The sequence below is a fragment of the Phocoena sinus genome, chromosome 16 (genome assembly GCF_008692025.1).
Source record: "Phocoena sinus isolate mPhoSin1 chromosome 16, mPhoSin1.pri, whole genome shotgun sequence".
NCBI classification, from domain to species: domain Eukaryota; kingdom Metazoa; phylum Chordata; class Mammalia; order Artiodactyla; family Phocoenidae; genus Phocoena; species Phocoena sinus.
Genome location: NC_045778.1, coordinates 4,168,685 through 4,312,089, shown reverse-complemented (window position 1 = coordinate 4,312,089; position 143,405 = coordinate 4,168,685). Strand labels below are relative to the sequence as shown.

The window sequence follows — 143,405 nt, the reverse complement described above, 5'->3', positions numbered from 1 at the left end:
TCCGCCTGCCGCTGCAGGAGACGCGGGTTCGTGCCCCGGTCCGGGAGGATCCCACATGCCGCGGAGCGGCTGGGCCCGTGAGCCATGGCCACTGAGCCTGCGCGTCCGGAGCCTGTGCTCCGCAACGGGAGAGGCCACAACAGTGAGAGGCCCGCGTACCGCAAAAAAAAAAAAAAAAAAAAAGTTCCTTCCTAAGAGATGCAGAAGGGGTGATCTGTTCTCAGGTCTTCACAGCTCCTTGTAACAAACAGGGCTTTCCAGGCTCAGGGTGACTAAGGAGCCACTTAGCTTCTGTTGGTCTTTCACCTCATCTATAAAATGAGGAAGTTAAACTGAGTTTAAATATTCTGGCCTCACCTTTGACCCTCAGCTTCAGCATCTTCACCCCTGGAAGTATTGGGAAGGACTCTTCTCACACCCTCGGGAGGCAGCTGGTCGCCCAGGACGAGAGATCAGATTCACAGCTGGGACCCCAGCCCAGGGCTTCTGCTGCTTTACTTGCAGTGAAGAACATGGTACAGGGCTGCAGACTGCCAACGGAAGATGCCAAAGGAACGAGCTTCCTGTTTGCCCCACAGAGGAACCCAAGAGAGGTGGCTCCTTCCGGGGTGCCATAGACACGACCGTGTAGCTAGTACCTGCATCCGAGGTCAGACGCTTTTAGGATACGTTGAAAAAACAACGTAGACAAAACTTGCATCCCTGGAATATCCATCGGCTGGTCTGAGTAGGTAACAGGAGTAGGAAAAAGAACAGCATATTAGACACCCTTGCCGATTTAGATGCCCAGGTCAGATCTTGTCTTTCTCATGACTGGTGAGTCAGCCCCCGCGGCTGTCGTGTTCTTGGCGGGCCAGTAGTATAAGCCGCGGGGGAGGGCGACTGAGCTCTCGACCCCAAATTTAGGCAGCACCTGGGTACCTCGCCATGGCCACAGGGATCTGGAAATCGTTTTTTCTTTTCTTCTCAGTTTTGTGCGTGTACACGTGAGTGTATGTGTGTTTTCCTATCTTTTGTGGGGTATGTGTAGTAATAACACACTAGACGTAGGGGATTTCAAGATTATACAGAGTAGAAATTAGCACAGTGAAAGCTCTTTAAGATTTTGTAGAGTGTTTCTCTCTGTCTGGGTAGCTTGAAGCCAGCAAGATTGGATACTGAGTTTTAGGTTGTGCTGTTTGAGTACCATTGGTGGCAAGTGGCTGTAGGTTCTCTGGAAAGGGAGTCTGTGCTTCCCAGAGGCCTGTTCTCCTGTAAAAAGGTGCTCTGACAGAAGCAGAAATCGCGGTGGCAGCAGGCGCTCGTGTACTGAGTCATTCTCCAGGTGTGACCCCTTACCCGGGTCGGTTCCTGCCCTCTGCCACTTTTGAGATGGTGGCGCCAACTTGTAGGGTTCAGAGACGGTTCTAGGCCGTCCTGGTCTAGCTGTGTTAGAAACATCCAGAACCTCCTCCGAGCCCCCTCCTCTCCTTCCTCACCTGTGGAGTCTGTCCTGTCACCCCCTCAACAGACAGGTGTGCTGAGCCCTTCCTGGTGACCAGTGACCCGCCAGTGCTGGAATGGGGTATTTGAGCTTGCACTGCTGCCCTTGACATTCCTGAAGCTTTCTTTGGTTTATACTTAACGAGCGTTAATGAGGGTTGAACCCAGCATTCAGTCACTGACAGGGGTATAGCACTTTTCTGGGAGACTGTCACAGAAAGCTTTAGTGATATTTGTTACAAAAAAGGGTTCCACCCAGAATGCTGTTGTCATTCAAGACGACTGTAAGGAAACTACTACCTTCCTTAGAGAGAGAGTATGTTACGTGTTAGGCGGGTGTGCAAGGCTCAGGAGGCAGCAGTGATGAGAACTGTTGAACTCATTGCCCAGGGAAGCGCTGTTCTGAGCTCTACCTGCCTTACCGCGATTAATCCTCACAGCACTCCTGCGAGGTAGGCGCTGTCATTCTCTCCATTTTACAGATGAGAAAACTGAGGCTCAACAACTTAGGTTACCTGCCTAAGCCACATGGTCACCGAGCGGGTAGCTGGGGTTCTAACCTCTGTCTGACTCCACAGCCATCGTTACACCACATCTCCTGTCAGACAAGGATGATGGGCAGAAAATTACAGTTTTAGGAATTTTTAAGTTAGGAAAAGTAACTTCCTACTTTGTGAAGTATCCCTTTTTCCTTCATGTTTTGGACCCGTGAATGTCAGTGTGTATTTACTGTGGGAACTTTGAGGAAGGATGAATTGCTGCTCTTGTTCTTTTCAAGCAACTCAAGTGTTTTTGCTGTTTTACGATTGGTTTAGTTACGTGTTTGTATACACATGAATATTTCTTAGTTCTGTTGATCAGGATTTCTTCCAAAAACCAGGACATTCTATAATTGCAAATTGCTTGGGTACCACCAAAGCACCTTCTTTGAAACACAAGCGTCTTAAGCCATTCAGTTTCTCAAAGATTTGCACACAAGAGAAATTGGTTTTTAATGTTTCCATCTATGTCACATCAGCTATTGCTGCTGTCAGTCAGTCAGCTCAAGTTTTTTTTAGACAAAAGAGCATTTTATTTTAGTTCTTAACGTGAAATCATTCCCAGGAATATTGCAGTTATGAGAGAAGAAGGGACTTTCAGAATTTAGGTTTCGGGGTTTTGTTTTGGTAACTTTTCACCGGTCTCTGTGTAGATTCTGTCGGTGTTGAGAGCTATCTTGTAGTGCAGTCCAATGGCTCATTTGTTTTGTAGCCCGATTCCTCTTAGGTGCAACTTTTTCTTTCAGTCCCTGGGCTTTCGTAACTGGCGTCAAATACTGTTTGAAGCAGAGTGAGAGGAGAGTGGATCTTCAGGGGCAGTGACAGACGCAAGGGGGGCCTTTGTTTTGGTCCCTTGGAATGAATACATGGCCTTGAGCATCTGTGAACTCCTAGCTGTTTATTGGGTTCCCTTCAGTTTTCCTGAAAGAGTCTTTTTTGTATGTGAAAATCACCCGTGTATGTAAGACGTTGGTAAGAATATCCTACTTCATGAGTATCGAGGCAAAGCTGTGTTGCCAATGGAAAGAAGGATTGGGGGGGGATGGTGGGAAGCCTGGCGGCAGCAGCTGGACTGGTGGCACGTGGTTCCTGGGTCCTGCTGTGTGGTTTCTCCCCTTTCCAGCCCCCATCTCTCCAACGGAGGCCTGTCCTCTGGCTCTGGAGAGCACCGGCCTCCTCCACAGGTCCAGGCAGTATGTGTGTGCCCTTGGTCTTGGCTGCTGTCAGACTCTGGGTGTGAGTGTCAGAGCATCCTCTCCTGTTTGAGCTACACAGCACGGCCCTAAGGAAGAAGGCGCTCGACACGCCAGCATTTATAACTGGCTGAACGTTAAATCGCTTTTAAGTGGAGTGTGCCTCACTTATTTTTCTGTCTTAATATGTATAAAATCGGTAACCCTGATAAAAATGACTAGTAGAGTTTTTGTTGTTGTTGCTTTTCAACAGTTACAATGCACACACTACGGAGTTCTTGCTAAAAGAACTGTCATGATGCTGTGGTGCTGAATTCCTTACTACTAGGGACGTGTTTGATGTGAATATCGTGATTGGCACCTGACAGCATTGGGCCACCTTTCCATGGTGCATGAAATACCAGCAGAAGTTTTGTTGTTTTTTGGTCTTCTTTTTTTGAGAACGGGGACGGGGGGAGCTGGGGAAAAAGAAAGAACGGAGAGAAAATTTGCAATTGGGGAATATTTTATAGAATTTTATTTTTCATTCTGCTTAGACTAACTTTCAGACTTGGCTTGCAGAAAACTGTGATTGTGGTTCCGTAGTAAAACCGTTTTGCCAATGAAGAGCATTAAAATGCAGGCTTCTGCTCGTGTCATATTTCAGGCTAAAGACATTTTACAATCAAACCAGGAAAATGTGAAAATAGAGATTTATAATGGAAATGTTGATTCGATTTGAGCCGAAGCCAAACGTTCATGAAGGAAAATTAGATTAAACAGTAGATGTTTAGAGAGACTTTAAATTATGACAGCTTTAACGAAACATACGATGTGGATATTTCCCAGGCTCTGAGTGTACTCTCCCCGGCAGATTTGGAACCTAGCTTCTTGATGTTCCAGCCATTTATTAAATTCTCTTTTATCTATCTTTGGACTAGTGGACCCAAAACTTAACAGCTTGGAGTCTGACGATTGGAACTGTATCGTACACATTCCTGTAGAATCAAAACCTGGTGTTGTCAGTGGAAGTAATTCCGTCCTGTCATATTGTGTTAGATTTGTGAGTGTCAATTGCCATTTTAGATTGTGAGTATAAAGCTACCAGTTACAACTGATTTATTCCATTTGTCAAAGCTCAACAGATACTCTACGCAACTAATTTATTTTCATATACTGTTCAGATAGAGGGGGAAGGACTTGAAGTTGTGAGAAGCTAGAAGCTGGGTTGGGGAGCACATAATGGGAGGGTTCATTGAATGGCTGCATGTAAATGCTGGAACAGAGGGTCTTCTTTCTGAAAGATGCACACCCCTGGACTCTGCCCTGCCAGAAGAGCAGGACCCCTCTGTGGTGGTGACAGCAGAGCCTAACACCAGCATCTGGGCTCAGCGGGGATGCTGTGTGCTGTTGTCTGCCCCTCGTCAGACACATGATTTGCAAATACTTTCTCCTGGGTTGCCTTTTCGCCTCACTCTATTGATAGTGTCCTTTGAGACACAAAAGCTTTTGATTTTGGTGAAGTCCAACTTCATCATTTTGCTTTCATTGCCTCTGCTTTAGATGTCCTATCCAAGAAATGGCTAAATCCAGTGTCGTGAAGTTTTTGCCCCATGTTTTCTTAGAAAATTCTGTGAATTTTATAGTTATGGCTCTTACGTTTAGGTCTCTGAGCCAGTTTGAGTTAATTTGGGTACATGGTGTGAGGTAAGGATGTGACTTCATTTCTTTGCATGTGGATGTCCAGTTGTCCCAGCACCATTTGTTGAGAAGACTGTGCTTTCCCTCTTGAACAGTCTTCTTGTGGAAGATCATTTGACCACATACATGAGAGTTTATTTCCGGGCTCTGTATTCTGGTCTATGGATCCATGTGTCTGTCTTTATACCAGAACCACACTGTTTTGATTACTGTAGCTTTGTAATAAGTTTTGATATTGTATCAATACGAGAGGCCTCCAGCTTTCTTCTTTTTCAAGATTGTTTCAGCTATGCGTGGTCCCTTGCTATTCCATATGAATTTTGGGGTGGATTTTTCTGTTTTCACAAAGCACATCATTGGGATTTCAGTAGGGATTGGATTGTATCTGTAGATGACGTTGGGTAGAATTGACATTTTAGCAATATTAAGTCTTCCGATTCATGAGGCATGTTTTCCCATTTATTTGAGTCTAATACTTTTAAATATATATTCTTTATTGTCAATAGTACAGATTTGGGTGTAGCCAGGCGGACCTGATTAGATTCTTGCTCTGCCACTTAACGCATTGTTTGACTTCAGATGAATCTCTTTGGGGTCTCCGAGCTGTGATTTCCTTTCTTTAAGTGGAGGTTGTGTAAATATTACGTATCAAGGGTCTAGCAGAGTGTGTGTGATATCTTTTTCTTCCCTTTGTGCTTTTCTGCCTACCTTGGACATCTGTATTTGCACCAGCTTTGTCCTCTGTGTTTTACCCACCACTTTGCCTGTTCCCTCTCATATTTTAGACTGAACACTGACCTCAGGACACCTACTCTGGTTTAAAACCTGTTTCCGTTTTCTCCTTTGCTTTTCTCATCTCAGAGTCTGACTCCGGCTTTCTGTAGAGATCATATGCCCTTCCATGCTCTTTGGTCTGTAAGCCTGGGCCAGCTGGGATCGATCCAGCCGTTGGAGAAGTATGGGCTTAGGTGAATGTCGTCACCATAGGGAAGGGAATGTGGGGATGACTTTAAAGGGCAGCTAAGCTGCTAGCGCTGCTTTTGCATTAATGGCTTAATTACACCATATGCTTGTGTCATGTTTTAGATTTTGCAAAGTACTTTCCTACCCCATGCATCTCAAAGATGAATCAACACGAGAAACACCTGAGGAACTTGTTAAAAACAGTCTGGGGGCCCACGCCCAATCTCCTGAGCCAGAATTCTGGAAGAGTGGCTAAGGAATTTGTGTTTTTAACAGACTCTCCTCAGCCACTTTTCTGGCAACTGGCCTGGCACTGGTCCATGGACAGGCCTTTGGGAACCCCTGACCCATTCACCCAGCCAGTTCCAGAATCTCAAATTCAAAAACTGACAGGCCAGACCTGGATGCAGCTAATGGCAGAGAGAGCCCTGCACCCAAAGGCAGGGTTGGCCCTGACCGGGCTCATCTCCTGTATTCTACTCTTGGGACCTTACTCCCGAAGTCCTCCCTAGCATTCCCCCTGCGATGGAAACAGGAGGCCCCTGGCCTTGCTCTACCTCAGAGGTTTTTTTTCTTTTTCTTTTTTTTTTTTTTTTTGCTGTACACGGGCCTCTCACTGTTGTGGCCTCTCCCGTTGCGGAGCACGGGCTCCGGACGTGCAGGCTCAGCGGCCATGGCTCACGGGCCCAGCCACTCCGCGGCACGTGGGATCTTCCCGGACCGGGGCATGAACCCGTGTCCCCTGCATTGGCAGGCGGACTCTCAACCGCTGCGCCACCAGGGAAGCCCTACCTCAGAGTTTTTAACACGGACATGAAGCCTGGGTATTTGTTCAGATTGGATCATGTAGCAGCTAAGCCTCAGAATCTTTTCTTCAAAATATACATCCCAGTTCCCTAGACATTGCAGTTCATTTTAACAAGTATTATGGGATTGAAACTTTGGATAAATCAAAAATGTTCATTCTTTAAGAAAAAAAAAAAGCACCCTCAAAGAGTGCGGGGACGATTTTGGAAGCTAAATTTTCTTTTCATTCCCCTATCCCCAGGAAAACTGCACAAAAAATGCAAGGCAGGTCAGTATTTATCATGTGCCCAGATGAACGGAACATATAACTGGTTCACAGAAAGGAGGGATCAGCCTGGGCTGGGAGTTCAAGGTTCGGCCTGGAATGCTGCTGACAACCACCTGTGTATCAGGTTCTTCGTGTTTCAGGCCTGTACTAATAAGCATCTTGCACACGTGATCGCGTTTGACCCTGAAACCCCTGCTCCTCCTATAATCTTCCCCATCTTAATAAGGGCCAAGTTCAGCCTTCCTGTCAGTCAGGCCCCAAATGGCAGACTCATCCTTGCTCAGCGCATTCGTCAGCTGTGCTAACAGTTCTACCTTCTCATCCAGATCCAGATTCTCCCTTCCGGAATCTGTCATTCTCACCAGCCACTTCCAGCCCCCGTCACCCTCTCCTGCCTGGATGATCACACTGGCCTGACCATATCCCTTTGCCCACCTTTGCCCACTAGAGCCTACTCTCACTGCAGCAACAAGGTTATCTTCACTCCTCTGCTCAGAACCTTCTGGAATAAAAGCCCTCTGTGATCCAACCCCTTTCCTGGGATCCTTGGTCTTCTTGAATCTGCCAGGCTTGCTCCCAACTCCAGTCGTCGTTTCCCTGATAGGAGTCCCTCTCCCCAGCGTCCTCCTGTCCACCTGTGTGACCCAGGCCCTCATCCTTCCCTCCTTCCCCTTCGTCTTCCCTGTAGCCACCTGACCCTTCTGTTAACATCACACCCACGCCTAAACATCCTGACCTTTTTTGATCCTGTCTCTTTATGACACTCACCCGTGACAGCTTATGTGTTTATCTGTCCTCATTATTATGTGACTTCTTCTGCCAGACTAGACGTTCTGTGAAAGCAGGGCCTTTTCCGGTCCATTCATTACCGGATCCTCAATCCTAGAATGGTGTCTGGAACGGAGCAGGAACTCAAGTCTCTGTGGAATACATACAGTATTCTTTTATAGATGCTTCTAGGGGTTCAGGGAGTTTGCCCAGGGGAAACACCAAAAGTAAGTGACCAAGCCAGGTTGAACTTAGGTCTAATGTCAGCGTCTGAGTTCTTAATGTCACAGAGAAGTCAGCATGATGGAACAGAAAGGACGTTCTGGAGAGGGAACTCCAAGAAGAAAGTACAGAGGTGGGAACGGGCTGCTGTTTGAGTAGACAGCGAGGAGATACTAAGGGCTGTCTTGGTCGAATGGAACTCAGTTTGGGAAGGGCCTTAAATGCCATACTGGGGGGCTTGAGAAGTTTTGCTTTATTTATTTATTTATTTTTAAAGTTTATTTATTTTATTTTTAGTTTTGTCTTCCTCGCTGCATGCAGGCTTCAGTAGTTGTGGCTCGCGGGCTCTAGCGCGCAGGCTCCGTAGTTGTGGCGCACGGGCTTAGTTGCTCCGCGGCATGTGGGATCTTCCCGGGCCTGGGCTCGAACCTGTGTCCTTTGCATTGGCAGGCGGATTCTTAACCACTGTGCCACCAGGGAAGCCCTGCAAGTTTTACTTTAAACTGGGGAGAGTAGTGATCCTACCACATAAGGCTATTGGAGTTAATACTGGACAAGTATGTGGAAAGTGCTTTGTACTTAGAAAGTGCTCAAAAAATATTGCAATTGGAGTATATCTTTTTTTTTAATGTTACATGATATCTTTATTATTTTTTTATTGAAGTATAGTTAATTTACAATGTTGTGTTAGCCTCAAGTGTACAGCAAAGCAATTCAGGTTTATACACACACACACACACACACACACACACACACACACACACTTTTTCAGGTTCTTTTCCATTATAGGTTATCACAAGATATTGAGTGCAGTTCCCTGTGCTATTCAGTAGGTCCTTGTTGTTTACCTATTTTATACATAGCAGTGTATAAAACACTCCTGTTTTATCTTTCCCCCCCATCCCCCCACCCCAAGTATATCTTGTCAGCAGAGCAAACCTGGACTCTGGTCACCAGAGTAGAAACTTCTAGTCCTTTGGACTCATGTAAATGGTTTCTAGAGCTTTCTCAACTTCAGATTTCATTTATCTTCCTTAAAGTTAACTAAAAAACATTGTGAGTAAATAAAATTGCCAGGGATTCAGCTGTTAATCTGAGTAAGATATTTTAGTACTTGAGAAACAGGAAAATAGGAAGATTTGAGAAGCACGCATTCAGCTTTATTTTTCATCTTTTATTGTGTTTAAACCAGTAGCTTCCGATCCCGGTTGTTCATGAGAATCACCTTTTCAAGGTACAGATTCCAGGGCTCCCCCCAGGCCCTGTGAACCTGAGTCTCAGGGCTAGGGAATCCAGGTTTCAATATCTCTTAGGTACTTTGGAAAATTGGGAACCACTGCTCAAAACTACCCCCACCGTGTTCTTAGAGAGAAGGTATATTTCCCTTTTTGCTTAGAAATTGGTTCTGAAGTTTGAAGATACCTTTCTAGTTACACTGCATCTTTATGGAGAGACTCGGGCCTTTGTTTAAAGAAAAAAAAAAAAGTCTGTGGCTAAAATAAGAAGGGAACTGTAAATGCAAGTAGAATAAATGGTGATACATGATGAGAGTTCTGGTTAAACAGGACAGAGCGCAGGAAAAACAGGTTGGTGCCCCTTCAGTGACAAAGGGGTCAGAGGAGTTCTGCTTTCATCACCTTGACGAGATGACTCATCCCAGAGTCTGGGAACCAGCGCCTCTCCCCCAGATCACCCAGTCTGGTAGTGCAGGGCGGCCCTCAACATGTGAAACGGGCCTCTTGGGGCTCACTCTTGCCTTCTTTTGGCCAGAGATGGCAACACCTATTTTTTTTCCCATGAGGAAGAAGGGTGAAATTTGCAAATCTTTACTCCTTGTCTCTAAGCAAAGAGAGAAGCGGGATGCTTTACCCACCATTCTGTGGCCACACCCCCTGCTGCTCTCCAGTTTTAGGGATGGGTGAGTTTTTAATCTGGAGTAAGGAAGGGAAGGTGCCCAGCGCTGAACATGATTTTAAATCACCTGAACGAGGAACAGAAGCAGGAAATCCTCAGCGGGGCATTCTCTTGGCTGCGCGCCTGAGCCCTGGCTCATCAGTTGCCTTACCTGGAAGCTTTCATTTGTCTCCTCTGAGCCAAGAACCGAATCATCCATCCTTCCCTGCCCAGCTTGGCACTTAGTAGGTAGATAGATAGGTGTTTGTCACATGGATGAACCTGATGGAGACTGGGATACAATAAAGGAACAGAGAGTCCTGTCAAGGTAAAGTTTCAGGGTAAATAAGAGTGAGTTGCAGGGGGAGAGAGTCGTGATAGCTTTGAATGCACTAGATTTTGTTCACTTCTGATGGAAGGAGAAAGACTTTGCAAGCAGGGGGAATTTTTTTTTTTTTTTTTTTTCTGTACGCGGGCCTCTCACCGTTGTGGCCTCTCCTGTTGCGGAGCACAGGCTCCGGACGCGCAGGCTCAGCGGCCATGGCTCACGGGCCCAGCCGCTCCGCAGCATGTGGGATCTTCCCGGACCGGGGCACGAACCCGTGTCCCCCGCATCAGCAGGCGGACTCTCAACCACTGCGCCACCAGGGAAGCCCAGCAAGGGGAATCTGATAAGCAAAAGCATAGAGGCGGGAGGGTCCGGGGATATTGTGCAGATCTTCTCAGCCGTAGTGAGATGCGTGAATCGAAATTTATGATTTCCATTAATATCACAGTCATATAAAAAAGGAAAACAAACAGTTGCTAGCAATGAGTGTTCGGGCACCCCAGCTGGAAATCCATTTTGCGCGTAAGTAGTCCTGTAACCTTAAGCAAATCAGTTGGCTTCAGGGTTTATGAAGCACTGGTGTCAGAATAGTTTTTCCGTTGTGATTGTTGAGTCTGAGTGGGTAATTAATAGTGAAAACACTAGACAGTGGTCTTTAGTATTAAGGAAGAGAGGATGTTTCTTTGAAGCAAAACGAAAAGGACCGGTAAAAATGCTGCTGTTAGTGGTGTCGTGGAAGTCTTGGCGGTGTTCTTCTGTGGGTAGGGATGATGTCGAATCTGCCCTGCCCAACAAACACTGAACTGGCAGGAACCAACTGGGACCACTGGCTTATGAGCTGGGCCCATGCACAGGTCTCTGTGGTACAGCTGGGCTGGGGAAGCTGCCGTCTCCCTCAGGGCCCATCCCCTGTGTCCCCCCCGCCCCAATACTGTACCTTTCCTTAGGCCTCAGAGCAGTGGAGATAGGCACTTTTATTTTATTTGAAGTTGGCGGATTTGCCTTAGGTTGGCTTCTTTTGGCCAGAGTAGTCATTTCGTTGTGTTTTTAGTCCTCAGTTTTAAAGGCCATGTGTAACTTTGAGATGCTACCAGCAATGGTGGAAAGCATGAAGTCACCTGGATTCCCATTCTGATCCTCCTGATTGATTCCTCTGCTGCATTTGATCGTAGCAAATTACTGACTTAGCTGCCCTAAGAGTTCCTTCCTGACCTGTGAAATGGGAGAGCAGTCTCTCTTTTGTCTCTTCAGAGGTCTTCCTAGGATCAAGTGAACAGAAGAGGGTTTTGGAAATGGTAAATCCCCAAATAAATGTCATGCATTAATATTGACATTTTATGATCAAGATTAGTCACACAAGCTCTCTCGGTGTACCCATGATGCTTAGGGAGTCTCTGGTGACACAGATGATTTCCTTACTTGCCGACATGAGGTCAGTCTTCCTTGGCTAGCGCTCCGTTTACGTCTCGGGACAAGTAGTCGTCAGAATCGCAGCGTGTGCATCTCTCTCTCACTCATTACCCTAGAAATTCAGAGAAAGCAGTGATTTCCATGACCATCGTTTTTATAAGGAGATAGGGTTCTTAGTGTTCTTTTTATTTTAATAAACGGTTATGTATCATATTATTAGGTGGTCCTTTTTTAAGATATTTTATTTATTTATTTAAATTAATTTTTCTTGGACTATAGTTGATTTACAGTGCTGTGTTAGTTTCTCCTGTACCGCAAAGTGAATCAGTTATACATATACCTATGTCCACTCTTCTTTTTTGATTCTGTAGACCGTTACAGAATATTGAGTAGAGTTCCCTGTGCTGTACCGTAGGCTCTTATTATTTATGTATTTTGTATGTAGTAGTGTGTATGTGTTAGGTGGTCATTCTTTTATTTTTCCTCTTCAGGTAAAGATCTTTGGTGTTAGGAACTTTATTAAAGAAATACTCAGCCCAAATTAATTAGTATGCATCCATAATCGAAAGTGGTTTATATAACTGGCATTCAGTTCATACTTTAAAAATTCCAAATAAAGTGTGTTGAGGAAGTGTTTCCCCCTGAGTGCACTGGAATTCATTCTCTGTGACTAGTGAAATGGAGTGTGTTGCCCTGGAAGCCAGTGCCTTATTGAAGAGGTACATTATGGGGAAAACTTCCTGAAGGAGTCGTTCTGACATCACCCCTGACTTTGAGTTTGCAGGAAACTTTATTTTCTAGAGTATTCTAGTGCGCTTCCTGAACGCAAGACAACGACACTAGGACACTTCGGGGTAAAATCAGATGGTGAGGGGCGTGAACGAAGCCCCCACTGTGTCCCTCCCCTTCTCTGTTTTGCTGACATCAGTGTCTGTGCCGCAGGGTTCCAGTTTTCTCTTAGGACAGGTTTATTGCCAGATAGGGATGGAGAATTCGGACTGGACACCATGGTAGCTTTTATATTGAGTACGTGCAGTGTTTTTCCTCACCCTCTAGGTCCTGGGTTTATCGTGGCCCGGCCTTCTGAAAGCCGGATTGTTTTCTGTCGGGGACGGTCCCCAGTAGGTGGGCCGCCTTCCTGAAGCTGGCCCTCCCTCTGCCTTTGTCAGCCCCGAGAGGCTGCCCCGCAGTAGAATCCAGCAAGTGGGTTGGGCTATCCTCCTGGTTCCTTCCCGCAAGGCAGTAACATTCATGTTGTGCATTTGTCTGGTTCAGCATCTTGTGTCAGCTCTCAGCTTGGTCCCCCGGCACCTGTCTGAGGTGTGCCAGCACACTGGATCCCCATCGTACACGCGACACTGAGTCATAGTGGATGCCTAGATGGCTGAAGAGCCCACAGTTAATCGTGTCCTCAGAGGTAGACACCGATCTCTTAATCTTGAGCCCTTTATGCTGTCTTCCACACTGCTGCCTTGTGGTGTACCCAGGGTCACAGGAAAATAGATGCAAATGTAAGACATTATTATTCTAACCAGCGTCATTTCCAGTGCATGGGAGTGGAGGGCACCATCTTTGTGAATACTTGCCATAAAAAACCGTATACTCTTTAAGGTAAGCGGCAATAGGTGTGGCTCATCTAACACTAGTCTCTGTTTCCATGTTTAAATATCTTACCGTGGGACTTGAAGGAGAGGAAGTTGACGGTCGTCTCATTTTATGTAATGAGGGTAATATGCTCTCTAAGGGAAACACGCATTGCTTTTACGGAGGATTATTTAAAAAATTTTTCTATTTATTGAATTTAAACTATTTATATATGTATGTGCGGATTTACATGTTCACATATAGTTAGTAATTTGGAACTTTAGAGAAAAATACAAGGAAGAAAGCAAAAACCAAGTATTAGCCTTCCTGTAATAGATACTTAGTATCATAGTATGGGGGTGTTTCTTTGCAGTATTTCTGTGTCTATAGATTTTTTTTTTTTTTTTTTTTTGCCGTACGCGGGCTTCTCACTGTTGTGGCCTCTCCCGTTGCGGAGCACAGGCTCCGGACGCGCAGGCTCAGCGGCCATGGCTCACGGGCCCAGGCGCTCCGCGGCATGTGGGATCTTCCCGGACCGGGGCACGAACCCGTGTCCCCTGCATCGGCAGGCAGACTCGCAACCACTGCGCCACCAGGGAAGCCCACCAAAGGGTTTTTGTATCACATAATAAACCTCATAATGCTGTTCAGCAAAACTCAGTATCCTGTAATTCAAATAAACATGAGAACAACGCAGAGATGGCTTGGAGAGTGTGCGATTAGTGAATGCGGTTTGTTGTGTGTTTGCTGCTGAAATTACTATTTTAAAAAAATCAAATACTAGACTGTTGTGTAGATTGGCGGGGTTTTCTTTTCGTGCCCTTCACGCTCAGTGGAAAGGAGGCATCTTCAGATTGACGGCTCTCTGGTCCACTCGTTGGGTTTTAACGCAGAACGCGTTGAAGGTAGCTGCTTTGTCCGTTTAGTTCAGTTTTCGATAGTATTGATTGATTTTAGTTTTGTAGAGCGAGGTGAGACAGATCCTTCACTCTGCAAGAGTCTTTGCTGTGGATTCACTGGAAGATACCAGGGGTGAGAAGAAAGTGAGAGGATTGCTTCTCTTTGAGGTAAACAACAGGAAGGACCCCTAAAAGTATTTGTTAAGGCTCCAGCCTCCCAGGTTTTTATTGTAAAATGCTCAGGTTCCCTTCTTGGTCACCTAGTGTCACTCAACCTTCATTGAAAGAATAAAACAGATTATCTTCTATGATATTTAAACGCAAATAACAGAGGTACAGTCTAAATCACTTGGCACCAAATAGAATTTCTTTTATTCTTTTGCTGTGTTTTCCTAAGACACAAGTGCCTCCACTTAAATTATTAATTGGAACGTCTGATTTCCTACTGTGTCATCTGTAAGTCAGTGGCCGCATGGCTGAAAAAATGCCATAACTAATAACCTCCTGAGGGAAGGAGGTGCAGGATTATCTCTTTTTATCTTTTTCTGATTTAAAAGATTTAACGGGAAACTGTCAATACCCACAACTGTTCTTCTGTCTCCCTGGAAAAATTCCATGATCAAAATATTCCATTTCAGAAAATGGCTCTTTGTTTATTCTCTTTGACATACACATACGTGGAAGGAGGGGTGGCTGAAAGCAGCTTACTACCAGAAATGGGTTCCCGTTTCTTATGGACACACTGAAATTTCAAACTCCCGAATCATCTCGTTAAAATACAGGGCAGTCCCTAAAATAACTTTAATTAGAAGTTGTAGTTGGGAAGCTGGTAGCACCTGACTGGAGATTGGGGACTTGCCCTCACCTTCTGAAAGCTTCTGTTTGCCTCTTGGCAAATCAGCTTAGCTACTGCAGTTCAGTTACAAAGTTCAATCAGCTATGTGTTCCTGTTAGTCTTTGTACAGAAATCCATTAGCAGTTACCATATTAGGTTTTGTAAACATGACTGTGCTCCTTGGGTCTAGTATGTGTCTTACTCGTTTTAGTTGCCCAGTTGGAAGTCAGTTTATCCATCAATATTCGTTCATATATAAATCAATTTATCCAGCTAATTTTTTTTGAACTTTGGCTATAGGAAACATGGAGATAAGCACTTGGCATCTGGATCTTGTCGAATCTTTAGAATAATCCTTTGACATCGATAGGATTATTCCCATTTTACAGGTAGGTCAGAGAGGATGAGTCGCTTTGCTGTGGTCTCAGCCAGCATGGTCAGAGCTCGGAGGCTTGCTGAGTGCTGCGAGCAAAGCCGTGACTCTGCCTGCCCGGAACTAGAGGAGTGTAGAGGAGGTTAGCGCCATGTAAACAGGCTGGGATAAAATAGTGTGGTGTTTAACATATGGTGAGAAAAAAGAGGCAGGATGGTAGGGGAGCCTGCATTAAGATAACGTAGAACCAGAGGTAAGATTTGAGAAGGCTTCCGGACAGCCCAATCTGTGAGCTGAGGTTGCACTAATAACACCTGTTAGCAAAGTGGAGGGAAGAAGTCTTGAAGAGTATTGGGGCAGGGGAGCAGCCTGTGCAGACCCCCTTGAGCAAAGGAGAATGAAGGGCAGCACGTGCGGGCATGGGGTGGGGTCTGGGCCACAGGACAAGGGGCTGGACAGCTACTCATGGACCAAACCCTGAGTGACCTGTGTCACGTAAAGCACTCAGGCTCTATTCTGGGGACACAGGGAAGTAGTGAAGGGTTTTGGGGTAATCTAGGCGAAATAAAGAGTGTTAATGGCAGTCGAGACAGCAAGGTCTGCATGGATCTGAGAACATTCAGGTCAAGTGGACTGGTCTCAAATTGCACGTGGACTGTCTGTCAGGGGAGGGCAGGATGGGCCCCGGGTGCTGGGCTTGGGCGGCAGGGAGATGGGAATGCCGCTCCTGAGCTGGGCAGTGGGAGAGCAGGTGCCCAGGGCCTGGGCTGGAGGGCGTGCGCTGTCATAGCGCAGCGTGGCTGTGTGGCATGGGAGACGTCTTTGGGCTCTGGGTGGATCTCAGAGTCGTCGGCGTGGAGATTCACGTGACCCTGCTAGAACTGCACGAGGAGATAGGTGGAATTAAAAGCGAAGGCAGCCTAGAATAAGCCCCAAGGAGCACCAACACTTAAAGAGCAGAGGAGGAGCCAGCAAAGAAACCAAAAAGAGAGCATCAGGAATCGTCATGTTCTGTGTGTGTCGCGGTAGTATGTTGAGTCAGTGCTTTGGGGTAGTTTGGTTTGCAACTATTTCAGTTTAGACGGATGGATGTAAGCTAACACTGAGTGCCAACGAAGTGCCCCGCCCGACTCTAGGGGTCGGGGGGACACCAGTGAATAGGGGGGACCAGGATCCTGCCCTGGCGAAGCATATAGGCGCTTCACTTAGAAAGTCACACAAGGGCTCCATCTAACAAACCTTTGCTTTGGTCCTTTTTTTCAGCACGGATTCAGGATAATGTAGTCATAATACAGGGTTCCAGTGGAGACTGAATCCTTTAGACACTTCTTACTGGGGTCTCTGCTTTACTTGGATGAAAAAGTCCTTAACTACACCAAGGGCATCACGTTTTCTGGGGACATCACTTGAGAAATTCTTCCAAAGAGCAACATGGAGTGCTTTGAAAAATGGTCTAACACCAGCGTGAACATTCCACTCCCTGCAAAAAGAATTATTCTTCACAAATCATACATTACCTCTATGTTATAAAACCTCAAGGAGACGAATTTTGCTCTTTTTTTTTTTTAATATTCTCATGCTCCAAACATTTATCTTTGGTACCATCCCAGTGGTTTTTTTTTTTTTTTTTTTTTGCAGTACGTGGGCCTCTCACTGTTGCAGCCTCTCCCGTTGCGGAGCCCAGGCTTCGGACGCGCAGGCTCAGCGGCTATGGCTCACGGGCCCAGCCGCTCCGCGGCACGTGGGATCTTCCCGGACCAGGGCCCGAACCTGCGTCCCCTGCATCGGCAGGTGGACTCCCAACCACTGCGCCACCAGGGAAGCCCCATCCCAATGTTTAATTCAAGATAAATGGCTAAGAACAAATTTTCATGTTCAGATCTACCAAAAACTTAGCAAAGTATGATTATTACGGACCATCTATATCCATTCATGACCATTATTATTGAATAATAGCCCATTTGTCAAATTGTTTCTATCCTTGATGTTCATGGTCTACTATGGTAAGAAATGGAGCTACTGGATTGCTTTATAGGTCTTTAGTCATAACTTCATTGCATACCTGGCTGAATGTACCTGAACTTAGTGATGTTACGGGAAGTGCACTTCCGGTGATGAGACCTTGCGGTGAGCACACCTCAGCTCTGTCGCCTTCCCGGCCACAGAGAGGATGAACCTGGGGAACGTTTGTTCCTCTTTTTATTCCCTGCTCAGTTATGCATGTTAGTATTTGAGCTGATGGAATATGTGTATGAAAAATAAATGTTTTTGTGGTAGTTATACTTTTATTATAAATCTGTCATATAACTTTAACCATTTTTTCCCTTGAATGAGGCTCATAATTTGTGCATTTTGTGGTTTTCAATCCTTTTGCTACAGCTGCAGTCCTGGTAAGTGGCTCAACTATAACTATAACATTGCTCTTGAAGACTCACTGATGTCTTATGGAAAACTTGGAACAACATTCTATTTAAACACAATTATGCTTAAATATTACATTTTCCCCGTTTCTGTTCTGTCCTTGAAAAATTATTACCAAGACCATTAGCATGAGAACAGATCAGTCCTTCCAGCTCTGAAATTCTTGAATTTCTCTGAGGGGTCTTTCACTGCCTCTTCCAGCCCGTCCTCTCTCAAGGCTGCCCTGCCATCCGTGAGATCACACAGGTCCACATGTAGATTTTAAAGTGCCCACCGAGTGCTGGTGACAAGTTTTGATTTTTTTTTACCCCCTGGGGAGCGAGAGCCATAGAATTTGATGAAATGTAAGAATACTTGGAAACTATTAGAGGGGGATGTCCTTGACATTACAGATGAACTGAAAGAAAGGGAGAACACTGTCTGGAAGAGCAGGTTGGAGATCCCTTTTAATTGGTGATGATTCTAAGATGACCCCTGTGTCTTCTGTCCCAGCAAATGGTCAGTGTTCAGGTTTGGGGAGTTACCCGGAGAGGACCTATTCATGCTACTGAGGCCCTCACTACAGATTATTATTCTGTTCTCTTTATAAAATCCTCAGGAAGAAATTAAATGACTCTTCATTTTCATTGATTAAGTTTTTTGTAGCCACACCAAGGTAGCAGTGTGAATCATTTATCCATAAAGTTAAGAAAGTAGTACATTGAAGATACTCTTAAGTAGAATTGAGGCAGGAAGGAGTGGGTGAAATGGTGACCCCCATAATTGCAAGTATGAGGGTCCGCTTTATTTTAATGCTTTCTTAATATTTCATGAAATAGCACTTTCGCTTTTCATGGAAAAATGCATGGCATTTCTGTTTGAGAACTCTGCACTGGCCTGTTGAAAGCTATCCTAACCAGTGTTTTGCAATCTGTTGGAATGACGAAATGGTGTAAAATCACAGAGGAAAGTCAGGAGCAGACTCACAGCTGTTCATTAAAAACGTGATGTGCGGGGCTCTTGGCTTCATATACCTTCCTCTCTAACTGGGACGTGAGGCCCAGGTACCCTTTCGACCAGGACCTCTGATTGCACGGTTTCCTCTTGCCATCCTGTTTTGGAGTGGTACCACTCGCGGGCATACTTCCAGATCTCCAGGATGCTGGCACCAGCCACCTACAGCAAAATGGAGATCTGCACCCCATCGGCTGCTCTGTCCGACTCAGGAGGGGACAGGATTGGTCACGCAGGCTTCCTTATGCGCTTCGTGTTTGGAACGGGCCTTTAGCCTGAGATGCTGCTGAGACGGTTAGAAGGAGAAGTACGGCATTCTTTCTTTCTGTGCAGTTGGAAGACCTGTCTGCCATCACTGCATTTGGCTGGTACAGAAGTGGGGGTGGGAAGCTCTCTTTCAGAGTGGAGCAGGTGCTGAACGTAGGTTCAGGGTAGCCTGTTGTTGTGAGGATTTGGATATGAGTGTCCTGCAAAGAGTTAACAACTGGCCCTATTTCTATAATACTCATGTTTTTGCAAAGTGATTAAACTTCTGATTTATAGTAGATTCTGTAACTACAAGAGCTTGCCATTTCGATAGTAAATGTTTTATATTATGAAGGATTACTGCCTGCCATATTTGTTTAGTAATCTGTTAATTCATTTAATAATATTTATGGACCATCTACCATGTACTGGAAACCGTGCGAGGCACTGCAGATCAAGTGGGGAACAAAACAGTCACAGCCCTGGGGCCTCGCAGAGAGTTGGAGAGAGAGAAACAGGAACACGTGGTAAGGTGTGGACAGGGGTGTTTCCACGAGGAAGTAGAGGACGCCACGGAGCAGGTGGAGGGGCACCCGGGGCGGGGGTGGGGGTGGGTGGAATGAACAGGATGACGATGAAGGGTTGGCAGGTAATGCTGCATTTAGAGGAAGCAGCTCAGATGCAGGCCTGGAGAGGGCGCAGCCTGAAGACGCTGAGGACTGCTGGACCCCAGCGTGGAGGGAGGAGAGCAGATGTTTCCGATTAAGCCAGGGTGGTTGGGAAGAGGCTGGTGAGCCATAATGCGGGTTTTTATCTTGGGAAAGATGGCAAGTCTCAAAAGGTTGTCAACAAAGGGTAACATGGAAGGACAGGGTCAGAAGAGGGTACATTCGTTAAGTGATGATAAAAGCTGAAAGAAATGCATTGGCTTCTTTGTCCTCCGAGAAGTAAGAAGCTGCGGTCTCTGCTGAGATGCTGGGGCAGGAAGGTCTTTCAGTGGCTGCTGCGGGGAGCGGGGTAGGAGATGACAAGGACGAGACCAACCTGGATAATTGGCCCTTATTTCTCGGTAGTGTCACAGACTCACCAAACCCCTTCGAGACTTTGGGTAAAGAGCGTTCTGTGCTTTGCAAATTGCATTTTCCCTGTTCTGTCGGGGTGCCCACCCGGAACTGTGTGTTCTGTGCTTTGTTTGGGGGCCAGTCACAGGCCCCTAATTTCTGCAGGCGGCTCTTTCGAGACACTTCTCTGAAATGTCATCCTTTTCCTGTCCCATCCATTAGGGAAGACATCAGTCAGACCCATGGACATCAGTCAGCTGCACGGCTCCCTGCCTGCTCTTGACATTCATGGTGGATTTGAACATAGAAGATGTATATATACCTGATGAGTATAAAGAATAATTTGGGGACAGGTACAATACTTGCAGGATGCTTCCTAGATTACAGCTTCATTGCATGCATGTACGTGCTACTAAGAGTGCAAATCCCGGTCTTATAGAAATTTCTCAACTGAATGCTTCATGGAAACAGGCAGAACGTTAGAACTTGGGGAAAAACTAAAGATAATGAGAGATACAAAGGGGTCTTATGTTCCAGATGCCTGTAAGCAGGCATGTTTGCCCCGGGTCCCCACTTTACATCTGTGGCCCTACAGGGCAAACAGGATTAATTACTGGTGTAGGGTGTCTCGTGTGCACGCGTGCGTGTGTGTGCGTGCACGTGTGCACTCACGCGTGTATGTGCCTGTCTCTGTCTCTCTCATCCACAGTCTGACCTCTAGGTTCTGGATTGTTCCAGAGGTCATTCCAGCTCATGCTTTAGATTTTCATTCCCTCCATTGTTTCCTTTCTGCATTTCTCTCTGTTCAGAGCCTGTACCATTCCTTCTTTTTTTGTTGTTGTTTTTACATCTTTATTGGAGTATAATTGCTTTACAATGGTGTGTTAGTTTCTGCTTTATAACAAAGTGAATCAGTTATACATGTACACATGTTCCCATATCTCTTCCCTCTTGCGTCTCCCTCCCTCCCACCCTCCCTATCCCACCCCTCTTGACATCTGCTTTTCAAAGACATTGATTTCAGTTCTTCCCCATGAACCATAATACTTTTTAAATTGGATGATGTTATTATTTCTAATTTATTTTCCTGAAAAAACAAATGCTATAATTGTTTTGAGGTGTTTTATTTTTATGACAGTGTTCAAATATATAAGTATTTTAGTAATATCTTTAAAAGGAAGGTGCCCTCTATCATTCTGTTGTTAGAGATTTATTTGAGGAGCTACAACAAGCTAGAAAATGTGGCTAGGAGTAAAAGGTGGCCAGAGGAGATTTGCAGGAGTTCTGTTGCAACTGTAGATTGTTTATTAATCAGCTACTGTGTCAAGAATTTTTTGGCTTTGAACACTTTGAATTGTTAGTGGCACACATAAAAGGTGTTAAAAGATATATAATTATGGAATTAGAGCAGGGATCTTGCCCAGAAGGCTCTGGTTTTGATTTGGACGCTGGTGCCAGAACTGTGGCTTTCCGTCCATTCATTCATTGACCAGGCAATCTGGGCAACACCGCGCACAGTAGCTGTGTTCGTCAAATTTCCTGTCTTTGATCTTTAACTGAATAGAAGCTGGGTCTCTTAGGACATTTAAAATTAGTCTGGAAAACACAGAAATCTAAGTCAAACTGAATAAATCAAAAAAGGTGATCAGTTGGCTCAAGCAACTGGAAAATTCTGGAACTGGTTCCAGAGCCGCATCCTTAGGAGTCGTCATTTCTTTCGCTTGGCCCAGCTTCGTGCTGCTGTTTCCATTCTCAGTCACATTGGCAAGGTGAGCCCTCAGCTGCTTGGGCTTTGCCAAGGGTCAGAGCACCAATGTTGGGGTACCCTTCCTGGCTTGGCCCCTGGGCTCATCCCTGGACCAGTCACTGTGGCCTGAAGATGCAGCACTTCCATTTGTCAAACCTGGGTCACGTGTTACGGGTGGAGTTAGCCCCACATAACTAAAATGGTTTTAGTTAGAGGTATGGTACCCATTACCACAAGAAAGAGGAACACATCTGAGACAGGAAAAACCAGTGGCCGTTCTGATACAGCTAATGTTCTTATCGCACGCACAAAATTAAAAAATCACAACTGAAGGAATATTTTCAGAAGATTTCTTTGGCAAAGGGTCTGTGTGCTCTGAGTTTGCTACAGTTTTTGTGGTTTTTGGCAAGCCTAGTAGTAAAATTCAACACTAGTTCATCTATTTTTATTTGTTGCTATTATTCATTCATGTTTTAAAGTAATAATCCTTACTTTTTGACAGTTGTCGGTGTCTTCCATTTCTTTTTTTTTTTTTTAAATAAATTTATTTATTTATTTATGGCTGCATTGGGTCTTCGTTGCTGTGCACGGGCTTTTCTCTAGTTGCAGCACGTGGGCTCCTCATCGCGATGGCTTCTCTTGTTGTAGAGCACGGGCTCTAGGCACATGGGCTTCAGTAGCTGTGGCATGTGGGCTCAGTAGCTGTGGCTCACGGGCTCTAGAGTGCAGGGTCAGTAGTTGTGGCGCAAAGGCTTAGTTGCTCCGTGGCACGTGGGATCTTCCCAGACCAGGGCTTGAACCTGTGTCTCCTGCATTGGCAGGCGGATTCTTAACCACTGCGCCACCAGGGAAGCCCTTCCATTTCTATAATAGATCTATGGAATAAAGATTTTGTAGTTTTAATGCTGTCTGTTGCAAACAATGATGCTATTGTAAATGTAAACGGATGTGAAAGCTTGGAAGACCAGTTTTCAGATAGGAGTCCAAGCCCAGTGACCTCTGATAACTTTATGGTTAGTTTTTCCAGAACAAGTTATTCAGTGTCTGTGTTGTCCACGTTAATCCTAGTTTTCAGGTTTCTGTGTTTTACACATTCCTGGCAGGTGGCTTGAACTCAGAGCATCCTTCTGGGGTGTGTGAGTGGGCTGCTGGTAAGGGGGGGTGCTGGTTTGCTGGTGGTGGAATGGGGGAGGGGGACCAGAGTCTCACCTGCGCCCCGAGCCTTGAGCACCTTCCTGCTTTGACTGCCATGTGCTGTGGGAACATTGGTATTTCAGGGTGTGCCACGACAGGGAAAAGGAAGAAAAGCAAGGTACAAACTACATTTTTAGATAGCATTTGGTCTCATAAATGAGAGGATGAAGGGGTTTCAAAGTCGTGGTTAAGGTAGCTCTTTGCATTTTGTGCATACATCGGTCATATATTTAGTTAGGGATTGTTGTATTTCTACTCTCTTCGGTGCTAATCACTCTATTTAAATTTTCCATTCTTGGATGGGTTTGGGGAGTTTGTGTTTTGCCAGGAAATCTTAGTTTCTTCTATGTTTCTAAGTTTGTTCCTGTAGAGTTGCTTGTGGTATAATTCTTTTACACTTATATTTATTTCAATACCTCCTATATGTGTGGTCATTTCTCCTTTCTCCTTTCCAAACTTATGTAATATTATTCTCCCTTTCTTTCTTTCTTTCCCTTTTTCAGGTTTGGGAAGGAGTGTATCTATTTTCTTATTCTTCAAAAAAAAAAATCCACCTTTTGGATTTGTCTATTCTTTTATCCCCTACCCCCTGCCATTCCATTAATTCCAGCTTGTATCTTTCTTCATTCCTTCTTTCGTGGTTTCTTTTGGTACATTTTGTTGTTCTTTTTCTAATTCCTTGAGGTGGTGAGCACTTAGTTCCTGATAATATTTCTAGAAATGTCACAGTTCAGTGTTTGGAACTGGGTACTTGGCAGGGCATGGTTCTTTCTTCGGTAACAAGGATACAGATTAGTATTAGATAATGAAAATGAGTATCAGATTAATGCCTCTTGAGAATTCACATAGCTCTGTACCAACCATTAGAAGCTTTTCTTACCCTTTCAAATTGTGTTGAGTGTTCTGTAAGCAGGAGACTTAATAGAATGTATGGATTATGCAGAAGCCTACTACAGTGAACCAAATACCATTTCAACAGAGAGCTATTAGGCAAGAAGTTGTTTTCTTTCGTATCTCGGTCGTCGTTTTGTTTCAGTTTCCGGGAAAGGATTTGATGATAACCTAAATTATGGAGGAAATCACTATGATTCAGAATCATCTCTGGTTCTTTTCAATACAATACTTCTAAGTGAAATAGATAAGATGCCGTCAGCTCTGGTCTCTCTCTGAGAACTCTGGGCATATCCTGGTCTGCCGAGCGCACGGAAGCATCTGACTGCACATCCCCGCTCTGTTTGCCACACCCTAAAATATCATTATTTCCTCAGTTATGAAGCTGCCATGGGAGCAAACAGCATGTTGTCATGCCCAGACTGATTTTTTTTCCCCCCAATGGGGAAGAAAGCAAGCTGCCCTCATAAGAAAATATCTGCTATTCCAGGAGACCATCACATGGTCATCACAAAGTCATTAAGAACCCACTGGAAGGAGTCCTTACACTGTTTAGCTAGTTGGAATTTTAACATTATTCCTAACTGAATTGCAGTTAGTTTTTATGCTTTGGTGAAGGCTGAGGGAAATCAGCTATATTACATCTTTATTCTCATCATTATTTTCAGACGTGGTAGGGTCATTCTTCTTTTTATTCTTGTGCCAACAGTAAGATTCCCAGACAGCCATGAGTTCGGGAACTAGTAATACCTGGAAAATATTTTTGTCTAATTAAAGATAGAACAAATTGAAAAATTATTTGTAATTAAAGAGGAGAGTTGGTGAAGTCAAGTTTCTGCCAGACACAAAGGTAAATTGTGTCTTAAATCTCTAAGCTTCCCTGCACATTTGTCAACTTGCTAGTGGTGTAATGAACTAGAAAGTTGTACTTGTTCAGACGCCAGATTCTTGAAGACTCCTTTTCACTGTCAGGGGATCTCTGTGAGTTCTTATTTGCTTGCAAGAGAGCATTCTGGAAACTCATGGTTAATGCCTTGTATTGACCTTGGTGCTGCTGGACATTTTGAGTTTAACTGGTTTGAAAGAAAGTTTAAGAATACCCAAACAATTCCATGACCATTGTATTACTCTTACAACTAATTGAAATGTTGCTTGATTACCTGATTTAAGCCAGGTTACATCAATAGATAATGTTGATACTGAGCTGAAGGGCGTAGCTCCTGGCTCAGAGGAGCTTACAGTTAGCTGGTGGTGGAGACAGGTCAGTACAGCAGCAGTAAGAGTATAAGGGAAAGTGCTGTGATTGGTGTAGGTGCAGAAGCCATGGAAACATAGAGGAAGCGGTCCTTGCTCAGATGTGGGCTGAGCGTGGGAGGGGACTGCTTGATTGTGTGGTGTAAATTTTAAGCAGCCAGGTACTACAGTGAGTAGGCAGAGCGTTCCGGAGAGAAGGAGAGTGTGAACAGGGAACCATGAAACTTCACGACAGTTTACGGGGAATTGGAGAGAAGGGCAGATGAGAAACCACGTGGAGGATGTATTGAACTGGAGCTCCAGTGATTGTTAATGGCTATTTTCTGTTTTTTAATTCAGGTAAAGGAACTGGCCAGACGTCTTAAGGGATGCTTTTGAAAAGGAGAGAGGTGTTCAAAATTATTACAGCAACTGAGGAGCAGGGTGGTTTTGGAGGAGCTGCACTCTGAGGATGTCTGCTTCCGTACAAGCATAGAAGAAGCCTTTGTAAATAACAGTGTCACTGGATTTACATCAGTCTTTCCGGCGAGACTTGGAGCTTCCCGCGTCATCGGTAGACATGAGTGACCCCAGGCAGTCACAGGAAGAGCAGCAAAAGGTCGGCAGAGCCTCGTCGAAGTTCAGGGGTCCTCCCAGAATCATGCAGTCCGATGATTATTTTGCTCGAAAATTTAAAGCCATCAATGGCAACATGGGACCCGCCCCTTCCTTAAGTGCTTCCAGTTCCAATGAGAACGGTGGTCCGGCTAACGGTACCCCGGCCGTGCCCAAGATGGGTGTCAGAGCAAGGGTGTCTGAGTGGCCTCCTAAAAAGGACTGCTCCAAGGAGCTGACCTGCAAGGCCCTGTGGGAAAGCCGGTCACAGCCCAGCTACGAAAGTGTCACGTCCATTATGCACAACGGGCAGAACAACCAGAGTGAGCGCCAGCAAGAGGAACCACTCGACCTCGACTTCGTGGAGGCGAAGTCTACCGTCGGAGACATCTTCGTTCACTCTCCACAAAGAGGACTGCACCCCATAAGACAGAGGAGCAACAGTGATGTTACCATCAGTGACATCGACGCGGAAGACGTCCTAGACCAAAATGCAGTGAACCCCAATACCGGGGCCGCCCTGCACCGGGAGTACGGGAGCACGTCTTCCATCGACCGGCAGGGCCTGTCGGGGGAGAACTTCTTTGCTATGCTCCGAGGCTACCGGCTAGAGAACTACGACCACAGGGTGATGGCCCCGTTCGGGTTCCCCGAGTTTTTCCCCTGCGACCCTGCAATCTCCCCCAGCCTTCACGCCGCAGCACAGATTTCTAGAGGCGAATTTGTGCACGTCTCAGGATTAGACTATATGGACAGTGCCCTCCTCCTGGGGAGAGACAGGGACAAGCCTTTCCAACGGAGGTTGAAGTCGGAGTCCATGGAGACGTCCCTCTTCCGCAAGCTGCGGACCGTGAAAAGTGAGCACGAGACGTTCAAGTTCGCCTCTGAGCTGGAGGACGGGCGTCTGGAGAGGGGCGTCCGCCCTTGGAACTGCCAGCGCTGCTTTGCACATTATGACGTCCAGAGCATCTTGTTTAATATCAACGAAGCCATGGCCACGAGGGTGAACGTGGGGAAGAGGAAAAACATCACCACCGGGGCCTCGGCGGCATCCCAGACCCAGATGCCCATGGGCCCGACGGGCAGCTGTGACTCCCCGCTGGGGAGCAAAGAGGACCTCAACTCCAAAGAGAACCTGGACACGGACGACGGGGACGGGAAGAGCAACGACCTGGTCCTCAGCTGTCCCTACTTTCGGAATGAGACAGGCGGGGAGGGCGACAGGAGGATCGCGCTGTCCAGGGCCAACTCGTCCTCCTTCAGTTCCGGGGAAAGCTGCTCCTTCGAGGCCTCACTCAGCTCTCACTGCACCAACGCGGGCGTCTCGGTCCTGGAGGTGCCCAGGGAGAACCAGCCAATCCACAGGGAGAAGGTCAGGCGCTACGTCATCGAGCACATCGACCTGGGGGCCTATTACTACCGCAGGTTCTTCTACGGCAAAGGTAAGGGGCCCTGTGTGTCCCGGGGCCGCTTCCCTGGGGCCCCTTGTGGTATGCGGCTTTGGGTCGGAGCCTCTCCGAGGCCGTTGTCCACTAGGTTGGAGCTTGTTCGGTGTCACAGAGCCTCCATTGCTGCCAGACTGATCCCTTCTTTATTTATTTTTTTATTTTTTTAATTTTTTGGGCCACGCCATGCAGCACACAGGATCTTAGTTCCCCAACCAGGGATGGAACCCGTGCCCCCTGCGGTGGAAGCGCGGAGTCCTGGCCTCTGGACCACCAGGGAGGTCCCAGATCCCTTCTTTAGAAATCCCCAGTTCCCTGCCTTTGCTGATCCCTCGTCCCTGATGTGGAAACGTCTGCTCTTTCCTTCTCTCTGCCAACGTGTGAGTGTCACGGACGTCGGACTCCACTTAGGTTTACCCCTTTTAGGGAGTCTTCGCTGATGAACTCCATTGCTCTGAATAATCTCTTACACTGGTTCTAGTTCTGGTTCTTTTCCCTCTCGTTTTTTCTGTACTTTTCTCCTACACCTTTGCTTCATCTTTTTAATTTTACGTCTTCACAGCTCCTTCTGCCTTGTACGTAGTGGAAGCGTTAAGTGAATCTTTGTGGAAAGAATGTATGAATGTATAACTTAGTAGGCTGGACAAATTTAGTCTTCTTGCAGTTTTACACATAGGCCTAAAGGCTCAGATACAGACATTTCCTTGGTATTGTGATTTCAGAAATTCTTCAAGTACGCGTAGAATAAATGATGTTTATTTTATTTGTATGCTTAGCCTTGAAGGATGCATCCCTCAGAAGTCATGTAGTTGAACCCCCAGCCTTTCAATGTGTCGTTAGTCATGCCAGGGGCATGAGACGCCACTCCGTCTTACAGGCCCACAGAGAAACGTGTACCATGCGCACGTCAGTAACACACGCCGAACAGAACACCCAGGGACTCTCGCCCTGTCTTCTTAGTGGGTGTGACTTGCTTCCGTGGCCCCTTCCTTCTAGGACAGCATACTCTTTGGGGCTTAGTTTTCTGTTTGCGGTTTCACCTGCCACCCCTCTCCATTCCCAGGTGTCACCTCTCTTAGAGCACGAAGGAGGCAGAGGTGGCCCAGTCAGTCTCGGGGGGCCTCTCCTCCTTCTGTGCCTTCTGCTGTGGATAAATTCCAGCTGACTGTACTTAGAATTCATTTTAGAATTGGTTTCTGTCTTCAGAGTGCTTGCCTGCAACCTTTGACTCCAGCTGTTCCTTTTTGGGGTTGGTCGGGCTGTAGCTCTAACCTCAGGAGGTCACTCCATCCACTTCAGTCCCTGGAGCCTTCTTAGTGCTTTTTCCCCCGGACTACAAGCTGGACCAAGTGCAATTGTTAAATCAATCATTCCCCCCCGCTCCTTTTGCATCATTCCAGATTTAACCAGTCATCCATAATCATAATATTATGAAATCATATTAATCAATGGAATGAATAGAATGTTGATAAGCGACGTAGCTAAATAAGCAGGCATTTGAATTGTGACTGGTCATGTAGCTTGAGTTGTCTTTCTGGTCTTGTACGGACGACATGATGGGACTGAAATAACTTTGTCAACATCTTGAGTCCCTGGCTGTGTCCCCAACACTCCCGTCTCAGCCCTGGCTGCTGGTGGGAGTCAGCATCACCCACTGTGATGTTACTGCCTTCCAGCCAGTGAATGCACGGAATCTCGGATCTTCTCTGTGCGGGAAATAACCCAGGGCTGTTCATCCAGGGGCAGAGGATTATAAAGCTCTGCTCACGGATGCTCTCGAGGCGGGACTTAGTTATTTTTGGAAAGGGAGACCATGGAGAAGTAGGCTTCCTGCTTAAGATAGTTTGTAAAAATTGTATATGTGTATGTATCTGTATACATGTGTATTTATGCAAATACTTCGTGCCAGCATCTCATTTGTTGTACTCCTTTGCAGAGCTTAGTGTATTAAGTCTACACAGTGTATATGGAATAAAGGACTGATGTCTTCTGGGCCCAGGCAGGGCTGCCGCCCTCTGATCCATTTAATGTCCTTGAGGTCTGTTCCACGAGATAGTTTTAGGTCCCTAGATTCTCTTAATTCTCTTGACTGGTTTTCGTAGTTTTTCTCCTGAGCTCTGTCACTTCCTGATAATTGTGAAGAGTTGTCTGTGAGTGGTTTATTTCCTCCGCTTCTCCTGATTTGCTACTGAGGATTTCCCAGGGCTTTAGAAATGACATCATCAAACTTGGTAGATTTTGAATGTGCAGTAAAACATAAATAAGGAAAAGCTGAGAGTAGACGCCCTGCGGTGAGTTGTAAGTGGGTGTACACGTGTGGTTTGACAGTTCCGGGGTGCTGGGCGCACTCTGGGTCTGTGAATGAGGCAGACGGCCAAAGTCTAGACTCCTGCACTAAGCCTGCACAATGAAGGTGCGGGACAGCCGTCCCCGGGGTCCTTTGTCTTGTGTGCTGCAGTTCTGTGCTGGGCACGGTGACTGTTGTGTGGCTGATGGGACTCGGGGCCAGGACAGAGCAGGAGGAGGTAGAATCAGACCCAGCCCAGCCCTGCCACTCTGTGCTCTCTCCCTGCAGCCCGGGACTGTGCCTGCTTCCTCCTATATTTAGCGATTCCGCTCTTCCCCTGTGGGCCTGTGTGGCTTCAAACTGCAATTGGCTACAATGGCAGCTGCTGCTGCTTTTGCTGGTCTCTCTGTAGAGCCATTAAGGACTAAAGGCAGAGGCAGCGGCCCGGATTCCCAGCGGCCAGGTGGCCGAGGCCTCCTACGTGTGGGACTGGAGCCCAGCTTTTTCCCAAGGATCACAAAAGCATGTGTCTGCCAGATAAAGTGTAATGATTAAATTAATGATTTCCCCCCCATTTTTCACACCAGCTTCAACCACTGGAGTTCATATCTGCCAACACATCACAAGTTGCAGGAACAGCATTGTGTTTAAAAACAGAGGCCCTGGGCAGACTGTCACAGAGCACTTTTGCAGATTTTTTTCTTTCCCTTTTTCTCTTTTCCCTTCACTCAGTTCTTCTCTTTGGAAGCAGGCTTTCAAGGAATCTTTTGATACTTTCCAGAATGCCTTTTCTTTTCCTCCATTCTTCATTGTTCTGTGTGAAACTTCATTTTCAAAAGAATGACGTGGCTCCCAATCGCTGGGAAAGGTTTAAAAGACCCAGCTCTCCGAATCTCTTTCTCTCTTTCTCTCCCTTCTTTCAAGTGACGATGCCCTACATCGATTGTCATAGGTAAACTTTTCAGCTTTAATAAGGTGGTTGACTCTTTTTTTTTTAAATTTCATTTTATTTATTTTTTTATACAGCAGGTTCTTATTAGTCATCAGTTTTATACACATCAGTGTATGTATACGTGTGAATCCCAATCGCCCAGTTCATCACACTGGTTGACTCTTTATTGGGTAGTTAACGTGAAATGGCTGACCTTATGTTGAGGTGTATTCCTGTGACACGTAGGCTTTGAACGGCTTTGAATAACTTTGCAAAGGGATTTATGCAGGGGAGTGGCCTGCCACGGTGCCCTGTGGGCAGCATTGCTTGTCTGGGCAAATCCCTCTGTAGCCTTCAGTGAAACGGCTTTTTAAAAGAGCCGGATTGTAGCAAGCTTAGTGAATGCTCTCAAATGTCCCTTCCTTTCGCTGGCGATGACCCTGGTGCTGTGTGCCAGGCCGCTCTGTCCCTCATGGAACTCTAGTGAAACTGCGGTTCCCTCCTGGGAGCTAGGGCCCCCTAGATGGGGATTCCACCTGTGGTCTTGGTTTGAATTGCCTTTAGCTTCCCTTGCAGCACAGCAGACCTCCTGGGGCTTACAGCCACTTAGAGCCGCTGGCCAGCAACTGACTGTCCCGAGTGTGACTGGGGCCGGAGCCACGCGGACAGCGGAGGGATGCCGTGGGTTTCTGTGTGTCTTGCACTTTTTAGGCAATAGTGTACCTGAGAGTTGCTCAGGAGTTCTAAAGCTGCCCGATGCCTTGCTTCAGGTCACGCACACAAGAATGGCTCCTGAAGACGAAGTAAGTCACTTTGGGGTAAACGGAGGTCAAACCAGAGAGAAGGATAAAGCTGCGCCTCTTTGATAACTCAGGGGGGAAGTGAAAAGTGGCTGAATTGTGTCTGAGCCTTTGGGAGCATTATGTATGTGCCTATGGACGTGGAGAGTGGAGGGAATACTAAGATTGACAATATTTATCTTTTTTATTTTGGTTTAGGATTTTTAAATGGCGTATAAATACCATATGATCATTATGGGAAAATAAGGAAAGGTAGGGAAGCAAAAGAAAGAGAAAGAAAACCCCTCCAATCCATAAGAAAGAGACAATTCCCATGAATAGTTTCATCGTTATCCTGCTAGACTCTTCCTGATGCAGGTAAATGGATGTATGTGGAGCTTGCTTTGGGCGCTCATGCTTCCTTCATTGGTACTTCTGTCATTGTGTACACAGCTGCGTCAGCGCTCTAAGAGCCATTAGCAATATCATCGTCCACCGCGGGCGCATGGGGAGATGCCAGGTATTTGCCAGCCGTGATCTGGGCAGAAGAGTTAATGACTGTATTTGCTTTACTTCAGAGAAAAATCTTTCAACTTGACAGAAACCTCGTGATAAAGAGACCTATATTTCTTCCACCTGCAGCACTACTCATGTCAAGTATATTAATGAACGTTCATTTTAACAACAGATCTTTACTTGAAAAGCAAATTGCTATAAAGTTTAAATTTCATAAACCTTGAAAAATTATAGAAATTTCAGTCATGGCCTTCCCCTTCTCCACTTGAATGTGGGCTGTGCTTAGTGACTCACCTCGGAAGGATGGAGTGTGGGAAGAGGCGAGAAGCCTGGCAAACATTGCCCCAGCCAGGTGATCCAGGTCAGCATCAACAGGGGCAAATCATGTGGATGGTTTGTACCCTTGATGTGACGGGAATGGCATTTCTGTGGTCTTCCTCTCCAAAAAACATAACCTCAGTCTGTTTAGGGAAAAACATTAGACGCATCCCAACTGAGGCACATTCTACAAAATCCCTGCCCCGTACTCCTCAAAACTGCCACGGTCATCAAAAAAGGGGAAGTCTGAGAAACTGTCACAGTCTAGAGGACCCTAAAGAGACACTATGACAATGTCATGTGGTGTCCTGGATGGGATCCTCAAACAGAAAAAGGACACTGGGTAAAAACTAAAAAAACCTGAGTAAACTATGGACTTCAGTTAATAATAATATACCAATATTGGTGCATTAATTGAACAAATATACCAAAGTATGTAAGCTGGTAACAGCTAGGAAACTGGGTGAGCGGTATAAAAGAACTCTCTGCTATCCTTGCAGCTTTTCTATAAATCAAAAACAATTTTAAAATCATTTACTTAATTTTTTTTTAAATGTAAGTTGTAAATTTTCATGATATATTTAAAATGAGAATCTTTAAAATAAGAAGAAAGAAAAAAATGGATGCAGTTCTTAAAAGTAGCAAACCTCCAGGGCCCTTCCTGTACACACTTGCCATGAGTATCGTTCTCAAACTTACCTTGAGGGGTAGGGGAATTGTTAAGCTTTAGAATTTACTCTTTTTTTTTTATAAGCTAGCTTTAGTTGTTTTTTTTTAAAATTTATTTATTTTGGTTGCACTGGGTCCTTGTTGCTGTGCACGGGCTTTCTCTAGTTGCAGCAAGCAGGGGCTACTCTTCGTTGCGGTGCGCGGGCTTCTCATTGCAGTGACTTCTCTTGTTGGGGAGCACGGGCTCTAGGCGCGTGGGCTTCAGTAGTTGTGGTATACGGGCTCAGTAGTTGTGGCTCGTGGACTCTAGAGCGCAGGCTCAGTAGTTGTGGTGCGTGGGCTTAGTTGCTCCACGGCATGTGGGATCTTCCCAGACCAGGGCTCGAACCCATGTCCCCTGCCTTGGCAGGCAGATTCTTAACCACTGTGCCACCAGGGAAGCCCTAGAATTTACTGTTTTTGCTATCTGTGTTGAAATGCACAAAGACATTCTCTTTGAATTTCCCCTGAAATCTGCAGGTTAAGGTGAGGTGGCTGTGAGGGGCTGTTTGGGATGTCCTTGGCACTCTGGGGTTCCCAAATCTTCACTGAACTCTGTGAAGGAGGCCTTTGTGCCCAGCTCATTTTTTTTTTTGGAATTTTCTATGACAAGTACAACAAAAGAAGTATGTATCTAGTAGAAATCCTTTGTAAAGAGCTGAATTGGTTTTATGGGGCAGACTCTGTAGTGTGTATGAAAGAGAGTCTTAGTTTGCCCTCTTCTCTCCCCACTGCCTGGTGCTTAGGGGCCCTAGTGTTTATAGTTCCGTCATGTGCCCATGAATAGGACAGAGAACTTCTTTGATTTCCCCTTCCCATCGTAGCTTTACAAGACTTCTTAGGTGTGGGCAGATTGGAATTCTTTTTGAAAAGGTTGGAATTTTTCAGAAAACAGTGTTTAGCTGCTTCTGAGCAGACTGGGTGTCCAACAGAAGCCACATCCATACCACAGCGTCGGGTGTAAGACTGGCCTTTCCAAGGTCCACTTCTGCCGCTATTACCGAGTCCAAGGTCAGACAGCTGACCACGTGACAAGCCAATAAATCAAGAAACAACTTGTTGGGGCAAGGAATAGCCACTTTATTTGGAAAGCCAGCAGACTGAGAAGAAGGTGGACTAGTGTCCCAAAGAACCATCTTAACTTGAGTTAGAACTGAGGCGTCTTCTATACCCGAAGGGGAAGGGTTGTGGCTGGTTGTTGCAGACTTCTTGGTCTCGGAATCCTTTGTTCTTGCAGCTCTCCACATAGGTCACCAGGTTCCCCGTAAATCTCCAGCAAGACAATTGTTATTCTCTGTTCTGTAACTTTTTATCTCTGTATGAATAGAAAAGTGTTAGACCCTTAAAGGTCAGAGCCTTGAGAATGGGCTCTCCTGTATATTTCAGGCTGCAGGCAACATTCTTAACTTGTAGCCAAAGCAATAAAATACAAAGGCTAAAGTCAAAGAAACAGATCTAATACGGAGGCAGATTTGTTCTTCCTTATTACACCAGCAGCAAAATGCAAGCAAGTTTTCCCAGTTAACTGCCACATCAGTCAAACTATGCAGAAATATTAGCGTATTAATACAAAGGTGAAAGTAAAAGAAACATCCAGTATGGAGTCAGATTTGTTGTTCCCTTATTACACCCCAAGATGCCAGCCCTTAAGCCTTGAAGGCTCTTCCTGTGTCTGGCCCAGCCCGGGCTGCTGGATATGCAGCACCTCCAGGCATTCTCTCCAGGGCCTCTTTTCTGTAAAAATCTTTAAGTTCACTAATTTTTTTAACTACTGTTACCCAGCTCTATGTAAATTTATCCTTTTCTCCAGTGGTAATCTTTGTCCTTCATATTTTAACTGAAGCTTATTATTCGTACATACATCTGCTAAATTAACAAATAAAAGCAAAGAATTCTTCTAGAATATGTATAATAACTCTTGCCCCTTTTGATACCAACCAACTCTTTAGTGGCTGGGGAATTGTCTTTTTGCCAATGGGCAGCGGTGTCGGTCCATTCTCATTGTAGTTGGAGGCCTGCTACCGGCAGGCAGGGCAGCGTATGTTGATGTAATGAGCATAGACTGTTCTGAAATCAGACTCTTGGGTTTACATCCCAGCTCAGTTTTGGACAACTTCTTGAACCTCTTTGTGCCTCAGTTAATCATCTAAAAATGGGATCATAATAAAAATATAAAAATATCTCCTGTAAAGGGCTTAGAACAGTGCCTGTTACATAGTATATATCCTGGTCCTCCCAGGAGTTCTTCAATAAATGTATGAGACTTCTCTCTAAAAAGAAACTAGTGTCCCCACTGCCAGTGCAGCATTTAAAGGGCAGGACTTTATTTTAATGGTTAAAAAGATGAAGAGAGGAAATAGTAGAGAGAACCATATGGCAGGGTGGGCCCCGGGGGAAAGGTGTCTGGTGAAGTCTGCCACTCCATTCCAAACACATTCACTTAAGTTTCACTAATGTGGCAGTTGTGGGCAGGAGGGTACTTTTACATATCAAATGAACCCCATTGCTGACTGATGCATGGCTGCATTTGCTTTGAATTTCATGCCTGGTGGCTTCTTTTTTTTTCCCCCCCTCTGGTTTTATACAGTCACTGCAGAAAACTAATAGCGAATTGGACACTATTAAATTCACATGGGGGAACTGAGTACCACCTAACAATTGTACTGTTCTGGGATGCAGATTCTTCCTTTAGCGGACACAATCAACTCAGTTCTTAACCATAGCGCCTGGCCAGTACCTCCACAAACAGAACTCCTGTGGAGGTCCAGGGGGGCTCTTAGCACGGAGGAATCACCCAGCTGCACAGGGGGGTTCAGCCTGTGGGTTATAGTCATATGGGTTCCATGTGGCTGAGGGGGCAGAGGGTAGTGGGGGCTGGGAAACATGTATGCTGTGCTGGGAGGTCACAGTTCCCATCCCCTGCAGCATTTTAGGACTGTATGCTAGTTCATCCTATTCATCCTTTGTCCTCAGATGTGTTCTCAGTCAGTTACTGAGGAGGAACTGATGCTCTCATATTTCTCTAGGAAGAGTTATTAATACTCTAATATTCCTGTATAGTTTGACCCATGCGGCAGTTAACTGTGAAAAGTTCCTTGCATTTTGCTACTGGTGTAATAAGGAAGAACAAATCTGCCTCCCTATTAGATGTTTCTTTGACTTTAGCCTTTGTATTTTATTGCTTTGGCTACAAGTTAAGAATGTTGCCTGCAGCCTGAAATATACAGGAGAGCCCATTCTCAAGGCTCTGACCTTTAAAGGTACAGCACCTTCGCATTCATATAGAGATAAAAAGTTGCAGAACAGAGAATAACATTTGTCTTGTTGGAGGTTATGGGAACATGGTGACCTGACCTATGTGGGCAGCTGTAAGAACACAGGATTCTGACCCCAAGAAGTTTGCGACAACCAACCACACTCCTCCCTCACCTTGCCTTTAAAAGTGCTTTGCTCTGAAGCCCTTCAAGGAGTTCCGGGGCTTTTGGGGCACAAGCCACTCGTCTTCTCGCGTGGTCCTGCAATAAACCTTTCTAACTGCTCCAAACGCCGACGTTTGGGTCTGTTTGGCCTCACTGTGCATTGAGCACACGAACTTGGCATTTGGTAACACTGGTCCAGTGTAGCTGGAAGTCAAGGTCTCTGGAAGGTAAGGTCTCAGAGCACCTAGAACTTACTAAAACCCACCTACCTTGCATTTGTTCAGATCCAAAATTTATTTCGCTCTTTGTCTCACTTAGGAAATAAAAGGAAAGCTGGACAACTACTCGGCTCAATAATGATCTGGGCCTCTCAGCTTTTACGCAGTGAACCCTTTCTTTGCTCTCGTGATGTTTTCTTTCTCCTTCCCATTCTTGTAGCAAATGACGCTAAAAATTATGCATTATCAAAGGAAGTCTTTGATAGCTGCCTTACTTCTCCAGACTTGCAGTTTTTTTTAAAAATAAATTTATTCATTCATTTATTTGTTTTTGTTTTTGGCTATGTTGGGTCTTCGTTGCTGTGTGCGGGCTTTCTCTAGTTGCGGTGAGCAGGGGCCACTCCTCGTGCGCGGGCTTCTCATTGCGGTGGCTTCTCTTGTCGTGGAGCACGGGCTCTAGGTGCACGGGCTTCAGTGGTTGTGGCACGTGGGCTCAGTAGTTGTGGCTTGTGGGCTCTAGAGCGCAGGCTCAGTAGTTGTGGCGCACGGGCTTAGTTGATCCGCGGCATGTGGGATCTTCCCGGACCAGGGCTCGAACCCATGTCTCCTGCATCGGCAGGTGGATTCTTAACCACGGCGCCAACAGGGAAGTCCCCAGACTTGCGCTTTTTATTCAAGGTTTTCTTAAAATTGCATCTTCCAAGATACCGTCCTTACGTTCAGGACAGATTTGTTGTCTCATCTTTAAGTTGTGTTCATTTTACTGTGCGTGAACTGATTTTTATAATTTAAGTCTTCACGGTAACCTCATCACCCTTGAGTTGCTTTACATGAGAGAGCTCTAAAGCCAGACTGCCAAGGTTTGCATCCTGACTCTGTCACAGGGGCTTGTGACCTTGAGCACATCATTCACTTTTCAGCGTCAGTATTACCATCTGTAAAATGGGGATACCTGCTCATAGGTAGGGAGATGAATGAGTTAGTTTACATAAGGTATGTTTAATATTGTTATTTTCACTGTAATACCTCAGATTTTCCAAGCTTAGCTAATGCTTTGGTTAAATTTTGGTCAGAGGAGAATTCACATAGCAAAAATGCATCATTTTCCCCATCAAATTAGGTAATTTAATCCATGAAACATTAGCAGGGAGCTTGAGATTCCTGGAGGTTCTCTAATGACTCTTAATGTTATTATCTGCAAAAGCATGTCCTGTTGTTTTTTTTCATTCGTCCATTTATGTATTCACCATTCCCTGTTCACGTCTTTATAACTCCTGGAATGGGGGAGGTGATTTAACAGTTGTTTGGAGGAGAAAGTGACAGAAGATACATTATAGGTAGGAGCTTAGACAGCAGCCACCTGCAGCCTTGGGTTTAACCCAGACAGGCAGTGAGCTGACAATTAAATGATCAACTGACTATTGAAAGAACAAAGAAACATTAAAGGAAAGCTTCTGCTGTGAAGGGCGGTGGGGCATAGTCCACAGCTGCTAGTGGCTCTTGTGGACTTGTTGGTGGTGCCGTGGCCCATATGGCGCTGACACCTCTGAGAAATCACGTGAGGCAGAGCCACGGGGCTTCTCTTTTACATACTGGCCTCGGGAGGCGTGTAGAGTTGAGATCCTCACCTGTTCATTGCAAGAACGCCGGACCCAATACCTCTCCCTTCCAAGATACGACAGTACCTGGAAACAGCCTTTGGGCTAAGGTTCAACGTACCCCTTTTCTTTTCTAAAACTCCTGAGTTAGAATTTTTTCTTTTCTTTACTGTGCAGCCAAAGTGCACCACAGAGATAAACTGAATCTCATTTCCTACGCTGAAATCTCGTTAACCAATTTTTTTTTTTTTTAATCTGGCCCTGTCGTATTTGCACAATATGTAGATTTTCATTCAGCTTTTTCAGTCTTTTCAGAGCTTCCGTTCTGCCAAGGAAGGATTTTATTTGATTCCCCCTTGAAGCAACTTTATGGAAATCAAGGGCTTGGGATAATGATGGGCTCAAGTGGGTGAGGGGCTCACTGTCCTGTGTCCACAGAGGGGAAGGCTCTTGTGATGCAGACGAACAGGCTGAGCTGTCCTGAAGGGGACCAGGTGTCATTTGAGAGGGTCCCCTAGGCTCCCTCCTGGAGGCCATAGGGAGCACCTTCCCTGCTCTAACCTCCACCGTGTGCGGAACGCCCCGTATGAAAGCTAGACAGAATGTTACAGCGCGCAGCCTAAGATTGTGGTTTCTTTAGAAACACGTGCAGGTAACCTGCTGGCTTTCTTGGTGAGACTGAAAGCACGGAGAGATCCCTTAGAAAATAGCTACGGGGCCTTAGAACTGGCAAGTCCAAAGGTGTGATGGTTTGTACGTAGCAGAAATGTCTTCTCTACTTGCGTTCAGAAAGTGTATGTCTGTGTGAGAGACAGGAAGATCAAAAACAAGTGTGGGTCATGGCTTGGAGAGGTAGACACTAAGGAAGAAATTGTTTTTCTCACCAATTTGCCTGCCATCTTTGGTGGATAGGGTAATATACATATTTTGGGTTCCCCTCATTTAAATAGAAATTCGTTACTGGTAGAAATTATTCAGTAAAATATTATATATGCCACTGCTTTCTTTAAAAGACTACCCTGAATGTGATGTAACCTCTGATTACAGATCAGCTTTTGAGATGAAAAGTATGAATCTCCTTTAGTATGTATGACTCTTGAACTATCAGACTGTTGGGCTTCAAATGAAAATGCCCCATAATGCTGTTTATTTGATGTTCACTCCCTTTTTGTCTTTCATTGAGGTTTTTTTTTGTTGTTGTCATTAATATGCCTGCCTTCAACTATGTCTCTCTCAGGTTAATGATGATAAATGTATCATATATATTTTAGGGGTGGATGAGGTGGGGATGCTGAGGTTAAGAAAGATTATGTAACTAACCCAAGGTTAAGGAGGTGGTAAGTAGGAAAGCTCAGATTCAGAAACCCATTATCAGGCTCATTCGAATTATAGATATTTAGGAGTAAATGAGTTTAGGACTGCTAGTTATACGTGACAATTTCAACACACATGTTCTCTCTCCCCGTTTCAAACACCACAAGAAAATGATAATGAAGGAATACAAAAAGGGCATAAAACCACAAAGGAGCAGAAAACTAGGAAGAAGCCAAAGAAATGCCAAAGCTGATAGAGGAACGGGATGGTTCTGCAGATTAGAGGGCGCCACCTCCAGCCAGCGTTGGAGGGCGGTGTGCGGCAGGGACAGGCCATCAGAAGCTAGCCAGCCCACGACCACAGAGCAGGTACCTTTGAAGAAGGGCTGGTAGGGTGAGCTGTGGTGGAGCAGCCATCTTCAGAGATCTGGGATGCTTCTGAGATACTGCTTTTTTTTTTTTTTTTTTTTTTTTTTCGGTACGCAGGCCTCTCACTGATGTGGCCTCTCTCGTTGCGGAGCACGGGCTCCGGACGCGCAGGCTCAGCGGCCATGGCTCACGGGCCCAGCTGCTCCGCAGCATGTGGGATCTTCCCGGACCGGAGCACGAACCCACGTCCCCTGCATTGGCAGGCGGACTTTCAACCACTGCGCCACCAGGAAAGCCCCCGAGATACTGCTTTTGACTAAACGCCCACAGTGGCCGCCGCCACCCCACCCAGGCTCTGCCCCGGGACTGGGTCTCCTCTGTGTCCTGTAGCTGAGTCTTCTCCCCAGTTGTGGCCAACCCACACCCACCAAAACATCTTAGAATTAATAAATGAAATCAGCAAAGTTTCAGGATACAAGATTAATATACAGAAATCAGTTGCTTTTTCATAGACTGATAATGAACTACCATAAAGAGAGACTAAAAAATAACAATCCCGTTTAAAATTGCATCTAAAAGAATAAAACATTTAGGAATAAACAGGAGGTGAAAGACCTATACTCTGAAAATTATAAAACACTGAAGAAGGAAATTGAAGATGATACAAAGAAATGGAAAGATATCCGGTGCTCTTGGATTGGAAGAATATTGTTAAAATGGTCATACTACCCAAAGCAATCTACAGATCAAATGCAGTCCTTATCAGAATACCCATGATGTTTTTCATAGAACTAGAACAAATAATCTTAAAATTCCTGTGGATCCACAAAACACCAAAATTATCAAAACAATCTTGAGAATAAAGAACAAACCTGGAGGTATCACCCTCTCAGACTTCAGACTGTGCTACAAAGCTACACTAATCAAAACAGCATGGTACTGACATGAAAACAGACATACAGATCAATGGAACAGAATAAAGAGCTGAGAAGTAAACCCGCACATTTATGGTCAATTAATTTATGACAAAGGAGACAATATACAGTGGAGAAAAGACAGTCTCTTCAATAAGTGGTGCTTGGAAAACTGGACAGCTACATGTAAAAGAGTGAGATCAGAACACTTCCTCACACTATATGCAAAAATAATGTCAAAATGGATTAAAGACCTAAATCCTGTAGACCATAAAATTCATTGAAGAGAACATAGGCAGAACACTCTTCGATGTAAGTCATAGAAATATTTTTTTTGGATCTGTCTCCTGAGGCAAAAGAAATAAAAGCAAATATAATCAAGTGGAACCTAATTAAACTTAAAAGCTTTTGCACAGCAAAGGAAACCAGTGACAAAACAAAAAGACATTCTACCGAATGGGATAAAATATCTGCAAATGATATGACTGATGAGGGGTTAATAATGAAAACATATAAACAGCTTATCCAACTCAATATCACAAACCAAACAACCCAATTAAAAAATGGGCAGAAGACCTGAATAGACATTTTTCCAAAGAAGATATACAGATGGCTAACCATCACATGAAAAAAATGCTCAACATCACTAATTATTAGAGAAATAGAAATCAAAACAACGATAGATCACCTCACACCAGTCAGGATGGCCATCACCTAAAAGTCCACAAATAACACACGTTGGCGAGGATGTGGGCAAAAAGGAGCCCTCCTACACTGTTGGTGGGAATGTAAATTGGTGCAGCTATTATGGAGAACAGTATGGAGGATCCTAAAAAAACAAAAAATAGAACCACCATATCATCCAGCAATTCCACTCCTGGCTGTATATCCAGAAAAAAACAAAAACACTAATTAGAAAAGATACCCACACCCCAATGTTCATAACAGCACTATTTACAGTAGCCAAGACATGGAAACAGCCCGAGTGTCCATCAACAGATGAATGGATAAAGAATTGGTACATATATATATAATGGAATATTACTCAGCCATAAAAATGAATGAAATTCTGCCATTTGCAGCAATGTGTTTGTACCTAGAGAATGTTATGCTTTAATGAAATAGGTCAGATGGAGAAAGACAAATACTGTATGATATATGTGGAATCTAAAAAATAAAAGAAAAAAAGCAGACTCACTGCCATAGAAAACAAACTACTGGTAACCAGTGGGGAGAGGAAAGCAGGGAGGGTCAGAGTAGGGGATTAAGAGATACAAATTAGGGCTTCCCTGGTGGCGCAGTGGTTGAGAGTCCGCCTGCCGATGCAGGGGACGCGGGTTCGTGCCCCGGTCTGGGAAGATCCCACGTGCCGCGGAGCGGCTGGGCCCGCGAGCCATGGCCGCTGGGCCTGCGCGTCCGGAGCCTGTCCTCCGCAACGGGAGAGGCCACAACAGTGAGAGGCCCGCGTAACGCATAAAAAAAAAAAAAAAAAAAAAAAAAAAAAAAAAAAAGAGATACAAATTATTTTGTATGAAATAGATAAGCAACAAGGATATATTGTACAGAAATTATAGCCATTATCTTGTAATAACTTTTAATGGAGTGAAATCTGTAAAAATACTGAATCACTATGCTGTATACCTGAAACTAATATACTGTAAATCAGCTATACTTTAAAAAATTTTTTTGAAGGACTTAGCCTCGTCTGGAGAGGCGGTGAATATTCCCGCTGGGCATGATGTTTGCATTGCGTCTGGAACGATGAATAGGAACGTCAAGCGAAGAAAAGTGGGAGAGGTGACAGGCAGAGGGGGCAAAGGCGTGTGAGTGAGGAGACTTAGGAGAGAAGAGCCTAGACAGAGATTGGATGATAGCGCTGAGGACTTTAAAGGAGAAGATGGTTTGATGGACGGAAGGGGAGACAGAAGGATAGGCTTTCAAACATGTAAGCATGAAGACAGAGGCAGAATCAGAGAGGACAGCCTGGCTGAGAAGATGCCGGGGAGGGGCGACACAAGAAACCCAGAAGCAAAGAGCTGGGAGATGCCTCATTCTGAATGGGGTCGTTCCAGCGGTCTAGGAAGTAGAGGGTCCCAGCCCAACGTGGGTGGCCAGTGGTGCACACATGGCAGACTGCTAAGGCAGAGGCTGGAAGGTGGGTGCTGGCTTTGCCGGCAGACGCCGTGGAGTCCTGAGCAGAGCGGTAGTGTGGAAGAAAGTGAGCGGTGGTTGAGGACCTCTGATGGTTGAGAAAATGGGAAGAGAGAGGGTGATTACTTGAGGAATAGTAATTCTCCTCCCTGGAGGCAGTGGGGTGAAACTGCTGGGGTGAGTGAAATGGTCATGACTTGTATCCGTGCCAGAGGACTACCGTCCACTTCCGAGGACTACCAGTTCTTCCTCTCACTGACCTTCTGTTTCCTCCCCAGTTTAAAAAAAATATACTTCACATACAGTGAAATTCACCCCTTTTAAAAGGTGTACAGTTCTCAGAGTTTTGACAAATGAGTGTGTTACGTAACCATCACCACAATCAAGATGTGGGATAGCTCCATCACCCCAGAAAACTCCCCCGTGCACCCCTGTAGACAGCCCCTGCCCCTGCCGTCACTGCTCTGTCATCTGTCCCTAGAGCACCTACTAAGTGTGAGAGCAGCACACACACACTTTAGGATTTTTAGTTGTCACGTATTTGAATTAATAATTGGATGCACTTAATCTGGGCTCTCAGTTTTATCCTGAAAAAGGGTTTTGTTTGTTCACTATTTCTCCCTAAAATAATTTGAAGCTCTTTTGATTTGTCACGGATTTCATCAGATGCCTAACAAGGAACCGATTTGAGCATTTTTGCCAGTCACTTTTTTTTTTCTTTTTAACATCTTTATTGGAGTATAATTGCTTTACAATGGTGCATTAGTTTCTGCTTTATAACAAAGTGAATCAGCTATACGTATACATATATCCCCCATCCCCTCCCTCTTGCGTCTCCCTCCCTCCCACCCTCCCTATCCCACCCCTCTAGGTGGTCACAAAGCACCAGCTGATCTTCCTGTGCTATGCGGCTGCTTCCCACTAGCTATCTGTTTTACATTTGGTAGTGTATATATGTCCATGACACTCTCTTACTTCATCCGGTAACTTCTTGAAGTGGGGTCTTAATGTATCAAGCTGATGATAAATAACTCCTCGGGGTAAATAACTCTTTTTTTTCAATGTATGCTTAATTTCACTGGAGCCCTACAGGTTTGTAATAGTTAACCAGACTGTTACTAGAGTTATCCACGAAAAACAAAGGCTCGTTTCCTATCATATGAGTCTAGAACTAAGTCAGTAATTCACCTTTTAGTCCCTAAAAGAGTCGACTTGCTCTTCTAGCCCTGCCTGGCCTAAAAGGGAAATTATGTCAGTATTTATCTCGTTTGGTTGCAAGAAGTAAAACGTAAATGATCTGCCTTTTAAGATGTAGCCAGTATTCATAAAGCGGCTTGAGGTAATATTTCCCTTGAGTGACACAAGTGCCATTTTTCTTTGTTGAACTTCACCTGTTTTCCACATTCTGAATAACATTCTCTATTCCTTCAGAAATTACTATGGCAGAAAATGTTAGCATAACCCAAAGCCTTTGGAACACCTATGGCTTTTTTTTCAAGCTTACAAACGTTTGATATAGTATGTTTCTTTTTAACTGAAGACCGTTAAGTCAGAAAGATTGGCCAGAACCACTAAGGTGACACTGAAAAGGGATAGAAGCGGTTTTGCCTGTGGGGTGAAAAAAATCAATGTTTTAAGCGTACATCTTGGAGAACGGCCCAGACAGCAGTTCAATAGGAAATAAATGAATAACACCAGGGGCTTTGCATGGACCACTTGCTCTGCACGGATTACTGGTGTGAAGGGTTGCTAAAATCCAGGAGCAGCACGAATAAACGTTTGGCTGATTGCACCCTCTGTTTTGTATGCGTCGGACCACACCTGAGTGTTAAGTTTGGGTCCTTACAGAAGACAACACTTACAAAGTCTGGTTGCAGTGAAGCATGTTTACTTCTTTTTTAGCAGCGCTCACTCACGTGTCCAAAGGGATTCTCACAAAGCAGTGAGCTTGCTGTCACTGGCAGCGCTCAGACTAGAACGCGTGCTTCGTGAGCGGGGAGTTTTTCTGGATTATTACCCTGCTCCTGAGATAGTGCCTGGTGCACACTTGTTGAGTGTATAAATAAAAGCCTAATGACCGTCTCTTAGGAAGAATGTCCTCGGGGGTCCCTGTGCTAGGTGGACAGGAGGGCCCCAGGGTGCATTCCTCTGGTGAGATTGTGTGCATTTAGATCTCTATGGGACCCTGACTTTATGTGAAAGAAATGATGAGCTGATAACATAGTAAACTAAGTTGTAGTATTTTAGGAGATATAATTTGGACCCAGCAACTTAATGACCTTTTATCTATTTTTTGTCGGCTGATCCATTTTGCTTTAGACTCTTAGGTGCTTTCATGACATCATCGTGACAGGGCGGTCTTTGCCACCGCCCTGTGCTCCGAGATGAATCGGGCTCGTCTGAGTGGCTGATTAGCTCACCTCCGCTGCCTTTAATCAGTCAGAGGAGGTGGCCTTCCCAGCCGGAGGGAAACTGTTCAGGCTCGGTTCTTCAAGTTGCCAGGTTCCTTTTTTAACAGTTTCTAAGATGGCAAAACTCTTTCCAGTGATGCCAAACTCAACTTTGGGGCTCCTGCGCGGCTTATGAACTAGTGAGAAGCAGGATGGGAGGATGAAGTAGTAGAAAATGACAGGTTAAAAGTGCATCTGGGGCTTCCCCGGAGGCGCAGTGGTTGGGAGTCCGCCTGCCGATGCAGGGGACGTGGGCTCGTGCCCCGGTCTGGGAAGATCCCACATGCCGCAGAGCGGCTGGGCCCGTGAGCCACGGCCACTGGGCCTGTGCGTCCGGAGCCTGTGCTCCGCAACGGGAGAGGCCACAGCAGTGAGAGGCCCGTGTACCGCCAAAAAAAAAAAAAAAAAAGTGCATCTGATCTGGAGGCAAATAAATGGATCACATCTGGGGGAATCCTGCACCAGAGCCACTGGTACGTCTTCAAGGATTGGATACACACGCTGAAAGATACCCACCCTGTTCTTTGTTCCCTTCTCCTCATGCCACTGCTCTCTTCCATTGCAGAGCACCAGAACTACTTTGGAATCGATGAGAACCTCGGCCCTGTGGCAGTCAGCATCCGGAGGGAGAAGGTGGAAGACCCCAAGGAGAAAGAAGGGTCCCAGTTCAACTACCGGGTGGCTTTCAGGACGAGCGAGGTACTGGGCGCTCATGGGGTGTGTCCTGGGCTGGGCCTTGGGGTCACCGCTTGGTTAAGGTGTTGCTTTCACTGTCAGTGCTGTGATCCCAGCAGTTCCGATGACCAAAAGGGCTTAGACTGTTTTGTTCAAAGTAGAAAATGTGAAGACCTTTGATGGATGTGGCAGTGATTTGACTGCCACCTTACATGACAGAAAGGATAAAATGATCAAGATGCAAGGTTTTCGGGCCTGAAGCAGAGGACAAACTTGAACTCTATGATTCATGTCAGAATTGAAGGACGACTTCAGCGTCGAATGCAGAAAACCAGGAGGCCGCCCGTGGGGTGGGTGTTGGCTTAGCGTGTCTGTAGGTGCAGCAGCTCTGTGGCCCTGCACTTTGTCCCGCCAGCACCCAGGCTACTTCCCCGCTGGTCTTGCTTTGAGTGAAAAGTGCGACTGTTATACACCATATGGCCGATGCGTGGAGCCCTGTAGGCGGGGATGTTGATTTATATGAAGAACTAGATCTGGCCTGCACTTCGGGTTTTATCCTCTTGACCATTGTAATTAGATGGGAATGTGTCGTCCACACAGTCCAGAATGTGATCCCTTCTGCATCAGAGTACAGAGAGCCCCTCGCCAGCCCTGCCCAAGCCTGGCACTTTGGTGCCCACTGCCTGTGCATCGGTGCTCCCGTGAACTGGGCTCTGTGCCGTAAAGAGGAAAGGAAGCCCTCTCTGGAGGTGACATATTGTAAGTTACAGACCTGCAGCCTCCCGTTCGGTAGCCACTAACCACGTGTGACTATTTAAATTTAAGGTAATTGAATAAAATAAAAAATGTGGTTCCACGGTCACACGTGTCACGGGTCAGGCGCTCAGCAGCCACTCGGGGCTGGTGGCTCCCGTATCAGCCAGTGCAGATGGAGGGCGGTATCACCGCAGAAAGTCCTGTTGCACGGCGGTGCCCCGGAGCTCTGTGCAAATGCTAGGCGCCGTTGTTACCACGTCACTACGGCTGCTTTGTCGGAGGGGTGGGATTAGAACCAGACCTCTCGGCTGGCCGTGCTGGGCCTCCTCTCTCCGCGTATTTGACCTGGGCTTAGATGACACGAGTCAGACTAGTGGCTCCAGGCTTTCACGACGTGTTTGAGGACATATCACAGATCAGGAGGCAGAGTCCGGTGGTGGTCTTCCCAGCCCTGGGTCACCTGCCCACGGGGGCCACGGGATCGCCCCACTCAGCCTCGGGAATTGCCAGCCATGGAAGGTTAAATAGGAAAAGTGGAAGAAAAGAAGATGATGTAGAGAAAAATGGGAAAAAGAAAACGGAAGGATGGAGGAGGTCGTTGTGGCTAGCCTGGCCCTAGGACCCCCGGCTCATCCTCGGCATTCCTCTTCTGTCGGTTCCGATCGTGGTGGGAGTGACTTAATGTCCCCGGGCAGGGCTTTGTCTCACTCCTCCTCGTGTTTCACGCACGTCTGGTTATATCAGCTCCTTCCTGACGCACGAATCCTTCGGTTGTTCAAAGACTGACTGTTGAGTGTTGAATTTGCTTTTTCAGATCGAGAACTTTTAGCCTCTTTTGCCCCACTCCAAAAAGAGCCTTAGCTTTCTTCCTCTTTTTTTTTTTTTAACATCTTTATTGGAGTATAATTGCTTTACAATGGTGTGTCGGTTTCTGCTGTATAACAAAGTGAATCAGTTATACATATACATATGTCCCCATATCTCTTCCCTCTTGCGTCTCCTTCCCTCCCACCCCCCCCCCCCATCCCACCCCTCTAGGTGGTCACGAAGCACGGAGCTGATCTCCCTGTGCTATGCGGCTGCTTCCCACTAGCTATCTGTTTTACGTTTGGTAGTGTATATGTGTCCACGCCACTCTCTCACTTTGTCACAGCTTACCCTTCCCCCTCCCCATATCCTCAAGTCCATTCTCTCTTCCTCTTTTTTTAAGGCAACTAAAAAGTTATGCTTTAAAGAGGTAACCAGGAATAAGTGTTAACCGGAATGTTGTATTTGCCCCTGCAGCTGACAACCCTGAGAGGAGCGATTTTGGAAGATGCCATACCCTCTACCGCCAGGCATGGGACTGCACGGGGACTCCCTCTCAAAGAAGTCCTGGAATACGTCATTCCAGAGCTGAGCATCCAGTGCCTGAGGCAGGCCTCGAGCTCACCCAAGGTCTCGGAGCAGCTGCTCAAACTTGATGAGCAAGGGGTGTGTATCACGTGGGAGACTGTAAGTGTGCGGGACTTTGTGTCCATGTTTCTGAATGTTTTGGAGTTTTCCCATCCATCTGCCTTTGGAGATCGTGTATTTTTAATGCCTTAAAGCATTTTCCTCCAGTTTTTCTCAAATATGCCTCTATACTAGTTAAGTAACAGGATGCCTTTAATAATAAGTGCAGTGCACCTCCTGCTGAGTTGTGACTTGCATTGTCTTCACCAGGGTTTTGGTGTGTCCCAGCCAGCAGGAGCAGAACTGGTGCATGATTATTAGAGACCGCTGGTGTATTTTCCCAGGGCGTAAAGAACTCACGTTGGGCCTTGCCCTGAACTCACATGTATTCTTGGCTGCTATGGGCGAAGTGTCATGCTAACAGATGCCAGTGAACAGCACGTATCAGGAGGCTTGAAGCTAAGACTTGGTCCCTACCCTTGGGGCCATTAAGACGAAGAACACCACGGCCGTTAGTGTAGTCATGGGTCATGGAGACATAGAAATGCAGTGTGTGCTCTGGGAAAAGAGAAAGTAACATCTGAAGGAGGTGGTGTTGTAACTGGGCCTTCAGACGAGTAGAGTTCCAACGGGGAGATACGAGCAGTTGGCTCTTTTAGAAACTATGGCCAGTTTCTTTACAAGAGAAGGGCACACGCAGGGAGGTTAGGAGTTAAAACAACGGCAGTCACAAAATATGTTGAGGCTGGAGTGAATGCTGGACTAAAGAGTTAGCACTGGATCCAGGAGGTGGTAGGGAACATTGAAGGTTTGCCGGTAGGATGTGACATGCTCGTAGCCGTAATTTAGGACGATTATTCTGGTAGAAAGGGTACTGGACAGGCTGGTGAAGGTAGAGCCTGATGATGGCCTGGAGCTCAATTATGTGATCATTGATAGCATCCGGGAGAGAATTAATGATGGACAGGATTTAGGTGGTGGCCCAGAAGACGGAAAGAAGCCTTTTAACTTCAGATGCAAGATAATTTGGAGGCGGAACTGAGTGGTCGGTGCCCAAGGGTATGAGTTTTATTTTAAATGTGTGGATTTGTTTTTAAATACATGCTTTGCAGAAAGAAAAAGACAATTGTGATGTCTTTCCAGAATTTTCCAAGGACAATTCTTTCTCATGTTTTGGAGGGAGTATGCGGGATTTCTTGGTGGACCCAGTAACACACTCCCTGTGGTATATTGGTGGAGTATTTGCTACTCAGATGGCTGGAATCCTAAGAGATGAAGTTGTAATTGCACTAGCAAATTAACACTGCATTCTCAGCCAGAGGAAGCAGGCACTGTGACATTCAGAGTGGATAATCCTGCAGTCTGTCTTTCTCAAGAATGAAGGCTGATGTATTAAAAACAACAGCTAAACCAAACCAAAACTTGAACCTTGAACAATTGGCTTCTAAAATCCCACAGAAGAGTTCATCATGGTCACCACTGGTAAAGTGCTTTTAGAATGGTCATGTCATGAGGCAGTTGAGGAAATCCTGTTGTCATGGAGGGACAGAGCGGGTGTGTCGCTGCTGGTCCAGGGACTCAGAGTTCAGGAGGGCTTGGTGGGAAGGACAGCATTTGTCAGCGAACCAAACCTGAGTCCACTCACCTGCAGGTAGGTGCAGTAAAGTCAATCTCCTGACACCGGGTGTGGGTGAAGGAAAGTGCAGCGTTTATTGTAAAATCACCAGTACAGGGAGAATGGGTGGCTTGTGCTCAAAAACCTCAAACTCCCCAAAGGGTTTCAGCAGAGCATTTTTTCTTCTTTTTTTTTTTTTTTTAACATCTTTATTGCAATATAATTGCTTTACAATGGTGTGTTAGTTTCTGCTGTATAACAAAGTGAATCAGCTGTACGTATACATATATCCCCATATCCCCTCCCTCTTGCATCTCCCTCCCACCCTCCCTCTCCCACCCCTCTAGATGGTCGCAGAGTACTGAGCTGATCTCCTGTGCTATGCGGCTGCTTCCCACTAGCTATCTATTTTACATTTGGTAGTGTATATATGTCCACACCACTCTCTCACTCTGTCCCAGCTTACCCTTCTCCCTCGCTGTGTCCTCAAGTCCATTCTCTACGTCTGCGTCTTTATTCCTGTCCTGCCCCTAGGTTCTTCAGAACCATTTTTTTCTAGATTCCATATATATGTGTTAGCATACGGTATTTGTTTTTCTCTTTCTGACTTACTTCACTCTGTATGACAGATTCTAGGTCCATCCACCTCACTACAAATAACTCAGTTTTGTTTCTTTCTATGGCTGAGTAATATTCCATTGTATATATGTGCCACATCTTCTTTATCCATTCGTCTGTCGATGGACACTTAGGTTGCTTCCATGTCCTGGCTATTGTAAATAGGGCTGCAGTGAACACTGTGGTACATGACTCTTTTTGAATTATGGTTTTCTCAGGCTATATGCCCAGGAGTGGGATTGCTGGGTCGTGTGGTAGTTCTATTTTTAGCTTTTTAAGGAACCTCCATACTCTTCAACATAGTGGCTGTATCAATTCACATTCCCACCGACAGTGCAAGGGGGTTCCCTTTTCTCCACACCCTCTCCAGCATTTACTGTTTGTAGATTTTTTGATGACGGCCGTTCTGACCGGTGTGAGGTGATACCTCATTGTCCTTTTGATCAGCAGAGCAATTTTAAAGGCCAGGTGAGGGGGAGGAGCCCCAGGGTCTGTGATCAGCTCGCGCACAGTGCTCTGATTGGCTGATGGTGGTCAGTCCTTAGGCACCAGAAGGTCTGGGAGCTACGTGCTCATCATCATCAAGTAATTTCTTCCATTTGGGGGTGGTTTTAGCATCCGAAAAACAACTCAGGAAATAGGCGTCAGATACTGTTATCTGGTCTGTTATCTGGGTACTTCAGTGAGGAGCTACAGCAGAGGATATGGGGGAGGGGTCTGTCCTGGGAAGGCCCCATAGGGTCCTGCTCTGTTACACATTCACTTCCGTGTCATGGAAGAGTCTGGAAGAGAGGTGCCGACCCCCGTGGTCTTCATCCCTTTATGTTTCTGGTGTGTGTTGCTTCTCCCTTGATTACATGTCCCTCACCTGCTGGGTAGCAGGTGCCTGGCGAATGAGGTGCATGGTCCCTCAGGCTGCTGTGGAGGAGTCCACAGGTGGCCCTGTGTTCCCCAGCCTGGATCCTGACGCCCAAGCCCTGAGAGACGTTACAGCAGCCACAGGTGACTGTCTCCTCACAGAATGAAGCAGACACTTCTTGGGATGTCTGTCCGGCAGGACAGGTCCAGGAGCTGCGCCGGTGGGAAGCAGTGAAGGTTATAAAAACGGCTCTGCCAGGGAATTTCTCTTAAACTAAGCCTTCGGGTACTTTGAATGGACACCTGTTTACAATCTGACGTCAATGAATTAATTTTGAGAACTGGGTGCTTGTTTTAAGCACACCAGTACAATTAGAGCTCTGGCTGTATTCATGTGTTTTTTCTTTTGAGATTATATTTATTTGACTCCGGTATACTTTCATAATGGTGTACAATATAACATTTTAACGCCCCCGACTCTTAGTGGTATCTCATTTCCATATTACGTCAGCAAGAGCTACTTACTATTTATGCTCATCTCTGAAAGATATTAGACAGCTTTTCGAACATCCTGGTTTCCAAAGGATCCTTAAAAGTTGCCCTAACCTGTCGGGGTGTTGTGAGTCACTTCTGGGTAGTGCTGTCTTTATCTACTTTCCTGATAGAAAATCTTCCCAGGGAGGGGATGGGCCAGTTTTATGTTACTGGTCTTAAGGGGTTTTAATCTTGAAAAAATACTTTAAAGGACATATTGTCGTTTTCTGCTTTCTTGGAGTTTGGGATCCATTCCTGGTTTGACAGTCACTGTTTATCTGCTCTGCGCAAGACATGTTGTATCAGTGGGAGATATGGTGGGTATCGGGTCATTCATTCCGTTCTTTACATTTGGTAAGATGTTTTGAACAGGAAGACTCCATGCCATGGAGAATCATAAGGGAAGTAATTATCAATCAGGACTTTGAAAGTTTTGCTACTTTATCTACATAAATTCACTTCCCAACCTCTAAGATACCATTTTTTCCTTTTTTAAAAGACTATCCTAGTTTGTATAACAGGTGAATTCCTAAGATTATATACGTTGACTTTTTTTTTTTTTTAATTGAAGTGTGGTCGATCTACAATGTGTCAGTTTCAGGTGTACAGTAAAGTGATTCAGTTATACATAGATATGTATTCCTTTTCAGATTCTTTTCCATTTAGGTTATTACAGTATATTGAATATAGTTCCTTGTGTTTATTTTATATATAGTAGTGTGTATCTGTTAATCCCAAACTCCTAATTTATTTTTCCCCACTAGGTTGACTTCTTAAAAAATTAATTCAGATACGTTATGACAGCTCACTAACTTAGAATATTAGGGCATCTTTGGATTAATTTGTTCACAAGCCAATCACCCCTTCTGCTCTTGCCGCCTCACCCAGATGTACGTTCACTCACGTACCAGGTTTACGTGACACGAAGTCAAGCGGGTCTAAATCCATGGTACTACACGCTTAGAGCAGATGGTTGAGTTGGGAGGATGCAGTGGAAGGACTTTCCTGCATTTATTTTCGAGGCCACTCTGAGGCTCTGTTTTTTGTCACCTTCCTTTAAATTTAAATTTTCTTGTCAATAATGATGGGGCTTCTGGCCTTTGGAACAGAGCACTCAGTTTTTATCCAGTCCCAGGAGGCAAGGGATCGTCTGCCTGTCCGTGCAGGGTCTGTGTGTCCAACTCTGGGCACGGGAGCAGTATAGAGTTTGGGCAAGTGGGTGTTTTTAGTTTTTGACCGTGGTGACGCCCAAGTGCCGGCCTCGTTCACCCCAGGACAGTGGGACTGGCTGTGATTCACATCAGAACAGTTAAAGGAAGGTCAGTGGGACGGGGGCGTGGTTAGACTCAGCCTGAGGTGTAGAGGGCTTAGAAACAAAGCCTTGTTCCGAGAGAACTGGGGGTTTTAGTTCATGGGGACCTGGAGTCTGTCCTCCCCTTGGAACCGCGATCAGGCTGAAGAGGTGTGCCAGCTTTCTGGTGAACCACGGGCAGGAGGGGGTCAGCCTTGGTGTTGCATTTCCATTGATTTCGTGAGGTTTATAAGAGATCGGAGTGAGAGAGGTCTCTTCCTTCACACCGTGTCTCATCCTCTTACTGGTTTAGTGGAATCACAGGCCTTGTAGTAAACAGGCCACAGTGGTTTATTCTCAGTCACTGGACCAGAGCTCTAGGAGCTGGGGCAAGACACCTGGGGGCTTTGAAGTCTAATTTAGCCTCATCCCCTGATTCCCATGGGCCCAGGGCTGTTTGGGTAGAAAGCAAGTCCTGTTCCCAGTTGGGATGTAGACACAGGCTGGTCTGCGATGGCTAGAAGGAGAGGGGTGTGAGCGGATGGCACCGCGCTCAGCAGGGAAGCTCCGGGGGCTTCAGCTCTCCAGGTATTTGGCCTTTGCCTGAGTCCACAGGAAGTATCAGGTCCGCAAGAGTCAGGAATCAGAGAGAAACTGTGCTGGTCCAGGGAGGCTCTGCTCCACCCGCATGGGGCCGCCGCGGCCCCACCCCTGGGGCCCCAGACAGCTTTGCTCCAGGCCTGCTCCGCAAAGAGGAAGAGGAAGGGTTTCCTGCTGGGGATGGCGGGGCTGCCTGGGACAAGCTGCAGGTGTGGCAGGGGTGCGACGTGAGGTGGCACCAGGAGAGGTGGCACCAGGAGAGGTGGCAGGGCTCTAGGGGGGGCGGCAGGCAGGGGGACAGACAGGGTGGCAGCCTTGGGACGGTGAGCTCCCAGGATGCAGGTGGTGGTACGGCCGCCCCTGCTGGGTGTGGAGGATGTGTGGGCGGGGGCCCGTGGGGCCCTGGGTACCGGTGCCTGCTAATCACTCCACAGGATCTCTGGGGGACTCTCCATGAGGCCAGGGCCGGACGACTGGGGAGAGCGGAAATCCGCTTCTAACAGCAGGCGGGAGGTGCAAGCGTCATGGTGTCGGGGAGGTGCAAGCGTCATGGTGTCGAGGAGGTACAGCAGTCTCGTAGAGGTCCCGTTAGAGGATTTATCCAGTTCTGGCAGTCACCAAGGCGATCCACATCTGTGGTGACAATTGCCAATCCCAAGTGTTTCCTAAAGTACTCTGAGATCCTGGAGCGTCTTCTGGGTCCCTCAGAACAATTAGTGTTCTGAAACAATTAGTGAAATAATATGACACGTTTGTATTATACTTCCTGCTTTTGGAGGATGATGGTCTGTTTGCAGTAAATGTGGTGTCTCATTTATTTGGATAGTTGAGTTGATCAGAAACATGTATTCCTCAATCCCTGGGCAAATAGAAATGTTTTTTCTGTCTTGACGCCGCTAAAGGACTAGTACAGCACAGCTCATAACACTAACAGCTTACGGCCAGCATCTCATAGCCCCACATTCAAGGGCCTGGATCCTTGTCTTCACTGTGTGATTGGGGCCTGTGCGCTCTCCACCCGCCCCCCAAACCCCTCACTGTGGGAGCCATCCCTGTAGGTAGCTTATCCGGTCTAATTAGGAACAGGTGATTGATGTCTCGTTTGGTTCCTCCCGCCTCCCCCGTAGCACTCAGGAGGTGGAGCGCGTGTAGAATGTACTGGCGGTCGGCTGCCCGCCCAGCTCTGAGCTTCCCCTAGCATCTCTGCCGAGATGCCCCAAACAGACGGATCCCTACCTTGCTTGGATTGTACGTTGTCACTGGTCACCCGAATGAGACTGCTGTGATCACTTTGCCACTCAAGGGAAATGAGTACCATTTTACCTTATTTTGCTGATCTAGTCAGCTATGAGTTTTGATTAAAGGCTCTGTTTTACAGCTGATAATAAAAGTGAACAGTGTTACGGATGGATGCCTTTAGGGAATCAGAGAGGGCTGATAATCCGCCAGCCTTTGGAGGCTCAGATTGCTGCTAGTAAGATGAAGTGCCCTGATTTCCTGAGTGACAAGTAGTTCCTCTTTAGGGAAAATACGAAAGCTGTAAAGGTGGATCCAGTTTCTCCCTGGCCTTGGGAGAAAGCAGTGCGGTAGCTTCCAGCACAATACGGGATAGACAGGGAGATAGAGCTACAGCAGGAAATCTTCAATTCCTATTAAAATTCTTTATGGCCTATTGTATATCTAGCAGATGTTTTCAAGCCAGTCAAAAATGTAGAAAGGACTGTAATTGTTGAGTCAGAGTTACTTTTGTGGAAACAAAACATTATTCTATCACTATACGTATATCGCAATTTCCTTACCAGACCTGAATTTGATTTGCTTTTTTTAATTACAGTCTTTCATATTTCCATGAATGTTCAAATAACGACAACAGAAAAGCATGAGGAACCAGAGAGGGAAAACTTTTTAAAGTGTGCGGCCTTTTTCTCTTTCTAACTTGGAAGATAATGCTTATGACTATATAGAGGGTATGAGATTAAATATTTCCACAGTTGTATTTTTAAATAAACGCTTGAACCTGGCTCTCCATTTTGGAACCCTGGCAGCTCCCACATGGGCAAGGCCATTCATCATATTTCTTAGGGTGTCTGACGTTTCTCCAGCTGTTATGTTCGGGTGTCTGGGTTTGTTATGTACTTGGAGTATTGTGTACAGTGACAGCTGCTTATTCTTCTGCTTCTTAGCTTATGGGAATTGTTCCTGACATGCTTTCCTGAGAACAGAATTCTCAGCTCCTTGTCATTTAAATTTTACGGGAAGTTAGCGCGTCTGATACTTTCTGTTTTCATTTTATTTTTATATTTTTTTAATTTAATTTTTATTTTTATATTTTTGTTGATGCGCGGGCCTCTCACTGTTGTGGCCTCTCCCGTTGCGGAGCACCGGCTCCGGACGCGCAGCCTCAGCGGCCATGGCTCACGGGCCCAGCCGCTCTGCGGCACGTGGGAACTTCCCGGACCGGGGCACGAACCCGCGTCCCCTGCATCGGCAGGCGGACTCTCAACCACTGCGCCACCAGGGAAGCCCCCATTTTATTTTTTAATCTGATTTTTATTTTATATTGGAATAGAGTTGATTTACAACGTTGCTTAGTTTCAGGCGTCCTTGTCTGATACTCTTTGCCGAGTAATTCCCTTTCTGCCCCATTTCAGCTGAGCTTTCAGCACAAGATCGGGATCCTGTATTGCAGAGCTGGCCAGAGCACCGAGGAGGAGATGTACAACAACGAGACGGCCGGACCAGCTTTTGAAGAATTCCTCGACCTGCTGGGCCAGAGGGTGCGGCTGAAAGGATTTAGTAAATACCGGGCTCAGCTGGACAATAAAAGTAAGCTTCAGACTTGCTTGTGTGTACACAGATTTAATGCTCCAAAAGTAGGCGCACCCCAGACATCTAAGCTAGCGATCCCGAGCCCTCCCCTTCTTGACCCCCTGCAGCAGCCGAGCTGGCTTATCTGGGATGGAGTGGAGATTTCCTCACATGAGCAGAGGGGGCACATTTCTCAAGAGCTCTGTGTCTCTCATAAGCTCAAAGGGTCAATTCTTGTTCCCACGTAACAAGAGCAGAGATCCCCCGGTGTTTGGTGAATAATCTTTTAATATGTTCTTCTTTCTTTTCACCTCACCTGTCCGTTACACCCTGTCCCACTGCAGCAAGGATGAGCCCCGCATTCATTTCTGAAAGTCTAAACATCACCACGTCCACTCAGGCCGTGCTCACGGCCTTATCTCTGCTTGTTTCCGTTTTCACGATGTTACCTGGGGAGCTGAAGCAGTGATGAAAAAGCTGACGCATCCTGCTTTCCAAGAACCTTAGTCAGGTCCCCTCCTATGATGTGTGAATTTGTCTTGTCTCTCCATTTAGGTAACCGTGTTCCTTATGGCCCTCATAAATTCGAAGCGTTTCACCTTCGTATTTGTGTTGTCATTTAGTTGCTCTCAGCACACCTGGTAAAAATACCAGGCAGGGTAATTTTGTGAATCTGGGGAAATTCTGCTTATCGTCAAACAATTGAGCGCTTGCTCTTTTAATGAAGGATGAGCAGATAGATTCTGAACTTGGAGGTCTGGGGGGGCATCTAGCCCTAGAGGAGGGGCCGGTGGGAACTCTTCCCTGGGGGAGGGTCAACGTGTGGCCGAGCCAGGGTTGGCATGGAAGCCACCTGAGCCCCTGCGGCCCCTGGCCCGCTCACCTTGCGACCATCAGAGATACTTGCCTAGATCGCCGGTGGTGCCACTCTTGGTGCGCGTGGCCTGTCATCAGTTCTGGGGTTTTGATCTGTTTTTGAAAGTTACACTTAGAGGATAGATCGCAAGACCTGGACACGGTGTTGGCTCACATGCGGGCCCTGTGTGTCCTCCACACACGCCAAGGTTGGAGTTTGACTATTAGGCTGAATGTGTATAGCTCATGCCTCAGAAATACTAAGGTTAGAAAGTAATTTGTGACAGCCATTGCAAGCCATCGCAAGTATCCACATCTTTTAAGAAGGATCAGTGAGACCTTTTCTGATTTTCTCCTCTGTTTCCTGTGCAAACTCCCCTTACCCACAGTCACATACCCCCTAGAGGTGCTGGCGTGCCAGCCTTAGGGACGTCCTTCCAGGAGAACCACTGCCAACGTGGACTCATTGCTATGCATGCCTGCCGTCCCTCTGCTGTGGGGTGGATTGGGGAAGCATTTTAAGAGCTTCTGAGCTGTACATTCTAGAAAACTACAACAGAGGTAATGCAGATATTTTCCTATGTATAGAATTGACATCAGCTTGGAGTTTTCATGGCTTAAGAGATGTCTTTAATACATTACAGAGGTAGTGCTAAGTACTTTGGTACAAGGAAATGATAACTTCAGAACAAGATTTTGATATGTTGATTCTAATAATCAGCGAGTCTTCTATTTTTATGAGCAGGACCTTCTATGAGATGCAAAGAAATCATGGCATGCCTTTAGAGAGGAGGTCCCTAAGAATTATGTTTCATGGAGTGGTCAAATAAAAAGTATGTCTTTCATGAAGTGGGCAAAAAAAAAATATCTTCCTTCTTAAATACAGGAGAGTTGTGTTGCAGTTTTCATTCCGCCTGCGCACAGGACCTTGGGCAAATCTGGGCCTCATTTTCTTCACAAAGAAAAGTCAGAGTTTCAGGCTAGAGTATCTGAGATGTCCCTTCCAGCTTTAAAATGGGTTGTTCCTCTCTTAAGTACAGAATGAAATGGGGTAGGAACAGAGGCGCTGTGAGCCGCTAAGGTGCTCTGCTATCCAATAGAATATAGACCCCCAGGCCGTGGCCGGCCTTTCTTTGGTTGGCTGCAGAGAATGATAAAACCGGAGACTGCCGTGATGGCCCTTATCTCTCTCTCTCTTTTTTTAAAAATAAATTTATTTATTTATTTTTGGCTGCGTTGGGTCTTCGTTGCTGCGTGCGGGCTTTCTCTAGTTGCGGTGAGCAGGGGCTACTCTTTGGTACAGTGTGCGGGCTTCTCGCTGCGGTGGCTTCTCTTGTTGCAGAGCACAGGCTCTAGGTGCGCGAGCTTCAGTAGTTGTGGCATGCGGGCTCAGTAGTTGCGGCTCACGGGCTCTAGAGCGCAGGCTCAGTAGTTGTGGCGCACGGGCTTAGTTGCTCCACGGCATGTGGGAACTTCTCGGACCAGGGCTCGAACCCCTTGTCCCCTGCATTGGCAGGCGGATTCTTAACCACTGCGCCACCAGGAAAGCCCCCCTGTATCTCCTTTTGAACAGAAATATTTGCAGCAAACCCTTGAACAAGCTTGAGCTGACCTTTTGCATTACCCTTCTGATGTTTAAAAGAAAAACTTCGAAAATATTGAATACTTAATTTTAGAAATTCGTCCTTTAGCACTACTTGAGATAGACAAATTATGACCACGTTTTTGAGAGTGTTTCTCCCCCTTCCCCCTAAAAGTGCATTTTTCTTTTTTCATTATGATTTCCTGAATCTGAAGCCCATTGACCAGACTGTGAAATATCTGTCAGCATTTCTCATACTGAATTTTAAGCATCGTAGTAACAGTGTTGTGAGGGGAGTCATTGAACCTGCAGGGTTAGTTCATCCTCTGACCTTCAGTGTTACTTCTTCGTGGGAGGAACAGTCGTCATTCCATCATGACCGGCCTGCTCACTTCCAAAGCCACGTTTCATCCTTAAGATCCTGAGACAAGACAGTTGAAATGGAAGATTACTCTCTAAGAAGTCCTAAGAAAAATAACAAATATGCATTTAATGAACAGCTAAAAGAGAAAATGGGGGCTGGATAATATAGAGCTTATTAGATGAATATCCTCTCTGACCGTCTGCAAGTTAATTTATCAGTATCCATAGATTAACATTCTACATACTCCCCTTAGGCGTGAAATTTCCTTCTGTGAATACCTCTCAGCACAAAACTGCACGCAACACTTTTTTCTAGAGGATTTTCAGGACTATTTCTGAGTTGGATATAAATGTTGGAAATAAGAATATGTTGCATGATTTAGAAAGAAGATAATAAATGCCCATGAAGGTTAAGTGTTTTAATGTTCTTAAAGTAAAAATTTTAATTTTCAGATTAAGAAAAGGTTAGCCCAAGATCACTACTTAGAGTTTCCCCAACAAACACAATGGAATAAACTTTGTTTTCAATAATATCGAACAGTATTGTTTATTGTTGTTTAAAAGGTAGACGATAAACCTGTATATAGATCAAGGATTGAGAAGGGCAGTCTTGAGTTCTGTTTACATCTTAATTTCTATTTATCTTTTTGTCTTTATCCATATGCAAAGTGGTTCAAACCTCCGTCCTAAAATTATTATTTAAACGTTTTATAGTCACTGTTGGCTTGGGTGTCTGAAACTCTCAGTGAGGTAGTCTGTTGATAATACAGATGGGTTTCGAATTTGCACAGAATCATTCTGCTTTTCAAAAGATGAATAGCTGTATGATTAACAGGGATTCAGATGTCATAGTTTTTTTAACATGTATCAGTGCATAATATGCAGTAAGAGATCACATTCATCCTCCCTGGTCTTAATCATATGACTGCATCATCGCATTGCCTGTCAGAAAGAGAAGAAAATTACTTCCATCATTCAGGGAAGAAATCCTTAACGTCTTTCATTCCCATTTCCATATGAAGTCAATCCTGTTGCATTTTTCTGGGTTCTGGAGGGTCAAGTGCCCAAGAATAGCTGACAATTAACCGTAGACACACGCACACGCACGTGCACGCACACACGATGGGGCAAGGATAACTTCTGGTTAGCTCAGCCCCGTCTAATAATTGCACCCAGACCGGCGCCAGGCCACACCTCCTCCTGTGCTCACCTGTACTTCTTGTGGCAGCAGCATCTCGCCCATGTGGGTCATCTAAGTTAGCACTGCGAAGGCAAGAGTGTAGAAGAAAAGAGAGGGGAAACCACGCACGCGTTCAGTAGAAAGCGCCTGGGTGAGAGCAGACGGCAAAACTCAGGCCTCAGGCGTGGGCTGGGAAGTGGGAGAAACAGGGCCTAGTGAGAGAGCGGGGCCACCCCCAAGACACTGGTCCTTTAACGTTGGGAGGTCTGTTCTTTTCGGTTGAATTGCCTTTTGTAATAATGACCTTCTAAGTGTTGAATTGCCAATCTGCAGTGGCCTAACTTGTTCTTGCAATTAATCTTTGTTTTCAGCTGATTCTACAGGAACGCATTCCCTGTACACGACGTACAAAGACTACGAGCTTATGTTCCATGTGTGCACCATGCTCCCACACACGCCCAACAACAGGCAGCAGGTACGGCCTCCTCCCACCCCCCACCCCCACAACAGGTGCCACCTCCGAGGGCAGCCCTTCCGTGCTATCAGTGTATTTCGAATTTGCAAAGAATCAGTAGGTTTTTCTCTTCGAATGGCATTCATAGTCTTTGACCCTTTTATCATCTGGAAGTGTTTGGGCTTTAAAGGGATTATTATGGCACAAGTGTTATTTCACTCTTTTCTTACAGAACTTAGAAACTCTTCCACACTCACCTGGATTGCTTGCCAGGCAAAATCTTAATGGGAAGCAGTGTCAACTGTATTAATTACAGAAGAGGTCAACTAATGTAACCTGACCTTCCGTTTCTGCGTGTGGGTAGATAACTTCTAGAAAATATTGTTAAGAAAGAATCTTGTAACTCACTCGAGGCGTTCTTTAATTTTAGGGGTTTGATTACATTTGGGGTGAGTGCAGAGTTAAAGCAAGGCTTGTTTCCGCGCTTAGAAAACTTAATTTTGCTGATGTCACGTAACCGCACTCCTTTGCGCTAAATTAAAGCACCAGGGACTACATAGTAGTTGCTCGATAAGCATTTGTCATGGGAATGAAACTTAATTGTTGCAGAGAACTTCGTCTTTCTTTTTTACGTTTTTTCTGAATGCTCATGAAATGCAATGAAGGTAGTCAAGGGGTGCATTTTTCCAACGAGGCCACTTGCCCTGTTCCCAGGTGGGAAGAGCCACCTTAGATCCCCCAGCCAAGAGGAAGAAGAGGCCCCTGACCCCCAGCCCGGCTTTGTCACATTTGGGGCTGTAGCTCCTCTGTTTATTCCTCTTCTCGTGGTAATTGCTAGATGGGTTTTTTCTACCTAATAGTTAACCTCAATCCCTTGTCCTTCCTGTATTTTCTACAGGGTTTTCTAGTAATCAGAGTTCTGCCCATTACCTTCAGAGGATCTGTCTTTTGATCACACGTCTGTATGTTTTTTATGACATGGAGTTACAATCCCTTGGTCACACGTATGAATTTTACACATGTTGTAAACTAAAGGGTTTCTAGCTCTTCAAACGTTTATTTGGAACAATGCCATATAGGCTCACTCAGTTTTAAGATGCTCAATTTTAGACCATGCAGTTACTTTTGCGATCATCCAGTAATTAAACTCTGGGTGAGTTGTTGCTGAGAAACCTGATAGGGCTGACTCAGGCCCAGAGACTCTGTCAGTAGGTTAGTGGAAATAGAACCAGTGCCTTTGGACCCCTCTCATGGAGCATTCAACCCACAAGGCCCTGCCAGCTCCCCAGTTACCTGAGTCACTGGACTCCGAATCCACTCCGTTGTTTCTCAGAGGGCAACCTCTGAAATTTCGAAGTCCCTTGACTTTGCTGTTACCAGAACTCAAAGCTGGCTTCCCCCGTCCCCTTTTTATTGAACAGTAATTAAACGTGTAGTTTTATGAGTTGTTTGTACCAGAGTTTCTTTCACTGAAACTCTCCCCGAAAAGTCCTGCACATAAAAACGTGGATGGAAGGATGGGGGTGGGGAGTGAGGTACGTGGGTGTTTTCAACTTCCCAAATGGGAGATTAAAAAAACAAAAATCCCTGTACATTGAGATTGTATATTACAAACTCCGTAGCCTAAAGACTTGTTGGTTCCATTTTTGTTTTCCTTTTTTATCTTGAGTGAGAATCCGTGGCATTGAATGTTATGCCGATGCATTAGAGGTAGAAAACTGCTTGTTTTGCTTTTTTAATTGCTCTTGCTATGTGTAGAATAGACATGATCTTATATGTGTTTCATTGGGAAATCGGCATACTCAACGTAGGATGTAGGCGAGTAATCACAGTGTAACAGGGATGAGTGTAGGATGGGGGATAAGGGTCACTGGACTTGTATTCTGAACTTCTTGTAGTCAGTCATTTGCCTTGTGGCCTTGGAAAAGATTCTTAGTCTCTCAAGAAATTTGACAATTATATAATGAGGATGTGGTCTAGGTGGCCAACAGTGGGTGCTTGGAGCCCTGTACTGAGAAGAAAGAGCTCTACACCGAGGCTCAGGCGGGAAGAATGCTGTATTTTTGAGATACCTTCCGAGGGTTTGGAAGCAGGGAGGAGTGGCACACCTGAGCATATTTGGACAAGATGATGCATAGCATCTCCCTCTTAGTGTTGGAATTCTGTGATTCTAGGGCCTTCTTTGAGGCTTCCTCCTTCTAGGTTGGCAAAAAGCTTCAGCAGAAAAATGTAGTTCTTAAGAGCAAGAATTCTAGAACCTTCCTGGATATGAATCCCAGCTACTTAGCTTTGTGACCTTGGGCACAATTGTCTGTGCTTTATTTTCCTTTATCCCTGAAGGTAGAGACTGTTGACCTCTTTCTTCACGGAGTGTTGTATGCACACAGAACCACTGCCCAGAACGTGGAGAGCAGTCAGTTAACGTTTGTTGAATGAATGAATGAACCTTTCTTAGATGGTAGTTAGAATTAGGTGAGTTAATATGTATAAAGCACTCAAAATAGTGCTGGCACAGAGTGTGCTCAATAAGTTTTAGGTGTTATTATAATTTATAACTTACGAGATAGAGAGGACAAGTATTTTAGATGACTTAATTTGCATTTTATCTTCCTGTTCCCAGTGCTGAAGACCTATCATGAAAAGCTAAGGCCTGAATAGTTAAGAAAGGGAGGGACTAATTTATCAATAATTTCAGAAAATCATTTTTACTTTGACATTTAATACTTTGCTAATCACAACCAGAATATTCTGGTCATAGATCAGTGATGGCACCGTGCAGTCTTGGAACACGGACTTTCCAAATCTGTTGCGGGTGGTGCTACTTTGCCGTCTCTCGCACCCACCCCACCCGTGCCCACAGATGATGGTAATACCAAGGGCATAAGTGTCTGAAGTGACCATCCGGGTTCATGACTGCAGTTTGAGGCCACACAGCTTAGCAAAGTTAACTGGTCTGTACGTGAATTGGGCCTCTGACTTCGGCCTTATTAGCCCCGTGGTATTTGTGACTATTTCACTGTTCTAGATGCAGCCACATCAGATACAGTTTCTTGTGTTTGCTCTTGTAATAAATCAAGCTGAAAGCTGATTCCAAGATGTATTAAAAGTCTTCAGAGAGTCCATGACAGTTGCAAGAGAGTTCAGTCTTTGGAATGTCTGGACTCTTAACAAAGAAAACGTAGCCAGATAAGAAGCCCGTTCTTGGCGTGTTTTCCCTTTTCAGTCAAATCCCCCAGGTCTCTCTCTGGGTCTGCTTGGCAGTCAGTCAGTCCACTTTTCCCAGGGCTGTCTCCCCTGGCTGCTTCCCTCCTGCTTGTCCTATAGACAGATCGTAGTTAAGCCATCATGGGATGTTATCAGTGGGACTTCACTTTGGCAGAGACAAACTAAGTATATAAACAGATGAAGGTAGCATGGTTCCTGGCACACAGTAAACTTTTGTGTGTGTGTGTGAATGCATGTGTAATGTTAGAGCTGCCCTGCTTGGAAGGGGTTTCCGAGCTCCATGGAGGTCCCTAAGGAAAAAGACAAAACCCCTGGGTTTCTGAGATTCCATCTGAAGAATCCTGGTCTTAGCCTAGGGATGGGCTTGATATCTACAGAGGAAATAGGGACAGAGCTTGTTAGGCTAGGCTGGAACCCCTTCTCCATATAATTTAGACAGATGGTCAGCCCCTGCCTTAAAAGGTTTGTGTACATACTTCTGTAAGTCCCTAATTGGTACAGCCGAGGAGCCATTTAAATATTGGAGGAATCTATCTCATTAAGTGCTCTCTCTACAGCCAGGTCCTGACTGCTCTTGGGTTCACCTATAAATAGTAATCTGGAATATTTTGGAAGCATCAAAGCCATATCCAGCTTTTCATGATTAGCTTTATTCCCAGGCCAGAAAGAAGAATGTATACTTATACCAGATAATAAGAATTATTGCTTTGCAGAAGGGCTGGTATTGCCCAGTTTCAGAAGAGAAACATTTGTATCGTCATAATCTTTTCTTATCTTCACTTTGTTATTAAATCATTGACAATCCGCATTCTTGGTTTATTTCTGTTCCTCCGTTTCCAAAATATTCAGTCTTGCTTAGCTGGTTTGTGCCTTTACTCTTGCCATTGGTAAAATGTTTTATATAGTATTTTTATATTGGTTATATAGAATGGTAAATCAGCAATGCATCCTTGAAACGGTAATTAAATTTGAACTCTTCTTACTGATCTGAGATCACAGTGGTTAATTAGAGGTCACTTTTTTGTGGAAGCAAAGGAGGCAAGATCTTTTGTATTTATGTGGTAATGTGTGTAGGTTTTCCGCCTCTTTCTTGCTGGTCAGACTACTATTCTATGTTCACTTTTTCTGCGTCTTTATACAGGAAACTTTATAGATGCCTCTTAAAAATGAGAGCAAAATTCTGGCCACTGGTACATGCTCTTTTGAGTACAGAGAATATGAGGGGGCTGTGTTGTGTGCATGCATGTGTGTTTGTGTATGTTCTGTGTGCAAGTGTGCATAGTTAGGACGGTCTCTGAAGGAGGAGAAGCTAGCACACCGTGTAAAGGGGAGACACTTTCTAAGCAAGGGTTGGCAAACGCAAGGTGCCTGCTGCAGAGACAGGTGGGCGTGTTGCAGGGATAGGGTGGCTGTCCAGAAGGGGAGGGGGGTGACGGGGTCAGAATCCGGGAAGGATCAGGACAGACCAGTCTTTGTCAGCCCTGCTCCTACTGCTGGGGCTTTCCGACCGTACCCCCAAGGACTGAGATCCAGAATTGATGATAGTTTTTTCAAAACGGGATACATTTGATTTTGTTCCTCACTTCTGGACTCATCTCTTTGAATTTCAGAACTCGTAATCATTAAACGATGCGGTTTTCTCTTTGAAATCTTGCTCATTTTCACATGTTTGCTTCTCAAGACAAGAAACTCTGTCTGGAGATCCGCCTTCTCCAGTTTCAAATTAAGCTTTCTCATCGCTGACCCTGAGAGACGACTTCTGAACGACATCCCAGCCGCGTCACATCTCCTTGTTACGGTGCAGCCTCTTTCCCCCTCTCCTCCAGAATTAGGTGCAACATGCTTTTTTTTTTTTTTTTTTAACTTCCCAGGTTTTTTAAAAAAAGAATTTAACGAAGACTTTAACCTATTTGCATATGCAGCTGCCTGGAGGTTGGTTGTTTCCACTTGCTTTCAGTTCTTGCGTGAAGTTAAAACTGGACCTGTGAAACCCTGAAGTGTGTTTAAGGAATTGAAGATAAACCCACAGCTTGCTATTTCTGTAGCATCTGTACGTTTTTTGTCAGGGAATTGGGTGAAGAATCACAGTTTCACTTTCCTTGTCATACCAAGAGCTTATTCCTGGCTCACAGCTTGAATCAAGTGTCGGGAAGTTAGCAGAATTGACTCTGTAAATCTAATACAATATTTATTAACTCACTCTCGCGGTTGAAGACTCTTGAGTTGGCCCTCTTGGCACTGAAGAAGTGTTACGAGCTTCTCACGTCTGGAAAGGCCTGGAAGACGTCGTTCCTCAATCCCCGAAATAGCACCGGCAGCGTCTTGGTGACCAGGAACTTGCCTTACTGTCTTGCTGGGCCGACCTGGTTTATGGGCTGCCGTGCCCTTTCCCCTTCCATTTCCGGAGTCGACTTCTACAGAATTTCATTGACGAGTTAGAACAAGACATAACTAACTGCTGAAGAGAACCCTAACCTTTATATAAGAAGCCCAAGAATTACTTAGGTTGTTTACTGTCTGACAATGAATGTTTCCGTGAACCTGCCAGATGCTGTATTTCTTTAGTCTCTGAAAAGATTCAGATATCCTATTGATGGCCCAGGTGTTCATTTTTCTTTGTTTATTCTCTACAGAGAGCTTGCGATTTTATTTTCCTCTTTTTTTTTTTTTTTTTTTTTTTTTTTGTGGTACGCGGGCCTCTAACCGTTGCGGCCTCTTCCGCTGCGGAGCACAGGCTCCGGACGCACAGGCTCAGCGGCCATGGCTCACGGGCCAAGCCGCTCCGCGGCACGTGGGATCTTCCCGGACCGGGGCACGAACCCGTGTCCCCCGCACCGGCAGGCGGACTCTCAACCACGCGCCACCAGGAAGCCCTATTTTCCTCTGCTTAATGAATCTCCTTGTTCCCCGCCCTCCCCCGCACTTTTTCTACAAAGTGCATTTTGTGACCATGGTTAAATTAACTAGAATTTTAAAACTATTTCTAGCCCATTTTACAAAGCAAAAGAATGTGCTTAGAAAGGGGCAAAGGTGGGTTGGCACGTCGTCGAGGTAACTAGCCTGAAAGTTTCCTTTCACTTGCGCTTTAAATGTCCCCGTGGTGAAGTGTAGAACTGGACCCATGGTCTTCCTTCAGGAGCAAGAGAAATGGGTAGGAGTAGCTGTCCGCGTTTCACTGACTAATGAGGCTGGGCTGCCCTCTGAGGTTGTTAACCCAGGAGGGTGGCCAGCGGACGCCCCAGTCACTGAGGAAGGAGGGGCCTAGAATTCCATACGTGGCCTTGGCCCCGCAAGCTCCATCTATCTTCTCTGTCAGTCTGAGAATTCCCCGTGTTTCAAGGAGTTCGAGAGTTCCCACGTTTCAAGGATACAGAGGAAAGTACAGTGTAGGCCACTGTGTTCGTACTCAGCAGATACATTGAACACACTGTTAGGTAGTTCAGCTTTTCTTTCCATTTTTCATTTGTTCCTGAATTTTGTTGTCCTGTACAGTACATAGTGAGTCATGTATTTCAGTTATTGCGGAAACGAGGGAAGAATACATCTTAGCCTCGTACAGTTTTCAGCTTGTCATGATGCTTGTTTTATTTTTTTTATTTATGTTTTCTGACCGTGCTGTGCGGCTTGCCGATCTTAGTTCCCCGACCAGGGATCAAACCCCGCCCCCCACCCCGTAGTGGAAGCGAGGAGTCGTAACCACTGGACCGCCGGGGAAGTCCCGTGATGCTTGTTTTAGATACGCGTGCTTGCCTTGTTTTCTTTTCTTTCATGAAACGTTTACTGTGGTTAACATCTGTGTCCACTCTAGGATGGGTAAATAGTAGCACAGTGAATATATGACTAGTTTGCTACTGATTTTTTTACGTGCATCTTAAAATGTCACCTTTTACTTAAATATCTAGCGAACATTTTTAAGACGACAGCTGGCTCATTAATGGATATTAGTATAGCTTTCAAAACTTCACTCAGGCAGTAAAACGACTTTTGTGTGTTTATAACTTTAACCATCGGGATTTAAATAGCAGTTTTCCACCATATGAGTCAGCGACTTAACTGGCCCATAGTAGGGAACTCTGGAAGAAAGGACATTTCGTTCCCACTTTTCCAGGCCTTTTATCGTGCTAGATCACAAGTCAGGGGCCTGACAATGAAATCCTTTTTGTATCTGGGTTTAAAAGGTTTTTAAAAGTTGAAATTAATGCTCTTTACAGTGAAGTATGTTCCGTAAGTGCCAAATAAATTTAAGCACGAGCTTGTTGCCTCTGTTATTGCTCGTAAAGAGAGATTTACTACCCGAGATTACCCCGTTCCTGCAGTGACATCACCAACTCATGTAAGGATTACTGTCTCTGTGAAAACTGAGGGTCCCAGACTCTGGGAGCACAGATCCTGATGGCTTTAGGTGCGTAAGCTTACGGAGTGTATGGATTTGTTGGTGTGTATTCAGAGTTGGTCACAATCTTCTTGCGCGGTGTTACGTGGCTGTGATTGTGTGTTTGTAACGCTTGTTATTTCACTTAGCCAGTGTGTGTGTGGGTGTCTGCTGTGTCCTGGGCAGCCCATTAGAAACTGGGAAACCAAAAGTCAACGAGATACAGCTCCTGCCCTCGTCATGATTATGACCTGACGCAGGAGAAGTAAACCAAGACTTAGAACAGGACACGACAGCTAATGTGGTCGCCATGGGCCTGGGGTATGGGTGCAGGGCCTGTGCAGTCCCTCCAAGGACGTTCTTTCCAGTGTGTTGGTAGCTCAGCAGAGACCTGAGTGGTCTAGGAGAGACCTGGGGTGAAGGGGGCATTCTCGGCAGAAGGAACATCGCAAGTAAAGGGGTTCAGGTGTTACTGACCTGGGGTTCCTTCTCTCCTGATGCATTTGTAATTTATTGGATTTTCCAACTGTTAATCTGGTGGAATTCTCTGTTCCTGAAATACATTGAAAAGGCTAGATTTCAGTTAATTAGCTTGAATATATCAGCCGCCAAAATAACAGTCTTCTGTATTTTTGCTGCAGAAATGCATGTGTCATGTAAGCCCCTGACACCCTCGTGCAGGACTTTCAGCCACCGTACCTTCCCCTGGACGCTCTGCCGTCTCCTCCTTTTAAGTCGAAGAGCTTAATCTACAAGATTCCTTAAAGCGATTTTAGCTCTAATGTGCTGTCATTTCAGGGCAAAAAGTGATAAAGATGAAAAGGAGAGAGAACACCAGTTGCCTTTCAAAGCAAAAGATGAACTTAAATATTGAGGCTTTTCTTTCCATAGGTCTTTGGACGCAGCCATGTCAAGGAGCCCTAGCTTCCGAAGGATGACTCTGCTTTTCTAAAAAACTCCTTGAAATTGAATGCTGAGTGAATTGTATACATTTACGTATCTTGTCTTTACAGAAAACCGTGTCTGTAACTCTGTGTGTTCACTTTCCTGACTGCAGCTCCTGAGGAAAAGGCACATAGGAAATGACATCGTGACCATTGTTTTCCAAGAGCCTGGAGCACTTCCTTTTACTCCAAAAAGCATCCGGTCCCACTTTCAACATGTCTTTGTCATAGTCAAAGTGCATAATCCGTGCACTGAAAATGTGTGTTACAGGTGAGTCCCTGGCGTTTCATGCTCCCAGGGTTGTTCCAACAGGACCTCATTCCCCAAAATGTCTTCCAATTAGTTTTCCAATCAGCATTTCTATGCCCATAATTATCCTTTTTTTTTTCTAGTTGTATTTCCCACAGTCTTCACTCAGGCACTTTCTTTCTTTCTTTCTTTTCTTTTCTTTCTTTTCTTTCATTTTATTTTTGGCTGCGTTGGGTCTTGGTTGCTGCGCACGGGCTTTCTCTAGTTGCGGCGAGCGGGGGCTACTCTTCGTTGCTGTGCGCGGGCTTCTCATTGCGGTGGCTTCTCTTGTTGTGGAGCATGGGCTCTCGGCACGCGGGCTTCAGTAGTTGTGGCACACGGGCCTCAGTAGTTGTGGCTCGCGGGCTCTAGAGCGCAGGCTCAGTAGTTGCGGCGCACGGGCTTAGTTGTTCTGCGGCATGTGGGATCTTCCCGGACCAGGGATCGAACCCGTATCCCCAGCAATGGCAGGCGGATTCTTAACCACTGCGCCACCAGAGAAGTCTTACACTCAGGTACTTTCTGTAAGAAATTATTGCCTTCTTCCCATTTTGAAACAGTGAAATTCCTAGCAGTTCACAGTCCTAGGTTTCGCCTTTCCTCAATGTTAAAGACTTCCTCCAGTCCCTGCCAGACCATCGCTTGATTGATAGCAGCCTCAGAAGTGGAGGATCTGGCCATTTCAGTGCTTCCCTGAAAGGAGCGCATTCTGGTGGTAAAATGTTTCTTCCCGTCTAAGAGCTTGGAAACACACACACACGGTGGTGTGGTTGGTGTGTCGAGATAGGGGTTTGACACTCGCTTTGGTGATTTCAAAAGGCCATCCAGGTGCCTCGGAATCCCGAGACTGACGAGGTCTGCCTTCCTGTACACCATGCTCTTCCTTAGGAAACAGCTGTCCCTGAAGGCTCCTGCCTTGTGGGGTGTCAGTAAAAGAGCCGGTCTCTGACCTGAGTGAGAATCCAGCTCTCCTGCCCCCTCATGGCGCTTTGTAACGAGTCAGCTTATGTTTTGGAGCCTTCATTTCCTTTTCTGAAAACTGGGGATAATAGTACCCACTTCAATGTGTAGTTATGAGGAATGAATGGCAGGAATTATGCAAAACACCTGTTAGAGTTCCTGGCGCTCATCTTAAAGCAGTGGTTACCGGTTGAGCAGCCTCCCGGACCTGGATGGGGCCCAGGCCTGGGTACGTGTGAGGGGGCAGAGGGGCCTGTGAACTGCAGCCGTGCCCTCCTAGGGGCAAGGAGACTGGCCTGTGTGCTTGGTGTCGCCAGCTTGCATCCCCACCCCACGCTCTCCCCATCGGCATGGTTTTCCCCCGTGGTGATGCTTGTGTGCACCTCAGTTCAAGACCCTGGCTGAATGCTCAGAACAACTTGTTATTGAAAAAAAAAAAAAAAGTGATATTTGAAAAAAAAGGACATCTAGTCTGTATAAACGATACGCTTAAAACCGGTGACGTTGGTGCAAACATGCTCAGTCGGCTTATTCTTCTGGGATCTCCCCTGATGAATGGTAATGACGCAGAGTAATCTTAAATGAGCCTTCCTAATGGATTGGAAACATAAGCCTCGGGCTTTACTGTATTTGGTGTTATTGTAGAGGCTGCTATTCTTAGGTCAAATCAAGTATTTTTAATTACTTTCTATCTTTAGTTTATGCTTCTATCATGAGGTGGTTGATTAGCACAAAGAATCTTAAGGATAAATAATACCTCTTTATTTTTATCTCTTTTAGGTTTTCTGTGTTTAATTAAATGACCGGGGAGGGATGCTTTTGATATAGATCTTACCTATCAACAAAGTGGCTGGCATTATGTTTCCTGTGGTAGAAACCAGCTTGTACAAATGGTTCAAAGATGGGGTCATTGCCTTTGCAGATACCACGTTGCCATCACTAAATTATCATTTACGAATGAGATTCAAATGTAAAGCAGTGGAGTGCCTCTAGGTTTTGGAAGTGCCTCATAAACATTCATAATGATCACACTTACCACCTCATGAGTGTCCTTCGAAGAATCAATTGTAATCTTCTGGAAAACTAGTCAAATCGATTCCATGACATTTTTATGAAGATGTGTTTACTCTGTCAGTGCCCAGGTTTTCCAGAAACACCTCATAGGTCTGTTTCCTATGATTTCCTCAAAACATACCAGATACAAAATAAATTCATTAAAATAATTTCCAAGGAAACGATAAAATATAGTCCAGGTCTGCTGTTTTCTAGGTTGCTCCATCTGAATCACGGGCGAGTTTTATAGAAGCCTGGGTTGGCCGCACACACTCCTGTGACCCCCGTGCATCGTTCGTCCCGTGAGCTTTGCACAGGCGCTGAGTGGCAGTGAGTTCTGGCGGATCACGACCTGTAGTACCACGTAGCTCAGAGGCGTGGTCCAGGCAGACTGCTGGGGCGAGATGCCCTCCTCTGATAAAAGCGTGCTGCTAACCAGGGCACGCGTCTGGAGTGTGAAAGAGCAGGCTCCCACCTTCCAGAGAAGTCCGAGGCGTGCCCCCTGGATACAGCAGGGCTCTCTCTCGGTGATGCTGGGGCCAGTTGAACCTAGAAAGAAATAATGGGGCAACATCCACAAAGCTCCATGTTATGTAATTTTAGTCTAAAATTATTAAAAAGCAAACTTAACTGATTACCTGTTTCTTTATGCGAGATTCTTTCACTTCAGTGGTTGTAGCCATTGTAGAGCTAACTCTGAGGGATTTATGTGTTTGTGTGCTTTTCAAGATAAACTCTTTGCAAAATGCATCCTTTAATAACTGAATGAGTAAACTTCTCGCTGTCTGGAGGCTTAGTAGCTAACTGTCACTTAAAAGGGAAGTAGTATCTATATAAAACGATGACTTCCATTTTAGAAAACTTACTATGTATCCCCTTCTTACAAGCATTAGATGACAATGTTAAATCGATGATGAAAACGATAATTATTTGTGGCAATTGTAGTGATGCTAGCAGTTGAGTTAATAATAGCTTAGCATGCATTACTTTGTTTAATCCTCATAGCGTGCTTTTGAGGATGGTACTGTTTTAACCCCCGTTTTACAGACGAGGCGCTGAGGGATTAAGTAACTCAGAGTCCCTCAGAAAGTGGTGGAGCTGGACTCCTACGAGGAGCACCGGATCCTGGAATCTGCTGTACCCCACGTTGCTTTCCTAAAACCCTTTAACTGGCACATGAAGGAAGGCTCTTCTTTGTACTGTTGCCCTCAGTGGAGGGGTCTTATGTCTAAACCATCAGTAAATGCTATCAAGTTATTTGGGTAAAATAAGAAATTCTAAAACATACTCTTGTTTCCACCCACTGGGAATTATCCCAGTGTGGCAAAAGAATATTCCATCTTAACTCTGCTTGAAAGCATTACGGACTATATAGGCTTTTGTAACCAGGGGTTTCTAATTGATCCCCATTCTCAGGCTGTCATGGTGATCATGGACTAGTAATAGTAGTAATAGTGATCATAGTAACAGCTGTGCCTGGATTCTGCTTCTTTTTTGGTACCACTTTGATCTGAGATACATAGGATAGTGGTTTATCTAGCCACACTGCACCATACACTGTAGTGGAGGTGTCCAGTTAGACATTTGGTTTAATAATTTGGGACAAGAAGAATCGCCCTGTTAACAGATGTCTTTCTCTGCCCACTCTGGAGCTCCACGGTGAGAGCCGTCTTGGAACACATTTAGATATAAAAAGTTCGCCCTGATGCTTCGGCTTAAGTGCATCCACAGAGAGTAGCTTGAGATCCACAGAGCTAAGTGCAAAAAGTAATCCTGTAAGGTGTTAAATGGGATTTGACCTCCTCAGCGTTCCATGGGTAAAATACTTCCAGGAACCTGTGCTCATCACTGGAAGAGAAAACCATGTTTAGGAGAGGTGATCACATGAGTTGATTATGGCCAGTGTCGGGAGGGCAGGGTCCAGTGCACTGAGAGGCCACTTGAGCTGGTTGATCGTTCTGGTGGGGAAGCAACAGGTGTGGCTACACTACCCACAGTCCAGACATGTAGCTTTGGGACAGCTCTCTACGAAATAACGCCTGAGGACAAGTTAATTCCTACTCAGTCTAGAAGGTTCTTCCTAAGGATGGTAGTGAGGGGAAGACGGGTCATATATGGTGTCAGCCCCTCGGCCATTTGAAACCTCCACGATGTTCCTAGGACCTTCCTTGAGGACATGAGTCAAGTCCCCCCACCTCCCTCTCTGGTTCAGTGCCTTTACTACCATGCATGTGAGTGAGTTTGGTCTTCTGTCCCAAAGGGAAGCAGTCCTTCCCTCCCCTTTCACGCCAGCTAAGGCCCCGCCCAGACCCTCTTCCATCGTATAGCTCTTTCCCCGGAAATGATGAACGCCGCTGAAGGGTGTGCAGGTTACAGCGAAGGGGAGAGATCCCTGGGGACTGTGACCTATTTGGAGTCTAACCAGCCACCTTCCAGAAAAGGAATTCACACCTAATGTTTTCATTCCTTAATCACCTCTTTCAGGATTTTCTACCATGAAGAAGATGAAACGTAGGTTGCTTCCTTTGTTTATCCCAACACAGAAAATACCAGCCTGGGCAGATGCGGGGTTGGTTCCCATTCTTGGTCTGCAGTAGCTGCTCAGTAACTGGGGCATGCTGTGGGGTTCATTCATTCATTCACTCCAGTCCTTCACCTGCTCATTCATTAATTCACTCTTATTTCAAAAAGGATTTGAGACAACGAAAGCTTCTGTCCGATACAGGGGAGAGCATTATTGGTTTTGCCATATTAAGATGGTTATTGCCGTCACTATACATTTGATCTTTTCAGTCTCTGGAATCTCTTAAAACTTTGCTCCTATAAAATCTTCATTTAGATTTTCAAAACGTGATCAAGTGAGCATTTCCTTAAAAAAAGTGACATTCAAAACTTTGGGCCCTGTAGGCATGATCATTGTGTCCAATAGCAGTGAGATCGCGAATAGCCGGCTGGGCTAACCGCACTGCTGTTGAAAGTGTGACTGCCTCTCAGTGGTGACCAGCCACAGAGCACCAGCCTGGCTACAGATCCCTCATCCCTACCTTAGTCAGCTTGCACAGCCGTGACCAGGACCACAGACCCGGTGGTTTAAACAACAGACACTTACTTCTCACAGTTCCGGAGGCTGGAAGTCCAAGATCAAGGGGTTGGCAGGTTTGGTTTTTCCTGAGGCCTCTCTCCTTGGCCTACAGATTAACTGCGGTGTCCTCACATGGTCTCTCCCCTGTGTGTGTGCATCCTTGGTATCTTCCTGTGTGTCCAGGTTTCCTTCTGTAAGGACACCTGTTAGACTGGATTAAGGCCCACCCTAATGGCCTCATTGTGACTTAATCATCTCTTTAAAGACCTGATCTCCAAACACAGCCACATTCCCAGTTACTGGGGTTTTGGACTTCAGCATACAAATTTTGGAGGGACACTACTCAGCCCCTAGCACCCCCTCAACTACGAAGTTTGAAAAGTTTTGCTAAAAACAAAGAAAAACTTGATACCCAGAAATGAGCATACCAAGAGGCTACAAAGTAGCTGGCTTCAGTCGGAAGTGTGGGTGTATGTCACATTTCTGAAGCTAACTATTACGGCCTCACAATTCATCTTGTTTCTTCTTTTCCTCCCTCAGTGTTGGAGTTTCTAGATCAAAAGATGTGCCACCATTTGGTCCACCAATTCCCAAAGGCGTAACTTTCCCAAAGTCAGCAGTATTCCGGGACTTCCTTTTAGCGAAAGTAATCAATGCAGAAAACGCAGCCCACAAATCAGAGAAGTTTCGAGCGATGGCCACTCGGACGAGGCAGGAGTACTTGAAGGACCTGGCGGAGAACTTCGTCACAACCGCCACCGTGGATACGTCTGCAAAATTCAGCTTCATTACCCTGGGTGCCAAGAAGAAGGAGAAAGTAAAGCCCAGGAAGGACGCCCACCTCTTCAGCGTCGGCGCGATCACGTGGCACGTTGTGGCGCGGGACTTCGGCCAGTCCTCGGACATTGAGTGTCTCCTTGGGATTTCCAACGAGTTCATAATGCTGATCGAGAAGGATTCCAAGAACGTGGTCTTTAACTGTTCCTGCAGGGATGTCATTGGGTGGACATCTGGGTTAGTGAGTATCAAAGTGTTTTACGAACGAGGAGAATGCATCCTTCTGTCCTCGGTGGACAACTGTGCCGAAGACGTCAGGGAAATTGTCCAGCGATTGGGGGTAAGTACAGGTTTCTGTTTATCCACCATCCTTAGCTCTGAAATCCCAGATTCGTAGTACCTTCTGCTGTGGAACTTCCTCCCCAATTACATCACCTAGGAAGTGAGTTACTATTTCTTAGGGGTAGAGTTTGATTTAATTTTTTTTTTAATTTTTAAATTTTTATTTTATATTGGAGTATAGTTGATTAACAGTGTTGTGTTATAGGGTTTGATTTTCAATGCTGTGTCCTTTAGCGCTGTTGCTGAATCCACGAATGGTGGCGAAACACCCATTACAAATTGATTGGAAAGGAAAAGTGAAGCCAACTTTCCAAAGGGAACATCGGGATATATTTTCATAGTGTTTCAAGGAAGGACAAGAATTTACTAGATATTATGTCTGTTTGTAGAGACTGGCACGACAGTACCTTCCCAGGGGGAAATTAATAGGCACAGAATCACCGTTGACCATACTGATGGTCAGAGTAAGCCCTCTTCGCTGTTTCACCTCTGCGTACTTACACAACAGGTATTTTTGTTTAGTCTGCCAGATTAAGTATGTTGTTAATCCCGCAGCCAGTCTCTTACAGAGGTTTTATAGAATTACCCGTTAAGTTAGAAAGACTTGAAGAAAAAAGTCATAAAAAAGATTGTTATTTTCAGTACAAAACCATGATGCCCATGGTATTTAACAGCTGTATTTCTACTTCATATTTTAACAAAGGAAGATACAGATTTTAGTTTGAGTATATACAATAGAATTTTAAGAATAAATGAAATATAAGAACAAAATGTGCTTTGACGAAAGAATTTTTCATGTGTGAATCTTCCCCCAAGGGGATGTATATTTCATTAATTAGAGAAGATCTAGTCAGTTATGGATCATGAGAAAAAGAGAAATGATACCCATTTCCTGCCCCCTTTCCTCCCACCAAATATAAACCTTTTATTAGTCCAGACCACGTAGATGAGACAATGCAATCATGTCAGTGTCTGCTGGCCTTGGAGAAATAATGTCATTATTTGCAGACGCTCTTTACAGGAAAGGGCCTCAGTGTGTTCAACAGTATTGAGGGCGTATGTGCGTAAGCTGAGATGTGATTCAGGGATGATTAAGTGTGTTATCAGTTTACGTACCTGGAGAATTGAGTTATCTTGTGAGTGTCAGGACACATTGTGCTTTTAGTAATACTGCGAATACTTCTTTTTAGGAGACCTACTGAGTCATCATAATTTGTGCTCCGGAAAATACAACATAAACACACCCCCTTCACCAACCACCAAAATGCACGTCCCGTAGGTTCAGACACGTTCACTGTTCTGTGGACCCCATTCTACCATTTTCCTAGAAAAATGACTATATTGCTAAGGTGACTGTCTGATAATCTGGAATATATTTGAGGAAGTATTTTCTGTATCTCGGATGACTTGTAGCAGGAGATGGTGGAAACAAACCAACGCAAAGACTGTCGGGGGGTTAGAGCAAAAGGCTGGTGCAGGACAGGAGCAACAGAAATGGAAAGGAAGAGGATGAAGCTGTCGTAGTGGAGAGATGGGGAAGGGGTGCTGCTGGGCAGATGGTGAGCTCTGCATTTTCTAGTGGTGGGAAGTGAAATCAAAGGTGTCTGCTGTGCAGGTAAAGACACAGGTGGGGAATAAGAGCTCCCACCTAGGGCTTCCCTGGTGGCGCAGTGGTTGAGGGGTCCGCCTGCCGACGCAGGGGACGCGGGTTCGTGCCCCGGTCCGAGAAGATCCCACATGCCATGCATGGCTGCTGAGCCTGCGCATCCGGAGCCTGTGCTCCGCAACGGGAGAGGCCACGACAGTGAGAGGCCCGCGTGCCGCAAAAAAAAAAAGAGCTCCCACCTAAAGGGACAGGTAGGGCCGGTCACTCTCAGCAGAGCCCAGGCTTGGTTGAATGCTCTCCTGTTGCCATCTGGAAATTCTCAATAATTTTTGACTAAAGGGCCTGCATTTCTGTTTTGCACCAGACTCCACAGGTTATGTAGCCAGTCGCGGGTACGTGGATAGGAGGCCACCGTGTGATCATTGAGGCCAAGTAATTATGTGAGGAACTCCAAATAAATGGAGAGCTTGATCCTTCAGCCTTTGCAAATGTTAAGAAGTAAGGAACAGAAGTGAGAAAGAAATCACAAAAAGTAGGGGACGTGGCAGGTGGTTGGAAGAAATAAGAGGAAGAGACAGAACAGGTAGGACTCGGAAAAACCTTTCACTCTTCAATCTGATATATGGATGTTAAATTTCAGCTGAAAATTGCATCCATATTGGAGAGAAGGCTGGGCACATGTCAGATGTAGTCTTTTGGTCAGAGAGCTTAGTTGAAACAAAGCTGAAAAAGAAGTGAAGGACACATTTATTCAGGTTGTATATATTACAAAAGTGCCTTTTCAGCAATTTGAAATTAGTTCAGTTCGTAACTTTGGAAACTTCAGTCTTTCAAAACTTCACCACTGAGACCAGCAATCCCTTTCCCCATTTTCCTAAGCCCCAAACTGTCATGTGTGCCTGATTAGCAGGGTGGGCGCCGTGGCGGTAATAACCACGGTAACGTCCGCCACACCGGTGATAACCATGAACCAGCCCCGGTCCCGCAGCTGTACTTAACAGTCATAGGTCTTATTAAATAGGAATCTGTGTATTCAGAGCGTGTTTCATGGGAATGAAGCATTTATTAAAACTGAAACTCTGTGCTTTGGGGGATACGGGTATGATACCTCCCAGCTTCCAGCTGCCCACAAGTAAGTGATGTCGTGGTCATCAAATGATATCCTCAATGAGCCCACGTTTTTCTTTCAGTGCATGTGGGCTATTCTCATTAAGCACTTTTGAGGGTGGCATTAACTAATTATTGGTGCTTTAGTTCACTGAGTGGGATGCTTATCTACAGATACCGAGGAGGCCAGCTGACTGGCCACATTTGATCTGAATGGTCCTTACCACCCAAGCAAGCAAGGGCAGACAAGGGCAGGCTGTCCCCAGGAGAGGGATCCTAGGGGCTAGAACAGGATGTCCGCAGGCCTGGTGCACAGAGAGCACTTAAGGTTTTCCTGACAGTCTGACTTCCTGCTGCTGCCCATCCTGTGGGCAGGGCGCTAACTGTTAGCTTGGAAGGGCTTTGGGCCATTTTTTTCTCCACTGTTTGTATATGGCACACTTTGCATATCCATTCAACCGTCCATGGACACTTGAGTTACTTCCACCTTTTGATATTGTAAATAACGCTGCTAAGAATGTGGGTGTACAAATACCTGGGTGTACCTCTTTGAGACCCTGCTTTAAATTCTGTTGGGTATATACCCAGAAGTAGAATTGCTGAGTCTCATGGTAATTCCATTTTAATTTTTTGAGGAACTGCCATGCTGCTTTCCATAGCTGCTGCACCATTGGGCCATTTTTTTAAGTTGAATAAAATTGTCTAATAGGGAATTCCCTGGCTCTCCAGTGGTTAGGACTCGGTGCTCTCCCTGGCAGGGGCCCGGGTTCCATCCCTGGTTGGGAAAGTAAGATTCCACAAGCCACACCATACGGCCAAAAAAAAAAAAAGTTGTCTAATAGGTTTTATTGCTTGATGTGTGAAAGGCTTCACATGTTTTCAGTTGCTTCAGTCCATCTGGAACAATGGAATTTATATGCTTAAGAGCCGAGTCAGGTGACGTAGAAAGGAGAGGGGGGAGTTATCAGAGCCCGTCTTAATCTCACAGGCTGTGTGTCAGTGGCTTCTAGGAAAAAGCAGGACACCTGTACCTGGTTTGCCTTTGAAGAATGAAACCTTCGTTTTACTTTTGTTATTTTCATGGCGCCTGATGCCAGGGGTAATTACGGTAAAGTCTGGATTGAACCGTGTCCTTGTCTTGTCATCTTGTCCCTGGGATGTGTGCCCCCCGCAGCGCCACCCCTCACGGTCCCCTTCCCCCTTAGATCGTGACCAGGGGCTGCGAGACTGTGGAAATGACCCTGAGGAGGAACGGGCTGGGCCAGCTGGGCTTCCACGTGAACTTCGAAGGAATCGTCGCAGACGTGGAACCGTTCGGTTTTGCGTGGAAGGCCGGCCTTCGTCAGGGGAGCCGCCTCGTGGAGATCTGCAAGGTGGCCGTGGCCACGCTGACGCACGAGCAGATGATCGACCTTCTCCGGACCTCGGTGACTGTGAAGGTGGTCATCATCCAGCCCCATGACGATGGCTCGCCTCGGAGGTAGGCTCTCATCCACGCTCGCTCCTTCTTGGCCTCTGTGGCAGGTGCTATCCTGCAAGGTCCTCAGAAAGTGTGGTCACGTGCACCTTCCACCTAAGTTGTCTGGATGTCAACCATTCGGGCAACTTCAAAGAGCTTTAAAAAAGTCATTATTATATAATAAGTGATAAGCTGTCATTTTCTAAGCATTTTGTCGGGACGTTGAAGTCATGGGTTAACAGGATATTTAAGAGATCTCATTGATTTAGGATATCAATGTGTGGAGGAATATTGGGACATCAGATACACTGTTTGGTGACCACTCCATTCTGGTTGAACTGGTCCAGGGCATCCTCAAAAGCTGTCATGGGACACCTAGGAAAAGAAGTGGCTGGACTTGGAAAGCTCAGAGCGGATGGGTGGGGGCTAGGGACAAGAATGGGATTAGAAAGTGATACCATTCCTGCTTCCTGCTCAATATCAAGGAAGCATTAGGCCAAGGGGGGAAAAAACTCTCACTAAGAATAAGCCACCCACCTGGCCTTGGCCCCTGTTGTGCAGCAGTGTCTATAGTGGTATCTGGAGCGCATTTTCTGTGCCTCTGTCTCAAATGCAGTTCCCTGCTGGCTGGCCAAGAGCCCTGGCTTTGGAGGGATGAAGCATGCTTGCAATCCAGACGTTAACTGTGTGATCTTGGGTGGGTCACATGCTCTCTCTAAGCGTCCCTTAGTATCTGTAAGATGGCATTATAATATTGCCTACCTCGTCCTCTGTGATGAAGATTAAATAAGGCGATAATGTGTAAGGCACTTAACACCTTCTGGCATGATCAACACCTTACTCATTTTAGTTAAAAGAAAAATAAACTAAAACTTTAGGATAGTCATTTGAATTTTTTCATGCTGTAAAAGAAATCCTTACTCAAAGATAGCAAGGTGACTGTGCCCACTTTCTGATCTGCTGTAGTAACTCAGGTCACTCTTTCTACCCTGTCCATCTCCTTTGCCCATCCTCCAAACCAGCACTGTCCAGTCGCACTTTCTCTGATGACATGTTCCATATCTGTACCATCCAAACAGTGGCCACTAGCCACATGGGTAGCACACACTTGAAATGTGACTAGTGTGACTGAGGAAAAGGAGTTTTCATTTTAACTAACGAATTAAGATTCAGTTAGCCACATCTGGCTCGTGGCTGCCATATTGGATAGAGGAGCTCTAAACCATGGTCTTTTTCAGAAAACAAACCAATGGTATACCACCTTCCTCTCTGGTTAATGTGCAAAATTTTGCAAAAGTGTGTTTCTATTGGTTATCTTACCATTTGCCTCTTGCTTGACTTTCTATGGTCTTGTTTCCTCTATCTGCCCAGTAAGTTTACAGAATAAAAGTTAACGAGCTGAAATTCTTCCTGAGTGTAGTAGACGCATGTCGCAGGAAATACCCAAGGAGTTTCTTGTTGCCTTGTAGGATTCTGTCCCATTAAATCTATTTGCTCCCCAATCCCATGAATCACTCATGGTGGTATGCGTACAAGAAAATCAGAGACAAAAATTTCTTTAAAAATGAGTCTTGGAAATAACAGAAAACAAATCCTTTAAACTTGGAAACTAAAATAATTTTGTGTTAGCCTTTTAAAATAAATTTTAAACCAGTTATTAGAAATTTTTCCATAAGATAAATTTCTTTCTTCATTGGCTAGAGTTATAGGTTTGTAAATTTTGTGGTGAGAATCAAGTCTTTTCATCTGTCTTAGAGGCTGATTACTTCTATAGAATTAGACAAAACTGTTACCATGTTCTCCCAAAATTAAAAACCAACATTTCTCTCCTATTTTTAGTTTTGGTCTACTGTTACTCAATAAGACATTTCTTTTAAGCTTTCAAGAGATCTGCTTAATAAAAATGTTAAAGTTATCGTTATATTTGATATTTAAAACATATGATTTAGAAAAATAGAATCTCCTAAGAAATACGGAATTGTTTTTCAGCTAAAGCAAATAAACAAATAAAAACTACCATTTAAAAGTCCCGGGCTTCCCTGGTGGCGCGGTGGTTGGGAGTCCGCCTGCCGATGCAGGGGATGCGGGTTCGTGCCCCGGTCCGGGAAGATCCCACATGCCGCGGAGCGGCTGGGCCCGTGAGCCATGGCCGCTGAGCCTGCGTGTCCGGAGCCTGTGCTCCGCAACGGGAGAGGCCACAGCAGTGAGAGGCCCGCGTACCACAAAAAAGAAAAAAGTCCCGCCTGTTATTTTTTTATCCAAGGGCATGCTGTCTGCTTTGGTCTGCACATAATTAATTCTTTCTTTGTTTTAAATGCAAATTCTCTTATTGAAGCTATTCAAGATATTTAGAGATTTTGCATTTGTCTCCTCAGAGTATCCTTAATGTCATTCCCTGAAGATGCAGATTTTTCTCCCGTTCAATCTGGAATAACCATCTTCTATATTTTTAACCTTAGCCAGGATTAGAACTAGCTGATCGCCTGGTAGTAAACACTCCAGAATTGGCCTGCCTGTCACCCACATTTCCAGAAGCCAGGAAGCTTTTAAGCCTAGCATGTATCATTTGAAATGCTTTCGGTTCAGCCTTCCAATTTTCTGAGAATTTGAATTTGTAAATTTGCAAACCCACATTTTTGTTAGTTTTGGATCCTGGTTCTGCCTGCGACTCTCTGAGCACCCGGATAAAAGTGCTCGCTGCTGTCCGGCAGCCTCGCATCACACACAGGAAATTATCCGTGCAGTGACAGCCGTTTGCTTTAGACTGTGATGTTGAGTATGAAACGTCATTTTTTGTTTTGTTTCGTTATTTTTAACATCTTTATTAGAGTATAATTGCTTTACAGTGTTGTGTTAGTTTCTGCTGTATAACAAAGTGCATCAGCTATACATATACATACATCCCCGTATCCCCTCCCTATTGCGTCTCCCTCCCACTCTCCGTATCCCACCCCTCTGGGTGGTCGCAAAGCACCGAGCTGATCTCCCCGTGTCATGCAGCTGCTTCCCACTAGCTATCTGTCTTACATTTGGTAGTGTATATATGTCTGTGCCACTCTCTCACTTCGTCTCAGCTTACCTTTCCCCCTCCCCGTGTCCTCAAGTCCATTCTCTACATCTGTGTCTTTATTCCTGTCCTGCCCCTAGGTTCATCAGAACCTTTTTTTTTTTTTTAGGTTCCATATATATGTGTTAGCATACGGTATTTGTTTTTCTCTTTCTGACTTACTTCACTCTGTATGACAGACTCTAGGTCCATCCGCCTCGCTACAAATAACTCCATTTCATTTCTTTTTATGACTGAGTAATATTCCTTGTATATATGTGCCACATTTTCTTTATCCATTCATCTGTCGATGGACACTTAGGTTGCTTCCATGTCCAGGCTATTGTAAATAGTGCTGCAATGAACAGTGTGGTACATGACTCTTTTTGGATTATGGTTTTCTGAGGCTATATGCCCAGTAGTGGGATTGCTGGGTTGTATGGTAGTTCTATTTTTAGTTTTTTAAGGAACCTCCATACTGTTCTCCATAGTGGCTGTATCAATTTACATTCCCACCAACAGTGCAAGAGGGTTCCCTTTTCTCCACACCCTCTCCAGCATTTATCGTTTGTAGGTGTTTTGATGATGGCGATGATGGCCGTTCTGACTGGTGTGAGGTGATACCTCAGTGCAGTTTTGATTTGCATTTCTCTAATGATTAGTGATGTTGAGCATCTTTTCACGTGTTTGTTGGGAGTCTGTATATCTTCTTTGGAGAAATGTCTATTTAGGTCTTCTGCCCATTTTTGGATTGGGTCGTTTGTTTTATTGATATTGAGCTGCTTGTATATTTTGGAGATTAATCCTTTGTCCGTTGCTTCGTTTGCAAATATTTTCTCCCATTCTGAGGGTTGTCTTTTCATCTTGTGTATGGTTTCCTTTGCTGTGCAAAAGCTTTTAAGTTTCATTAGGTCCCATTTTTTTATTTTTGTTTTTATTTCCATTTCTCTGGGAGGTGGGTCAAAAAGGATCTTGCTGTGATTTATGTCATACAGTGTTCTGCCTATGTTTTCCTCTCAGAGTTTTATAGTGTCTGGCCTTACATTTAGGTCTTCAATCCATTTTGAGTTTATTTTTGTGTATGGTGTTAGGAAGTGTTGTAATTTCATTCTTTTACATGTAGCTGTCCGGTTTTCCCAGCACCATTTATTGAAGAGGCTGTCTTTTCTCCATTGTATACTCTTGCCTCCTTTATCAAAGATGAGGTAACCATATGTGCAGGTTTATCTCTGGGTGTTCTATCCTGTTCCATTGATCTATAGTTCTGCTTTTGTGCCAGTACCATACTGTCTTGATTACTGTAGCTTTGTAGTATAGTCTGAAGTCCAGGAGCCTGATTCTTTCAGCTCCATCTTTCTTTCTCAAGATTGTTTTGGCTTTTCAGGGTCTTTTATGTGAAATGTCGTTTTACGTTTCCTCCCCACTCTAAGCAAGTTTAGCCTTCTGCATTATTAGATTTTTTTTTTTTTTTTTTTTGCAGTACACGGGCCTCTCACTGTTGTGGCCTCTCCCATTGCGGAGCACAGGCTCCAGACGCACAGGCTCAGTGGCCATGGCTCACGGGCCCAGCTGCTCCGCGGCATGTGGGATCTTCCCGGACCGGGGCACAAACCCACGTCCCCTGCATCGGCAGGCAGACTCTCAACCACTGCGCCACCAGGGAAGCCCTATTAGATTTTTTAAAGAAATTATAGAGGAGGGTGTAAAAGAAGAAATGAGCAGCACTTTGCTCATTTTGAAAATTAAAGTACAGACGTTTTTAAAAAAATTTTATTTTATATTGGAGTATAGTTGATTTACAATGTTGTATTACTTTCAGGTGTACAGCAAAGTGATTCAGTTATACATATATGTATATCCATTCTTTTTCATATTCTTTTCCCATGTAGGTTATTACAGACTATTGAGTAGAGTTCCCTGTGCTATACAGTGGGTCCTTGTTGATAAAGTCCAAACCTTTTAAATGAAATATCACTTAGTACCATGACTCCTGCAGCAAAATATACAAACAGCTTCCTCCAGGTTAAACTACGCATTTGATTTGTGGCGTGGAAAATGACCCCATCTTTCACAAATTGGGTCTTAGGCCTTGTCAGGGAGGCAGCCAAAAGAAAACATTCATTTAAATGGACGTGTGTGTGTAATTTTTCCTTTTAAGTTGTCTTTAATATAACAGCCATGAGGACTAGCAAAATGGCCAAGTTAATGAATTAGAAGATAATTTCAGTCTTCGTAAACATTGTGAATAAAAGAGTGAAAAATGCCTCAATTCGTTTTTTCCATGATCAGCTTTTTTTTGTCCTGCAGGACATCGGGGAAAGGTAATTCTCCTCAGAGCCCATCCGCTCCTGTCAGCGGTGGGAGAGGCCTGTCATTTAATAGACTCACTCCTAGCTGTCCACAGGTCAGAAGGTGTTTGCTTATGACTCAGAAGCTGCTGGATTAAATGAAGTCTTCAGCTGGGGAAGTATTTATGTGGAATCAAAAGGCACCCCGCATTTTGAAGTCCCATTCTCAAGCCTCAGAGTGATAATAACTCAGCTGTCCCTTGGCTTGAAAGGAAAGCAGAGCCATATTTTATTTTCCTTGTGGAGTCCCAGAGAACACCAAGCAGGGAAGGTTCCCTTTGGGAATGCTTATTAACTGATCTCGTGCTGGGAATGGATCCGGGAGAGGCTGCGTAGTGATTGGGAATGAGTGGCCAGAAGCAGTTAGGGAATAGCAGTCTTCAAATGGAAATGAGGTTTGAAAGGGAGCAAGGACATTTCCCAGGCAGACAGTCTCTATGGCAATGATGAAGAACAGTTTTCAAAACTCTTAATTAAGCATTCCTTGGTTTTGCAAGGCAGGGCATGGCCCCAGCCCCTAGCCTTCAAAGGTGACTGACATTTTATCAATGTCATTTTAAGGAAGACACATCAACTTAAAAGGCTGATACAAAGGAAATAACGACTCACCAGAGTTATGCACGAGTTGTTATACAATGTGAGTGATTTAGTAAATATGTCCAATAAAAACGGAAATGAAATTCTGTGCGTGGCGCATCTGTTTTGTGTGATTTTCCATACTTTGTTGACATACTGTCCAAGACGTATTTTTCTATATAATGCAAAACAGTGGAAATTATCTCATGTTGTCATGACTTTAATTTGTTGTTCTCTGATCATTCTATAAAATTTAAGCTGTATGTTCTTGTCTTCTGTTTGGCTGCCGGTTGCCGTGACCGTTCAACTCCCCGAAGTACACAGAGGGGGCGTGGAAATAGAAATGGGAAGGAAAGTTCAACTTTGTCAGATTAGCAGTTGATAGATAGACAGACAGGTAGGTAGACAGACAGATAGATAGATAGTGTGTTGTAATCTGGATTAAAGTGAGGTTTTAGAGGAGGGTTCCAATTTATGTGTATAGATAAGAAAAATCAGTTCCATCTGGTATTGGCTCATGGGCCCTCAAGTTGTGAATTTTAATGTGAACTGTGAAAAAAATATGGAACTTGAGGTTCCCAAAGTAACCTGAAGCACGGTCACAATTCTCAGTCCTCTGCCCAGTCCTCCAATGTAATGTTTGAATTATCTTATCCCTCCTAGAATATAAACATTGAGTTACAGAACGAACGTTAGGTAGGTTGCCTTACGGTTACTATGCATTCACTTCTTTCGTTCATTCCTTCACTCTGCAGTAGTTTGTGCTAGAAGCTGCTGGGCACCAGGACTGTTAAAAGTGGAAAGGACAGGGCTTCCCTGGTGGCGCAGTGGTTGAGAGTCCGCCTGCCGATGCAGGGGACACGGGTCCGTGCCCCGGTCTGGGAAGATCCCACATGCCGCAGAGCGGCTGGGCCCGTGAGCCATGGCCGCTGAGCCTGCGCATCCGGAGCTTGTGCTCCGCAACGGGAGAGACCACAACAGTGAGAGGCCCGCGTACCGAAAAAAAAAAAAAAATGGAAAGGACAGGCATAATCTTTACATCCGTGGGCTCCTTTTTGTCTGTGTGGCATTCTAAAGTATAGGACTTCCCATTTATAGTTTTGCTACTTAAAAATGGCTTTCTCAAACTAGAGCAAGAGCTTTTATCTGGAGAATAAGTATCTCAGTGCTGCAAACACTCTCGCACTCTCCCGTCAGTCATCTACACCTTAGTACCTCTGCTTTTTTGGCAGTTTGAGATGTTGTGATATTGACACAGTGACCAGGATGCCAAAGGGGACAGCAAAGCACGAGCTTTCTGTCGGTTAGGCAAGTAACTGTCTCCTGCTTGACTAGTGACACTGGCAGTGGTGATGGACAGCCAGTGAACATGCGCTCTCGTGGAAATATACTCACTAAAAGTCAGGCGTCACATAGCTGTTGAGTCCTCTGTTGACTGTGAAGTGTATAATGTAATAGAATGTTGTTCCTCAACAAACTTTCTAAGAGAAAAAAAAAAAAAAAGGAAGTGGTTGGCTTCACAAAGAACTGTTTGGCCCTGTTTTAAGTCGAATGCTGTGTTAGGTACTGGGGTGCAGAGGGTGAAGACACATTCCACCCCGTGTCTGGTGAGAAGGAAAGGCCTGGAGAAGCTGATGAATTATTCAATATCAGCCAGCCTCACTTCCCGACAGGCACCTTTTCAATTCAAAGACCTTTATTCAAAGGGCTTGGTCAAGTGGGTTTCTGGTCTAGATGTCTCTTGTACTATCTGTAGTCTAGGTGTCTTTTTTAATCTTAAATTAAGGAAATTGGTAGAAAAGTGAATTAATATTTCATTTAGTGCCTATTTCAGATATGACACTGCCCTTACCTTTACAGTAAGTTATCTCCCTATTGGAAACGTTTAATTTTTTTATGCAGCAGAAAGAGTTTGCGATTCGAGTGAATGAGCCCCAATTATCCCTGTCACCTTGTTGTATAATTTAGAAAGAGTCTTTTAGCTGTTAGCAGGCTATTAGCATAACAGACATTAAAATGATTAAAATATCGGTGATTACTTCAATCCCTAGGGCTATGAGGGCTCTTTGACAAAGTGCCTGATATAAAAGAAGCAGGTAGTTCCTTTGAGGGGATCTATCTGCCTTTGTTTCCAAAGACTCCTTCAGGTCCTAGTGGAAACTGACAGGATGTGGGCCTCATTAAGTGTTCTTTGATAGTTTCCTAAGGAGATGGGCATGTGTTTTGGAAAGAGTACCGAGCTAGGAGTCAGCTTCCTGGTTCCAGGGTGAAAGCTGTCTCACCTTTCCAAAGTCTCTGAGGCTTCTGAAAATTGGACACGTCCTTTGTACTGCCTCAGACATTTTTGTGAAATTGAAATGGTGTAGTGTAGGTGGAAACCTGTAAAGTGTCACACAAGAGAAGTGTGGGTTAGGAGTAACAGATAACATCGCAGTATGTTGGAAGACGTCACTAGATTGGTGGGTTCAGGTGACGGTTTGCTGTGACGCCACCAAACAAAGTGAAACCAACAGGCAATTTCAGAGTAAATGCAAGTTGTAATTACATGATTAAGCCGTGCTGTGGGTCCATGGTTTACCCACTCCACGTCCTGCTAATTTATTCAACTTTTTTGAACAAAAAGAATACGTCTTGTTCCTTTAAACTTTCCTCAGTTCTCTAGGTTTGGGGGATTTTTTTGTTATTGTTGTTGTTACTCTTTAAAAGTATTTATCCCTATTTATTATCCCTAGGACGTTTCCCCTTTCATCGTTTTTGAAAGTCACGGGTCCTGCTTTGATATAAGATGAAAGAAGAAAGTAACGGGGTAATGATGCATTCTTCTACAGATGGATGTACACGAAGGGAACTTCACAGCTCTAAACTTTTCTGTACTTCCGATTGTTACATTAAGTTAAACTTTACAATTCTATAATTCTATAAATATATACTATCTAGAAAGAACTTTCAGGAAAGCGTATGGGCCTTTTGCTGTTTTATATTGACTGTCTCTACAGAAGCAACAATTAATAGTATCCGTTTGAAACTAACTTCTTTCTTTGAAGCTGTTGCTTTGGGAGGCTTGCATACTTCGTATAATTTAATCTCGACACACCCTCTGCTGTCACCATTCCGCTTGCAGGAGGAGAAGCGTGGGTCCAAAGAGATTGTCCCATTTCTGAGCTACACATTGGGTTTTGAGCCCAGGGCATAGACTTCTCTCTTCAGTGGAGAACAGTTTGATTGCTGTAGAGAGTTCCTGCTGGAAGTGAACAGAGAACACTGCAGCTTGGCCGGGCTCAGACAGTGATGGTCCTGACGGCCAGGCTGCTGAGGTTGAATGGCTTTAAAGAGCCGAGTCCACAACCTGGCCAGCAGCGATTCTGCTTCAAGTGCCCACTTATTGGTGCTAAACGGAGGGTGCTTCTGGGAGACTGGAGGTGTCATTTGAAAGGAATGATGCCATCTTGGGGACCTTGCTGGTGTCTGTGAAGTTGTGCGTCTGTAGCCACAGTGCTGGGCAGTGAGCGTGGGTGCCTGTTAGCTGTGAATAGAGAGGACACCACCTTTGCGCTGGCCGTGCCCAGAAGCCAGGATGTGGGAGCTGCCACAGACTAGAAATCTACAGGTGGGAAACCCTGGACTTGGGAGCTTCCGGAAGCAGAGGAGAACACAGATGCGTGTGGATGTGAAGAAGTTACTGAGTGTCCCTCGTACAGGAATAAGCCATCCTGCGGAGTCCACGGTGCCAGGTTTAGAGGGACAATGGGATTGTTTGTCAGATTAAAGCAGTCAAACGTAAGATCCTCTGAGGGCTGCAACTCACGGAACCACTTGTTATTCTTACAGTTTTGTAGTGTCACATTTTTAACCGGCACGTTTTTTATGATGTTCTTGGTCTACAGAAAGTCTTCCCTTCCAGGATAGATGACTGAGAGAGATTATTAGCCTCAGAAAAGTTACTGGCTAGACAAACAGTGTTAAAAATTATGTTTATTGGGCTTCCCTGGTGGCGCAGTGGTTGAGAGTCCACCTGCCGATGCATGGGACACGGGTTCGTGCCCCGGTCCGGGAAGATCCCACATGCCGCGGAGCGGCTGGGCCCGTGAGCCATGGCCGCTGAGCCTGCGCGTCCGGAGCCTGTGCTCCGCAACGGGAGAGGCTGCAACAGTGAGAGGCCCGCGTACCGCAAAAAAAAAAAAAAAAAAAAAAAAAAAAAAAACGGTGCCAGAAGCTAGAAATGCCATTCACATCCATTGACTCGATTTGGTGTGCCGAAAGGAGATGGAGCACGTTTATCAGTGAGGTCTGGATTTCTGCACCAGTGCGGGAAAGCAAAAGACTTAAGTCTTTTCTTCAGAACACAAGATTAGCAGCTCACTTGTTCGGAGATGACTTCTTGTGCTGTCTTTTTTGCACTTGGTCAGTTTGGGTTTGAATTGGCCTTTACTTCCCAGAAATGTGTGCCGCGTTCCCTTCACGGCAGTGCCAGGTTGGATGCCCAGATGAGCTGAGATCTCGCCTGGTGTCCGGCCACCCCAGGGGGAGAGAGAAGTGTGCTCACGGGCAGGTGCAGTTCCTGGCACCTGCTGGAGCGTGAGCCCCTCTGCAGACTAATGTGTAATTCTTATTCTACACCTCTTCCCATTTCCCTAAAAATTGGTTGAATTTCCATATGTATCCTTCAGGGACTTCCTCATACTTCTGGAGCCGAGCTGAGTTTGACTAGGTTTGATGATATGTTATAATTAGTGATGTTTATTGGATGTCTTGGTCATAGAAGTAAACAAAGCAAAAATCTCTTTTGTAAGAGTAGTTACTGTAAAAGTGTCATAACAGAATTAATTTTGACTTTAAAATTAAGTCATTCTTTAAGCTGATTTTTATCAGGGCAAAAGAATGCCCGTGTTTAGTATTAAAAGATCATTTGCATATGACCTTGTGCGAGAGGTTGGAAATGAAATATTCAACCCTGACTCTCTTCTTCAGCCTAATGCATGGTGCGAGTTTTTGTCAGTGGTGGTCTCTCAAATATTACTCATGATTATGCATTTATATAACCTTTTTTTCATCCAAGATTGAAGCTAAATTACAGCATCTTACTGAAGACTACAATCTATGAGCGTGAATTAGACCCTGTACTACCCAGCCATCTGTCTTCTCTTTTCTCATTCTTTCTTTTAATTTTTTTTAATACATTTATTTGTTTTTTTTTATTTTTGGCTGCGTTGGGTCTTCGTTGCTATGTGGGGGCTACATTTTGTTGTGGTGTGTGGGCTTCTCATTGCGGTGGCTTCTCTTATTGCAGACCACGGGCTCTAGGCGCGCGGGCTTCAGTAGTTGTGGCGCACGGGCCCAGTTGCTCCGCAGCATGTGGGATCTTCCTGGACCAGGGCTCGAACCCGTGTCCCCTGCATTGGCAGGCGGATTCTTAACCACTGCGCCACCAGGGAAGCCCCTCATTCTTTCTTTTTAAACCAAACCCAATCAACTGGGAACCCAAGCAAACACTGGAAATGCAAGGTGCCCTTTAGTCCCTAGGATTCAAGGTCCACTTGCCTTTCATTCAAAACATAACTCCGGGACCTGTCACTTTGGTTGGTCTCTGTTAGAGATTCCTTGACTTGGACGATTCAGACAGCTTCAGCCTTTGAGACACCAAAGCCTGAGGCTCGCCTGAACATCCAGTGACTTGCTTACAGCATCAGTTCCGGGGGACTACAAGAGTCGGTTTTCTTGATGTTTTGATGTATACTAATATCCCACCTTTATGATTTCTGATTACGTCATTGGCCATATGCACGAGTCAGTAGTCCCAGGGGATGTGGTATCTAGTTAAATAGAAAAGCACTTGGAAACAATATGTCCGTGAGCAAAAAATTGTAGCGTCTTGGCATTTTATTTAAAAAAATGCAATCCAATGTAAATCTCGACTTAATTAAATTTGACCAGTAACTTAGCACATTCAGTAAATCAAGAGTAATTTAAACTTGCTTGGATAAAGAGAGGTGAATTTTGCTTTGGGGGGAGGAGGGTAAAATAAAAGATAATAAAAGTCAAGTTTACTGGTAAAGAGATAATCCTTGCCCCATTCTGTGTAACAGGCATACGTATCTCCTTAGGATGCTTTATTCGGTTCATTTCTTCTATTCTCAAAGGGTGGCACCACCATCCATTTGGTTTCCCAAGCCAAAAAGCAGAGCATTGTTTTTGGTTTCTATCCCTCTCTCCGTCCCAAGCTCCAAGTACTGTTGATTTGACAGGTGAGAACCTTTCACACATCATTGCTGTTGAGAAGAACGGGCCGTTCAGTGACCCAGGCCTTTGTGTGGGCTCTGCACTAGACACTTAGGGTCTCTGCTTTAACCCAGGACTCTGAATTCCACAGTAATACGTCTTGATACGGACCTTTTTTCCATTCATTCTACTAGAGACCGTCAAATCTGGTTTTACCTATCTTTTAGTTCTGGAAATTTTCTTGTATTGTTTCTTTTTTTTTTTTTTTTTGCGGTACGCGGGCCTCTCACTGTCGTGGCCTCTCCCGTTGCGGAGCACAGGCTCCGGACGCGCAGGCTCAGCGGCCACGGCTCACGGGCCCAGCCGCTCCGCGGCATGTGGGATCCTCCCAGACCGGGGCACGAACCCATGTCCCCTGCATCGGCAGGCGGACTCTCAACCACTGCGCCACCAGGGAAGCCCTCTTGTATTATTTCTTAATCATTTCTTCCCACCTTTTCCCCTCTCTTCTCTTTCTCTGTTAGGTAGATGTTAGACTTCTGAGATTGACCTTGCATTTTCTTGCATTTGCTCTCCTGTAACGTTTTGGGCGAGTTCCTCAGTTTACCTTCCACCTGTCTTACTGGATTTTTTATTTTGAATTTTAGCCATCCACTTTTTAAATTTCAAAAGTTCCTTCTCTTTCTCTGAGGGTGGTGAGCCTCATGGCAGGGTGATCAGGTGGTGTACACCTGCTTGTCTTTACTCTGGAGAAAGATCCCTATTATTTGAGGCGTGACCCTGAAGCTGGGTTTGGAGGAAGGAGCAACTCGGGGTCTCATTTCCAGTGAAGCTTTTACTTCACCTTTTGTTTTCAGCTGTGCTCTTCTGGGTACCTCGTGACCTTGAGTCCCTCCTTTCAGGTTGGGTTCCCGAGACCGTTGCTCCTGCCCTCGAGAGGCAGGGGTGGGTATTGCCAGGCGGGGCCCAGTGCCGCCTGGACCCCAGCGTCACACTTTTCTCTGCTCGCTCCTTCCCTTCCCCTTCCGCTCTCTGTGGCACCTCTGTTCCTGCACCTGTTCAAGTGTGCAAGGTGATGGTCATGCTTCTCTTTGTCTTTCCCTCTGCACACCCTTGGGTTTGCCTTTCTCTGCTCCACCACTGACGTTCTCCCATTTGCCTTGCATCTTTTTTTTTTTTTAATTCATGAAATTTATTAAAATCTATTTAACACACCATAGCATTTACCCATTTTTAGAATATTTTCAGAGTTGTGCAACCATCACCCCATTCTAATTTTAGAAAATCCTAATCATCTGAAAAAGAAACCTTGTTCTGATTTAGAGACACTCTCTATTCCCATCCCCAGTCCTAGATGACAGCTTATCTACTGTCCTTCTCTATAGATTTTCCAGTCTCGATATTGCCTTCCATCTTTATATACTGTGTTTTGGTGTCTCCAAGTTTTGTTGATGGTTCCACTTTGGTTTTGGTTTTTGTTCTCTTTGTTCTTTTGTAATGATTCTGAAAAGTTTTACTCCACCATCTTGAGGATGAAAGTCTCCTGTTTAAAGAGCAATACCTTATCACCTTAATAGATTTCTTAGAGTGAATATGAGAAAGTTTTTCCCCTGGCTCCGGAACGTCTAGGTAGAGGCATGGCTTCATTCATGTGGTAACTTGGGATGATTTACCCTGACACTCCAATCTGAGACTCACCGAGGCTTCCTGTGTCCTGGCCAAACAGCACCAGTTGGCTTTGCAGGTCACTTTGGTCAAGTCAGTAGCACTACGTGCACGGTGTAACTTGAGGGATGTCTGAGATCACATTTTTCAGGCTAAAGGGTCTTACATCCCTGATTGATCATTTGAGCCCACAGGAGATGACCTTGTGAGGACCCGTGGGAGTGACCGTGTAACTAAGACCACACGTGACTTTGGCAGGATGGACACTCAGGCTTTCCCTTGACTGTGACAGCTTTTTGCGAAGTTTGTTTTTCACTTTTCTCAGACTTGGTATAACATGTGACTCTGATCCCCGATGATACAACTGTACTTTCAGCTATCTGTTTAGATTATGTATGAGGCGTTTTTCATCGATTGAAGTTTATCTATCCCCTATGTTCAGTGCAGATGATTGAGTGTGTGCAAAGTGGTTAAAGATACACGGCGGTCTGTCCACGAAGTTTGCAGGCTACCTGGAGAGACAGAGCCTATGAATGAAACACCTGACAGGTGTATCTGTCGGTTAATCAGAGCCACGGGCGCGAGACTGCCTCCTCCTGACCCGTGCTGGGGCGGTGAACAGACAAGGTCACCGTCGCCAGGGCTGCTCCTGAGGGTGATGGCTCTGCATCACTGTCTGTGCGCCCCGAGAAGCACATGTGCGGTTGCGAGGGACGGTGCTGAGGGCTCGGCGCTGAGCACCCCCCGACCATCTCTTCTTGGCTTCACAGAGGGTGTTCGGAGCTCTGCCGGATCCCCATGGTGGAGTACAAGCTCGACAGCGAGGGCACCCCCTGTGAGTACAAGACCCCCTTCCGGAGGAACACCACATGGCACCGAGTGCCCACGCCCGCCCTGCAGCCCCTGCCCAGGGCCTCCCCGGTGCCCGGCACGCCTGACAGGCTGCAGTGCCAGCCGCTGCTCCCACAGACCCAGGCCGCCATCCCACGCAGCACCTCCTTTGACCGGAAGCTGCCCGACGGCACCAGGTAAGGCTGCTACCGTTTCCTCAAGGGCGGCCCTTGTGAAGCTCTTGCAGCTAGAACTTCAGAGGGTCAGGGGGACTTTTATGTGGCTTAATCATTTCTGAGTTAGCTTGTTCTGACCAAGTGGGCAGGCAGGGTGGCCAGGCGGGCCCCAGATGCTGGGGTGCTTGGGTTCCTGGCCCAGCAATGATGCTGATGGCGTGCAGGTCCTCCCCACGGACGCTGCCCCCCAGGGCCACGGCCATCCCTCTCCACTGCGATCCTCCTATCAACCCGCTCTCCACACCGTCTCGGGAAAGATATCCGAGAAACCATTTTGCAGGAGCGTCTAGATAAATATGAACGGTTTGAGTATAAAGAAAGCCGCAGAATCAGCGATGAAATCCCATTGCCCTCGTGGGTGTAGTACTTTCAGAGGTCCTAGGATCGTTAGCATCTCTGTTTTTCTCTCTCATTTTAAGCAAAGGGAGTTGAGCTTAAAATTAAGTTTTTCCCTGAGAGAATGCACTTGTTTAGAAGTTAAATCCAACAGCATTAGAAGCTGGTGAGAATTTTCGGGGGTTGCATAATTCGCAAAGGTAGTTTTAAGTGAACAACGTAGTAAATTTGTCTTGTTGTGGTTGTTGATTTCCTACTCCTTTTGTTTTAACTTTCGCATAACTTATGGGCCATGGAGACACCGTGAGTTTCCTCCAAATGTCTTGTCAGGCTCTCGTCTAATAGAACGTATGCTGTAAGCAGACGCTGGGCCGGGCTGTTTGCTTGACGGGTCATCACCTTGGCCTGTTACTCGGCCTTTCCCAGTCTCCAGTTTCCTCGTCTGAAAAATCAATTTAGCAAAAATAATAGAGACCTCCACAGGGCATTAGGACGGTTGAGTCCATCAAGAGAGGTAAACGGCTTAGAACCGTTCCTGGCACATAGGGAGCCTATATAGGTGTTAATAATAATTGCTAAGATGAAAACATGTGGTCTTCCTCTGCTTCCTCCAGTCTATTCTTCCAAGAGTGAGTGCAGGAATGGTGTTACTTCAACTTGACACTAAGTGATCTGGGCTCTTGGTCTCTTCTCAAAGGTCTGCTGAGTTTATAAACTTCCCATATTCAGAGAAATGCACATAGTACATAGCCCAGGTGAAAAGGGTGACATCTGGAAGGAAAGGGGTCTGCAGAACGTCCCTTATTAACATAGAATTTAGTAAATTATAAGGAAGGGTTCTAATAGCAACAGGGAAGTTGGCGAGCACATCTTCATCAAGTGAATTCTCACGAGGATCATTCATTTTTGTGTGTCTGAAATAAATAGGATGGCATTCAATCGATGTGTGGAAATACATGGCTTTGCCAGAAATTTAGGGTTTTCTCTCTGTATGGATTTTAGATATAGAACCACAACGTGCCTTGCATTAAGTCTCACAGACCGAGTAGTAGTGATGTTTTCATAATTCTGTGTTCTTGGGGGTTCCGCGTGTTTCACTGGCATCATTAGCTGTGCTTGAAATCTTTAGATGGTGAAGCCTTGTTTCCGCCACGTCTCTTTCTTATAATAAATTACCAACCGTAAACCACCTGAAATCTCATGGCATCACCAATTCTTAGTTTACTTGTCCACGACTGCGATGCGTGTTTGTCCTTTTCTGCATCACTGAAAAATGAATTCACTTGTAAAACAAAACAAGCCAGGTCAGGATGTTGGCAACCTGCAGACCCCTCAGGGCCCGGTTACTGATTCTAGTCAACCTTTCAGAAGTTCACCCAGCAACCAGTCCTCCTCCAGTGATCCCGGACCCGGCGGGAGCGGACCCTGGAGACCACAAGCTGGATACGACGGGTACCGCTCGCTTTCACCTTTCTGCGGGCCCCTGGGGGGCACTTGTTTGCGGGGCACATTCAGAAGCGCTTACTGTGCGTGGGGCCACTGGGGGACAGAGAAATGAAGACAGACCTTTGATAGGACGGGTGCATCCAGGCTGGATAGCTCATCATTTCTATGGAGGTGGCACTCATTTGTCTGTATTCTGAGCTTGTCTGATTTTTTTTTTTTTAAATAAGGGAGACTCCTTCTGAACATGTAGAAGTTAAGGATTTGGAGACCCTGTGGGTGATGGCCCTTGGGAGTTTCCCTTCACTTGAACTGCTGACAAGGGATAAATTCACAGCCTCTCTTGCAAGCGTTTTCTCTCCCAAACCCAGCCCAGAATCAGAGAAGGCAGATTTAGCAGGTCCCTTGTAGGGTGTGAGCAGAGCATCTAGGACCCTGAGGGCACCTGTGAACAGGGCACAGAATTTACTGATACAGTCAGTCAGGGGAAACAGCGGGGTGGGTGTGCTTTCCCACGGAGATGTGGGCCAGGCTCAGGGCAGCAGTGTTTCTGTGTGCTGCTGGGGCCCAGTGTTGTCTCTGCTGCCCAAAGGAGCTGGCTGCACTGATTAGACAAGAGAATGGCCAGGTCAGCCGGGGAGGCTTTCACCGGACCAGACAACCTTCTATTACTGCTCTCGCACGTGCCCAGGGAAACGTCTCTCCCCAGCATGCTCCTTCCTTCTGGTTTGGGCTGAGAAGTAGAGCTTTGCAGTCCGAGTTCCGTGCATTCCCTACCTTAGATCCTAGAGGGGGTTATTAAAAGTGGTACTTCAAGAAATGTTTCTCCGTTGAGTTGCATTTTTAAAGTAGAGGGAAGCCTTTTCTGTCAATGGAAAAACCACTTCTGGCTTTTTCTGCAAACCGGGGTCTGTAACTGGGATTCTGTAAGTAGGTGTCCCTTTGTAACGTGAATAAGTTTTCTGCAGTTTCTTTTGGAAGAGTGAACTGTCCTATTTGGGGGTTTTCATAAAATAAAGTCCACCTGGATGTAGTCTAGTGCCAATCAACCTGATTTTCTTTTTCCTTAAAAACTTTGATATAAGAAAGTATCAGTGCATAAGAGAAACAGCGACAGCAAAAGCAGTGAGCCCATCCTCAGCCCATCAGGGATGAGCCGCCTGACCCCAGACAGTCCTTCCATCCCCTGGCGTCGGCCACCTCCTTTATCTGTAAACAGTGTCATCCAAGTGCCTCTATGGACCCAGTGGTGAAACAAGAGCCCCCAGTTCCAGACGCTCTAAGTCTCTCAGGCAGGGCTGGGCTGGCAGACTGCATTTCCATCTGCCAGAGACAGCCTCTGTTTAGGGGTCCCTGGGATTGCCCCTCCGGGAGCCAGCACACACACGGGACAGTGGTGGGATGATGGGGGCAAGGCGGGCTCAGCTCTGTGTTCTTTCCAGGTGCCAGTCTCCCCTGCTGCTTGAGCACCAGGGCTCCGGCCCTTTGGAATGTGAAGGGGCCAGGGAGCGGGAGGATGCCATGGAAGGAAGCAGACACCCCGGTAACAAGGACCCCTGCCCCGAGGCGCCCCTCCCTCCTGCCCTCTCCCTCCCCCATCACCCGTTCCTTCAGCCGTGCACGTCTGGTCGGCTGCATCCCGCCCTGTGTGAGTTGGCCGCTGGACCTCGCGACGTCGTCTGGGACGTGGTCACGGCGGGTGGTGCCTGTGGTGCCTGGGGAACAGACCATGAGCGTTGTGGGCAGTTCTGCCTGCTCCAGGTTGTCTCCATCGGCAGGACCGGGAGAAGGTCCTAGAACCACAGTCCTCTTCGCGATCACTGAACCATTCGTTCGGCTCCTGCATTTCTTCGCTCCTTCGTTAACACGAGAAATGAAATGTTAAGTCTTCTCTCTCTTTGTGACAGAAACCAAATGGCACGGCCCACCTCCCAAAGTCCTGAGCTCCTATAAAGAAAGAGGCCTGCAGAATGATGGAGGCTGCAAGGATTCCCCCAATAAGCTTTCTCATGTGAGTCCTTTCCTCGTGAACTAGCGTTCCTTCGGCCCTTGTGATCATCTCAGCACACGCGGTTTATTACCATTGTTGCCAGGGATTCTCAGGGGTGTCTTTTACCTCACAAGGCTCTTGGGTGGAGGGGAAAAAAAAAAAATAAATGAAAAGCGAAGGTTTTTTTTTTTTTCCTCCTTGATTTATAAAGAACCACAAAGAAAGGTCATACCGTAAATTATTGGCAGAGCCAAGATTGTAGACTCAGCCTTTGATCCTTGGTATTTTTAACCTGTGAACTCTTACCCACTTGTGGGCACAGCTCAGAAGCGGAACCTGTGGAGCGGGGTGTGTGGTGGGCGACACTCTGCCCGGGGCTCAGTGGACGGCCGCAGATGGTGCACAGTAATACCGGCCCCAGCCAACCGACAGGCAGCCGGTGTTCCCACAGTGCCCGCGTGGTTTGGTTTACTTTCCGCAAAAATGAAAAAGCGGGCCATGTCGGTGACTGTAGCTCAATGAAATAAAACTTCCAGTTAAACGTGAAAACAGGAACTGTAGTTGTTGCCAAATGAGGCCAACCTTATAAAGCAGCTGATTTTTCAGAACCTGTGGGCATTTGATCGGGCCTTGAGCTGAGTTGTTCCTTTCCGTCTCCTCCGTGCGTCACCGGCCAGCTGTAGAGCTAGCCGAGTGTTACCTGCGAACATGTGGCCTCCGTCTCTCAGCTGTATCCCCACCTCGTCTCGAGCCTCATGGAGCCGATCAATGCCACCTGCACAGAAGATCCATGTGTGATAACAAAGGGCAAGGGGAGTTGCTTAAGGATGTAATAGGAAGGAAGGAAAGGCCAAACCACTTGAAAATAGATCGGGGCTCGGCTGGGTCTCACGACTGACGATTTGGGCCTCGTTAGTTTTCCCAGCCTCAGGAGAGGGGCCATGTCTGTACCAGGACGTCCTCAGACGGGGACATTTACCCTGTTCTCTTGGCTTCGTCTTCCAGGGATCTCAGAGCACTCTCGAGAGCACCCCATCTCATCAGCGCCCCCCCCCCCCCCCGGGGCTGCCCTGACTTGGGCTCTGGGGCATATGGCTCGCACTTATGCCGTGCTTCTGCACGTGAGCTGGTTGGGTCCATGCAGTGATCGCTGGGCTTAGAGTAATAAGCAGAGGGAGGGATCGAGTGGCTGTCCAAAGCCCCATCGCTGTGATCCAGACCTGGGTCTTCAGCCCCAGACGCAGGGCTGGCCCTGTCATTCATTGTAGGAGCATCTTCTGGAGGAAAGGCTGCTGTCCTCCTTTTATTGATTCCCCACGTGCTTTCTCAGCTTCTGTAACCTTCGTTGATTACTTTCTGGTTAGCGACACCCTGGCAATACTTCGGCGTTTCATGCACAAGCAATTGAACAAAGACCTGAAAAGATACCCATTTATTTAGCTTAAGCTGAACGATGGGAGGAATTATGACTCGGGGGGACTTTTGCATGAAACCAGGATATTTTTTACAAGGAAGTTCTTTCCTTGCCTCTCACTGACAAGTGAGCAGAAGGGGTTCGGGTGAAATCATCTGGTTTGTGGCTTCCTGAGTCCGGGGGTGGGGGGGGAATGACCTCTTCACGAAGAAGCAAAGTGTGGGATTTGTTGGAAGCCTTCCCGTTTCTCTTTCTTCTCAAGATTGGAGAGAAGAGCTGCCCCAGCCATTCCAGCAGCAACACACTCTCCAGCGACACCTCTGGCAACAGCGATGACAAGCACTTTGGGTCCGGGGACCTGATGGACCCCGAGTTGCCGGGGCTTACGTACATCAAGGGCGCCTCCACGGACAGTGGCATCGACACGGCCCCGTGCATGCCCGCCGCGGTCCTCGGCCCCGTGCACCTGGCGGGCAGCAGGTCCCTGGGCCACGGGCAGGCGGAGCAGTGGGCTGACTCGGACATCCCGGGGCCCGACGACGAGCAGGCCAAGATGTACGCGGTCCACGGCTATGCGCCCAGCATCTCCGCCGGCCATGCTGCCGACGGCAGCCTGGGCGACCTCAGCGAGATCTCATCCCACTCCAGGTAAGTCCCCGCGCCGCCGCCGGCGCCCACTCTGGGCACCCTGGGCACCGTCGCCTGCGCTGGGGTGGGAGAGGGGCCCGAAGTAGGACCAGCAGGCGCCTGAGGTCATTGTCACCTGTGTGCCACGCGGCGTGACTTCAGAGGGAATGCTTCCAGAGTCTCCTTTGAAATGTGCACGCGAATACGTTTGTGATTTCGATCTTCCTTTCTCTTGAAAGTTGAGAGAAAACTAAACAGAGATGCTCATGGCCCTTATCAGACCACTCATCTCTCTCTCCCAGTTCAATCTGTTGTCCCTGATTTTCAGGAGATGGCAAGCTGGACAGCGCTCAGGGGATAGTGGACAGTGACGGGGGGCGAGGGGTGGCCTCTCGTCGTCCCTCCGAAGGCCCGTGTCCCGCTCTCCTCTGGTCCGCGGGCCCCCTCTCACCAGTGTGTGCACCAATGGAAGTATGTTCACAGTGACAGTCCAATTAAAAAAAAAAAAGACTAGCTAAATTTAAAGGAATTGTATTCTAACTACGAATGTGCAGTATATAGTCATGAGTAGTTTTAAACTCCTGTTTGACATGTGTCTGTACAGAGACCTTAAAACTCATAATTGGTGATTCCTCCCTTCAAAGACCAGGCAGAGAAACGCTCTCATTCAGGTTTGGCTGTGCGTAGAATTTACTGCACACCGACGACCGCTCTCGTTTTCCTTGCCGTCTCCAAGGCCTTCCCTACTTCAGCTCTGAGTGACTGTCTGACTTTTCCTCAGAACTCTTCCAGCTGCCGGAGGGCAGTCAGATGAACGCTGATGGGATTATCCTTCCAGGTCCCTAAGGCCATGGCGGAGGCACGTCTCCAGCGATGGTGCTTGAGTCTGGCCGTGGGGTTCCCAGTGCCGGCCTCTGTCCTCCTCGGCCGCCTTCACCCAGGCCGAGCCCGCTGCCCTCTGACCTTCTGCCCGTCCTCACGCGGCCACTGCCAAGCCGGGAGGGACGAACCAACGGGCAGAAGGGAGAGTAGCTGTGACCACAAAGCAGACACATGAATCGCTTCGGCTTTCCTCTCAGTCGAGGCCGAGACCTCATCAGCGGTGCTGTTATTTTCATGACTGATGTCATGTGATGTCTGATCTTGTTTGAAAAAACGTTTTAAACTTCTAAGTCCCGGAAAATTACCGTAGATTAATTTTTTTTACACAAACCTAAAACACGAGGGTGCCTGCACACACGTGCTCACTGCCGCCTTTCTGCTTTCCTTCTCCTGTTGCTAACGTCGTCGTCTGTGTCTTACATTTACATCATTTGTGTCATTCGAGGGCATTTATGTGACAAGTTAAAGAAAACTGCGCACAAATTAGCTCACACGGCGAAGGTAGTATTTTGGCTTATGGAACCCCGCAGGCCAGAACTGTGAAGGTTCCGCTTTGACACAGCAGCTCACATGATGTCACCTGAGACCAGGTCCCCCCGGTCCGTGGGCTTGGCAGGACGGCCCTGAAATCTCAGCGGTGAGAATGGCTGTGTCACCTGCTGTGTCACCTGCAGGCCTCCCATGCTACTGCTCCCCTGTCACAGGAAGAAAGTGCGGATCTTTTCAAGTTCCTGCAGACATGCCCCCCTGCCCTGCCACCAGTGTCTCTTCACGTGTTCTTGGCTTTAATCACCGTGCTCTGGGGGCCTGGCGGTCAGTCTGCCAAACCACGCAGCTGGAGACTGGGGAAGAGAGCCACTTCCTCAGAAGAAAATCAGAGGATCGTGTCCCTGGGAGAAGGGGGAAGAGATGCAGACAGGGCGTCCTGAGCACCCACCATAGGCTCTGTCTTCTTCCCCTGGGCAGACGGAGTGCAGGATATGGAAACTATTTCAAAGTAGAAACGCCTATTACTTTTGACCAGTTCTCTTTAATAATTTGACTTTAAATAGGTTTAGTACTAGCTAAAATAATATTTAAGTGTTATCAGTGGCTTTGGTTACCTGAATTATTCCTGTCTTACTTTCAGAGACAGTTTTGAATTGGCCAGGCTGTAAAAACCATCTTGGGATTTTATAATCTTCTGGTGTCTTGTTCAGAGTGTAGAAGATTTTGTAAAATGGCTGATTTCCTGATACCTCGTTAGAGAGATGTAATTGGCATCACAAACAGAATTTTGTATTACCGTTGAGGAAAATTTCAGTGGAAACCCCTTTCAGAGCACCTTCTTTTATGGATAGAGTCAGGATATTTATAGGGATTTGAAGTCAATTTTCTGGAACACCTTAAGCATTCATTAATGTGATGGGTCAGACTCGTAGAAAGCACAGGAAACTGCTAGATTGCATTTCTGGTCGACGTTCCTTCTTTCGACCCCTTTACGCGGGACGTGCACAGCGGTTGCAGAAGGGCCGTGTGCTGAGTGAGGGGCTCCTTTCCCATCCAGGTGCCTTTTTCTTGCCCTTCTTAGTTGACAGTGACTTTAAAGCCAATTTCAACTCCAGTTGCAGGCTTTTTGCTCATGTGGAAGTCATCATTAAAGTAACTCTTTTGCACACTTCCTCCTGTCTGTCCCCTCACCCATATGGGAGAGCTAGAGAAAATAAGATTTCAATAATTTAAAGTGTTTTTTTAATTTTAAAATATTCAAGTATTTTTAAGTGTTCTCTATTAATAGTTTTACATTTAAAATAAGACTTGAAATGTCAGTGTGTTGAGGTAAAAGGAACTTGGCTCATTTGTGCACAAGGGACCCACCTGCCACAGTGGTGCTGAGACTCTGCAGATCCTGAAATGCCATGACCCAGACCGGGACGCACATTCCCTGTGTTGATGAGTACCATCGGCCTTTGAGTGTGTGGTCAGCTCGGAGCTGAGGCCCACTGCCCAGGGGCTCAGTTGTGACGGGGCACAGTCCAGGGAACAGGAGAGCAGGAGAGCCTCTTAGGGGCTGGCATCAGCGCCGAGCATCCTGGCTAGTCACCCCTCCACCCCACACACTCATGTATCCCACCATGTTTTAGCTGCTTCTCAGCGCTCAACCCTGGTTGACATGATTTGTACTCAGTGTGGATCTCACCCCAGGCTGCTGCCTCCTCTCATCTAGAGAGCCCGGGCCTGTCTCCTTCACTCTGTAGCCACAGCACTTGGTACATACAGGTCCTTGAACTTGACAAGCATTGGAATGTTTGTTGAGTGAAGGAGGGAAGTCTAAGAAGACTGTGGATAAATGCTTGTTGATTGAGTTAGTAACCCAGCGCCTTGGGTTGCCTAAGGAAATAGGAGGCACCAGCGGTCGACTGTTCGCAGTTCCCAGACCATCTATGGCACATTCTTAATACTCTGATTCTGGATTTTCACCACCAGCATCACTGCCACCCCCACCAGCTCCGCCACACACGCGCACGTTCCCAACAGCCATCCAGGAGTAGAGCAAGCGTCCGTTATGTTTGTGGTGCGATTCCGGGATTGCACTGAGAACTGGGAACGGGGACTTACGACCCCTGAAGACAAGCCGCACTGGTGCGCGGCGAGAACGGGGCTGGAGGGAGGGGTGTGCAGGAATCACCACCCATTAAGACGGCTCCCCTGCCGCTCCATGCTTTTAATTCAGCAAACCCGTTTTGGTTGGTTGGTTGTTTTTTTTTCTCCTACGAGGGCAGGGCACTTAGATAAGAGCTCAGAATACAAAGCAGTATTCATAGGAGCCTAACCAAGCTTTTGCAAAGTGAAACAGATCAACTGCCAAAAAAACAAAGCAAAAAAACCCATGTTCTGGTTTCTCCTGTAAATGGCTCATGTGATTATCTGTTGTTCACACTTATTCATGTCATCATACTCTACTCTTCGTAAAGGATTGAGAGTTGGCAGTGAAACTCTAAAATAAGAACGTGAGTCTAGAAGGAAAGGATTCATGAAAACCTTATTGCCAACATTCTAGAATGTTGATCTGCTTCAGAGGAAACCTTTAGAGCAACGTTACTGCTGCTAGACACGGGTCTTTGCCACGTTGCTCGTCAAATGGATTCCCTACATTTGTTCTTAGAGTTTAACTTTAAAATATTTTACTATTGGGGTCAAAGACATTTTAATCAAGCCTGAATGAGGAAAATGGAAAAGCACATCGGGCTTGTGACCATTGCCCCAGGTGCTGGTAACACTGGACTCTCATCATAAGAGGCTCCCACTTTTGCCAGTCTGGTGAGTGTGCCCTGATATCCTGCAGTGGTTTGCGCTGGTTTCCTTGGGGATGGCAGAGGTTGAGCCCTTCCTCTTATGTTTATTCACCATTTGAGTTTCTTTTCTTCTGAGGCATCGCTGTGGTGCCCATTTTTCTATTAGATTTCCCCTGACTGGGCTTTGAACATCCTTCTGGCCACAGGCGCACAGCTTTGCATGGGAACACCCTTGGCCTGTAGGAAGCAGGGCATTCCAAAGGCACGTGGCAGAGAGGCGGCCACATCTGCCCCCCGCTGCCCGATTTTGCTCACAGAGAAGGACAGGAGTCGTGTGTGGTGGCTCTGAGTTTGGCAACGTGCCCGCACCGCTGAGATCTGATTGTATCGCAGCTTCTGTCTTTTTCTCCCCAGTGGTTCACGCCATTCAGGGAGCCCCTCAGCTCACGGTTCCAAAATTAGTGGGTCTCTGGATACGTCCAAAGTGTACATCGTGTCTCACAGCAGCAGTCAACAGGCCCCGGGGTGCGTGTCCAAGGCCTACCACCGGCAAGGGGCCATGAACAAATATGTCATCGGCTGGAAGAAATCGGAAGACAGCCCGCCACCCGAGGAACCCGAAGTGGCTGAGTGTCAGGGGTAAGGTGTCCGGGGGGCTCTTCTCTAGGCAAACCTTGGGCATCTGGGGCATGGACCAAGCTAATGTATTTTTCCCCCCCAGTAGAAACAGATTTTCTAAAAAAGAGTAATCGAGAAACATCTTGGTAAAGCTCTTTAAATGTTGGCATTTATATTTCCCTTTAAAAGTCTTCCTCTTTCCTTGATGTTCTCATATAAAATTAAAACAAATTTCTTTTTTTTTAAATAAATTTGTTTATTTTATTCAGTTCTGGCTGCGTTGGGTCTTCGTTGCTGCCCACAGGCTTTCTCTAGTTGCAGCGAGTGGGGGCTACTCTTTGTTGCGGTGCGCGGGCTTCTCATTGCGGTGGCTTCTCTTGTCGCGGAGCATGGGCTCTAGCTGCACGGGCTTTAGTAGCTGTGGCTCGTGGGCTCAGTAGTTGTGGCTCGCGGGCTCTAGAGCACAGGCTCCGTAGTTGTGGCACACGGGCTTAGTCTTAGTTGCTCTGCGGCATATGGGATCTTCCCGGACCAGGGCTCGAACCCGTGTCCCCTGCGTTGGCAGGCAGATTCTTAACCACTGTGCCACCAGCGAAGTCCCTAAAACAAATTTCTGTTCCTTGCTTTTATATTCACGTACCATGTCCTGCTCACCTCTGTACTTCCTCGTGACTCACAGGTAGTAGACCCTCGGAGCATACTTATTGACGTATCATTTGTCAATTTTAATAAAGTCACTAAGTTAGCAGGAAAAAAGGCTAGCAATTTTTATTCAAACACATAGGGAAACTGGAATAGTGCATTTTATTAGTGATTTTCGGTGTTACCTTATTATCCCAGCAGTTACTGATGAGACCTGGGTTTGTTTTTTTCTTCCCTACGTCTTTCCCAAAGCAGATAGGGCCTGGAGCTCTTGAGCACGTCCACCCCCGAATCTCAGGGCCCACAGATGGGCACGTCTGACGGCCTGGTCACAAACCCTCCATGGTGGGTCTTCCCACGGGGGTTCCGTGCAGAGCCCCCATCCCCCGGGTCTTGGGTTCTTTTTTAGCTCCCAAGACAACCACATCTTCAGTCACATTTAAAAGTTTTGAAAGCTTCTTCCCCAGTCACTGCTTTCATGTCATCAGTGCTGCTGCTACTTACCGAGCCAAAGAGTTCCTGATCTACCTCGGGAACAAAGCAAGAGCCATAGCGAGTTCCGATAAATCGTTCTTAATTTTGAGCATGTTCACGTGAGTTCCATATCCTGATAATTCCCCAGTGAGCCGTCACCCTGCAAGACAGTAGCCTGGCTTTAGAGATGGGGTCATCTCGGCGATGCAGGACAGTCACACACAGGTCACCCTCTGCAAGCTGCCGCCCTGGGCCGTGGGCTCCTGAGCATCACGTTTCAGGTTGTGCGTCCCGGCCGCCTCTGCTGACAGTACAGGCCCTGGTTCTTCACCCACCGTGTCTTCAGGAACGTTCCGTGGCTCAGATTACATTTGCAGACCAAACCTTTTAAAAACGACTCCCCAGTTTTCTCCCTGGAAAAGAGCTGAAAACAGTAATTCGGCTAGACAGTCTTTTGTTGTCCATAAATACATTTCTATATACTGATAATCAAGGGGGACAGCTGCTTCATTTATCCAAACAGCTTTGCGAAATGGCTGATAATAAAAATACTTGGCATGCACCCGGATGGATTACTGTTCAACGTCAGGTTCCCCGGGGTCTGGCTCTCCGTGTTGCAGGGTGGACGGTGCGTGGGTTTGCCCAGCCACAAGAGAAGGGCTTTCTCAAATTCCGGACAAGCACCAGCCTTCCTTCAAAGAACACGAGATAATCTCCGATGAATTATTGAAACTGTGTTTTCTGACACAGGTTAGGAAAGGGAAGACACAGCCTTATTTGAACAGTTGGCTCTCTGTTTTTCTCATTCAGGGCTTTGGGGATCTGATTTGTTCTGCATTATTCAGAAACCTAAGTTTGCACTCATTTCACGAACGTAGGATGGCACGGGGATCTGGGAGAAATGCAGCAGAAGTGAATCGGCTCAATAACTGAGAAGAGCTGTGTGTGTATGAACGTGGTGGGTGAAGCTGGTGACTGGATTTTAATTCATAAGGCTACCGGCGTTTTACAGATAGGCCGATGACTCACCTTCATTTTCCTTCTGCCTTGTTTCACCAGGCTGTATGGTGAGATGGGTCTCCTGTCCACCGCAGCTCAGCAGCAGGCAGTGGTGGGAGATGATGTCTCAGAAAGTCAGCACGTGCTCTCCAAAGAAGACTTTCTGAAATTGATGCTTCCCGACAGCCCCTCCGTGGAGGAGGGGAGGAGAAAGGTGAGTGACTTTTGTGTAGCTTTGAAGTGACCGGAAACACTAAGGAAAAGCGTAAAGAGACACCAGGGCTTCCAGAGTTCTCCCACATGTGGCCTCTCTCGTGATCCTACCTACAGCTCTGTGCCTGGTTGGCCATTTTCACTGTTATTCCCCCAGGAAGCAGAGTGAGCCTGGGAGAGGTCAGGAAGGGCAGCTTTCTAGACGGACAGAGGAAGCTAGAGGCAGGCGGGCCTGGCCTCAGTTCTCGGTTGCAGTGACCATCAGCCGTGTGATTTTGTTCATGTGACTTAATCTCTTGGCCCAGTGTCATCCTCTGAAAAAAGGAAGCAATGATAAATGTACTACAGAGTTACAGCAAAGGTAAGAACCAACTTCACAGAGGACCCGGATATAACAGGTCATCAGAAATAGTAGCTGTTAAAATTCACACCGCCTGACTTTTGCTCCGGAACTTGTACCAAGGATAGAGTTCTCCAAGCCATCCTGCTTGGGGGTAATCCTGTTCCAGAAATGGGCTGGACTTAGGTACTCTACTGCCTGGCATCATAAATCAGATGGCACCTGCCCCGTGCTTGTAAACCGTGCCCACTCACGAGGAAAGGCCACGCGTCAGTCTCACAAACCAACCTCACGTTCGAGGGCACGGCTTCATCACCAGGGCGCAGACCCTCGCTACCGTTAGATGACTTTATTGTCCTTATTAGTTTTAGTTTTATTATGTATCATTACAGTCTCTTAAACCACTTTGTTAAGTAATGGAAAGTGAAAAAGGACTCCCAGGTAATCCAGCCCGATCTCCTCTTCTGGCAAGTAACTGAGGCCCCAACTGATGAAATGTGACGTTCCCATAAATACTCGGTGGCAGAGTCAGCCGTGGAACGCAGGCCTTTCTCCCTTCTGATTCAGCGCTCTCTTGTCCAAATGAAAAGAAAAAAGTCAGGCATGGCCATCTTGACTGTGATCAAGATAAACAGCAAGGCTTTGTGCTACCATCTTCCCTATAATAAAACAATGCTGCAATTAACCTAATTGTGTTCTTAGAATAACACTCTCATGAGATACTACCTCAAAGCTGCTTTAATCTAATGGGCCTGTAGTCATGTTCTGAAGAGCCTGCTGGTTGTGTGTGAAGAGGGAATCTCGGAAGAGCTCAACAGAATGAGTTTTTTTTTTTATTTTTTAACTCGTATCAAATCATGTATGTGGTACTGTATAAGCTTGGGTGCGGGCTATTGTACCGAAAGTGCAAATAGCTTTTCTTTTAATAGGAACAAACTTCTCCTTGACATGTGTTTTTTTTTCTCTTCTAAGACAAATTGCCTTCTTTTCGTAGCGCAAACTTAACTTTGCAGTTCGCACACACTCTGGTTCCCATTCATCAGCTGGACAGACTTGACAGAATGAAAGGGACACATACAATAGAAATACTTTACATTCACAAACGTAAATAACCATTTCTGTATTTGCTTGATGCAAACATTCTGGCTTTTACTATTATTGATGTAAAGGGAACGTGGTTCAGGATATAGGAGAAGTTGGAAATTCAGATTGGATTTAATTTTTCTTGAGTTTTTGACTACTTGCTTCTTTAGTAGGAACTTTCCCTACCCACACAATAATTTTAATGGTTTCTTTAAATCTGGTTACGATTGATTACTATAACTCAATTCTCAACAACTGTAATAGACTTCTGTGAGTGAAACTTTAAAGTATGTAGACAGTAAGACTTTCCTGGACCAATACTGTCTTTCTTGAACCTGTGTGTGGCTTAGAAAGCTGCAGTGCTCAAAAATTAATATTATTATTATGACCTAGATTAGGTTGAACCTCGCATGTAGTAGATTGGTACAGAAATCACCTAATATTAAAATGTAGTCATTTCCAATGAAGATCAAGCCAGCGCTAGGTGTGATTTTGAGTAAGTGTTGCCCGAAATGGCAGCGTTCTGTATTTCCAGATGCCACAGCTAAAAGGTTATGGAGCCTCCATTTAACATTTCAGAACAAAGCTGTGCCTGTCTAATTCGTGGTGATATTTCACAGGACGTCAAAGGAGGAAAAGAGCCAAACCCAATAACTGCACGAAGCCCTTGTGCGTTTGCCTCGGTGACCTGCGTGCCTGGTTGTAGCATCCCTAGGCTGAGGCTGTGTGCACACCTGCTGCTCAGAGATGCTCCCACGGTGGTACGGGACCCCGCCTAAGGTAGTCGGATGAGTTTCACGCTGTCAGCTTTCTGACATCTGTTTTCCCTTCCCTCCTCCTGTCTCAACCCTTAGTTTTCGTTCTATGGGAACCTGTCCCCACGCCGCTCGCTGTACCGCACCCTCTCGGACGAGAGCATTTGCAGCCACCGGAGGGGGTCTTCCTTCGGCAGCTCCCGAAGTTCCATCCTTGACCAGGCCCTGCCCAGTGACATCCTGTTCAGCACCACCCCGCCCTACCACAGCACCCTGCCACCCCGGACCCAGCCGGCGCCCAGCATGGGAAGCCTGCGGAGTAAGTGCCCGGGGTGGCCAGAGCTGTCCTCATGGGCTCTCTGGGGTGGGTCTCCTACGGGGGTTGGAGGGACTTGTTTATTCTTTAAACTATATATCATTTGGTGGTGTGTTTTCTCTTTTAGTGATTTTCGAAGGTGGTAAAAGCCCCAAAGTGGACATTTTTTAAAAGTTGAACACTACTGCCAATTTTTCAGAAAATTGAAAAACCCGTATTAAACGTTTTTAGCAGGTAAAATAGTGACCTTTATACTCAGCTCAGCTACTACATCCGTAAAGAAAAAAGTGTCTAAACCCGATAAAGAGAAAAGAGTGCCATGGTGGTAGATTTTTCCGGTGGGCAGCATGCAGGGAGGAAGGTTGGTTTTCTTGCCTCCTGTGTCTGTTTCTTCTTGATCTTCCAGATCTGGTGAAGGCGAAGGTGGCAGGTGGGCATCGGGACACCTGGGTCCCAGCCCCGGCTCTTCCCACGTGGTACCATGTCCCATCACTTAGATTCTGTGTCTAGTTCACTCCAATTTATTGGACACAGGTTGACTAGATAATTTCCAGATGATTTTCCTTCAAATCCTAAAATCTTTCCTTTTTACATAGTGTTAGTTTCCTATTAACATGTCAGTGTTGAAGGGCGATTTTTTTTAACATTAGTTAGCTTTATTTCATTTTTTCATGGTTAATTTCTATTGTATAGGAAGAATGAGGATTAAATCAGAAATATATTCCTTGTCAGGGTTTTCTTAAATTTCATCGTAGAAAGCATTATCTTTGGAACCAATTTGAACTTCATAATACACATATAAGTCCCAGGCTAAATGAAATAAAAGTTCTACTAATCTTTCTAATGTTTAACATAATTGGAAATGAACCTTGTCTCATAAAATCCTTAATCCATTTCTTTTTTTTTTTTTGCGGTACGCGGGCCTCTCGCTGCTGTGGCCTCTCCCGTTGCGGAGCACAGGCTCCGGACGCGCAGGCCCAGCGGCCATGGCTCACGGGCCCAGCCGCTCCACGGCATGTGGGATCTTCCCGAACCGGGGCACGAACCCACGTCTGCTGCATCGGCAGGCGGACTCCCAACCACTGCACCACCAGGGAAGCCCATCTATTTCTTTAAGTAACATAATATCCTGCCTGTTATGAAAAGTCCATTTGCCTAAATTGGAGAAATACTCCCTCTTGATAAAGGTATGAAGGTCAGACAGACATATTCTAATACCCTAATATTTCTCCAAATGTTTGCCCTTTTTTGTAAATAGGTAACTTTAATGGCCTCTTAAAGCTTTCCTAAAACCAGTAAAACTCTATTTTCTTGCAGATGTCATATCTTCCACTCAAAAATGCTTGAGGTATGATTGTGAAATCTACAGTATAGATGTTACTGTAGTTCTTACATTCTACCTTTCATTTGCTTCCATGTGGAAGACGCACAATTGACCCTTGAACAACAGGGATTTGAACTGTGCAGATCGACTTACACACAGATTTTTTTCCATGTAAATATCACAGTACTACATGCTCCACGGTTGGTTGGATCAGGGGATGTGGCACCTCGGATATGGGGGCCAACTGTACAGTACGTGCAGATTTTCCACTGTGTGGGTGGTCCACGCCCCTAACAGCCACGTTGCTTAAGGGTAAACTCTCTATCCTTTTTTTAGCTTCACTTTTTTTTTCTTAATAAACATCATTTACTTAGAGCAGTCTTAGGTTCCCAGCAAAAGTGAGCAGAAGGTATGCAGACTTCCCGGGTACACACCCACTGCCCCTGCAGGTGCTCAGTCTGCCCCCGACCACAGGAAACATTTGTTAGAGGATACTGACACATCTTTATCACCCAAAGTGCATAGTTTGCATTGGGGTTCACCCCCCCGGCGTTGTACGTTCTATGTGTTTGGACAAATGCATGATGACGTACCTACCACTGTAGTATTTTACAGAGTATTTTCATCTCCCTAAAGAGCCTCTGTGCCCCACCTGTTCATCCCTCTCTGCCCCTCACCCCTGGTAAAGCAGTGGTTCTTTTTTTACTGTCTCCATAGTTTTGTCCTTTCCAGGTGTCATATAGTTGGAGTCATACAGGGTGTAGCCTTTCCAGAAGTACATTTAACTTTCCTCCACGGCTTGATAGCTCACTTCTTTTTAGTGTTGAGTACTGTTCTATTGTCTGGGTATGCCGATTTATCCTTTTTTAAATATTTATTTATGTATTTATTTTTGGCCGCGTCGGGTCTTCGTTGCTGCGCGCGGGCTTTCTCTAGTTGCAGTGAGCAGGGGCTACTCTTCATTGCAGTGTGCGGGCTTCTCATCGCAGTGGCTTCTCTTGTTACGGAGCACGGGCTCTAGGCACTCAGGCGTCAGTAGCTGTGGCACGCGGGCTCAGTAGTTGTGGCTTGCGGGCTCTAGAGTGCAGGCTCAGTAGTTTTGGCACCCGGGCTTAGTTGCTCTGCGGCATGTGGGATCTTCCCGGACCAGGGCTCGAACCCGTGTCCCCTGCATCGGCAGGCGGATTCTTAACCAGTGCGCCACCAGGGATGTCCCTGTATCCTTTCTTAGTATGTTCAAAGGTACAATGGAAACAGGCAGGATACACTCTCCACTATCCAGGTTAAAAACTGCCTGACTTGCCTTCATTGTCTCTTCTTCTGGGAAAAGCAGTAAGAGTGGCCCTTGCTGTTTGCGCTTCTCAGATGAAACCTTATTTGGCCATGTGACTCCTCCAATTTCTAAACTTCACAACCTACTCAGAAAAAAAAATTCTCTAGGTTTGGTGGATCAAATGACAAAATATAAATAAAGGGGCTTCCCTGGTGGCGCAGTGGTTGAGAGTCCGCCTGCCGATGCAGGGGACACGGGTTCGTGCCCCGGTCCGGGAAGATCCCACATGCCGCGGAGCGGCTGGGCCCGTGAGCCATGGCCGCTGAGCCTGCGCATCCGGAGCCTGTGCTCCGCAACGGGAGAGGCCACAACGGTGAGAGGCCCGCGTACCGCAAAAAAAAAAAAAAAAAAAAAAAAAAAATATATATATATATATAAGGGAGCTGGGAGTAAGTAATTTGAATTAATGTGTCTCCCCCAGGACACCTCTGATTCCCTCCTCCCTCCCCACTCAACTGCAAGGATCTGGTTGTCCCGGGAGGATGCTCGCCCCTGGGACCCCTGGCGCCCACAGTCACCTGTGGGGCTATTATCCCCGTATCTGCTCGGGGCAGATCTCAGTCATCTTTCGCTTTCTGTGGTTTCTGGTCACTCAGCAGAGGCCCTGTGAGCAGATCTCGCTCTGAGAGTAGTTGCAACAGTCTGACCCCGGAACAAGCCAGAGAGTTGACAAGTGGGAGCTTGTGGCCAGCAGATGCCTATGAGCGAGAAATGAGGACTATTTGGGCTCGCCCAGGTGTTTCTCTGAGCTTCTCAGAGACTTAGCTTCACGAGAAAACTTGCAGTGGCAGTTAGGTTAGTTCTGCCAGAGCGTGTAGCCCTGGATGGTTCGTTAGCTACAGAGGTTGAGCAAGGATATGCAGAGGCACATGTGTCCTCCTAAAGTTTCCCAGGAAGCATCTGACCTTCCACTCATAGAGACTCATTTGGATCTGTTTCCTGATCTGGAGCAAGGACAGCACAGGGGAGGGGCGGCAAGTCCATCTTCTCACAGCGAGCCTCAGGAGACCTCATCGCCGCACCTTTTCTCCATGTAGTTATCAGTCACGGGCTGCTCGTTCAGACAGTTTTAGCTTTTCCAAGTCTCAGACTTGGGCCCATCTCAGAATCTCTCTTCTCCTGAGACTGGGACCTTAATCCAACCTTGGAAGACAGATGACACTTAACAAACACATTTTGGATGTGACTCATGTCATGATTCATATATATTTCCCGGGGGCGGTTTGGGGATCCCTGAACGTGCTGTATCATTATGTCTTCAACTTGGAGGTACAAAAATCTGACCAGCTCGAACAACTGAAACAATTCTGAGATCTTTCTGCATTGCATTTAGGGCCTTTGTTTCCATCACTGGTGGATTTCAGAGTAAAATTTCTTCTGAGGCCCAGGTAGAAAAAAAGAATAGGGAGTGGCCATTCTGACAGACAGTTCACAGGCCCGAAAACCAGTGATATTGAAAAGCTCTCATAGTATCCTTGTCTGCTTGGGCATGGGGTTACCTGGCTTTGTTCAGTGCAGTCCCAAGCATTCGCAGGTTTAAAGCATGTTTAAAGAGAATTACTGATTTTTTACGGAATGGAGTTTTATGAAACACTCCAAGGAATGGTAGAAATCTTCCTATGTGGGTAAACTTTTAGAACAAGAGTTCTTAAATTTTGAAAAATAAAACAGGGTATTAGGACTTCCCTGGTGGCGCAGTGGTTATGAATCCGCCTGCCAGTGCAGGGGACATGGGTTCGAGCCCTGATCCGGGAAGATCCCACATGCCGTGGAACACCTAAGCCCGCGAGCCACAACTACTGAGCCCGCGTTCCACAACTACTGAAGCCCACGCACCTAGAGCCCGTGCTCCACAACAAGAGAAACCACCGCAATGAGAAGGCCAAGCACCGCAACGAAGAGTAGCCCCCGCTCGCCACAACTAGAGAAAGCCCACGCACGGCGACGAAGACCCAACACAGCCCAAAAATAAATAATAAAATAAAATAAATTAATTAAAAAAACCCAACGAGGTATTAGGTTCTATATGTTCCCAAATCCTATAGTTGTGACCTAGGCCCCTTGCAAAGGATGCACCTTGAAGTTTAAAAGCGAGTTTTAGCAGAAATAAAAGAAATTAGTGTTTTCCTTATAATTTAGTACCCACTCGAGATGCCACAGGGCCAGGTGCAGACTTAGTGGTATGCGGCCTGCAGAAGAGTTGCCCTTGCTTCCGCTGGCATCGCAGACAGCATCCGTGGCCATCAGAGGAAGAGTATTCTCCGACTCTATGTGGCGCTTCTTTCTCTTTTTTGTCAAATGTTCTCAGTCTCCGCTGTAATAAACATCCCTTGGTTCCTGGAGAGTAATTGTGAAACCACAGCTATCTGACCACCAGGAAATGCTAACGGGAAGGCTCCTCCGCATTTATAACAACAGCGAGAAAGTCAGACTCAGTAAAGCTGGTCCCTGCGATTTCAGGGTCGGGATAAACAAATAGGAAGCCCCAAGATCGATGTCCAGGCCAGAGAGCAGAGGCCCCGGCAGCGGTGCCTGGACATCGGCTGCCCTTCAGAAGCCGCGAGTCGGTTTCTTTCCTTGGTTGGCGGGAGGAGCAGCGTGGGCTCTGGAACAGCAGTGGCTCGAGAGGACTGGCCTTGAAATAACAGGCTCTGGTACCTAAGTCGCACCTTTTCCTCCCCATCTGGAAAGCTCAGGGAACAGCCCAGTTACAGCTGCTGTGGTCACGCCAAGCGCAGGGGCTGGTTCCTGTACGTACTTTCCCAGACCCCAGAGCAGCACCAGCAGGACTCACCTGCTCCTGTCGGCCCCTCACGGGCAGAACCTGCGCCTGTGGTCATCCCATCCCCAGGTACCGATACGGTACCTGGTGGGACCCAGAATACAGCAGGTGCAGGGTAAACGTCAGCTGGGTGATACCTAATGTCAGTTATAAGTATTATAAAGAATTTTTGGTGGTTTGGAGGCTTGGACCCCAAAATTTTAAAAAAAGTAATTTTTTTTCCGATTATATGATTTTCCAAGCATTGCAAAAGTTTTAGGTGCTTTTTTAAAAAAATTTTTTATTTAAAAATTTTTTTTTTTTACAGTAGGTCCTTGTTGATTATTTATTTTAAATATAGCAGTGTGTACGGTGCTTTTCATTTTGATAATTCAGAGAGGAACTTAGGGGAATTCCCTGATGTTCCAGTGGTTAGGACTCCGCTCTTTCACTGCCAAGGGGCCAGGTTCCATCCCCGGTCAGGGAATTAAGATCCCGCAAGCTGTACAGTGCAGCCAAAAAAAACAATACAGAGAGGAACTTAGGCGGCTCCTACTTCATTTAAGGTGACACTCCTTGGGGCTTCCCTGGTGGCGCAGTGGTTGAGAGTCCGCCTGCCGATGCAGGGGACGTGGGTTTCGCGCCCCGGTCCGGGAAGATCCCACATGCCGCGGAGCGGCTGGGCCCGTGAGCCATGGCCGCTGAGCCTGCGCGTCCGGAGCCTGTGCTCCGCAACGGGAGACACAGCAGTGAAAGGCTCGCGTACCACAAAAAAAATGAGCGACAATGCATTTGGACTTCAATCTGTGCTTTCTCGGAGCTCTGCTCCCGGAACTTCTCTTCCCCAGGCAGCTGCTGCTGGGCTGTGTCTTGGTGACTGTCACCTCCTCGGACAGGCCTCCCTCCGACATGCCGCTGCTTGTATGATCTTGTTCATTTGTTTCTTCCCTCTCCCCGTGTCACTTGCCGTGTAAGCTCTGTGGGAGGGTGGCCTTGCCTGTCTTCCCCACTGCTCCACCCCATCCTTAGGCATACAGCAGGCATTTAACAAACACACCGTAGATGGTGGAGTGGATAGTACTCCAAATAAACTCTTGAGGGAGGGAATCTTCTCCAGTTTACTAAGCGTCTTTGCCAGTTCTGTAGTGTCAAATAAACACGCAAGTCCCATTGACAACTGGGGGAGAGGAGTGACTGTTTACAGTAAAGAAGAAATATCCCTCCTTTTCCTTCCTGGTTCTCCATAGAAGTTGGAGGAGGTTAGAAGGATGCCCTGGGTTTGCCTCTGACTGTGACACACCCCTGCTCTGTGGGTCGCTAGGCCCACTCACTCCACACACACTCACTCTGGGCAGGAGCTTCCCGGCCACCAAACTTCAGGTTGGTGCCACACAGAGTGAGAGCTCCGATTTTTTTTTTTTTTTTTTTTTGTGGTACGCGGCCCTCTCACTGCTGCGGCCTCTCCCGTTGCGGAGCACAGGCTCCGGACGCGCAGGCTCAGTGGCCACGGCTCATGGGCCCAGCCGCTCCACGGCATGTGGGATCCTTCCGGACCGGGGCACGAACCCGTGTTCCCTGCATCAGCAGGCGGACTCTCAACCCCTGCGCCACCAGGGAAGCCCGAGAGCTCCGATCTTTAACCCAAGATGGTCAGGGCTCCTTTGTCAGTCCCCCGTTGGGTGTTTGGGGAAGATGCTCTTTGAGCTCACGAACGCAGGAGGGACAGGAGGAAGGGGCAAGGGGCTGTAGCCCAGCCCTCCTCTCTCGCTGCCTCTTCCCCTCTTGCCCTCTATTATTTTGCTGTCTGCCTTGACTCCTGTTAGAGCCAGTCAGGACGTCGTCTGCTGGTGCTGGGGAGACAGCGGACAGCGCACAGAATGTGTACCAGGTTTGATTTTAGGCGATACCAGAAGCTCCGGTGAAGGGTTATTTCTTTATAAAGGCAAAGAAAATCCTCAGGTTGACATTTCTTAGCGACACATGACCAAGAGACCGTACTTTCGGTAAAAATGTTTATTCAGCTGAACAATTTTTCACTCCACGATGCTTTCCTCTCCAGTGAGGGAAGGAGAGGCAGGGGGTGAGGGACGTGCCCCGTGCACACCGGCTTCCAGCTGGCCCGGGGCACCCTTCCCAGAGCTGCAACACGCACACCCCTATTCCTGACCAACTCAGCCACAGGGAAATCAGTGGCAAAAGTAATTCCCACCTAGTCAAATAGTTTCTTTTCAGTTGGTGCAGAAAACCTGCTTTAAGCAAAGCAGCTGATGTGTTTGAGAGACGGGAAGTGATTGAGGGTCCCTGGGCTTCCTGACCTTTCTCTCTGGGGCGGGGTGGGGGTGGTTGAACCTTAAATTCTGGGTGAAGGTGGGACCTGGGCAGGGTCAGCCCAGCCTCTGCCCTTCGGTGCCTCCCTGGGTTCAGAGGGGTCCATCAGGAGAGAAGCAGACAAGGACAGAGGACATCACACATAGAACACGCTGGAGCATTTGGAGAGGGAGGGTGGCGGGAACGGCGTTGATAAAATACCCGTTACTGGTTTCCCTTCAAGATGGAGGGGGCGACGGTTCCATCTTTAAGCAGGTTAATGTTAAAAACAGAGTGGCTTCATCGTTAGCTCTAGCCGCTGTTAGAGGTAGGCTAAGAGCTGCATGTGGACGGTGCTGGGAAACAGAGCATTAGGGTCCTTCAAGGCCAGATCACAGGCGTCCTCTGTCCTGGTCCAGGTGCGAGCATTTCACAGTTTCCCCAAAGGATGTGGGCGCTAAAATTACAGGTGCACTTGGTTAATTACATCCCCTCCTTAATTGCGGGCTCAGACGGCCAGGTGGTCATTATTTTGATTGGTCTAATTAGTCAGATGTGTCTGCGAGCAGCTGCATACCACATTCTGGGCAGGGCCAGGAGAGGCACCTTAGAGAAGGTTCAGCCTTTGGGAAATTTGTCCACAGATGCGTAATGAGTTCCTAACAACCAGTATGGCTAGTGACGAAAACGCTTCAAGTCCTGTGATGAGAGTTTAAAGAGAAGAAATGTAAAAGGTCTGTTTGCACAGAGAAAGGAAGACTAGCAAGCATTCGGTGCCAGTTAGGGAGAGGGTTTTGGTTTAGCCAGTGATCGAGCTGCCTCATTAAGTCAAAAGAGTAATCCAACCACCATTTTTGTACATAGCGAAATGTACAAAAGAGATTGCACCCAACCGTTTTTACAGTAGAGGCTTCAACACTCTTCCCACAGGGGGAAGTCACCCCAAGGGAAACAGGAAGAGATCCTGAGGGTGGTCAGACTGGGGTGGTGCCCTCGGGAGAAGCCCACCCGGGAGAAGCTCACCTCTGCTTTTCTGATTCGTGTGAAGGCTCAGTCCACATCTTGCACCTGGCCCCTGCCGGCTGGCGACCTCTCAGTGAGCCTGGAGGTCGCGGCTCTTTCACAAAGCCCCTCCTCTCGAGCGCTGTGTCTCTTGGGTGACTGCGGTGGGATGTCTGTTTCTTTACTGGGACAGGAGATCTTTTACAAAAAGCTCCCTGGGCCCCTCTGAGGGCCCGGCCGGTACCCATGCTGTGTGATCTGACTGACACTCTGGTTTTGTTTCTGTCTAGATGAGTTCTGGTTCTCCGATGGGTCCTTATCAGATAAGTCCAAGTGCGCAGATCCCTGCCTGATGCCCCTCCCGGACACGGCCACGGGGTTAGATTGGTCCCACCTCGTGGATGCTGCCCGGGCGTTTGAAGGTAATGACTCACAGCCTCTGGGGCCGGGGCAGCAACACAGGGATCGTCCGGGTTAATGTCTGGATGCTCTGAGCATCTTCCAAGAGGAAAACCAGGGGATGGCTTGGGCTGAGACTGAGGGCCTTTCCTTAGGGAGAACCAGGCACACAGGGAAGTAGCACCGGGCAAAGGGCCCCAAACCTGCTTCCAGGTCAGGCGCCAGCTGTGACCTGGCAGGTGTCACTTGTCCTCTGACACCTGTGTTTTCTTACCTGGAATGTAGAGGTGGGGATCTAGGACACAGACTCTGTCTTTCCTCCCAGTGTGACGAGGTGAGACAGGAGGAGAAGGCCCTTCAGAGGTCCAAGCCACCCAGACAAGCACAGGCCTAGGCGTCTGGTGGCTTGGGGTCCCTGCAGACTCTGGTGTGGCCTCCTTGACCCAGCGGGTCACCGGCACGGGCCCCGGCTTCCTCCTCTAACCATGTGGTCAGGATGGTGCTGGGCTAGCTGATCTCTGGGGCCCTCTGGCTGTCACACTGCCCTCCACCGTCTCTGGAGAAAGTTTCTGCGAATTTAGGAGGGGAAGCTGCACCTTTTCTCCAGGCTGCAGGTAAAGGGGGCCACGGACAAGGGAGATGCTTGCCTCCCAGGCACCCTCTGCACCTTACGCGTGGGTCCAGGGACCCCGGCGACCCGGATTCAGACTTTCTGCCATTTGCTGCTACATCCTCTCCATGACCGCAGCCTCTGCACCTGGGTGACCTGTCGGAGACTCCCCTGTGTGTCTGCGTCTTCACTGCCGCCCCCCAGGGATGGCCACGGCCACCTGAGTGGCCCTTTTCTCTCCCTCTCCTTTGACTCACCTGCTCTGGTCATCGGTTCCCGTCACCTGTGACGTGCAGGCTTCAGGAAAGGGATTCAGATTCCTTTCCCAGGAGGGGCAGGTGCACTTTGCAGTCAGGCTGCTGCAGGCTGTGGAGGTCAGCTGCCCTGACTTCCTGTCTAACGAGCTGCCCCGCTAGGCAGTTTCTCTCATCAGTTGGGATCAGTGCCTCTGGTCCTAAAAGCACCATTTGGGGGGGAGTCTGGGGGAGGGGTGAGTCGAAAGCTCCTCTCAAGCTAATTCAGGGACACCTTAATTCAGTACAGGGACGTTTAGCTCTGGTAGATGGGGGGCGGGGAAAGTGTTGGGAAGAAACTCCTGCAACGGGCACGGGCTGTTTCTGCTCCCTTACTAGACAGAGTACAACGGTTTGGGGTTTGCTGCTTTACAATACTCGTCCCGTGTGGAAACTCGAGAATGCCCCCGTCTGCTTGGTAACGCAGCCTTCATTCCTCTCAACCAGAAGATGGTTAGGGTGCATTATAACAGCCCTCCGAACACTGGCCCGACGTGACCGAGCCCCAGAGGGCACGAACACAGTCTCCCCTCTGTCCAGAGCGGCCCAGGCAAGACGGAGCAGCATTGTCTCTGGCCTGTTCCGTGCACACTGTTGTCTTACTGCCCGAGGAGAGCGTAAGAACTTCCATTCCGTCTTCTCCGTTCCCCCACTGCATAGATATTAGCGTAGTGCTCACCACACTGAATTCTGCACTATTCACCTCTCTGTCTCTTCCTATTAGATGATGAGTTTCTCAAGGGAAGCCTGCTTCTTCAATTTGTCTTATCTCTATTGAGCAAGTGCAGATCAAGATAACTGAATGAGGAGAGCTCGTACAAAGGAGCCAGTAGGTCCAAATGCACAGGGCCCTGTGCACCCTTGGGCTGTCTCAGCTCACAGCATAATTTGTAACCTCTGAGGTTCTTCTGCATTTTGTGTCCATTTTTCTAATTTAAAACAGCACATATCACTTTGTCTCCACCCTCATTTGTGTCTTTGCCTGGCTCCCTTCCACCCCTTCCGAATAAAATCGCTGCTGTGAAGTGGAGTTTTTCAGGGAGCTGGGCTGCAGGTGGGAGGGCGAGAAAGCAAAATGGTGCAGACAGCAGTGACTGAATTTTCCATCCAGGGGGGGCTGTGATTGTGATCGTGGTCCTACGGCTGGGCTGCTGGCCTTTGGACAAGTCACTTAGCTACACACCTTGTGCCGACACTCAGTGTTGGACACCAGTCCTCTAAGGTACGTGCTTGTGTTGGGTTTCAGCCTGCTTGTCTATGAAATGAATTCCTTTCCAGAGAACCTGGAAGGCTTCTCCCAGCCCTACCCTCCAGTTCTGCAGTTCTGTTCTTCAGGGTATTTCTGAGCTGGAGTTAGAGGCTAGCTGGGAGTTGGCATCATCAGACAAAGGAGGAAAAAGCACAGACATCCCAGCTAGCCAGTGCCTCAGGGGCAGGGGTACCTAAGTTCAACCGAAAGAATGTGGGATTCTGTTTGCAGGGGGAGAGGACTTTGGTTACCTGACCTTTCTGAACTTTCCAATCAACATTTTATAGAAAATGTGGAAAGAGTTGAGGTTGTGTTTAAACATTTCAGTTGTTTTCTGTGCTACTCCGTAGGGTAGCATGCCACCTTGAGACATTAGTCAGCTCAGGAAAATTCAGGAATTTGCAACTCCAGACCTTTGGCTAATCAGATTCTTTTGTATCGGTGTCAGCCCCGCTGTGACACAAGTTGGTATGGTGGTGACTGGGTGTGATCCATTCCCTTAGCACTTTTTTAAAAAATTTATTTTATTGAAGTATAGTTGATTTAGAATGTTGTGTTAGTTTTAGGTATACAGCAAAGTGATTCAGTTACACGTGTATAGAGATAGATAGATAGATAGATAGATAGATAGATTCTTTTTCAGATTCCTTTCCCTTATAGATTATTACAAGATATTGAGTATAGTTACATAGTACTATACCAAATAGTTACATAATACTTAATGGAAAAATAATGTTTTTAATGTTTTAAGTAGATCCCTTAAGTATAGAAACTAAACAAGGGTATCCTTTGAGACTGTGTCCTCTGATTTTGTATTGGAATCCTTGACATTTAAACAAGCAATGAAAAGAAAAAGGGAATAAATTTTGGAAGTAAAGAAATATTTCTAGATATGATTCTATGTCTAGGAAATATTTTAAAAATCAAAAAGAAATTATTAGAGATTATAAAATAGAGTAGGTAAGATATTTTAAAATATATTTCATAGTTTTATAAGCCTCATTTCAAAGCATTGTTAATTTTTTCAGTTATCTATTTCTGTATAACAAACCACCCCAAAATTTACGGCTGAAGACAGCAGTGGTTTGTTATGTCTGATGATTCCATGGGTTGGCGAGACTCAGCTGAGTGATTCCTCTGCGTCCTACGGTTTCAGCTGAGGTCACACATGTGGGTATATTCAGCTGGAACTCAGCTGGGTCTGGAGCCTTAAGGGACTCCACTCATGTGTCTGTACCTGGAACAGCTGGGGTCTAGCTGGACCCTTGTCTCCAGCAGGTAATAACTTCTTCACATGTGGCTTAAGGAATCAGGAGACCATAAGCAGAAGATACACGGTGTTTCAAGACCCAGAACATTATATTCACCACATTCTATTGGGCAGAGAAAGCCCCAAGGCCAGCCCAAATCCCAGGATGGAAGTAGGCTCTTCCTCCTGGTATGAGGGGTGGCATGCGCACACAGCCACCTTTGCAGACAGCCTTCCACTTAGCAGTCATAAAGAACACCTTAGGTACATCAGCAAGATCAAATTATAAATTCCTTGGGAGTTAGCCATCATTAGAATCATAATGAGAGAAAAGCACTGGACACTTTGATACCTGAAAAGTCGTAATATGTGAAAGGATAGGAATGGATAGAAAGCACATGGGAAAGAGGAGAGCCCTTCCTGAGTTAATTCACAGACTTCGTATCATTTCAGTTCAAATATCTAAAGGATATTTGCATGCATTTGGAAAACAGATGAACAAGGGTCAACAAAAAAGTTTATTATAAATCAATAGCAATAAAGCAGCATAATAACGATTCAGAAGATAGAAATGAGTCCTTCTGAAGGGAAAAGAAAGAGCCTAGGCTGAAATCTGTGTATATTTAAGAGTTAAATGGGAGTGGAATTTATGTACTCCATTTGGATTTAGGAATTAGAAAAGTCAGTTCTAGAAAAAGTAAAGACAGAAAGATTAATGTTTTGGAAGCATGCCAGTGCCATAATTATGGAGTAATGAGAGAACATACACAATGTCATACGACCAGATAAAAGTATTTAAATATTTAGATCTTTTATGAACCTGGACGAGAACATTAAAATAAAAGGGGAAGTAGAGGGACATGGGAAAGATTTGTAATAAATGTGATGGATAAAACCGGGGTATCTCCAGTGAATGAAGGAACACGACCCCCCCAAAATGCCAAACGCCCGAAAAGCAAACGGTCATGTGTCGCACAGTCCAAAAGATGGATCATACAGTAGATAAGGCCTTGAAAAGTGTTCAACCACACATGTAAATGTAAACAGTAATGAGGTACCAGCTCACATCTCTTGAGTATGAAAAACGATGCAGCAGCTCTGGAAAGCAATGAAGATGCTCACAGCTGGTATCATTATAAAGATTATAAAATGATCCATCTTTGCGTTCCAGCAATACGACAGTCCATAACTAGAGCCAGAAAATATACCCCCCCTTTGACCAGCAATCTCATTCCTGAGGATTTGCTTCCTGCCAGTCATTTAAAAGAATAGAAAAGCTTCCAACAGAGAAATGCTATGCAGCATTGTTAAAAATTAATTAGTAAGTGAATAGATAGGTAATGCAGCTCTACTCCAAAAACCAGTGTCTAAACATTGAGAACTCCTTCATAGGCGTGGGAGAGAGAAGGCGAGTCAAGTGCCAAGTGCGATTCCCACCACAGCCCACGCCCCTCACTGCCCTCTCCTGTGACAGGTTTGAAAACTGGCCGAGTCCCAGTTCTGGCTTGTCGTCACGTGGGCAGTTGTTATGTTTAGGGGGGAAGGGTGAGATGTGATCTCCGGCCCATCAGAACTCCTACACGACACCTGTCATCAGTGTTAGGCACTGAGACCATCATCTGTCACTTCCCTTGTGACATAAAATAATGTGAAATATAGAGGGACCGAATGACAGAGAGAGGTCCCATGCCCCCAATATGGTCAAGTGAACAAACCCGACTAGCTGTGGGGCGGACAGTGAAGCCAGGGAAGGGAAGAGTGGAGTGTCTTTAAAAGTTCTAGGATTTAAAGTAGTTCTCTTATCAAAATATCAGAGGTTGCCAGTTGGTGTGTTCTCCAGCATTCGTTGAGTGGATGATGTTGTCTTACGTGGAAACACGTGTCAAAGGCAACATTATAAACTGGTGATTGGAGGCTCTCTGCGTGTCAGCGTCCTGCATGCGTCCCCACGGGCCTTTCCTCCCCTCGGGATCTCAGCTCTTTCCCGCTGGTGGTAACTGTTGCAAGTGGATGTGTGTGGTCGTGACACGTACACAATTAACAACTCATTTGTCAGGCACTGCCATGGGGATGAAATATTCCACATAAGTGTATTTTCTGAAAAAATGGAAGTTTACGCTGCCCTTGGTTTCTTAAACAGAGCGCAATAAGCATACATGTTTATGATGAGAACTTTTTCGGTTCTGAAGCTTCAGCCTAAATTTGATGAAGTTGTTAGTTACTGTTATTTAATCACTGCGTGCATATAAGCATAAACAAAATGGGACATACGGTAAGACTCCTAAGGTTTAAAAAAACAGGAAAGAAAAGAAAAATGACAGCTACTTAGATGAAAAATGCACCGTTAATTTACTATAGTAAATTGACTTAGATTCTCTCAAAAGTAAGAAAATTGTTGCGGACCAGACAACAGTACTTGTATCTTAAAGAATAAATCCAGAGCTTTTCTTTGTTTATTACTCAGAGTCTAGACCATTACCTTGCGTCGTTCATCAGTAGGCTACAAAAGGCTAAACCAAGGTACTTTATGTTGAAAAATGTTCTTTTTCCTGGCAGTCAGTTAAATAAGCTACAGTTGGATAAGCCCAGTTTGTCAGAAACAGAACCTGTGATTTTCTACCTGTAGCTAGAGAGCCCCAGCTTTTCTGTAATTTGTAGCTGTAGCAAAGACATATTAGAACAGCCTCATTTGTGGAAATAGGTTGAGTGTAATTTAGCCTCACACCTGCATGTCTCGTATGGCATACATCTGGCATACGTTCTCCTGTTCTACGCCCTCGGCAGACACGGCTCTAGTTGATCAGAGCACCGTCCCTCCCGATTCAGGCCTGGACTTACGGGTCTCTGACATTGCTCCACGCAGCCTGCCTGGAGTCGAGGGGATTATTTGCAGGCCACTGTTGTGCCATGTCAGCTCTAGATTGACACGGAATAGTCTGCTGACCGTTCACCCTCTTGTTTAGTGCTAAATGCACTAAAATAAGAAACGGACAGTAAACAACAAGGTCCTGCTGTGTGGCACAGGGAGCTATATTCAACATCCTGTAATCAACCATAGTGGAAAAGAATATGTATATAAAACCGAATCACTCTGGTACACAACATTGTAAATCAACTATACTAATCAAAAACATACATTTTAAAAAAGAAACGGACATTGAAATCAGGTTTTTTGAAGATTCTTCAAGGGAAGGATTGTTTCACGTGTAAGCCATGCCCTTATGTCCCCTCTTAGCCAGATTTGCTCGCACGGGGAAAGAACAGAAAAGGGAAAAACCAAAACAGTGTGGTGACTGGAAACTGTGCTCACCATTACATGAAGGTTCATACTCCGAGCCTCCCTTTCTTACAGTTTTGCCTGTGCCTTTCGGTTCCATGTCAGTAATCACTTTGGTTACTGAATATTTATCATTACAGAATAAGCTGTGGAGGAAGAAAGCTCCCACTGGAAACTTGTCACTAAGATTAGCTCCTTGACAAAGGAGTCTAGTGTCTGTACTTAATCGAGTAGCATTCTGGTTGCATTTCAACCTCCCAGGCTTTTCAGATTCAAAGTGAAATCCTCTTTGTGAAATTACATTGTTGGCAAAACTATTTCTGGCTTCTTGCCTCCTGACCGGTGGGACCTTGTTTCTCCCCAAAGAATGTTTGAATGGCTGCCAGTAGCAAGTTCTGTTTCTTCAAATATGTGGGTACTTTGTCAATTAAGGTAAAAATAGATGAAGCGAGCTAAGACGTTTTCATTGAGATATTTAGGCTTGACCATCAGGACCAAGTATATTAAGAAAGATACAAGCTAACCAGATTACTGCCGGGTTGCATAAAATGTGGATGAGTCAATGAGACTCTTTTAAAAAGTGAGAAGAATAAGCTCTTTTCTTTCACTCCTTTTGGTCCGTAGTTAAATTCACCGTGGAATAAAAAATGCCTCTGCTGTTGATTTTTTTTTAACTGGGAAGCATTCCCTGCTTTGGGGCCATCACAGAACAGAGGGTTATCTTGGACACTCCGGTAGACCAGACCCTCGACCCCTCCCCAGGGCCACTCACCCCCGGCCTGTGTGCCCCGTCCTTCCTGCCCACCTCTGCTGGTCACTTCCCATCAGGTGTAAAAGTAGGCAGTGCCCAAGTTATGCTGTTCATCTTAATTAAATTACAAATTATTTCATCAGATGTAAAACCCCTACTAGTCTGTACCAAGTTGGGAGCTTGGTTGTCTCTCAGGAATGTATAGTTACAGAAGGCCTCTCATCCTGTACAAGGTGCAAAGCGTGGAGAAGGGCCCCTTAAAGCTTTACAGGAATGTCGGTTGAGGACACCTGCGTACCTGTCACGGGTGTTGAGGTGTCACGACAGAGGAAAGGGACACATGGCTGGGGAGCCTGCTGTACGATCGATCAGGCGGGGTACTCAGCACAGCTCTGAGAGGGCCCGGACTCTGTGGGTGCCCCCATCCCTGAGGCCCAGTTCCTTCCAGGGCCCCCGGCCCCTCCGCCATCCTCTCTGATTAACGGGATGTGCGTGACCCTCCAGAATCCAGACGAGCAGGTGGCCTCATTAGGAGAGGCGTCCAGCAGCCAGCGGGAGACAGAGGGGGATAAATTAAGATCAGAGCACCCCTGACACGGACCCCGGTGCGATTTCTCAGCCATTAATCAAATCACGTGAAAAAGCCACTGCAGCACTAACACACCTGCCGTATCCCTCGGATCCCAGGTGTGGATGCGCTTGGGTACCAGGGGGCGGGGGGGGTGGGTGGGTGGTGGATGATTAGATGTGTCCCTGGTTCTCCCCTGTACCTTTTGCTTGAAAGCAGGATTTCTCTGCATGCCATTCAGCATTTCCGGGCCAGCGTTCTTGTGTCAGAGCTCAGCGCCCAGAGCTGGGCCAGTCTGGTTCCCATTCCAAAGAATATCACATTCCCTTTCCTGCCTAGCTCTTGAGACATTGGATGTGAAGTCACTGGTGCCAGGAACAGAAATGGCCCCGTGCTAAGGAGGGGTAGTCGAGCTGATCATGGCTCTTGCTGCTGTAAACACTGCAGATCTTCCTCTAAGGGTTTTAGTGAGAATATGCAGCTAACCTCTCTCACCACCACTATCTTTACCTTCAGGGAGCTGGTCATTTAAGCAAACCCCAAATGGTCACGCCTTCCTGCAGCTGGATTGGCACGTGTGTGGCATGCCACTTACCATTGTTGTGTCACGACAGCCGTGCGTCCGGCCAGGACTATGACACGTGAAACGTACCATCTCTCCACACTCTTTGGAGATGCATATACTGTCTCTCGGGGCAGTTCCTGGCATAGTACAACACATGCACACAGGCAGACATGTACATACACTTACACACATGCAGATGTGCACACTGGCACACATGTGTACACACGTGCCCCTCACACACACACACACACACACAGCTGTATTTCCATCACCTGAGCCTGATGTGGGCCCCCAGAGGCTCTCAAGTGAGGAGAGATACCACTGTTCAAAAGAAAATTCTAAATCTTATTTCAGGTCTTGACTCAGACGAAGAACTTGGGCTACTCTGTCACCACACGTCCTATCTAGGTGATTGTCCGGGGCTGTTCGTGGGGTCTCCATCCTCCGTAACCTTTTCTTTCTGTTTCATTGTCTGCACGTCTGCATGGTTATGGAAGCACGGAGGGTCGGGGACGCACAGGGTGACGTGTCCGGGCCATTGTCTCAAGGAAGCTCTCCGGCTTTGGGGAGAGCTTGAGGAGAGGTCCCTCTCCTTGGTTCTGTGAATCAGTCATGTCATCCCCCGACGCCGTTCTTTCACGCCCAGCCAGCAGCTTGGGCATTTTTTGGGACGTGGACAGAAGAAAGACTGGCTCTAGCCAGTCCAGTGTCTGCTCCTTGCTCCCCTGGCTGTGATGTGAGTGTGCCATGCAGCCCAGAAGGACGGCCAGTCTGAATGCTTTCCGATTGTCAGCAACTTGCCTGAGTTTGTTCTTTTGTTTTGTTTCACACGGGGCAGTAACTGACTGGGGGGAGGGGGAAAGTTTTATTTAGCAACTATTCATTTCCACGAAGAAACGGTGCCTTGCGGCTATTACTAATGCTTCTTTCTGTGTGTGTCTCCCATCCCCAGACCAGAGAGTGGCATCCTTCTGCACCCTGACAGATATGCACCCCGAGCAGGACCTGGAAGGGGCCCAGGAGCTGCCTTTATGTGTCGATCCTGGCAGTGGCAAAGATTTCATGGACGCCGCTGGGTATGTGACTCCTGTGGACCGCCTCCCTCCCATGTCCCGGGCCCCAGTTGTTAACAGGGATTCAGCTCAGCCCCGGCCACAGCCAGGAAACCATTTCCACCTCCCTTCCGCAGCCCTTCAGGACCCAGAGAAGGGACCGAGCGGGCCCCAGTCGGCTTCTGCGCTGCCGGGTGGGTGGAGCTTGGAAGCATAACTGCTGTGCTCCGCGGGAGGGTCCTGCCAAGACGTGTAGTCAGTGCCCTTGGCGGTGAGGCTCTCGGGCCGGGTGGGAGGGTGTGACGCCCGGTCAGCATCTGCCCTGATCACTGCAGCGGCATCAGACGGGGGTACCTCGCTGACCGTCCTCCATCTGCCGAGGGCACGCTCCCGCCCACCAGCCCCGGTCCCGCCCCCAGCCCCACGGCTCCCGCTGAGGGGTGCCGAGAGCGAGCCGTCTCTACCCCTGTGTTCTCGGCGTGCTCATCACCACAGAGCGTATGTTCCTTCAGTGTCACCCACGCCTAATTCCAACTTCTCTGTCAACTCGAGTTATCAACAACTTGCATGTTCATCTTGGTGATGAGCCTCTTGATACTTCCTTAACAGAGAAACGCAGATTTGGGGACATTGAGTCTATATTTGGTTCTCAGGACTTTGTTCTGGGCTACCTAATCTCAGCTGCTAACTGCGTTTAGATCACCCATCTTTTGCTTTCTTACCAATGTGTATGCCTGTAGAGATTCTGAATCCCCTTTGAAATCAAAAGCGACCCAGGAGGGATTTTTCCACCAAAGCATCAATGCGTTCACTTTCGACATCTGACATAATCTTATTTATTTCCTTGCGGGGATCTAAGCGCACAGTAGAATGTTTTACGTGAAAACTTTACCAACGAAAACTCTTGACCGCGGTGTCTTGACCTCAGCGTGCTTGAGTCTTTCTAAGTCTTTCCTTCCTTGCTAGGGGGCGGTCTCCATCCACACTGACCGGGAAAGTCAACCAGCTGGAGCTGGTTCTTCGGCAGCTGCAGACCGACCTTCGGAAGGTAAAGCAATCGATGGGAAGCCCGTGCTCAGAACTCTTTCTCTCACACAATCAGCCTTTTTTAACTATTAGGAATAAAAAAAAAAAAAAAAGACACTCAAGAAAGATAACTGCCCTAATCAAAACCCAACAGTAAATGGAAACGGAGACTCCTGAGGTCTGGTTCCATCTTCCTGCCCACAGCTACTGTATTTCATTGTAGGGGACACAAGGTCCTGTAGATCGGACTGAATGAGGTTGAGCCCTGGGTGGCCAGTCTTCAGAATGAGGCTAGCGTTTTTCAGTTCAGTGAGTTATCAGTTGCACCAACATTTATGAGCTGACCTAAGAAGAGTTAGTTGCTATCAGGAAGCCTGGTCTCCCCAAGCTGCTTCCTCCTACTGAGTCGGCGTCTGCTCTACCCATCGCCCTGTGCGAGCTTGGTCCTCAAAAGATGTGAAGTCATTCATTCCACAGACATTTGCTGAGCTCTTTTTGGATCATCGGCACCGTGTTATCAGTAGCCGCTTTGCTATCCGGGGAAATGGAATGGAGTGCTGTAGCTGGAGGGTGATGGTGAGGCCGGGAGGGGCCCTGGGGAGGGTTTTGTTGGTGGAAGAAGGGAGAGGTGACAGCCGGCATGAACGCTGGTGGAGATGATCCATTTGGGAGGGAATGTCCTGAGCCTAACAAAGAGGGAGCTGGCCTGGATGGGAGTGAGGACCGTCCACACATAGTTACCAGAGCAGAGTGTGTGTGCGTGTCTGTGTGTGTGTCCGTATGCATGCAAGCACACATGCCTTCATACACGAGTACAGGCCTACCTCAGAGATATTGCAGGTTTGGTTCCAGACCCCTGCAATACCGTGAATATCACAGTAAACTGGATCACAGGAATATTTGGGGCATATAAAAATTATGTTTATGGTATACTGTAGTCTGTTATGCGTGCAATAACATTATGTCTATAAGAACAATGCACATACCTTAATTAAAAAATACTTTTTATGCTAAACAATGCCAAAACAATTACAGCACATTGAAAATCACAGATCGCCATAACAAATGTGATAATAATGAAAAAGTCTGGGATATTGGGAGAATTACCAAGCGTGACACAGAAACATGAAGTGAGCAAATGTAATTGGCAAAATGGCGCCGATGGACTTGCTCGGTGCAGGGTTGCCACAAACCTTCAATTTGTAAAACACCGGTATCTGCAAAGCAAGGCATGGCTGTAGTCCAAACAGAGATAGGTTGGCAAAGTTCCCCTCTGGTTGTTTCTTTATTCCAGAGCTGAGGGTGAGCGATGGGAAGGAGGGTGAGAGATTTAAGGATGGAGGGTAAGGTGTAGAGTGGAGGATAATTGGACCAGATGTATTTGGTAAGACTGCAGCATAAGTTAGGTATTTTCCTCCAGTGTGGATGACCAGCTGTCCCAGCTTGCTTGGCGTGGAGGGTTTCCCAGGACACAGAACTTTCAAAGCTGGAACTAAGAACGTCCCAGACCAGCTGGGCCAGCTGGTCACCCTGTCTCCAGATGTAGGTGTAGAAAAGTTAGAGAGTTGAACTTAACCAATATTCGATTTCAGACAAGAAATTAAGACCAGCAGCAATAGACAAGGACCATTCAGTGTGTGTAGGATGTGATTAAACTGAGGGACTCAGAGTCTAAGGTGGGTGAGAAGGAATAATGTCATCACAGGGGGGGTGTCAGTGGATGCTGACAATAAGGTAAGATTGGTAGATTAGATCATTTTTGGAGGGGTGGATACTGGAGAAATTATTTTAGAAAGACAAGAGGTGGTGGTCAGGCAGTGGGAGCTTGAAGCATTTAGGAAGATGTGCGGTTATCACTAATAGCTTCAAGGTATTGGGGCCTCATGGCCCCAGGAGGGGGCGTGAGGAGGACAGTCTTCGAGGTCACAAAGAGACTGAATCAAGTGGAACATCTACGGCATCTTAAGATCATCAATAAACATGAGGGATGGACGAAGAAAGAAGAAAGGTGAACCACATTCTAGAATCTTCCGTGATGGAAGGGAGTGGAGATATAGTCAGCCATGGCAAAGAGCAGGGGTGGCAGGTCTTACAGCCCATGTCAGGCTTCTCACGGGAGCTGGGATTTTAGGGGAGAGGAGTTACCTGCACCGGGCAGCCGGGGCAAGGTGTTGACCTGGCAGCCTCCAGGCCCTGTGCTCTTCAGAACAAGCCCTCGTCCCCAGGAGAGAGTCAAGACTCATGTCTAGCTGAAGATAAAGGGAATATCCAGGGAAAAGCTTGAGAGTTTAGCAGGTTTCGGTGACACAGGACGCATTCCATGGGTGGAGTTAAAGGGTCAAGGGCTCAGGAGAGGTGGGCAGCTGAGCCGCAGCAGGGCCCTGGGGATGTCTGAGCCGTGTTGGGAATGAGAGCCCTGGGGCCTGGGGCGGCCAGGAGCTTGAACCTCTTGTGACTGAGGGAAGTGGACTGAGTCAGCAATGAGTTCTAACACCAGCCTCCACTTGGGACCGGTGTCTTTGGTCGAGAGGTGAGAAGGGACAGGAAATAGCAGCAAAGCTCGAGGGCAGGGCCAGACACGCCGAGGGGGCCAGTCTCCTGAAGAGTCTTAGCCCCCGACGCACCCGCACGGCCGTGGGCACAGGGCTGCAGGTGCCTCTGTGGGTTAGCCATCGAGTCATCTCCCACCGCCACTGTGACAGTGACCCCCCTCTCTCTGTCTGGGGCAAGACATCCCTTTCAGCGTCTGGGAGCTCAAACTTGTGTTGTATGTTTTCCGTTACTGTCTGTTGGAAACTCCAGGTCTGATTCTTATGAAAAATCTTTTTTTTTTCCTTAATACTATTTGTTTATTTATTTTCGGCTGTGTTGGGTCTTCATTGCTGAGTGCAGGCTTTTTCTAGTTGCGGCGAGCGGGGGCTACTCTTCGTTGCGGAGCACGGGCTCTAGGCGCGTGGGCTTCAGTAGTTGTGGCGCGCGGGCTCAGTAGTTGTGGCTCACGGGCTCTAGAGCGCAGGCTCAGTAGTTGTGGCGCACGGGCTTAGTGGCTCCGAGGCATGAGGGATCTTCCCGGACCAGGGCTCGAACCCGTGTCCCCTGCGTTGGCAGGTGGATTCTTAATCACTGCACCACCAGGGAAGCCCCTGAAACATCTTGATAATTTGTACATAGCTTTTAGTGGCACCCTTTGAAGGTCATTAGGGAAATACACTGTCCCAGGAAAGCTTTAAGATGAGATGAGCTCATGATAAACAAGCCCAGGATCAGCAGCTATGCTGATTCCGACTTGTCCAGTAAGGAGGTGCACCCGGGAAGCTCTGCCCTCCTGTCCAAGGCTATACCTTTTCCCAGGCCCCCTTTTTCAGAGAGAGGATAGTATAGACTGTGGTTAATCACCTTCCCGTATAACAGCTGTCTCGCTTCCTGTTGGGAGCAAAGTGGGATGAAAGGAAAGAATATTCTGAGTTACTCGTCCCCACCCCCCTGTTTTCGGCAGAAACCAGAGCGGGCAATCAGATTCCCTCTCGCCTCAAGAAATAAATAAGTAAATCAATTAAAAAAAAAAAAAAAAAAAAAAAAAAAACGGGGTAGAAGCGTTCGGACCGCAGCTGGGAGGAGAGAGCGTGTCCGGCAGTTGCATGACCATCTGTTTCCACCCCCTTCCCCCAGGAAAAGCAGGACAAGGCCGTGCTGCAGGCCGAGGTGCAGCATCTGAGGCAGGACAACCTGCGGCTTCAGGAGGAGTCGCAGACGGCCACGGCCCAGCTGCGCAAGTTCACGGAGTGGTTCTTCAACACCATCGACAAAAAGCCGTAACCTGAGCGCCGCCCAGCCAGGGGCCCCGGGGAAGCCCGGGGTCCCTTCACAGTCGCCAACATGTGGTTTCTCGCTGTGCTTCCAGCCCACCGTAGCTGTGCTTGCTGTCCCACTCTGTCTAGCACCACGCCCCCAGCAGCACAGGGAGCCGCCGTGTGACCGCGGAGAGCAACGCTCGTGAAGATGAATGTAACGCTGGTGTGGAGATGAATGTAAACTCTGGTGTCAGTGTGGCCCTCTGAGGCTCTGCTGAAACGGAGCTCTGCGTGGGCTTCCCTCCTGAGGGACGAGGGTTGGGTTTTATGTCCTATATATCAGGTGACTTGGTAGAGATATTAAAACAATTGACCATAGCTTGGGCTTTAGAATTGTAAAATAAACATGAGAACAAATAATCAGACATATACTTTAATGTTAAAGGTGCTCTATTTTTTTGGATGTACAGTAGTTTTTATTTCTACAGCCACATTATCATAGCAATAAGAAAGAGGCAGGGGAAATAGTTGGAAAAGCCGTGTCGGGAGGGGGACAGAAAAAGCACTGATGTGTCTAACACGGGTTCAAATGCAGTTCCTTTAGAGACTTATTTATTTGCAGAAGCAGATGGTGCCTGAATATTAACAGTGTTCTGATTAAAAGAAAAGAAAAGAAAAGATACATATGCCTTGTAAATGGCTCACTGAGTAGTTACTTCAACTCTTAGTTCACTTTTGTATAGTTCATGCTCTGTTGAAAAAAAAGAGTCAACCTGCTTACTTACGAGAGCTCCCCGTGTGCCCTGAGCCAGCAGAATCACTTGTACGATGCCAAATTTGTTTTATCTTTGTACAGAAGCTTTGATGAAGTGTCTTGTATTTAACACCCTTATTTAAGCTTATTTAACCTTAAATTGTTAATTTTATAAACGTTGGTTTCACCTGCACTACTTTGGAGGGCGGTGTAGGTAGCAGCGGGCTCAGCAAAGGCCGAGCTTGCCCAAGCAGAGTGAGGAGTGGGGCGGGACCTTCCTTCTAACAACTGGATGCTGCTAGTAACGAGTTGTTTGTATTGCTTTACCATTTTTAACTGTTCTATTTGAGATGAACGTACATTTTGCTTTTTTAATAAATGTTTAAAAGAGTCCACACAAGGAACAGTGTTGTCAGGTGAATGTAGACTTTGGGGTTCTAATATGTCCACAGTCTGAGTGTATGAGAATTTATTCCTGGTAATTTAGGACCTTAATCTGTACTGAGTACTACCGAGCCTTCTTACAGAATCCCAACCTGATTTAAAGTAAAAAGTGACTAGTACCGATTAACGGCTGCCACATGCCAGACACTGTCCTCTACACCTTCTCATAGATCTCATTGAATCCTAACAGTATCCTCACTAGGTGGGTGCCGGGATTCCCATTTTACAGCTCAGTAAACTGAGGCTAAAGTCAAGTGATTTACCCAAGATTGCCTTTCATTTTGATTTTTTTTTTAATTTTTAATTCAGCAAAGCATTTGGTCTTGCTTACAAGAAAATAAATGCAATAAAGTAACAGGGGTTTGAAAAATAATCAGGAAGGAGTAAACTGCAAACTTGAATCAAAGGTGAGACAGAAAGAAGACAGAACGTGAGCCAGAGTGGGAAGGGAACCACAGTAATCACGGTACAAAGTTCTCCACCTTCCGAGAACAGAAACCGTATCGAGAATTTGGAGGAAGGAGAGTGATTCCTAGAATTTACCTTTCAGAGGGATTTCTCACGTGGGCTTCATTCACATGAGCGGCGTATTGAAAACTAAACGGTCCTGCAGCGGATAGACCGGGAGGCTTCATAAGGCTGTTTCCTGAAGCCACCCCTGCAGAAGATACAGGCACACCTCCAGGACACATCCAGGGACTTGCGGGTTCTCAGGAAGCCAGGGCTTCGTGGGCCAGGTAGGCATCTTCCTCCCTCCTCGCTCTCCCTCTCACCATGAACCAGGCACTTGCCAGGAGTGGAAGAGCCATCAGTGATCAAGACCAGCTGGGCCCTGTCTTCGCGGGGCATACAGTCTAATAAGGGGAGACAGGCATCCGATTATTTGAAACTCAAAGAAATAAACAGTGCCTGGGATGGGCTCCCTTAATTATTATTAAAATTATACTGTAGTAACTATATTAATAACTGACATTGTTTGACTCGTTACCGTGTGCCAGGCCCTGTTCTGTGTCCATTGTGTCTATATGGCAACCCTAAAGGACAGCTACCTAGATCATCCCCTCTCTACAGGTGAGGAACAGAGGTGTAGACAGTGTGCTTGGGGAGACCTCCGTGGGTAGGAAACTTCTGAAGGTGGGGAAGGAGCAGGCCAGGGTGAGCTGGGGGGAGTTTTCCAGGCAGAGGGGACACAGGTTCAAAGGCCCCGAGTCTGTAGAAAGGATATAGGGAAAATAGGTAGTGATGGGGAAAGGAGACGTTAGAAAAGACAGGTGAAAGCCAGATCATTAAGTAACTCTAGGCCATAGTACAGTCTGGATTTTATTCTAAGTCAAAAGGAAGCTGTTGAAGCAGGAAAGCCCGGTAATGTGTCCTGTGTTCTATTTTTGTTTTGTTTTGTTTACTTTATTATACGTCCTCTGTTTTAAAGGCTTACTCTGACTCCGAAAGCGGAAGGAGTTGCATGGAACAGGGGCCTGCAGACTTTCTGTATGAGGCATACGGTCGATATTTTAGACTTTGAGAGTCACATACTGTCTGTTGCCTGTTCAGTTCTCATTTACTGCCCTTTAAAGATGGAAGAGCCATTCTTAGCTTGCAGGCCACTCAACTGGCATCGTTGACCAACGCCTGGGATAAGGGAAAGAGTAGAGAAGGAAGACCCATGTAGGTGAGAGATGATGCGGGCAGATAAGATGGGGGCAAGAAGTTGGGTCACACTTGAAAATGTCTTCGCAGGTAGAACCCACAGAGCTGCTGCTGAGTGGGAGACTGGAGGGAAAGGTTTGGTTCAGGGATAAGCCCTAAACTTCAGAGGAATCACTGGACTGCATGTTCACCAGACAGTTTGCCGTAAACATCTCTTGCCTTCAGTAAAAGCTGAACTAGGGCTAGTTGTGTGTCCTGGCCAGGGCCTGCGTGCAGCTCTGCGTCACTGGGCAGAGATGGATGCTTTTGCTTCAGAGGGCAACCAAGCGGATACCAAGGTTGACGTCGCTTCGAGAAAACAAAGGAACCTGGCCCAAACCTAGCCTAATGGAGAGTCATCCCACCTCCCTAGGGCACACCTACAGACCAGAAAGGTTTTTTTGAAGATATACTTCTCAGTCTGTACCAGCAAAGAATGAATCACCTCTCAAGTCTGCCAGGTGGCCATGCCAGAGAACATGGCCGCATGACTTTTGGCCTGCTCAACTTTTTTCAAACGTATGTTTCCAGTGAACAGCCAACCTGTAGAAAATCCCTGTGTCGTGTTCCCCTTAGTGTGCGTGGTTTTGAGCAACTTGGCGTCCTCGTAGACACTGTTAATTACAAAAGGTACCCCCCCTTAGCAGCTAAACACGTTGACTTTCTGTAAGGACTTCCTGGGTACAAACTAATTAAATATTAGAATGTATCTACTAGAAACCATTTTTATTTTAGAATAAGTGATATCAAGCAGGTTTTTTCTAACCATAGGCAGTGATCTATTATGTATTCAGGCCATTCTCATATGTGACAAAGTTAATTCGTATTTCAGGGGCTTTATCCTGCTCTTCTCAGTCTCAAGGAGCAGGTTTATCGTTAAAAATATAGCTTACATCGGGCAGGGGTGGAGAGCGTAAAAATACAGTCCTGCCTTTACCGATACCACAATTATCTCTGAAATGTCAGGAGTTGGCTGTCCTGCTAACCCATTAAAATGCAGAAACTGATGACATGTCATTAACCGAAGTCTCCATCAAACTCATGAAGCCATAAACCATAGCTGCTTCTCTGCAGAGCCAAAGACCAAAGAGATATCTATTCAAAACGCTTGTTTTTTTTTTTTTTCTTTGCGGTACGCGGGCCTCTCACTGTTGTGGCCTCTCCCGTTGCGGAGCACAGGCTCTGGACGCGCAGGCTCCGCGGACATTGCTCACGGGCCCAGCCGCTCCGCGGCACGTGGGATCTTCCCGGACCAGGGCACGAACCCGTGTCCCCTGCATCGGCAGGCGGACTCTCAACCACTGCGCCACCAGGGAAGCCCAAGAATCATGCTCTTGATAGATTTCTTCAGGAACTGTGACTGTGGTTAGGTGTCAAGCACGTGGATGTTAACGTGTCTTGCTCCACATTATGTAAACTGTTGGCCCGGGAAGCCTGGACGGCAATTTAAGGAGAGAACAGACATGACATTTAGATGGACCGGCAATCTCCAGTTGTGGAGAAGCTGTGAATATGACTTCTTGAAGAGTTGACCCTACTTTCTTTCCAACAAGGATGGTGGGTCACTAGAACGAGCGGCCATCTACGGCAAAGCCACCCCTCTGCCGCCGTCACTGTGAACTGCACCTACGCAAGCCTTCCTAAGCTGCAAAGGCCCCCCACTTGTAGTCCCAACCTCTGGAGGTTATTAAGTAATCTCAGATCCTCTGAAATCAAGCCAATGTTTTTTCCTGAGAATTTCCAAGATTGGGGGTGTACGGGAGGAGGTGATAAAAATTTTTACAGACGCTTTGCACTTTTGGGTGACTGGTTAGTAAGAAAGAGTTCCAGTTCACTTGAGCGTTTGTGGATTTGGTGCTTACAAGTTTAAAAGCATTTCCCTAGTTCTAGCCGACACAGTTTGGGCATGCTAGCCACTAGCAGAAAGGAGAGTAGATACGGTCGACTGGATTTAATTCAACACCTGATTAGAGGCAGGTGGGAGAGAAATGTGTTTGTTTATGCTCCTTAGCGAGGGAACATGGTAAGAAACCCGCAAAATCCAAGGAATGCATTGGGTTTCTGACCTGTGACCTCCAAGTTAACCCAAAGACCAAGCTTCCTGACTTTCAGTAGCAGGAATTAGGCAGGAGCTTAAGCCCAAAGAAAATCTCCTCGTGAATTTTACAAAAGGTTTAAATGAGCGTCACTTCTAAAGGTGACATTCTTGCGTTTTATATAAGATTCGGGGCCTTTAAGTTACTTAAAAAAAAAACCAAAAATTTATAAGCGCCCTCCAGTTCATCTTAATATAAGAAAATTCACTGCCCCATTCAATCCTTACAATCAAAATTCTGACTCAACCATTAACGTCTGCAGACTGAAATATACCACCCTCCGTTTTCCAGCCCTCATATCAGAGACCTACCTAAAATTTGCAGAGCAGCTTGGTTTTTCACAGGAGCAAATAAAACATAACCTGCCCCTTTGACATGCAAGTATCTTTGCCCGCTTATTAAAGAACACGATGAAGGGTTAGACTCCCAATGTCCTGGTCATCAGCACCCATTAATCAGGCCGTTAGGTGCTGGAGTAGAAGTTCTGTTGTTTGAATATCAGCTGCTCCCCGAGCCTTTCCCTGTGCAGTGAAGTCGGGAGGAAGGCCGTGTGCGGGAGGAGGTTCAGAGCCGTAGCGTTTCAGTAAATCATCTGCCTCGACTAAATCGGTGCTGGCTCAGAGAAAATGGCTATAAATACACATCTGCAGCTGGAGATGTCAGACCCTGGCAGAGCTCCTCTATCTCTGTGTAGCGCATCACTGGATCCCGGGTGTCTGTCTGGGTCCTCGGCCCCTCTTCCCCATGACCGTAATCATTGCTCGCAAACCAAGTGGGATCCAGCTGAATGCTCCATTAAATCGGAATAATTAAACACGGCAGTCATGGGCTCTTCTAGGATCTGATTAAACACCTTGCAGGAGTCGTTGCTGAACCCCATCTGGGCTGAGGGCTTGCCCAACAGCAGGCTGAAATCCACAATGCCCATTTCTATGCATAGAGAATTCCAAGACTGGGCCTTCTATATTGCTGTAAATTAAGCTCTCGAGAACTCAAGATAGCATTGTTCGGGGAAGTAGGAGACATGGCCTGTAGCGGGGCACAGGGGTCAGCGGGTTTAACCCCTCGACTCCTACTTGGTTCTTTTACGTTGCTACTCTTTTTTTTTATTGGAGTATAGTTGCCTTACTTAAACGTTCCGAAGGCCATTCATTGTTCAGCCAGCATCATTCTAAAACCGTTTCATCTCTGAGCTGCTAAGTAGAGGGAAGCGTGGCAGTGACCTAGTTAAAGAGACAAGCCTAGGAGGGACACACCGCTTATACTAATTTCATTGTTGAGATGAACTCTGAAATCCAGTGTTTCTTCTTAATTTAACAGGTTCTTGTTCTCTTCTTTCAAAGCAGGAACCTCTTAAATGATTTGCCCTAAAATGTACAATTGAACTAAATAAACTTGGCCACCCTAATTGTCTACTGTCTCGTTGTTTGTATGAGGGTTATTCCTGCCGGTGACACTGATTTCCAAACGTGAAATTACATTGTTTAGATATTGTCCAAGAACGTAGCCATGTGCAGAAAGATGCCTGCAAGAATCCTACCTTCACTTGTTCAAAGAACTACTTGGGTGAATGAGCTTGGTTCTACCATCTAAATACATTACATTAATAGACGTGAACATCTAACTTACAGATGTATATTTTAGTTATAAACATATTTGCCCACGTATATGACCATTTGCAATACCTTGCTTAGAAAATTTGACACAGCCAGCCCTCCTGCAATAACTGTTGCCTCTTCCAGAAACCCGTTATCTTCATTCTTCTCTGAGACTTCATTGCCCTCTCCTGAATTAGGCCTTGTGATGAAATGTATCGTAAATGAAAAGGATATAGGGATGGGACAAGTATTGGCCAGGGTGGGGAGGAATTGAAACTCTTACATGTAGTTGATGGAAATGTAAAACGGTGCAGCCACTATGGAAAACTGTATGGTGGTTCCTCAAAACATTAAACAGAATTACCGTGTGGTCCAGCAATTCCGCTTCTGGTCATTACCTCCAACAACTGAAAGGAGGAACTCAGATATTTACATACCCATGTTCACAGCAGCAGGAGTCACCGGAACCAAAAGGGGGAAGCAACCCAAGTGCCCATTGATGGATGAATGGATAATATGGTATATACCTATTATGGAATTTTATTTAGCCTAAAAAAGGAAAGAGATTCTGGCACAGGGAACAACATGCATGAACCTGAGGACATCACACTAAGTGAAATAAACCAGCAAAAGAAAGACAACTACTGTATGACTGCACTTACAGGAGGTACCCAGAGAAGTCAGATTCACAGACACGGGAAAGCAGAATGACGGTGGGTGCCAGGGGCTGGGGGAGGGGGATGGAGAGCTGTTGTTCACGGACATGGACTTGCAGTTTGGGAAGACGGAAACAGTTCTGTGGATGGAGGATAACAGCGATCACACAAAATATGAATGCGCTTAATGCCACGGCACTCAACACTTAAAAATGGTGAAAATGGTCAAGTTGATGTGTATTTCGCCACAATTCAAAATAAATACATTTGTTTAAAAGGTCAGGGATGGGAACGTGAATGAGTTAGTTTTCAGGGACTTGAGATGGATAAGCACAGAGAACCCAGAACACTCAGGCTCACCAAAAATAAAGACTTGTTGGAACAAATGCAGGAAAATATAAAACACCACCAGGGTGCTCTTTGGATGTCAGAAAGCAGCCAGACTTTGATCGATTGCCATATATTCAGACAGACATCATTCCAAGAAGCTGTGCTCCGGAGGCCCGCGGGAGAAGCAACGGAGGAAAGAAGCCCTCTCTCCAAAGAGTGATTAATTTGGTAATTAATGCAGAGCAGAGGAAGAATGATTCTGAAAGGTTTGCTCCAGGCCCTAAATGTTCACAGTTAGCTCTGCCGTTGGAGCATCTGGTAGGATAAGGAGGTTGGATGAGCTAAAGGGTGAGATCAGATGCCAGGGCAGCGGGGGAAGGGATTAAAGATGAATAGCTTCTGGGGCGCTTGAGGGTTCCGAAGCCAGGAAACCATGCCTCAAAGGAAGAAACAACAAAGGCCATTATGAGAAGGCCCTGGTACTGACTGGAAGGAAGGAGAGCCACAGAGCTGGAAGGAACCCCCTGCTTCACCTTATAGAAAAGAGGACTCGTGCTGGATGGATGGACTGAGGGCTGGGAACCCAGGCAAGGCCGGGTTTATAACACGGTCTGCAGTGAGGTTATTCTTCAGCTGTATCAGAGGAAGTGCTGTGTTTGTGAATTTGGGGCACTGTTTGCATTTTGGGTAAGGATATCTGTACCCAAGATTTGATTAATCTCGGTCAAGTTAGGTCAAGACAAGGAAGTAATAATAAGAAGCATCACTGGATACCTCTGAGATGAGGAATCTTCGGGGAAATCCTAATTTTTCAACACTGCCTGAAATCATAAACTCTGTCCTACTGAACCCGCTAACAGCCTGGCTCCCGTGGTGATTTCCAACCTGGCCGTTGAACCCTTGAGCAAAATCAAGGCACAGATGTAGAACAGGTCAGATTCAAGGCTCTCCAGGTTCCCACATCACCATTGCAGAGGTATAGGAGCATTGCCCAGTTTCCTGTTCTTCCAAAAGCTGAAATATCCAGCTCAGCCCTGCACCCAAGCCGACGGAGCCCAGCCAGAAAGGAAGATGGAATTTGTGGTCATGGAGGACATGGGGTCAGCACCACCCCCGCCACCCGCCACTTCTGTTCTGAGCCTCTGGGACTTTGTGTTGACTCACTTATTGACACTTTTACCTGGAGAGGTCATGGTTAACAGTGCCATGGGCAGTTATCAAGGGGCTAATCAGGTAGTCTTTGTTTTCACAGAGCTTCTGCGGCCAGTGCTAGGCCTTGGCTGGCTGTGAGAGAGCCGCGAAACAGCTGTTGGTGCCCTTGACTGCTACACAAGCAGAGGGCAGAGTTTTAATATGCACTCCCCCCAAATTCTGCTTCCTTTCCGCTCACCGGCCCTGGCAGGAAGAGAAAGTAGGATGAGTGTCCACATGCCCTTGGCTGAGCCCACTGCTTAGGGTGTGACGCAGTTCTGAAATTAAGAGGTAAATGCTCTTAAATAGTTGCCCAGACAGGCTACGTCACCCCACGGATGGCGTACCCCGCTGTCCTTCACCAGGAGTGTTCATACACTGAGGTTAGGAGAAGGGGCAGAGCCTGGCCTGAGGAAGCTGAGACTCCCAGTGAGTTCTTGTTCAAGATGCCCTCCATTTCCCACCTGGAGGAGCCTGTGCTTTTTTTTTTTCTTTGCGGTACGCGGGCCTCTCACCGTTGTGGCCTCTCCCGTTGCGGAGCACAGGCTCCGGACGCGCAGGCTCAGCGGCCATGGCTCACGGGCCCAGCCGCTCTGCGGCATGTGGGATCTTCCTGGACCGGCGCACGAACCCGTGTCCCCTGCATCGGCAGGCGGACCCTCAACCACTGCGCCACCAGGGAAGCCCAAGCCTGTGCTTTTTAAGGGCGATAGCTGGGCCTAGGAGTTGTCAAATATCAGAAAACCCTGGAAGGAACAATCTCAGCAGAATCTAGGATCTAGATAATGTATGGATAATATTCTCAAGTGCAGTGCTAGTAGTACTTGTGGGAGCTTTGTTCCATGAGTGACGTGAATGGCTCATCCCA

At 46.5% G+C, this 143,405-nt stretch overlaps 1 protein-coding gene across 5 annotated transcripts; it reads left to right on the top strand.

Annotated features, from left to right (window-relative positions):
- Positions 1-25,396: 25,396 nt before the first annotated feature.
- On the top strand, positions 25,397-134,968 carry SIPA1L2 (signal induced proliferation associated 1 like 2). Of its 5 annotated transcripts, XM_032609205.1 has the most exons (21): positions 25,397-27,087; positions 45,627-45,760; positions 47,777-47,965; positions 56,094-56,268; positions 60,602-60,705; positions 69,339-69,496; positions 75,150-75,726; positions 79,647-79,921; positions 94,522-94,779; positions 96,523-96,606; positions 98,040-98,140; positions 98,505-98,608; positions 100,264-100,649; positions 105,200-105,424; positions 107,579-107,732; positions 110,009-110,228; positions 119,243-119,374; positions 128,268-128,321; positions 128,866-128,989; positions 129,932-130,013; positions 133,661-134,968. In XM_032609205.1, exons 1-21 carry the CDS (start codon positions 25,611-25,613, stop codon positions 133,805-133,807), a joined length of 5,160 nt encoding a protein of 1,719 aa, XP_032465096.1. In that variant the 5' UTR covers positions 25,397-25,610; the 3' UTR covers positions 133,808-134,968. The 5 variants fall into 5 exon arrangements, with proteins under 5 accessions (XP_032465096.1, XP_032465092.1, XP_032465091.1 ...); XM_032609201.1 differs by lacking the exon at positions 128,268-128,321 and having other exon boundaries at positions 96,526-96,606; positions 133,661-134,967; XM_032609200.1 differs by lacking the exon at positions 128,268-128,321 and having other exon boundaries at positions 133,661-134,967.
- Positions 134,969-143,405: the final 8,437 nt, after the last annotated feature.

What these genes read in the sequence shown, in the direction of transcription:
- SIPA1L2 (XM_032609205.1), top strand. Translation starts at nt 25,611, where the DNA reads ATGAGTGACCCCAGGCAGTCACAGGAAGAGCAGCAAAAGGTCGGCAGA. An exon ending in CGCCCAACAACAGGCAGCAG is followed by an intron (nt 60,706 to 69,338) that starts GTACGGCCTCCT and finishes TCCTGACTGCAG; the next exon opens with CTCCTGAGGAAAAGGCACAT. An exon ending in TCACCACACGTCCTATCTAG is followed by an intron (nt 128,322 to 128,865) that starts GTGATTGTCCGG and finishes TCCCATCCCCAG; the next exon opens with ACCAGAGAGTGGCATCCTTC.